Source organism: Varroa destructor, unplaced genomic scaffold (assembly GCF_002443255.2).
Source record: "Varroa destructor unplaced genomic scaffold, Vdes_3.0 BEIS01000001.1, whole genome shotgun sequence".
Lineage (NCBI taxonomy): Eukaryota > Metazoa > Arthropoda > Arachnida > Mesostigmata > Varroidae > Varroa > Varroa destructor.
This window is the reverse complement of record NW_019211454.1, coordinates 37,483,520-37,627,698: the sequence shown is the minus strand read 5'-3', so window position 1 is coordinate 37,627,698 and position 144,179 is coordinate 37,483,520. Positions and strand designations below refer to the sequence as shown.

The window sequence follows — 144,179 nt, the reverse complement described above, 5'->3', positions numbered from 1 at the left end:
GGCCGATGATGACAACGGTGAAACGGACGGCACATGGCAGCAAAGCCAATGCTCGCTAGCTGGCTTTCCGCTTCTTGCCAATCACTAATAATTTCTCCCTGATAAGAAGACACGTTTTCATACCCTGAAAAGCGCCACTTACTACTTTCATGATGTCTGTAAAATTCACCACAGACAACAGTATTGGCTCCTCGTCGAAGCAATATGGAGCGGGCCAGGTGATAATAAATATTGCGCTAAAACTCTCTGCATTTGTGCTGGCTCCTTGACTACTCCAAATAACGTTCGTTTGCTTAGCCTTACCTGTAATAGTACCTACTATGTGAGTGCAGGTATTTATGCATACACCTCATTTTGTAAGTACTAAATAACACTGACGCTGTCTAGCCTGCACATAGGCACTTTCATAAGAGGTCGAACTTGGCATTTTCTGTAACGTTCTGCTTATCCAGCGTATCCCTGACTGGTGGCAATCCAATCAGCTTTTCGTCGAGAGATGATAAGTGATAAACGAGGAAAATTAGCTACTCTCAATAACTGCGGTTTGCATGCAAACCGCAAAAGAGACCGTGACAAAGAAAGAAAAAAGTCAACAAATGAGAATGCCAAGTGCTCCGGGCATTGGTCGATCCAAGATTGACCATGCAGCTATAAAGCTACAGTTTGCTGGCTTAGTTGATCTGATCGTTTCAATCATCGAGTACGCCAATACTCTACTCGAAAAAGCCAACAATTCTGCTAACCAGCGGAAACATGTCATCATGTGACCTTAGCTTTACGAGAACAAAGGAGAAATGCCTTATAAAATTGGCAAATAGCCTATTAGACGTTTCTTTCGGTTCGATGACGACGCAGCGGCTTTTAATCAAAATAAAAACTCGAGTGTGTAGAATATAGACGAACGTTGAAAAGGAAGAAAACTAGATTATTTTCATTGTTGTCAGGCCAATGGCCTTAACTGTAAACAGGCAGTTATATCTCTTTCTCTACTATTTTTGGACCTGCCAGTGTATAATCACACGCGGACAGATTAAATGAGTAACGAATTCAGTGACAAAGGCGACTGTTGTTATTTTTTCATTAAGCTCGTTTGTACTAGAAGAAAACTTTGGCTACCGATCGCTGTAGTGTTGTTTTTTACTACTCCCCTACAGTCGGACATAGTTCATGTAACGAAAAATTCAAAATGTTGCGTGACTAATTATCGAAATGTACCTTTGTCGTCGCCGTCGTCACGTTCAGCCGTGCCTCAAGCATTGGGTTTTTGTGGTAAAACGTGCATCGGGTGTCATGCTACCCTCATCGAAAAGATGTCTTAGTCACGTCCAATTTTAGGGCTCATTGCACGCTTGATCACGGTCAAAAGAGTGAAATTTTATACTCAGCTAGTTCAAGCATATTTAATTCCGTTCAGTTTGGCGCGTCGGGAGTAAGCTTTCGTGCCGACTGTGACTGTCGACCTACACCATCAGTAAAGGTAGAAGAGCAACTCAGCCAGGATACTACTGTATTCAAGTACTAAACAGGGTATTGACCCAGACACACGTCGTAATCGAGTAGAAGCCCAAAACCTGACACAAGCGAAATTGCAGCAACCTTTCTGTGACCATGAACACAAAAATGTTTCTTCTAATGAAGTATCTCGTGCGCGATCATCAGCCTAAGGCCAACAGCTTTGGGAGTGGAATAGATCATGGTTTATTGAAGGTGGCACGAACGTTAAACCGCCACAGTTCTAAGTGCTGGAGTCGACCGCCAATCAAGCTTCATATAGTCGCATACCAATAGCTGTAACAACTGACCATAGATATGATAGCTACGATGGTTAGATTACACCTACGTGCATCTCCGAGCCCTATTTTGCGTACGCGGTTATCACATCTGATACTGGCGTCGCTTCATTGGCGTCTACAAACTCTTTGCGTGGCTTATTTGAGAACAGATTACTCGCTTACTATTCCCAATTATCCACAGCGGTGGTGCCGGTAGTAAATACACAGCAGCAGTACGATAATATTCGTGAATTTAAACATGGCGAATGGTTTTCGGGCGCGCCGCTGTACTCCTCGTGTTGGCTGACTGGCTGCCTGCTTCAACGGTCTGGACCCCAACAGAGCGTCATTCATAGAGGGCTGCAACTGTCCTTCACCAGCAACATCAAGCAGTCTGGTGCTCAAAAGCATCAACAGCAACTGGGCCGGATTAGCTTTGTGGGTTGGGTGTGCGTACTTGGCTTGGGTTGCGCCGCATACCCGGCAACAGGAGCAACCACCATTATGGCCAACGATGATGATCGTCCGGCTGCCTGGATCAGCGTCACTGGCTGCCGGGACTAGTTCGGCCTGCCTGCCTTTCTGCATATGGCGATCTTTGATTGCTAAAAGCTGCACTACTGCTGTTCGTCACCGCTCGAGGAGTACGAGAAGCACCACTATCTCTACCAGATTCGCTGGCTGCTTGGCGGGCTGGCAGCAGCTGCTTAACCTCGGAGCGAATGACAACAACGAGCCAAAAGAAATGCTAGAGGTAGGAGGCACAGTAATAATAGATGGAGTTGTAGTACGGTGGAGTGAAACTACGCGGCTTCGACATCAACCTACCTTGATGGTCCTCGCTAGCTTGCTCAGCTAAACCAGTACCACGCACTGACTGCTGTGATATACACATAGACACGCTGGCTCGAGCAGAATTAGCACTACTAGTGAAGCTGACGGGAGGAGCTGCACACAGAGCCTTGGACGTTTATCAAGAACGATTCAATGGCCTAGATGATGTAGGGCGCAGAGCGAGTGCAGCCGACTTCATTGTAGGAACCGCGGACCTTCTATCTGTCGATCTTCTAGACGAGGCGACTAACCAGTATATCCACTATAACAACAATACAGATTCCCACATGCAATATGCAAGTGGTGCGCGCACAATTTTGATTTAAGCCATAGAGTTACGGCCGAGACCACTATTTGCAATAGGTCCAATTTGCCTTTCTAACGTCTGTGTAAGGCGACGAGTATAAGTTGATAAGGATAGGCGAAACATGAACATAACATGTTACACAAAGTCAAGCTGAACCGAGCAGGGAACAGCAGCGGCAATCATTGTATACCTATTGACAATATGTTCCAACGATAAACATGAAAATAGATTAACTGATGTTAGCTGAAGACAATCGGCTCCGTATCCCAACAGGGACAAGTATAAACTCACCAGCGATACAGAGATCTTTCTTGGAAATGACTAGATGTGGTATCTCTGAAATGCTTCCAGTTGGTTCTAGGACAGCTTGCTCTTGAAGTTTACTATATCCATAAAAATTAAAGTGAACAATGTATACCTAATATGTATTTTGCCTTCATCAACAGATACACAATGACGTTAATAGCTGGCCGACTATCTGGAGCTAATAACTGTTGCCTTCACCACAGCTTCGAGCGTGCAAGTGAGTTCATCCGGCAAAATACTCGCCAACGCAACTTCAGTTAGTGAAGTGTTTGTTATATAATGAGTAAGACTGATTTGTAACAGATATGCGTCGTCGTCTGTGCACCGGAATGTTTCTGGACCCACAAGCAACTCATCATCGGCGTATTATATCGTACTCAACGATGGACGGTATAGTGAATTTTATTGATCAGAATATTAATTTCCTATGCAAACGCTCAACGGCAATTCATCTTCGTTGACTTGCCATGTACCGAAAAAGCATATTGCACATGAGTATGAGATGATCATATACGTATGTGTGTGACCGTACGAATGGTCGGCACGCACCTTCTCGTTCAGCGATCGATCGAGTGTAACCAAACAGGACGGCATGGGCCGACTGATTGGTCGCCTGTTCAACAATCCTACAGCAAAAGTAAAAAACATCCGTAGAGGTGGCCGGAGCGGCAGTGCCACTATCGACAGAAATAGTAGTGCGACGAAATCCGTTAAAAGCAAACGACAGCAAAGAAAAAACAGACTTTCGACGACACTGCTGAGCCAAACCCAGCGGCTTTCGATCGAGAAGTGGATGGAGGCCAAGAAGCCAACGAGTGTGCGCGGCGTCAGCAGCACTAGCAACCACTGGCGTCGCTGGCTACGGCGAAAGTGCTGCTGTTGCCGCAGCAGCTCTTGCTGCTGCCGCCACCGTCGTCAAGACGACAAGAACGTGAACCCGGTGAAAATAGAAAGGTGGTTGTGCTGTAGCTGGTTTTGCCATCCCTCCTGCTCTTGCCATCGACCATCGATTCATCTGTCCGTTGATCCGTCTGTGCGGTCTATTGCGCGCTTTGGCGACGACCACTTGCCAGAATCTACCGAACGAAGAAAAAAGCAACTGAGAATTGGTGCCTATGGCGCGCCAAACTGCCACTACCGGCTGGTAGCCATGGTGAAAACGTAGGTATTTCTGTGCGGCCGAACAGCGCAGCGGAGACGAATCCAACAGCCAGCTAAAGATCTTCGCACAACGTACACTGCCGACAGCGACAGGCACAACAAACGAATGAGCGAGGAATCGAAGAGCTTTTCGACAAATAACGACGGTAGCACAACGACACCTAACGGCGAAGGAAGCGAAAACAGTTCAGTGACTACGTACGCGTTCCGGTTAAATTTGCTCGTGACCTATACAAGCACACACACAGACGGTGATCTCGTGGCAGCAATACGCGATATCCTTAAATGATGATAGAAGTACACAAAATAAATGGAGAATTACGAATAAATGTATAAATGCATGTTTAACTGACGCGTGGATTTAGCGTACATCAACAGTCCATCTAATGGACGCGATATCACGCTTGGCTCAGCTTACGATGTTTCAACTGTCCGTACGCAGGGAAACGTTACTTGAAAAACACATGCTAATTACTATTTGAAAAACCTAATTTATTCGTGTGCTCATCGCCGGAACACGCTTTGTCGACAACAGATTTGGTAACAAGAACATTCCTTAACAGCGCTAACGATTCGAGCTCATGGGTGCGAAATGAGTTTATTCATTGATGCTTTTGTTGTTGTTGATATCATATGCATTGGTCTTACTTACCAGCTACGAGATGCACGCCAGTAATGGCCACAAGTATAGTTATTATTCCTAATAGACACTTCATATTGGCGTACGGCGTCTTTGGTGTCACTCTCACGAGAGACGACACTCAAAGTGCCCGTGCTCCAACGTTGAGTGGTCGGGCAAGCTAGCTCGCGGTGTGCTATTAATCCACGATGTTTTCGTTCAATCTCCCATCGTTGCAATAGTATCCCTTCTTTCATACACACCTCGTTTCACACAACTGAATTTTTTTCACGCACTTTGTCTTGCAGCAATTTAAAACACCTTTTCTGTCTAATTAGTGATCGTAATCGTTTCAACGTAGGTAATCAACTAGCTTTTGCTTGCTAGTTACTTCAATAGGGTACCAAAAGGCAATTCCGAAGATTTGTCCACATAAAAAATATCTGAATATTAGCTCGAGATCACACAGGCAATGTGCTAAACCTGCAGAAACTCATTCAACCAAACTTGTGTTGTTGTTGTTGTTGCTATTTGTTTAGTTCGTTACGAAGACGAGCCGCGGCGATTCGATGCTCACTATGGCCTGGACGACTCTGTTGGGTGGTCGAATACGCGCCATGACGCTCATGAGTTAAGCCCCGCCCCCAACGAGCGGCGATCGTTGCGCACCAAGCGGATCTCTCAAGAAACTCACGCGCTAGCTAGCTTCAATGCCTTATGCTAGTGATGATGGTACAGTATTCGATCGGTCTGTCCGTAGGTCTCGGCTGATCATGAAGTTTTTAGTGGTGATGGTGTTGCTTATTGGACCTGTGGCAGTGGCGGTCGCCAGTCGTCGGTGGTTGATTGCGAGCGCCGCACTGATTCCTGTAGCAAGAGACCTTCGTCGACTTTGAGTACGCTCAATACCCCAATAAACACTAATTAGCGGGTCAGGTTGAAAAAAGCATATAAAAATAATGAGAAATCATTTGGGTCTTAAGTGGAAACAGTCACCGAAAATGCTTATGAACCGAAAATGATATTTTCAGCGCTTTACGATGTAAATAGAAGGCGGAACGAAGCGACGTCTAGCGGTCGATATAGAAAGTGACTCCTTTGTGGGAGAGATCCATCAGCAAGACACGCAGCGCTACCTATCAAAACGAATGAGAACTATTCCGTTTGATCAAATTGCTGTGACGCGTAAATAGAAACGAAGACAGATGCTTGAGTTTCCAGGAAACTGGCAGTCCGAGCGGAGGTGTGGAATTGGTATCGTGTAGGATGCTGAAGCAGGAGAGAAGTTTCTGGAGTAAGGCATATCCTTGAGGGATAATAGCGACTGTATTGGTTAACGCTGGTAGACGGTGGCCGGTTAAACCGAAGTCAACGTTTTATGCACTTTTTCTCTAAACAGATAGTTGGGACAAAGTTTTTAGAAGAAAATTTTCTGAGGTCCCTACTTATCTGGATGGTAAGACGCTAACGAATACGCATACGCTGATGTAGTTGAAATTATTGGCTGAGAATTTCGTCTGCCGATTAAAGAAGCAAACCGATTCAAACTGACGTAAAGTTCGGTCCCCTCTACTCAGATGATCAGTACAGACTGGTAAAAATGTAGGTAAGACAAATTATCGTGTACAACGCGGACAGCATTACTTGAGCAATGGAGTAGATTTTTATTAGTGAGGTATATTATCTCGTAACTTGAACGATGAGTTCGCACGAGTCAGCACTTAACCCCGTTTGACAAACAACCCTGAAACAACAAGTTTCATATAGATTGGTGATTTTTGTAGTAAGATTACTGTCACGGCGCGAGTTAGTGCTGTAGTTTTTCAGACCATATGTACGTCATTATCAATGTGAGGATGACGTACTAGAGATACTGAAGCGGAAGTTCAATACCGAACGTTTCGTCCAGGGTTGTTATTAGCGCTCCACAGAGGACGTCTACGTAGTTATGACTTATCTGGCGTAAGTATTGTTCTGTGAAATGAAAAGTTGGCGATTTTGGAAGAAGTAACATTGTATTTAGAAAGGCCAACAGCCTTCGCAATGCAATAGTACCTCGATTTTGTCTTAATAGCCGAAATAACTAACGTTTATTTCGGCTATTTTATGTCATTTTAGGTTGGCTACACTTGTGCTAGTCCTAAGGCAGCCTGTAGGTCTATTTCCAAGAACTTTTTCAATTACTTCGATTCGAGGACATATACAGTATAAGGTGTAAAAGCTTATATGCCGTCCATGTTGCATGCGCTCACTAAATTGATATATATATATATATATATACCGTTCATGCAACCTGTGTGAATAAAATTAGTTATTGACCTTAATCAGTTTCCATCGAATATCAATGATATTGGAGTGCGCCAGTAACGTTGTAGGACGCCAAATATAAACAGGGACTCTCGTTTCTCTCCAAACTATAATGGGTATTTTCTTAGAAGGGCTATTGACTTAACCGAGTTCAGCCCACTAAAACCAAGTTTTAGTTCTGAAAGTAAGACTCGTCAGCAAATCATCCGCCAACTTGACATGACTACACAAGCCTCGTCAACTTACTTTCTTAAAACAATGCTAAATAAAAGCGTTACAACAGCTATATTATCGTTACACCCACAAATCCTAGAGACGGAGCACCAAAGATTACTACTGTTTGCGATACTCTCTTATGGAATGATTCCAGTGTCTTAATGCGTACCCAATTTCATATATTTAGAGACACATTTTACATATAAGGCGAAATTTAGCAGATTGAAGACCTCTCTTCTCGAACTCTGGTACATTTGGCAATGCTATTTTTTGTTACAATTTTGTGAACCACTTGTTACTCGAATCTGCTACTCGAGTTTTTCGGTGATATCGAGCAAACACAATGTATTGAACGTTTCTCCCAAATTAAGTAACAGGTTTTGCATGAAAAACAAAATATATCGCATAAACACTCCGCAAATGCGGAAGCCAGATACTGAGTACAGCTCAAGCAAACGCGTGGCTTAAGCGTTTCCAAAACGAACGGGAGTCAATTAAGGACAATCCTCACTCTGTAAGGCCTGTGACAGTTGTCACTGGCGGGAACGTGGCAAATGTGAAACAACTCGTGCTTGCAAACCGCTAAATCATCTTAATAGCGCTGGTAGAAAAAATAAAAACTTAATTTATATATATCAGGCAATTTTGATGTACCATTTAGGCGCCAGAAGGCGTGCGGCAAACTTTATGCAAAAACAACTGAAAATCCAGCATATGAACCCTATTGTAAAAACTTCTAGGCGCTTCTCGAAGACACTTGGTAAACATCTTACTACAAGTGCGCAGAAGCGTATTTGGAAGTATGCGACGAAAAGACCATGAAGCAGTCCTTCAAAACTCTGTTCAAAACCCGAAGAGAGTCGAACAACCTAGGTCCTTGAACTAAGGTGCACTTTATGGTCAGGGAAGGCTTCTTCAGTTTTCTTAGAGTCAATGCTGTCCGGTACCATGGTCAAAGAGTACAGTTAAGAAGTTCCATTAACATTGCGCGAGTTTATTTAACACAAGAGACCAGAACTGGGGCACACCAAGTTCTGGATCCTCGACACGATAATCAATAGGCCAACACTTCACTATACATACAGCAGTGTTTGCAAGAGATTCTATGTATGTGTTGCCCGAACCCCCGTATTGATTGTACCCAGTTCCTTGCAACGTTCCCCAGTTTTCTTTTGAAAGGGAGCGTATTGATGCAGTAGAAAAACTAAAAGAATAATCTTTGAGGGCTATCGCAAAGTGTCTTGAGAACTGGAAAAAATGGTGACATAAGTGTTTTACATCCGGCGAAGAGTACTTCAAAAAAAGCAGCTTTAGTTGGGGCAATTAAATATACGATGTCTCGCAACAGGTATGTATTACGTATGCGATTAGATACATTAAACTTTTGTCTCGTATTTCTTTAAAGCATGAACTCCAGCTTTTATTTAGGATCTATAAAAATATGAATTTGTCCGCTATGTTTGATGGTGTCTGCCCGACGTTCTAACAAGTCACCGGCAAACGTCACCGAATTTTGTCTTCTGAAAACGGCGTTCGTTGTCTCAATACGTCGGCTTGTATACATTATAGTTTGAGATTTTATGCAGTAATCTTTGACGTAATGAAAGCAATGAGCGAATGAGCGCTATCTCGAAAAATGCCGCAAGTAGGGTCCCGAAAGATCTGTAGTCAGTACCATGCGTAAAAAGAAGCAACTTCAACGGTGCGACTTCTTAATAGACGATAGATATTGGCTACACTCCAGTATTTGCTGGTCCAATTGGCGGTTGTTGAGCTCTTAAAACCATGAGGCACACAAAGTTTGACATATCCTTCGGCTTGTGAAGTAATTCTAACGACTGAGAGTTCTGAAAATATTTTTTTTTAACAGAAAATAGATTTCCATCCTGAAACGCTGTTATTCCAGGTGTACATTCTGTCTTTCTAGGCCATTTGGATCGCGGCAATTAAGCATCCTTTTTTTTAAATAAATTTTTCACTAAGCTATCGATACTTTGTGTTTGTACATGTGGCTTATCCACATTCTGTGCTGTCTCAGTTCATTCTAAAAAAACGAATCGCCGTTATATACCGGTGCTCTTCATTTGAGGTCTCGTCTCTCTCGAGCACAATCCCACAAGGACAGTCCGACAAATTTATAGCAGGCGAATAGTCTTCAGCTTACAGCATGCGCGTGGCATGTTTTCCTCGTTCGGTAATATGTAACATATTCTTCCCGGGTGAGCACACACACACAATTTCATCAAAAAGGTCTTCTTGTAAACATCTAATACGTACTACTAGAATATGTATTCGGATGAGCACTATTTCTAACCTATACCTGCTTTTCAACGTTTGAATGAAAATTTCATCTATGAAATCGATCCAAATCTGTTAGTCTAGCCGGATCATGTGACTCGTAAATAATAGAAGAAGAGTGATTATGCGGAAGTCCAAATACATTCAAAATAAACACACACACAAAAAGGGCAACTGTATAACTTTACGATTTCAGAATGAAAAAGGTCTTTCTGGCAGACTTGGCTTGTTCATTCAATGACGAAGGTGGCAGTTCAACCTTTTCGACGTAACGACTAATCTTTCGAGTAGTAATACCGGTTTTAAGGGATATCCTTGCGTAGACGGAAGGCCTTATTCGTTAACCGTGTAGCACAATTGGGATGGATATCGAAAAATGATGATTTCGAAATTGCGTCTACTCGATTTTATCTCGTCGATAAAGGTACTCTGCTCTATGAAATGACACTCATGAGAAGTCTGACCTGACCAAAAACCAAAGTACAACCGGCGACGTATATATGGCCCATATTGTTAGCAGGGTAGGCCTTGTTCCTGTTTTCTCTCTAGCGTGCTGAACGTCGATAGGAATTTGTTAAACTTTCGGTAAAAATTACTCTGTAGTGAGCTAGGAATAGAGTCGGAATGAATCATTTAGTGCGTCCTATCTTCTGCCCACAATATGTATACCTATAGCCGAACGCTTTCAAACGTGCTGATATCATGCTACACGTCAGCCGTAAATTTCTGTCCAGTTGGATGCTGCGTTATGCGTTCCTATTATTACGTCATACCCTTAATTTAGGTAGTATAATTTAAATGATGTACTCGAACAATGTTGATTTGTTCCTTAATTACTAACTTATCGATCGCTGTTTGAGAACACGTATACAATGGTTGCTTTAAAATCTTCACAATAACTTTGCAACAACAACTAACTTTTTTTCTTAATACACAATTAGTAGAAACCTTTTGTAGCTGTTTTTAGTGAGAAACAGTCTTCTTCAAATTAAATCTTAATAGTTTTCGGCAATTTCAGCGTAAAATCAAGCATGGAAATATGCAGACGTACACTATTCAAAACTTTACGGAATGGCATTATTTGTTAGAAAAATAATCTATTTGCAAACATACGAAAAACGCTAAACTAAATTGGCAAAAATTTTGGTGCCTCTAGCGTAAATGATAGGAAAGCTTTTCTATTCGGCCTTCGCCTGCTACGCCGAGTATACAGAAAGAGAACTTAATTACTTCAATAAAGAAACAATTAATTCACATTTTTTTTTATCTGTTAGTTTTTTTTTTTCGGTTTTTCATACCTACTTGTTTTTGCAAAGTCTGTAAGTTGTTCACTCTTAATCTGTAAATATATAGATATCCATCCTGTTAAAATACATTTCCCTACCATTCGAACAGTATAGCCAAGTAAAAAAAACGTTTGCATACATTCCGTCACTTATTTTAAGCGTATATATGTATATAACTTGTTGAAGTTTTCACACTATCCACCCAAACTGGAATTTTCGGCTGGTCGTTACATAAGCAGCTCTTTTCGTCCTTGTCTAATACGCGCTCGCCCGTTCTATGGGATTCATGACTTTGCGAATGGCAAGCTGGCAGTCTAGAAGAATCAGAAATGCCTTGTAGCGTCGGGAATGAAGCTCAGCTACGGCTTGATCAGGCCAACGGATTGTTGCTCTACCCGACATCTCCCTCATACTTTCCCATAGATCCTGAAAGCAGCCCAAGGCGCGGGCAGCAAGTACGGCCGCTCCTGTAATGTAGATAAACGGATGGGAGGGTCGTAATAAAGTAGATCAATTTAGGAAGTTTGACCCCCGCGTCTTACTCTGTATTGCGGACAGATTATCAATCTGTCCTGTCTGTCTGAATTTCAGCTCCTAATTAATTTGAATAATCAAAGAATTGGCTCTCCACGCAGAAACACGTTAACTTGGCCGACTAATGACCAAGCCAACTGTTCGGTACTCCGAAAATGTGTCTCAGTTTCACGCAGAACTTCCGGAAATACTTTACAAAAAAAAATACCAGCGCAATAATTTTATTAAATCTTAAGCATGAATCAGCCTGAGCGAAATCTATAGTGTTTGCCCATTTAAATTGGAGCCGTTTACTCTAGAATGATTTGTTAGTAAGAGATTTTTTGCACAATCCAAATAAAAACTATTGTTGATATTTTGTTTATCTGGTAAGTGCCGTATAAGTCTTACCAAGTACTTTACATTTTTTACAATTTTTACTTTTTTTAATGATTTTTAATGATGATAATTTTTTACAAATTTTTTTATTATAATTCCAAAGACTTACGTATGTGACGTACCAATTAGAACGACTTCGTTTTCGTCTGGCACGAGGACGGGTCGTTGGAGGACGTTCGCGTGCGCAGCAACATAAAGTGGGTTATTAATTAGTCCCCCACAAAGAAGCAGCGACTCAACTCGGTGGCCTTGCTTTTCCAGCTGATCAACAATCTGTTTCGTCTGATAAGCTAGGGCTTGGACACCCGCTAGAAATAATATTGCCAAATCTTCCTCGGTATTCGACAGTTCGAGGCCTATCAGCATACAAGAATCACAGGGATATGAGGAATAGAGAATATTTAATGGTTGAATTTCGACAAGAGAACAGATTCACAAAATTACGTTTTGAAAAGTGAAGTTCATTTAAAAGTAGCAACCGACATTTAAGGGAAAAAAAATACGTGGAAGAAAGTTATTGGAGCACATCGACCAGCGAACATCGTCTAATTACTGAGTAACTATTTATAGTTTTCAACGTGCTTCTGTTCAATCGGTACGGTCGACTTGCGCTCTGTGTGACAACAAGTTCCGTAGTGACGACGGACTACACAAGTTATTAGTTTTAGAAAGCCAAGGCCCTTTGGTGTAGTCAAATCATACGGCCGTGGCATGCTTGCGCCTTTTTTAGTCTTCGTTCGTTGTTGAGTAACTTGTCTTTAAACGATTATCTTTTATTATGATTATTATTATTTGTTAAGATTAATATATCTTTATTAGCATTTATTTATATTAGCTTATATACCTGAAATCATGCCCCGCATGTTTGGGTCAGCCAGTGGTGATCGGTTTCCATGATAGTCTGGATAGACATGTAAATCTTTGGTAAGTTCATCAACTGAGCATCTGTTTGATGAGGCCATATTCTCGAGAATTTGAGTCACAAACTCCACAATATGTAGACCGAAACGTTTCGAATTCTCCAATGCTTCATTGTAGCGGCTGTGCGTCATCAGCAAATGATCGAGGAACATACCCGATGCTGACTGTCCTGCTTCAGCTAAATACAGGTTTGGAAAAATGGCTCCCTCGTACGGACCCCAGACTCCTATTCACGAAGATATCAGTAGTGGATCAGTTTGCGAACACATGTTGATGGTTTCTTGGAACCGTAGCAGAAACCGTATCGGCATATAACTGAAGCCGTTATTACTCCATTTTTTACTTACTCCACTGAGAGCAGCGTTATTAAACAAAATTTTCAATCTCTATTGACTTCACTATTAAATAGGGTACCCGGTTCAGTCGGGACGTGCTGCTGGTATATGCATACGAGACAGCAAGTAGCATAAAATGCATTACTTGATTATACATGAAATATTTCATCCATGGAGCAGGTCTATGACATATACTAAATCCATATAAAACGTACCATTTACAAATATTTCTTTTTTACTGAGCAGCATATGGCAGGTTGAGGTCCCCGCGATCAAGCATAACCTAGTGGTAGGTTCGGAGCTGACACCTTTAGCAAACGCCCCTAGCATTCCCAGCACCCCAGCATGGGCATCGATTACTGAGGCTCCTACTTTTGTCTGACTACTCAACCCGAGATCCTTGACCGCATTTTTGCTCAACGTCCCCAGGAAATCACCCGGATACCGAACCTCATTTTGCTTGCCGATTATCTCCGGGTTGTCGGCTATTTCCTCCAGACCGATTTCTCGCCAAAAAGCCTTGTCCCACCCTTTTTGGGCGTCATACGTCCATTTACATGTCAGAGAGCATAGACTTCGCGAAAGGGAACCTGTGGCCCTACGGGCAAAGGAACGAAGGTTGAACATTTTGACTTTAAATTGAAAAGTTTATTAGACAATCTTCTATTGGTTTTCATTTTACATGATCAAACAAGCTTTGCGCACTTGTCTTGTACTAACTACATTATCAGTTTATTAGTTTAAGCTCCCACTCCAATAGTATCTATGTTTTTTTAACTGACGTATTTGTACGTACCTTTTAAATCCGAATATGGGTTCGATCCATGCTTGAGCCACGCACTTATAAAATAGACTCAACACAACGAAAGGGGGTAAATAGAGTTTAGCAACATAGCTATACCTGTAGGTGAGGTAGTCTGGCAAGTCGAACGCGTGCTTGATCCTTTGGAATGAATGGGGCATGTGTCGCTTTAACCACAAAAGTCTCGGGGGTTCCATTTCGGGGGAGATACGTCCTCCTACCCGCCTAAGCACCTGGTAACCTCCTCGATTTATTAGTTCAGCTTCGTCGCGCGCTCGGTGATCACACCACATGATTACGTTGAATCGGTCATCCCCGTCTGCCGATACCGAGACAGGCCGGCCTTCAACGTCGACAATTGCAAGTGAGCACGTGGCATCAAATCCGATTCCTAGTAAAATACGGTCTCGACTTAAAAAGGTTTGCAAGCAGACTAAACGAAACTGAAAGACTTTCCAGCTTCGTTTAGTGTCATGACTTGCTAAGCCCCTCTAAAAAATCTAAAAGATTACAAATTCACAAAATTTGATTCTTCTTTTACCTGACTTTTTGGAAATAAGGTACGTGGTTCTATATTCTCTTCTGTCACAAAAATAAAACAATAATAAAGTAATTAGCCAAACGCGAAAAAAATAGTATAATAACGGAAAAAAAAGTTCTGAAAATGAAGACATTTAAAGCAACGAAGATAAAGGTAACCTTTAATATCGTCCACACTAACTGACGAGACCACCTCACGTACGCATTCACAAATAGCATTCCAAATCTGAAAAGTATCATGGCGTTGCTGTAACCTTTGCATATATACTCTGCATTACCGACATCAGAAATAGATAGACACTCACAGTAAGACTTGGAAAGAGCCAGCGCTGAGATTTCATAAAGCATACCATTGCAAAAGCAGGATTTTTTTCAGGTTCTACGTATATAGAGAATAGATCTTGTTTGCGTACCACAACGCAATAACGGACGGGCATTAGTGAACTTCAGAAATACCATACCAATAGGTCATAGTGTCGAGATACCTGGTCTGCGTTTTGTTCGAAGATTTCTCCCTTTTGTTCCCTGACCTCGAGGGGACGATCTGCTTTGCGAACGAGGTTGCCTGGAAACCCAAACAAGTATCAATGATCGGTCCGAACAGAGAATGAATAATTCGCAATTGAATGGTGTTCGCGTTGAACTGTCAATCCCGATTTTCTAGTTCTTCTGGTTCAGTACACACCCACAAGTCTATTTCAAGGCTAAACTAGCAAGTCAAAGGAGACTGATCCTATTGAGTATTGAGTGCACGAGTATGTGCCTGTTATGCATATTATGGAATGAGGAAAAACCTCAGCGGTTTTCTTCTGTCTTCGACTGTTTTCATCGGTGTTCCGCAACTTAATAGTGCGATCTATCCATATATAGCGTTTGCAATGGAATGGATGTACCTTACCTCTCAATGTAACGAGCGCAGCTCTAGCTGACCTTGAACCTACATCGACTCCGACAACGAATGAAGTAGCCATCCGTAGGCGTTTCGCCGACAATAAGTTGCGCAAACTGGAGACTAACTGCCGCTAGCTGAAGTTAAGACGGGTTCTGTTGGACCTGCTGGCTGCCCATTTGTCGTAGTCGGGGACCGAACAGAAGAACTTTCAGCACCGATGGCCAGCGGACCTGCGGAAAACTTCGGCAGGTCACGGGTTTCGTTTACCGCATGCGATATTCACTGAGAAATAATTATTCCAGCTAATTATTCACTTCTGTCCACCCTCATGTCTAAATCAATCGTTACCTTTGCTACGTGATCCCAAATTGTAACTGCAGTGGCTTCATGAAAAAGGATAATGTTTTTTTGTTCCGTGTCCGGAGTTGCGTTAGCATTACATCGAGTAGCTGGCTTCCGGCATGAAGCGAATATCAAACAGAACCCTATCAAGCTTATGCTTGGTACGTGGTCGTACTTTCGGAAAGCCACGCTCTGGCAATTAAAACTTTATGCCAGTTCTTCTGAAGGTGGATTGTCTGTGCTGTAACTGTTAAAGCAACGAACAGACCATAACTAAGACCCACGACAGATGACTATATTGAACGTGGTGCAGACACGACGAATAGAAGTTCATTGGTGGATTTCAATTATCTAATTGCCACGGATACTTCCAATGCATTCAGTTTTGCAATCGATATGGCAGCCGCATAACTTCATAATAGTTACCTAATTCAATCACTCGATATATAGAAGCGATGCGCGGACTCTAGTCCCGTTACTTCTATATTTGAAATGATTGATACGCCTTGACAAGTGTTTGCCACATAGTATTCAGCTTACCGACGGCTTGTTGACCATGAATTGTTCCTCATACATGAGGAGGTCGTCTCTCATATGTTAATTGATAGCAATTATTACTGCATTAGTGTTGTGCGTGAAAATCTGGTGCAAACATTTTGTTGGACGCACTTCGTTGTTGTTACTGAGTAAGGGACAAGTTATGGCCTAAAGGATATCGGTAGTATTGTCCAAACAAGGAGAGCACCATTGAACAACTGTAAAATCTACAGTAACTACTAGATACGAGCGTTTCTGCACGATAATACATGCTAAGTCAATGCGGCAGACCGAACACTATAGTTTCCCTTATCTTATTTTGCCGTTCATTATAACTAAGTTCTTTATTGTGCTTGCTTTAATGTTTTTTCTTTCGGCTTTTTTTTTTATATGCTAATGCTCTCGTATATTCGGATATTTATTGCTCTTTAATTATCGATTACTATTATTAGCTTTCTAGTTCGCCCCAGGTATGACCTGATGGTAAGGAAGTGTTCTGCTGGTTTGAACTTATGCGCCGACCTAATGGCGCGTAAGGCACTGGAAGACAACAACTCATCCACTTAGATGAAACGGGGCGACTGAGAGCTATGGTCCCTTTCGGGTCACTATTTCTAGAAAGTTTCCTCCGGATTTCAAGAAATCTGCTTCTCTTCAACTAAGTAACGAGATAAATTGTTTTCATTTTTTACTTAATCATAGCCATTTGCGGTCCATTAGATGCCATGAGAAATGCGGCATCGATGTGTAAACGGCAATTTTTTTCTTATATTCTCGACAACAACACATATTCAGAATAGTCACCTACAGAAAAGATTAGGTTTCGTAATAAGCACGAGTAGGCGGCCGCTGGTACCTTCTTAAGCTGACGATACAAACCTATAATTCGCAATGCATCTTACTCAGTATGACATGCGTGGTGTTGAAAAGGACGGACTAGCGAACAAGGATAGGAACCTTGTTTATGTTACACAGCGGCTTGGCTCGTATAGAACGCATTTACTCTAAGCTGTAGATTGATTGTACGATGCACTAGCACTACGTGTGCTGCTTCTCTCACCCCTATTCGATGTTGTGCCGCGTAAAAAGGTATGGTAGATATGTTTCTGTTGATTTGTCTTTATCACTCTTTAGATCTCACTTTATCACTGAGTTAGACGCCAGTGAAGGACGATATAATACCGACTTACCAATGAAACTAGATGAGTGGCTATTAAGCTGATGATCGTTCGATATCTCCTTCATGCCATATAATGATGTATGATGAATCGAGTACGCGTATGCATCGGCGTTGATGCCAAACGTCGACATCGAGGCAAACGCTAAACTCTCGTAGTAGCCGTTTCACAATACATGCTATATTATCACGTAAACTTTGACGAGAGTGCTCTTACTCTTGTTCCCTATTAAGACGGCTCCGAGCTGAACCCTGACATACTTCATTTCTAGTACAAAGCTACTAACTAGAATGAAATCTAACTGACTAATCTAGTTAACTTGCAAAATCGAAGCATTTAGGTGTCTGAGGCAAGTTTCAGATGTTCGATTAGACCCATGTTTCGAAATAGTTGAAATCGTAACCCATATCATACTAAGTTAGGTGCACTGCGAACTATTGGTTAGTATCGCCAGCTCAAAGGGTGCACTGGTCATTCCTGGCTCCCGGTGACAAAAAGTTTGTCCTTAGATAGTGAGTGATCATTCTTAAAATAACTTTTTCCTGCTTGAATCTCTAGCCAATCTACTGTTAACGCATTTGATTTGTAATGACTTTGGCTATGCCGTTGTAACGCGAAACTAACCAAAGATAGTTAAAACGTTCCTATTCCAGCTCTATTCAGTTCCTGTAACTGACGCAGACGATGGCGAGGACACAGTTTACAACAGAGGCTGTCTGATGTGGCAAACGTAACTAATAGGCCGCTAAGAGTAATAAGGATACCGTATAGCTGTTTTTCGAAAACAATAATTAACTGAGAAGTAGTTTTACATGCGAGTCATTTACATTGTTCTATATAAACGAACCTATCCACCAAAATTTTCACGTGCGATAATACCTGTACGAACTTGTCGAACATTCAACTATGGCGTGCAGCTACATTCTGAACCCACGTATTGTTCAGTGATTTGCCAATCGATTGTCTTTCTATATGTAGTGTTTCTTTTTTTTAGGTAGGCTTAAGCAACCGATATCATTGAAAACTACTTGAATAGATCTCAACCGTCGGTTTGTAGCTAGCAGCGTCTGTCGACACTTGTGTACGGAACGTTAAACGGAATAGAGTGTAGTAATCTACTGATGTCATTAACTTTTTGAATCTGTATTCTTACTTTAGAAGTTCAAAATAAGTTGAGCTGGTCATTCGTTGCCCGGCAATCTCCTCCGGCGGATTTCGAAGCGTTTGCTTCTATCGCCAAATGTATTAGAGAAAGCCATTAGCGATAAAGAAATAAACTCTCATACCGTTATTTCAGATCCTACGGGTTCGTTTTCAATTAGCTTCAAGGTAGCTTCCGTACGTTAGTAGAACGGAGGCAGATTATTCACAAGTAACCGTTATCGTAATACTGCCGCTTATGCCCGTCGTTTGTAAACGGGATTTATATTGACTTGTCCGCTTAATGTATCACACTATTGATGATGCAAGCGCTGCTGTTCGCATTAGCAGTGTTCCTTGAGCTAACTATCCCCCATGACTTCGATCACCTCTACACACGTGAGTCCCGCCCGTGACGTTTCACTCATATATACAGCTCGTTAGATCCGCAGGAGAACTGCAAAAACAACGGATCCCATTGCACCAATTCATACTCGCCCGTCAGATTCATTCGTCTCTTCACGACAGAGCAACTGGCCTTTCTTCTTCTTTAAAAAGTGTTCGTTTTTATCACTGCGTTTGTGACCGTTTGGGCATTTGATGCCGAGACAAATTAAGAGTAGTAACATAGATTGGACAGGACTCGCGCTCTTACCCAATGGTGACGCTGGAAACATACGCAGGAACATATGCCTATGCACGGCTATATGCACACGCACGTCTAAGCACTACATTTATATAAATACGACATATACAGATATAGATAGAGAAATGGCTGTACGCAGAGCAGCAAATATCCTTGCTGTTGTACCGAGGGGCGTCTTTTGAACGATGGCACACGAGCAGCGTCTTGTTCGGACGTTTGTCTCTGCGAAAACCTGACGGAAGCTCCTCAGCGACGAGAAGACACCGCTCATACCATAAACAGCGTATGTATAATACAGCCAACGATTCTGTTGTGGAGTCCGCTGTGCTCCGTTCCAGTGTTGCCTGTTGTCGTCGTCGTCGTCTAGTTGCCGCCGACGCACTGCCGAAACGCTCACGCCGCCGTCGGCGCTGTCGGTTTGCGTGCTGCATCTGGCTGTCCGATGATGCCGCGTCGGCGGATGTGTGCTGTTGGTGATGTTCGTGTTGATGATAATGACGGTTTAAGGAGTCACAAGGTCACTTTGGCCGTTCTCATTCATTCGCCCGCCGTTCTCCCACCTACTTTTATGGCTGATCAACAAAAACGTAGAAACAGAGGATCTTTACTCGCATGGCGAATACAGGCTGTTTGTTTGCTGTCGCCTCGCGATCCTCAGCTTTTTACGGCTAGGCGAACCAATGCTACATGCAGTTGACGGAACCGGCTGCCGCTCCAATAGCAGCCGCAATATTCGATGTTTTATAGTACAAATCATTTACGAGTACTGTTAGTATTTTATCGTGAATAGTTCAATAGCGATACCTAGTCGTAGTCGTAGTGTGGGCGCAGAATGCACCTCTCTGGACAAGTGGGATGCGTCGTTGCTGACGTCGGCGTGGACGATTACGACTCGCTGCTGGTTACGCTGATGTCGATAAGGGCTAGTCGAATGTGAAGAGATGGAGAGAGAACTCTATCAACAATTCAGCTGCCAGCGCCGTTGGGGAAATGTGGACACATCGCTACTAATCGTTATTTCGCGCGACTGGTCGCCTCGTCACACATCCAGAGTATCTGCACGCATGGTCAGAACAGGCGACAGAGGGAGAGGCGGCAAAGCGGATGCCTAAATAGAACCACAGCGCCAATACTGATAGTAGTGCTAAGGGCCACGCGAGTCGAGTTGGCTGTTTAGCTGGCTAAAAGGTAGCGCGGGAAAATGAATGTCAGCTTGGCTTCTGCCAATGCGGTGCGGTCCGACACGGCACGATTCCTCGATTTACACGGAACGCCAATCTACGAACCTCATTGACAGATTGGACAGAAGACTGCGATGACGGGAACGTGCCGGCTAAATCTAAAGACTTACTGAACACTCTCCCGATCGTGAAGTTTGCTCTCGGGAATTGTCGTAATGCCTGTATGCAGACCTGCATATTGAATCGACTGGCGATCAGCTAGCTACGACATATCCACCACCGTGAGTGGGATTTTCGGCCGGCAAGAGCCTGTTTAGTTAGAGTTGGTTTACTCGATAGTGTATACTATAAGAAGAAAAATTGGTTGGCCAGACAGGTATATCATCTATTCGAACAACTCGTACAATAAGGATTTATTGATATTTTATAGAGATACATGAAAAACACGAGCAGGACCCGCGTGCCAAAAATACCGAAGTATTCACAAGCTCTGAATTCTGTCAGTAACATGCAATTTTAGTGCTTGCGTTGTTCCGCCGTACGGACGTAGTTATCTACTTATTGAACCTGAATAAAAAGCGCTGTATTCAATAAAAAAACGGAGTCATGTTCAGGAGTATTTAAAACATAGTTTACTAAAGTTTTGTATAAGTTGACGCAAAATTTCATCATATTTATGGTAATAAGACTAAGAAGAACTTCAAGTATTCAAAAAGTACAAGAAGGTATTTTACCAGTAATGAAGGACGTTATTTACACGACAACTCTTTACTCCTAAAACAAATCGTGCATTTTTAAATACATGTTTTTGTTTGTAAAGCGTGTGATATTAATTAACAGTATGTCCGGAAAGCCATGTAACGTTACGCTGTACAAGAAAAACGCAGCTAGGAACAGCATGTGAAGTACTCACAAAAAATCGAAGACCTACATGACTGCGTATCATTTGAACCAGTCTGAGCTTGTGACCAGGGCAAAAAACGCAACTTTCTATTAAATTGTCGAATTTTTCAAATATATTACACAAATGTGGTATTTTTTCGCTGCGCCTAACGCAGTTACTCAGTCTTTCTGCATGCTATAGAATTGTACAGTCCCCTAAACACACGACAGAGAAACAAACCGACAAACAAGTTCTAATTAAAAACAACTAACATATATCCAAACGTATATATAAGAACGCATATTTAATATTTATTCCCGTCAACCATAAACATTATCACTTGCATTTATTACATTTTAAAACAATATCTCAGCTATATTAGGTCGTCGAAAAGATTTTTACGCTAAATTGAAGCAAATATGATTTACATTATAAAGAAATAGTAGTAGTAGACTAAATAGGCGCCATTCTGATCGACGATGACCTTCTGCCATTTTTCTGGTAACATCATCACAACAAAAATTTTATGGCTTTTAAATGAACAATTGCGTTAGGTGATTTTCGTCTCCCTTCAGCGAAACTACAACAACGCTATTAGTAGGGTTTTGCGGAGGCCAAAACAGATGATGATAGTCCGATAGTCCAGGCTCCGGGCTACACGGCGGATGAATTGTTTTCCATCCGCGAATTCCTCGTCCAAGTCCTTTAGGTTAATTGAACATGTATATGGTTTGGTGTTGTCATGGTGAACGACGTCGTTTTCTCTGTTAACTTGCCTCCGGTTAACTTTTTCCAATGACTTGTTCTAAGTTTGTTAGTTGTTGGCAGTAAAGGTCCGAATCAATTGTTTTACGAGGCGGTAGCGAGTTATAATGGAGAATTTTTTTCCAATCCCACCAAATACCCTCTCTAGCATCAGTCTGGGTTTTGCCAGAAATTGATTATTATATGTGATCTATTTTTCATCACTCGCGATTAACCGCCTTAAAAATAGCTCGATTTCGCTATCTTTCTGTACAGTTTCGCAGATAGAAGTACGATAGAAGCAACTCATTTTGATCAGTTCGGGCAGTGCCCTGCCAACATTGAGAATTTTAGTAGCCGACTTACCTGACATAAACAAAACCTGTTTGGTAGTGGATATTTAATTCCTTGGCGACGTCGTGGCTACGACTCGACTGTCTCAGTAAAGTTTTACCAACTTTCTTTGTAATCGGTCGATTGCTACGAGGAGCATCTTTCAAATAAAACTCTAAGATGCAACCATCTCTGATTATAATTTAGGGATCAGTTTAAAAAATGAGCTTATATATATATATATATACATATACAGAACAGTACTTGGGGGAAAAAAAAATGGTAACATTCATGTGTATCCGCTCACCGCTAGTTGTATCGCCTAGAAATAATTGACAGTAAACTACTGAAGGCAAGAAAAAGCAATAGTTAAGACTGTGTCTGAACGAATCACCTTTGTGCCAATATTCATTCTAATACTTTATTTGAGACTTCTCGTATGTTACAGAGGCATCTTCGTACTAAATAGAAATACATTAATTAACATAAACAGTGCAAGTAAACAACAGATCAAGCATTCATGAACGGTATATACAGGCCACTTGTTGCAAAACAATCTCTCGGGCCTAGGACCAATTCAAGTCTTTGATTTCCTCTGAATGGATGATATACAGCTCTATGTTGATAAGTAGTGCGATTATACAATGCGTAAAGGATCTAGTTACAATCGTACAAAGTATTTGATTACTTAGAAGTTGTCCGCCTATTTACAACGCCAGGATAGCTAAGTCTGTGACGCTTTGGGGTTTCTTGTCTGTTGGCCCCGCTCTAATTCGATGACGCTGTAAAGAAGGAAGTTCAGTTAACGCTGCATCTGCAGCCACAAGGTTTTAGGGTCGATTCCTAGCCGAACATGCATGATTTAACCTCAAAGAGCTCTGAATGTTACTTCGTTATTTAGGTATGTACAGTATACTGGGGTAGTGAAATCTTTTAACCGAAAATCCACTCTTAATTTATCTATCCGCATAGAAGTCTTCCTATATTTGACAAATCCTCTCATCTATGGCTACCATTATCTTTCATTCCTCATTAGCAATTCCCGTAAAAAAAGCCCATAGGGCAAATCCCAAAAACACAAAGCCGCCAATGTATGTTAATGTTTTTGTCGATACTCTTTTCGCCACAAAGCTACCTGCAACCACAGCTAAGCATGTACACAAGAGATGACCAAAAATGGCTCCCATATTGACCGCCCAAACGTTTTCACGCGCAACTAAAATAATCGTCGCTAGCTGTGAACGGTCGCCCCATTCGGCTACAAACGTCAAAACCAGCGCCTGCCAGAATATCCTTGATAGAATAATATACAAACGAGTCTGCTTACTCGATACTCGCCCGTTCCCCACATTTGCTGAAGTGCCCATCTCTCTCTCATTTAACTCCTGTTGCACTTCTTGAAACCCTTCCTTGACTTCGTTATCCGACATTTGGCATGCCTCATATGTCATTTTGACGCCAAAAAAAATCAACAGTACGATGGACGCATAGTGAGTGTACTCACGAGGAATCAAATGCGTTAGCGAACCCATCATTGCGCTCAGAGCTGTCATGATGAATAATGCAGATATTGCACCTGCAAATACAACTGCCGCTTGGTGGTGCATTGCCATGATAGCGGCAATAAAGAACGTTTTATCTCCGATCTCTGAGACGACGATGACGCTCAATGCTGATATAAAGCCTTGCCAGAAATATGGGTTTTCTTGCAGCTTTATTTTCGAAGCTGTCGTCCCGTTGAACAGTGTATCACTGTGTGCCTTAAGTTCTCCTAAACTGGCGCGTGATGCATGTTTATTGTGTGGCTCTTTGTTAAATGAATCTCCCAGTTTGACTTCTTCAGATGCGCTGAACGACAAAAAGGCGGCAACGGAGAAAATCGCCAAAATGATGAAAACCATTGTCATCAACGAGACCTGAAAACATGTCCAGTAACAACACTACAAGTGTGACAAGCGCAAATATCTTTTCAAAACAACTTATTTTCGTCATACACTCCTAAGCAAATAACAAAGAATGATGGCGTTTTTGTGCCTTTTTTTTTTTTCTAAGAAATGGCGCAGCGGTGAGTTTGGACCATGGTTTTATTGGCCAGTTCGTATTAAGATGATATTTACTGTCGTAGACTTAGATGTCGGTTTTGGCCGAATATTTCTTAGGCCAGAACATCTCCTTTAGGAGGTTATCATCACCGCGGCGATACAGTCATCCAAAAATGTTCGACTACTATAGCTTGTCTTAGACAGACAAAACCTAGCACTATCTAATACCATAAAAGCGGTAATTGGATATACTATTAATACATTGTCCAGTAAATTGTCATATCAATAGTAAAGTCGGATATTTCAACTGATAAAATTCGCCTTTATATTTTTACAGGGTCAATGAAGGTCATAGCTGTAGTTTCGACGTTTCGTAATAATAACTTTACAGATACGTTCGAAGCGTATCTGTAGGGTTAATACTAATATCAATATAATTTGTTTTATTTTTCCTTATGAACTGTTTTTTTCACTGACGCAAATAGACAAACTCATCATTACAATCAAATTATGAAAAATTGTTACCGTTTATTACAATGAGATCAATTACGCGCCAGCCAGCGGAGGCTACATTTCTAATGATTAAAATTGCTTTTGTGAGAAAACCTCTTATTGATCCGAAACAATATTACATTATATAGTAAACTCTGAAGAAGCCTTGTATTTATCCAAAAAGCACAGACCTGCGCGTTGTCCTTCTAAACCAGTCAGATGACAGTTAGCGTGTTCACTTCATTTGCTGTAAGCCGTGTGTTGTACAGGGGTCACATGTGAAAACCAAGGGTATACTTTAACCCTCTAAACATGAAAACATTTGTTGTTCTTTCTAAACCAAACATATATCCTGTTGAGCACACGTTATGTAAATCACACGTTATGCATAGCGAGTCAAAGAAACATCTTCATATTTATCTGTTTGACATGCAAATTTGATGCTGAATTTATGGATAAAAAATAGAAGATTCTGTACTTAGTCTGCCCCTCTCCTGATTTGTCACTTGGGTAAGAGCTGTTAACTCGCTTTCTACCGTTAGCGGTCACTCGTTTGGTTTGTTTCTAAATGGAGACACAGGAAAGGAGACCATGCAAGATATCTGACATCGACCCCGACAATTTTCTGTGCTTCGTGCTGTAGAGGGCTAGCTCAGATTTGACAGACAATTTGTCGCTTGCACCAGCAGTGCAGCTGCTCTTCCTGTGCACGATGGCGATCTAGGGAAATGAGGTACGGTAGTCGTATAATGCTAAAGCCTAAAAGTTGAGGTCGCTAAAGGCTTTCATCACCGATTTCGTCAGCCAAGTAAAGTAGGCAAATCCGTAAATGCACAAAGGATTCTGCACTTGCCAAGCTTAACGTCAACCATTTGAGAGCGTACGACAGCACTTCTTATTTATATTAACGTGATATGAGCGGGAGTGCTGCTGCTGCTGCTGCTACGAACGAGGATCTAGAGACACACAGAAGTTGGAGACAGCCCCGTATGATGTCCGTGTGTAAAGATAAAGGTTGACTGCCGAGACTACCATTGGCCTATCCACAACTCGGCTATATATTTATGTTCCCTAAGGCGCCAGACGAGTTGTAACAGGACTCTTATGTAAAATGTACATAGGAAAGAAGCCCTCCTCTCATTTAAAGCTGACAGGTGGTATAATCGCCGCGGTAAAAGTCGCCACATAAACACAGGTACTTCCTTAAATGATAGATTTTAGATCTCGCCTGTACGTTGGCTAGATCGTTTCACTTGAGCCATTTACTAGCCTTTTTCTTCACTATTAATGCACAATTCAAATAAGTAAAATCGTAGCAATATGCTTATTATGGATAACTACCGTTGAGGGATATCATCGTTGAGCTGTTACCTAAAGTCTCGTGAAGTGCACATAAATACTATTAGGAAAGAAATCTAATAAAAACGCTTTTCAGAGACGCATGTTGTTAAACCTTTATAAATCCCAGATTATATGTCAATAGAGTTTCATTGAATTTGCTACCAATATTTTTCTAGCTAATCAAACGAAAAATTATATCATACAAAAAATGCATCAATTGAAGCCATTTAGCTTCCATTGATGCATTTTTATTATAACGGCTCCAGAAAGTCGCCACTTGTGGACAGTACTCGTGCAACAAAGAGCCGGATAAAACTTGCAAACGTTTCGTATTTTGTGGATATTTGTTATAACAGTAAAGTAAAAAAGAACGTCTCGTGTTATTGTTGTACTCACTGGTTGTAGACAATTTTAATTCCACTGCTCTTAATGTCAGAAATTTCGACCCGTTTTTTGTTTAGCCTAGGCTTTCTTTACATTGGGTTATTTCTGAAAGGCTAAAACCTTTCAGCGCTAATGTCTCCGCAGAAGGCGATATTGCCAGTGGCACAGAAGGAGCTAGTACAAACCAGTTTCTCAAGGCTGTACCGGCACCCAAATAGATCGCTGGTGTATACATAGACATGCCAAATAATTGCACACATGGATATACGACTTTTTTTCTTTATGAAGACGACCTACCTGTTTTCTTATGTGCTGTTGTTCAATAAGTATCTTAGAACTTCATAGGTAAACGACTTAAGAAAAAAAATTCAATTTTTAGCGGTAATCTTTTTTAATTTCTCAAAAACTGTTCAAAAGTCAAACAAAAATGTAGATTTCTTCGACACTATACTGGTGACAGCATATTGTATTGCCACATCAATTATACAGATGTGCATTTCAATTTTAAAACAAATATTTAATGGCTCTTTTTCAGTCGTCACTTTCATCATCAAAAGTAGAAGAAGGAATTGGTTTGTTGAGCCAAAAACATGCGAACTTACCATTTACTACCATAACTGAATACACGTATGAACTTTTTTCTCTGTTTGAAAACGTTTTATAATATATATTACAAAACGTTTTTGTACTTTATTCTATAAATTTTAATATACGGCAATGTCATGTTTACTGAGTCATCATTGGGTTACATCAACCAGTATATCATAACATCTGCTTTACAACTTTATACACAATGGAGCACCATCAATTCCAAGCGATAATAAGCAGAGGCGGATTGTAAGCCTTTGCGCAGTTTTCCTGTCATTTTTTTGCTTATTCATCTTTTTCCTTATTTCCTATATTTTTTTTGGAATTAGTTTACTATACTGCCCTTTCCCTATGAGTTACACACTGTTGCTTATTGCTAATGGAAACATACACGCCGCGGTGCGGTTATGCATTGTTTAATGCCGCCAACTTGCCACCTTTTATTATGCACAGAAATGGAAAGCAAAGTAGACAAGTTGGTGCTCTCAAAGTTCGTAGAGTGCTAAAATTCTAAACTCATATCATAATAATAAAAACAATAATAGTAATAACTGATGGAGATATGCCTAATCTGATTCTGTCACGACTGACAGGGTCGGATCATGCATATCAAAATGCCACTGAACGGAGTGATCAATGTGTCAACCGACATTTCTTTACAAACTTAATCGGAAAAGATCAAAGAAGACGGTAAAATTATGTTCCACTCCAACCTTATTTCAATTCGCTCAGTTCAATGCACACACCCTTCCTGCTGTGAATATCGTTACCGCTTACGGAACTATCATGATTTGGTGCTCCCGCCTTGTTTATTTATAAATACAGTATAACATAAGAGGACAATCCAGTTCGCCCCGTGGCCCTATCTTCCATTAGATTTCCCCCTTCCTCTTTCGGTGGTTGTGAAAATTAAAAATATTTGTTCAAAACTAAGTTTTAAACCTATCTGGTCCAAATGTTATAGACGATCATGAAAAAATTTGCTCACACCTAATTGATACAGGTTTAACTACCCGCCCGTAAAAGAAAAGCTTACGTAATTAGTTTGCCTTTTACAGCCGTTAGCGTAGATGATGCTTATAGTGTCACCTCTTTGCTATCAAGCCCGATCAGATAGGCCGAAGCGGCAAACAGCAGGAACACTACACCTCCAACAAATGCTACAGTTTTCACCGACACCCTCTTTGCGACAGCGCTGCCGGCGAGTACGGCAAGACACGTGCAAAACGAGTGACCTAAAATTGCACCGATGTTAACCGCCCATACATTTTCACGGGCTGCCAGAATGATGGTTGCCAACTGTGAGCGGTCACCCCATTCGGCGACGAACGTGAGCGTGAGCGCCTGCCAGAACACTCGTGATAGGACCGCATAAAGACGATCCTGCATCGTCGAGGCTACACCGCTTTCCACGTCAGCTGAGGTTTCCATTTCTTTTTGATTTAGCGTCTTTTCGACTTCTTCGAACTCTTCCTTGCCTTCGTCATCCGACATCCGTGATGCTTCATACAACATTTTTACGCCGAAGAAGATGAACAGTACGATCGAGCAGTAGTGTGTGTACTCTCGTGGAATCACCTGGGTAAGTGAGCCCATCAATGCGCTCAGAACCGTCATAATAATGAGGGCTGATATAGCGCCGGCAAATACAATGACGCGTCGATGACGCATCGACATGATTGCCGCAATAAAAAAAGTCTTGTCACCAATTTCCGAGACGACGATTACACTCAAGGATGACACAAAGCCGTGCCAAAAGTTTGGAACACCAGGGTATTCAGCCGCCACAGCGGTTTCACCACCTAACGACAGAAATGGTGCGGGTGCAACGTCGTGAGTTTCGACAGCCGATACAACCTTGTCCTGTTGCATCTTCTTCTCAAACTCCTGTATCGACTTGGGCAGTTGTTCGGCCGTGGTCGGCGCTAAGAACGCGGCGACAACTGTGAGTGTGGCCACAATGATCCAGGCCATTTTCGAAAAGGCCTGAAATACGACACAAGACAACAATGATACTGAAATCTGATTGTGTAAAAATCAATAGAAATGATCGATACAGTAGCAATATTACGGCAGTGAGACTTTCAATGTTTATCGAAATTCTCACTACTGTATACATAGATATACACCACCATATTTAGATATAACATGCAAGAAAGAATGGTTTGTTTATCGTCTTCTTAATATAATCAGAGGTGGAAAAATTTTCTCTGAACTTGACAAAATTTTTCTACTTCTGAGGGAGAATCAACTCGTGAAATTGAAGTAATGGGATGAATATTTTCTCCAAGAAGGATTTGTTTTTCACCCTATAGTGTGTAATATTAATGTGAGTTTATTTATTGTTTCGAACCACGAATGGGTGTAGAATTAAATTCAAGGAAAACTTACTTCTTGCAGTCTAATTATTAATTGAAGATCAATGAGCTATAAACCATCTCACTTCATTCTTTTAAGTGCGCAAATATTTTTTTTTCGAAGGGCTAGTTTCCTTCTCTCATAACAAGTATAATTCCAACTTAGTTATATTACGATATTGTTGCTGGAATTCCTTATGGGAAAGTCATATGGGCTGCGGTAAGCTATAATTTCGTTGCATCCTAATTCTTTTTTTTTTAGTTAACAAAATAACAGCGAAATGGTAACATGGGAGTCTATGAAAGGGGCGGGGAGGGTTGTTTTTGGTCCAATATATGTTCATATACTTAAGTTTTAGCTTTTGAGTCGAAAATACAGTCTGAAGGATAAAAACAAAAAAAAAATAGGAAAAGCGCTCCATCCTGGATGAAGAACCGAGTCAGTGCATCAACTGAAACAATAACACCGATCCTGAAACGGGCTGGTAAAATAACAACAGAAGGGTACCACGCGTTAGGTGGAGCAAAGCGATTCCAACGAGATAGCCCTTAATGTGTACGCGACTTAGTTCTCGTTAGCTTAGGTGAATGAATCACATTATATGAGCTGATTAACGCCAAAACGGGCACGAAGCAGTACTCATATATGTATGTTATAATATATATTACACTATCCCTTTGCATGAAACTTGCTTTAGGTAACTGCTTGATCTAAAAAATAAAAATGATAATATACGATGGACTCAAAATAAAAAGCGCATGTTTCAGCCCAATGAAAACAATTGTAAGTATTATCTTTTTTATATGCTCCATGAATAATAAATGCGTCTTCCTATATGTTTTTCTAGGGCAACTGAGTGGCACAAATGTACAGCGAGTACTGAGGTACAATTTATAGGATTTAAAAAAGATTTTTGCGAGAGTTCTTAGAAACAATTAAGGATAAGGAACTACATTGGTTCATAGATAAGTAAATTTACTTATTTATGAAAAAATGCTTAACTTTACTCTCAAAAAAATCATGAGACCTCACTAATTATCCGAATAATCCAGTACCAGTCAAGTCAGTCAGTTAGTCTGTCTAAATATTTTATATATATATATATATATATATATATATATATATATATATATATCAATTTGGTATGCATTTGCTGCGGCTAAGACTAAGAATAAATCTAACTTATCTAGCGAAAAACCACCATATGGCACAGTGGCTTACGGTGACCAGTTTCATATAGCTGTGACGTTATGACAAGCACCTATTGAACATGTGGACGTCAGCAATTGATCTGAACCTTGTCTGTCCGGTTGCATCAATGAAGCGAGGCTTTCGAACAATGTGGAAACGGATCTTGCGAATCGAACAACAGTGTCTCAAAGATCAATTGTAGCGGAAATAAAAGTCGGAATAAATTGACAAAAGTTTTGAGTTGTGTGATAATGAAAAGTTTCCATAATGACTCCATCAAATGCGAAATGTCAAGCGACACTTTTACGGGACCTTTACTGAGCTTCTGCTGTTAAGACTGTCGTTCTTATATGATCAATGATATAAACGTGCGAACAATAAATCCTCGAAAAGATGTCAGCATTTGTTAGCTAAGATAAAAGATACGTAACGAATATGTAAATATAATTCCTGGTAAAGTGATTATATAAAACATCAGCATGAATTGCATGTTATATTTTTTGAAAATACATGGTTCAAATACGTGTAAGGAAAAAGTTTAAAAGTACATCTCGGCTTGCTCTTACTTTCCCAAGCTGAAATGTTATTAGCGATTCGATAATAAAAAAAGCTGAGACAAACAAGTTCTGAGCTATTTAGTGCATGAATTCATTCATTGCTAGTCCCGCATTAAATTGGATTTTTTTGTCACTTTCAACTTATTAGATCACAACAAATAACAATTGAATCACGAAAAAATCCACTATGCGCGTTTGATGGCGGAGAAGTTTGCCGTACTCACTGTTTGGTAGTGTTATTATTTAAGTTTCACATTTTAAAATATATTAAGTCTTACTTTTATTATCCGAGTTAATAACATCGTCGCTGTTTATCAAATATTAGCAGTATGTACAGCGCAAATACTATTACACTTTATTTTGACCTTCATACACCTCACAGTTTTTCGGTAATTGTCTCCGGTACCTTCATGCTTATAACCGTTATCACGAAGTTAGAATGGTCTCACTTGATCTATTCATACTATCTAACAGATTGATATGTTTTGTACGGTTGTTGATACTTCTTGTATGTGCCACTTTGGCCGGAGAATCGTTCCGTTTTCATTCAAGAGCTACTGCTGTTGAGATCATTTGCTCGATAACCATAATCTCCGCACGGGGTGAGCAAAATGGCGAGGGGATGAAGTATAGCATCTAGAATCTATAATCATACTACGACATAGAAAGATACAGCAGTAACAGCAAAGTGCATGTGACGAAAACCCGGACGTGAATAACCCCTGACCACTGCGCGAAACGTTCCGGTTAAATGGTCTAAGTACTATGACAATTATTTCTGATTTGAATGATCTTATAGAAAGTTTCAGCAATTCGAAATTATGCAAATACAGTCAATGAAATATTATTAGAGAATTAGCAAAAACTTGATGCTTAAGACCTGCAAGCTGTTCGACGTGCAGGCGACTGAGAGGTGGCTACAGGCTTTCGGAGTAACTAAAAAATACTATTGTAAGCCTGGAGGATTAAAAAAATAGGCTTTTCGTGAAACAAAACATGTGACTGGTTAAGGCTTTCTGAATTACTGCATAATACTACAATACTCATGGACATTATACATCCAACTTGTTGATTTACATCGAAATAACTGTACATAGCGCTATTAGGTTTACTGATGTAAGTAGCATAAGCGTAGTGTAATGACGTATAGGTTCACCATGAGAAAGCCCTTGATCAAAAACCGTAGCCTACACAACGGCCCGACATAGTAAAGTGTACCTACTGCAGAAGGACAAAGATCGAAATTCTCGGCTTTTTCGTTTCAGGAAATTTGTACGAAGTTGTATCGATGCTGAAATTAAAATGTATTAGCTCTAGTTAGTTACTAGTATTAGAATCAACTTACAAGTCATCTTATAGTATATCTTATAGTATTTCAGCCGTGTTTCAGCAGATGAGCAGCAGTTCGTCATACAGATAAATAGCTTAAAGCCTACTAAGACGCAACGAGTACAGCAGATATCCGAATACCAAAAATTGCATATGATAAATCTTGATAATCTAGTTCATTGTGCCCGAATAGAAAGCACACAAAAGTGTTCCGATTAGACAAGGTCAGGAGCTCAAAAGCGCACATGAGGCTTCCACAGTTGTCCGTACGGTGACTGTTTATAGATGTATTTTAAGTGGAGCTAACTTTTATCTCGAACAATTAACATGTTCATTGTAACATCTTCGTTTTCGATTACCTCAGTTGTTGAGCGAAGCATATACTAATAAACCTCATTATATATATATATATATATATAGGTGTTAATATATCATGTATGTATATATATGAGTACACTTTCATAAAGTGTACTCCTATTGAAGTGCACACTAGAGTTTGCCGTTTTTCGTACACACTACTACATACGAAGACGATTCATTAACTGAGCTTACATAACAGGCAGATGAACATCTTGCGTGACAGAAAATAGCAAGTTGCCCTAACATGTCAAGGTTATTTGAAAGTTGGAGAACGGCACAAAGTGCAGTTCGATCAAATAATTTAAGCGGAAAATGCCCGCTATTTTTAAAAGTTTCGTTGCTAAACTAATGTTACAATATATGTAGACAAGGTCAGATTAGTAGCTGGCAGGCAAAACAGATTTGAAGAATGATGTTTTTTGTTGGCTTAGCGAAGAGTTTGAATTTTGCGACAAATTGTAGTTTGTAGTGTCTACGGAGCTTCACCGAAACTGTAGTGGTTACAGACAACAGACCTACTTTCGTTGCTGTGTGCAAACATTTTATTATGCAGAGGTTTCACTCAATAATTGCAATTTCGTTATCTCTAAATCATTTCATTTTTTACTAACTGTAAGTTATTTTCTTATTGAATTGTCTTCCATAAAATAATGTAGAATCATCTATTCAAAACTGTATTCTGAGCTCACCGCATTACATAATGACTCTAGGAGGTATGTCAAAGGATTGAAAAAAGAATAATTTCCCTAAATTACGGTTTTCATCTTCAGTTACATTCAGTTCAGTTATCTGGTTCACCATTGCACGTTGGTTCGAACCTTTAATAAACAGAGGTATCTATTAGATACCAGCTCTTTCTTTCCACCCAACTCCTCCCCAATTGCACACACACATCCAATTTAAGAATGAGTTTGGTAGTACTATATAACTCTTTCGAGTAGTAAGATCGACAAAGCCTTCCTTTAGATTGCAATTATTGTCATGCTCACACTAACGCATTAAAGATAAACTCTTCTACACAGAAAACGAAGCTCTAGAAGAACAAGGAGGACGACTGAAACAAAGTTCTATTATTAGTTGAGCATATATCGTTTTCGTTGTTAATCGCGTAGAGGTTCCTCATTTACGCTAAATTATTAACTCTTAATGGGAACACAGAATTGAAAAACGTTAGAACTTTTGCTAAAAAGCATGCTCTATATCTAATGATCAGTTTTCGATCATTGATTTTAATTCTGGAATCAAGCCAAACATAATATATATATTCGCCTAAAAAGTGTACTTTCTTTTGTTTGGGGGTGAGTATGAAACTTTATATTTTACTCAAGCCTATAACGTGGTTGAGCGAATCTGTCGTCATTATATCCTATAAATAGGATAAATCTTACGTTCAACAATCATTAACAATTTATAATAACATGACTTTCTACTATCTCCATATACTCTTCTTCCAGAGCTCTTCCAATACCGCTATAATAGAGCCATTGAAAGCTGTATCCTGAGCTTATTTTTATAATGCCGATGTACAAGATGAGTAAGGTGTCCTTCTGGCAGATGCTATAGGTAACATTTCGTTTTCCTTGGTCTAGGTAATAACTATTACCGCTAATCGCTTAGAGCATTATAAACCTGTCCATTTGCATCTGATCTTGTTATTCTATCGCATCGCGGAGCAACGGACATTAAAGGACAACGCCAACTTCACCTGCTTCGTTTATATTTCTGATATTTTCCCGGAATAAAATATACCGATAATACAATAATTATTAGAATGTTATTATTACATTGAGCTTAAATGAATGTCGGGATAGCGAATATGACAGATCCTGAACTAGTTATGATAGCTTAAGCGGATTAGTCTTAATACTTGAAATACCGAAGATGACTGGACTTCAGTTCTATAGTACATTATCTATTTATCGCAACAAACACCCAGTTTCTCTCCTAAATTACTTTGTGTTCACACTATCAAGAAGCAGACCGTAACTTGATTGCGTCCAGTGCCGTTTGCCCGGTATTAACAACAAAAACGACAACACTTCACCATAATAGCAATAGCAACTAAGCACAGTACCTCGCGTATAGTCGAACTTGTTCTCTTACCATTTCATTTGTCCTAGCAAACAGATTAGCCGCGGTCACGGCTTGTCAACAGAGGATCGAATCCTCTTTACCGCCGCACGATTGGCAGTAGTCACCGTTGCATTTGTACTAGCCACCACGTCACAACGAACTGCCGCGTTTCCTCTATGCACTGCCAGCTAGCACAAACAGGCTACGATGGTTCTACGATAGAATGGCGACGTACGAAATGTCCAGTTGACGGACACACCGAGTACCCCGACGGCAGAAAGGCACCTACATGTAGAGCTAGTGTCAGTGCAGCTGCAGCTGCTGCGGCCAATAGCAACAATTATAGTCGCACTGTTTGCGTACAGCACCGGTACTTTGACGTCTGGGTTGACATGGCACGCTACACAATAGTAGTGGCACACGCCGTAGAGGCTCTTGTAAAGAATCACTATTGCCGGGGCATAAACAGCGGACTCGTTGCCTCTACTTCCATTGAATCGGTTCCCATCCGCTGAGAGATGCCGACGATGTTGACCACAGCAGCAACGACAACAACAACAGAAATGATGATGATGATTGTGTGGAGGAACAAGGATTTGCCGTATGCACACAGAACATTTTTGGTTGGCGGAGTCAATTCGGTATGCCTTTTGTAGTGACACTTGTAGTAACAACTTATGGAGCAGACGACAGCACCAGTGCGCGCACCCGGTTATACAATTGGACCACGCTCTGGTTTGCAACACGGATAAAATAAATCATGCATGTATTTATGCTAAGCGAAATTACGCTGCTCATTACAGTTTAGAACATGAATAACTAATTTGGTGGAAATATAAAAGGTTGAGGGACTGGATATCATTCACGCCTATCAAAATAAGCTAAAACAAATATATTGTGAAGAGCCGATTGAGCTTTTTAAATAAATAAAGCCCGCAATATACATGTAGTAATAAAAAAAAAAGGTTTGTTTAGTTGCACCTTAGCCCAATCTATTTTTTAATTCAACCTATTTTTGCCTATCTATTTATTTGCTATCTATTTAATATTCATTCCCTTTCCCTTCAGTCAAAACTCAGTAACATATCTAAACAAGTGGTGAGAGTCAACGTATCACAAAGAGTGCCACAGACCATGCCACATGTTTTGAAGAAGCAAAGGCCTGCAAGACCCGTCCGTAGTGGATGAGTGTTTTGTATTGCATTGCTTAGTGCGGCGCTACTTGGCCCATCTGTGTAAAGAAGCGAACGAGTAAGAGTCGTCAAACGACGCCCTTGTTTGATGGTTTTTTTTTTTAGTATTTCTATCGTTTTTACATTCATACTTCAGAGGTCTTTAGTTATTACATCAGCCTGTAAGTGCAAAGCGATCTTTATCTAATCACCATTAACCCCGGTGTTGGAACGTCTAAGTGGATAACAACTGAGACGAGCCTGAGAATTTAATCCTTTTTGAAGTGTTGTGGTCAGATAGCGTCTAATCGAAATTGGCAGCCGGTGGATAGAAATTGGGTTCTGTGAAGAAGTGTATGCTCGATGTTACTCTAGTGCTATTAATGTGATCTAAAGGGAGTTTGCTGTCTTCGACTCCGAGGAGAGACTGTAGATTGTGCCGCAGCGCACACACTATAGGTGAATGTCGTAATGAATTTCTCTCCCCCCCCCCCCCGTAACGTATGGAGGTTTGACTGATTGCGAAACGCAGAGACAACAGTTCTTCCCTACCTAACGCAAAAACGTAAAATACGATCTTTGTGAAATGTTCCTGTCAAATTTATGCTAGCACATATCTGCGTTTATATAGTATTCCTATTTGATTATGTAATACTATTTATTTTCTTTGATGGCTTTAATCGTCATTTGACAAGGCATTCGGCAAAGATTATTTACTATTATAATTGTCAGCGTTTTTTTTGCTAAGTAATCGATCGCTAGACCGACTTTTAGGAGCACAATTTGTACAGCTGATCCATCTCTGCAATGGAGTTATGTGTTATTCTGTCAAGATGTTTATCCGCTCTCAGCTGTTCAGTCGCATTCCAGTAATTCCACACCTGCAGCATAGTTGTCTGCTTCTATGACATAGACCTGGTTTTCGTTTTATTTTATTCTAATTTTTTAATTCGTTTCATCCTCTTTATAATAAAAATGATCAATGATTCTTTCTATATGGGTCGAATGTATCGTTGAACCGGAATGTATGAATTGGAAGAATTGTTTAAACTTTTGCGTAGACGACTAATGAATTGATTGTGCTTTGGTGTTTTTCTGAATAAGACTAATAATACAAGGAAGTGCTCACAAAAATAATGAACACTGGGCCCGTGACAATTCCGGACCGGTTAATTGCATCACGAACTTTTTGTTCCTTTTAAAGCGACTGTATACGAGCTCTTGGGAAGTAGCATGCATTTTCGGTTAAATGTTTTCGTTTCTCCACTTCGTTTTCAACTTGTTCGTCCCTTTTAATTTTGTTCTACCCTTAAAATAAATGGCATACTGTAGATATATAGAGACAAATATTTTTTGCATTTTCTGTAAAATCTAAAACGAGTTAAGTCTTTATGTATCATACAGTAACAATGTTACGTGGAGGATGCATAGAGTAATGGAATTGGTGGAAGTCCTGCCAGAGTGTTGCTTTGCTCTATATATATACATATATATATATATTATCTAAAATGTTTTAGACAAAATTCCTGTATCTTCTAAATCAGTGTATTGCCGATGAAGTATATGAGAGTATGCGTACTTTTGTTCATATTGTTGTTCATGACAGGCGCAAAAACCGTGATGACCATGCCTGGTAAGAGGTGAAGGATAATGATGCGCCGATAAGGCGATGAACGAAGATTTTTCCGAAGTAAAGCCTTGGCTTCAGCCCAGATCGAAGGGTTCTGATATAAACTCTAGGGCTTTCTACAGGTTCGTGAATTGCACGGGATTTGAAGTCGAGCTCTTTTGGTTAGATTTCGACGGAAATCGGGTACGTCAACAAATTTCCTTCTGGGCAACCAAACATTATCATATTTCAGAATTGCATTGTACTGCATTGCAAGCTGAGAAGTTTATATATTGTAGAATAGAGTTGTTGGCCCTTTGATATGATTTATAAATATGTGCTGTGTCCTTTATGCTATTTATGTATGACTAGCCTAACACGTTAATATTCTATATGCATTTCTTAAAGTGCGATCCATTTCGAGATTACTTTTTCCTAGTAATTATTTCTGTCATTTGTTTCGTATTCACAAAGTGTAACGGGAACGTTTCGTTATTTGCTCTTGTGCTTCTGATACAGGTTAGTTACGGTATATTAAAGTCCGTCGGGCATGATACAGCCCTTAACATTGATACCTTCGAAAGCCATCCGTGGCAAGCTGTACCATATACGCCAAGGCCAAGAGAACATAACGCAGCCGAAGCCGTCGCAGAGACCTATCAGACAGCGTTACCTCTGAACGGAAAATTTTTGCTGTACCCTAGTGGCGCTAATCGTCGCGTAAGAAGAGTTGTCTTAATAACTCGGTTCGGTAGGTTCAATATTAAATTCTGTGATAATGCCTCGACTAGCATGAATACACAGGATTTGCAACCAATGTGCATAACTTCGCTTAACATAGATAAAGCAAGAACTGTGGCGACTGCAGTAATTAAACCACTTCTTTTTATATTAAAACCAACGTTAAACCCAACATAGTAGACATACTGTAGATGTTAACATAATACGGTTTAACGAACACGCTGTATGTATGCCATATTTGCCTTTACAGTTAGCTCCCTGAAGTCACTCTGCCTGCAAACTATTTTGCGGGCGTGTCCGGAAGACCCCGCTCGTCTACGTGAGCTCGAATTGCCATTAAGCGTCCTACGAGATTTACGCACATTTGCCGTATACGGCTTCTGTCCCTAACACGAGGCAGGTCGAATATACTTGTTTATAAGGTGAACATAAATTAGTACTGGGCCATCACGGAGGCCGACACCAATCCCCTGATGGCCGAAACGGTGGTCGTGCGAGCAGCGCGCCCACGTAAACCGCACGACGCGAAGCAAGGGGGGCAGGATTTGAACACTACAGGAACCGAATCACTTGAAGTTGGCTTTGTTCAGAATGGCCGCCACAGTTGGACCCATGAGGTACCATCCGACAATGGTCTTCGAGGAGGTGCTTCTGGCGACGGCGGTAGTGGATTAGCGAATCCGTTAGAGGAGGAGGAGCTGAAGTACGGTGCCAAGCATGTAATCAAGCTCATTATACCTGTATCATTATGCATGCTTGTCGTGGTGACGTCCATCAATACGGTTACATCGTTAGCCGAGAGCAATGGACAGTATCTACTCTATACGCCATTTCATGATCAAAATGTTGACACCACCACAAAAGTCTGGCAGAGCTTTGCCAACGCCTTCGTCTTGATGAGTGTCATCGTCATCATGACGGTTCTACTCATCGTCCTATATAAGTCCCGCTGCTACAAGGTCATCCACGGTTGGTTGATCATGTCCAGCCTTCTGTTGCTGTTCCTCTTCGCTTACCTGTATGCCTACGAAGTACTGACCAACTATAACATCGCTGTCGACTATATAACAGTGGCCCTATGTGTGTGGAACTTTGGCATGGTAGGCATGATTTGCATCCACTGGAAAGGCCCGCTACTTTTGCAGCAATTATATCTCATCATTATCTCGTCCCTCATGGCAATGGTATTCATCAAATACATGCCGGCATTCACCGTATGGGCAGTTCTAGCAGTTATTTCGATCTGGGATCTAGTGGCGGTTCTATCTCCGAAAGGTCCTTTGCGAATCCTTGTTGAAACGGCGCAGCAACGTGACGAGCCTATATTCCCTGCACTCATCTATTCATCGGCGATGGTCTGGATTGTGGGTATAGCTGACAATGACGGCCAGTGCCAGGTCGAGGCTAGTCGAGGCGAAGGTGTCTCTGAAACTCATCAAAGTTGGCTATGCCAAGACAGCAATGGGTCAACAACTGTAGTCAATGACTCACAAGCGACAGGTACAAGCACTTCAAGGGGTGGAAGTCATGAAAGAGGCGGTGAGTTTCTAGACACTGATGACGGATCTCAACGTCTATATCACCGACAACAACAGATACAGCAAGGTGAGGAAGAAGAACGGAGCGTAAAGCTTGGCCTAGGCGACTTCATTTTCTACTCGGTGCTCGTCGGTAAAGCATCCTGGTATGGCGACTGGAATACGACACTCGCCTGCTTCGTCGCGATCTTGATCGGACTCTGTCTGACGCTGCTGCTGCTGGCAATTTTTCGCAAGGCATTACCCGCTCTACCTATTTCTATCGCATTTGGTCTCGTTTTTTATTTTGCAACATCCACACTCGTACAGCCATTCACCGAGGTTCTTGCTGTGCAACAGGCGTACATATGAGATGGCAGCCAATGTATTACGTCCTGAAATGAAAACGGTGAGAAAGAATAAGTGACCTTTTTTTTTGACTCCATCACTGTTCGCAGATCAGACAAACGGCGACGACAGTATATATTGTTCGACAGAACTTTCGAGTACTAATTGACAGACGTATTATTATTATAGTTAATATTGTATGAGCTCGTGAGTCTATCAAAGTGGTTGGTGAAGTATGCGGATGTAACTTGCATTTGCTCGCTAATATATTAGCTCAAATATTAAGCCAAACACAGTGGAGAATGTAACAGAAACACAGGGAAAGCTGCTTGATTATTTGATTCTTTCGAAGTAATACAAAAAAAGATTGAACATCGCTGAAATGTCATTATAGTATATTCATGCGGTATACTCCATATGTACTGGAAACATCTACCGACCCAACATTTGACGAAACGTTTTTAGGCCGCATATGTTTTCAGTGTTGCATGATAAGCAAAAACTTAGGTGAATACCGTATTCAGCCAAAGGTTCATCTAAGAAATCAATTTATATGGCACTTTTATGCATAGACACCGGCAAATGTTCGAGCAGTAATCCGTAAAAGACCTTTACGCTTCTGTGAAGCAAGGAGGGTATTTTCCTCAACACAAATTATGCCTAGGGGCGGACTTACACGCTTGGAATGCATCAGTTATCTCCGTTTAATAAACGGTTGTACGAGCCTGATTGACGCGTGTGTACAGAAAACGCTGTTAAGAAAAATGTCTGTAAATGAATAATGTACTAAGCTTTACGCCCAATGAGAGCAGAAAAATTAAATAGATATCTAGGTGATTTTTTAGATTTGGGTAAGATTGATATTTTTCTTCATAAAGAAAGACTGACATGGTTTATTTGGTTTATTGTTCAGGAAAGAGCACACATTGCATATTCAGGACGAATATGAATACTAGTAAAACAACTTATCTTTTGTCTTTTTCCCTTATATTTTCCATACAATTACTTAGGAATACTTAGGAATCTTATTGATGTTTAAGCGAAAATAAAATATGAACTATACAGTGAAGAAAGATGTAGTTCTATTTTCTGGACGAATTACATGATGACCACTATGATAGCACGGCCTTTTTATTAAATTTCAGTCAGTCAAATAAATAGGTTGTAACAAAAAAATGAAAAACAGAAGCGGTAGTTACTTCTTTTATAAATTTAACAATAAAATAAGTATTTAGAGCTATTCGTAGTATAACATGCAATAACATTTAGGTATCGTTGTTTAGAGCTCTTATTGCCTAGTGCAATTAGATCTAACCTTCATAGCAAAATCTAAATAGATTTGTTGTGAGAACTGGAGCCATAGGCTTTTAGATTTACGTGCGTTTTTAAGATATTTGTCACATGTTAAGTTATAATTCATTATCGTTCAGTCGGCAACTGAACGATAATCGAGGGCTACGTAAATTTCATGAACCGTTAAACTGCAACATTAGAAAAATCGGTAGGAGATTGGAGATCGTCTCTCATCCTACAACATACGTGTGTGAGAGCAACCTCTGTAAAAAAAAGACTGGTAGTTATAGGGATGTAAGGATGGGCAAGTTGAACGAAAACTATATGGAAATGCTAACTGAAAATTCTTTGTCTATGTAAGAGTCTCATAGTTTAAATAGCACTGAGCCTCAATGTGGGCAAATCAAAATAAACGATTGATTTAGCTGCTGACGAGAAGATTTCATGTGGTGCATCAAGCAATAATGCAAACGATAACAACTGGGGATGCAAATGAGATGCAGTAAAAAAAAAGGATAGTGTCTACATGGGTAGACCTGTTAACGTCGTTACAAATGGAAACGGGCCGCAGCGATTTGCCTACTGCTGAATTAATGCCGCAGCATATTTTTAATTAGTAATGTCTTCTATAGTAAAGGAAACATTTTTTTATACGGATGATGCTGATGAAGTAGATATTCGTGTTTATTCGACAGCTGCACTATATATAGTTTTATACACATAGCATGTGTCAATAAATTACCATTTATAACTCATTACTCATTCAGATTTTGTTTTTAGTATTTTACAGAATTCGTGTAGAAAGGAATAATTACTGATCAATAGCTTCGCTCAAAATGTTTAATAAGTGCCGAGAGCCTTTCTTGATCTGTCAGATAAACTGAAGGATGCGTAACCGGTTTATGGTTATCCATTGAAACAATGAGCCCAGTTAACCTATGCGAACTGGTTTAGTTTACAGGTTAGCTCGAATAGGTTAGTAATATATTGGTCTAAATTTTTCTCCTGAACGCTTTCATGCAAGACGCGGTGTCGTGGAAAACGTTTTTTACTGCTTCAGCACCCACGGTTAGCAACAGAGCATACAAGAATACAATGATTGCTTAAACTCACATCTTCCATTGGTATTCATTAACATGCGAATCGGACGCCTCTCTTGTTCTGAACAATTTGACTTACCCAGTTTAGAAAATTGACTTTTTATATGTAAATAGCATTAAAATCGCTGTTTCTTAATATAACTACAGATATTTTGCTGTAGGAACCTGTATCCGATTAATCGTATTTCAGATTTGAATCATCTGACGAAGACACCTTTACCCTGTTAAAGGTGTCTGTCGCCAACAAGGTACTCTGCGATGCTTTAGACGAATGCCCTTGTAATTTTTTACCACTTCCCCCATTCTGTTAGTTCCCTTTCCTTCGAAGTTCAAAGCTTCACCCACAAGGTCCTCTCCCCTGCTACAGCCTCCGGGTTATCAAAATGCGAGCTAGAAATCTTTCGTTGTGTCTGATCTCCTTCCTCAGCCATCTGCGCACGCGCCGAAGACCTCTCGAGCGCACCATCCCGTCGAAGGCTAGGAATTGCCAAACACCCCCTGAAGCTCAACTATGAATAGCGAACTGTCAATAGAGCGTTACAAGGAAAGCAAGTATTGCATTGGTCAAAATAGCGAAGTGAGATAACTCCGCGCTGAAATATTCGCTTCGTGTCATATACGTATGGAATCAAACCTGCGGCCTATTTCGCTAAGGAGATGGATCGCTATGAAAGAATACCCGCGACAAAAGGCTTGACAGCTGTGTGCGCTGAACAAGATTATCACTGGAAACAACAAGATATCTGCTTCGCACCGACAAGCTGGCCCCTGATTTGAAATTTGCTGACAATGGACCTATCGGATGGTACGTAATTGATGATATAAGTTGTTCCCGGTCTTTTATTGACTATTGGCTCTTTGTAGTGGAATACGACCATTTACATTTGAAGTGAAGAGAGTGATTCAAGTATGTGACGGTCTTCATAGCAAATAAACTTCTAATGGAACGCCTCTCATCTATACTACTAGATGGTAGGAACGCCATCTATATATTTTATATTATTGGATTAGTATTATGCGTATGCCAATCGGTGGATGCCTCGAGTGCTAAATATCGATAAATTGAAGGGCGTGCCTGCATGATTGGAAGCTGAGTACTGTTTAATGATGATTAAAATTCAACAGAGTAGTGCCCATACTATTTGATATACAGTAACTCAATAAAAAGTAACGAATTTGTCAGGCACATAAAAAATTAAAAAGCCTTTGTAATATTTTTCTTGTCACCCATTAAACTTTTCTCAGAAAAATTTACTAGCATTTGTCAGCTACATTTACTATTGATTTAATTTAAAATTGTCGATGTTTTGAGAATTACCTAAAGTTCAATAACAATAGTATGAGGCGTTCCACTACAATTTTCCACTACAAAATAATGCAAGAGTTTATATAAGCCAAATTTAAGGAGACTGCTAAGAACGGCCACTGCTACTGGAGAAAAATTATTTCAGTTCATTTTACAAACATTGCTTCTATCTTATGATCTGAAAGGGCCCTACCACGATTTATTAGCTTCTGGAAAATTATCTGTTGAAGGCACGTACGTTTTGGGGCGACACAGTCTTATAAGATATGACGATATAAATCAGTTGTGGAGCTATATGGACCGTAAATGATTTTATGCGAAGATGTCAATCTCTCAACGAAAACAAAGGAAAAATGCTTGTTTTCTAAGAATAGGCTGTGGCGTGTGTCAGTTCAAGGCTGCAGCTACCTTTAAAGTTATGGTCGATTAGCTACGTTAAATTCTAATAAAGGTTTTACTCGATTACTGGCACATTCAGTGGTTGTATTTTGTTTAGAAAACTGATGGAGATCTGTAAAGTGCATTGTTTTCCAATGCCAACTCCAATGCAATTTTGTTCAGGCTTGACGGTGTGGTGTGGATTAAGGGTCGTTACAATTCCTTTCAAAAACAATCGCATATGCTATACGGTTGACAATTATGACACGCTGTAGCACAAAAATACGATACATAACTGATATTGATGCTTGTACATTTACAAATATACACGTATATACCCACTAGCCTAAATTCGACCGTCTGAACGCCTAGCGGCAGTACCGAAAAAAGAAACTCAAAACAATTAATTTTTGGGTTAACTTGTGCTCTGACCTAAGCTAGCTTTTTCAATTTCTCTACCAAAGTAACAATCAATGGTATCCTCGTTACACGTTAAAATGTACGGTAGTCTATATAGCCCTGCCTTCCCTTAGCCTATATAGCTCCCATAAAGGTAATTTAAGATGTTTCAATGTAGTGCCTTTCACAAACCACAATTTGTTTTCAATCTATGTCATTCTATCTAGTTTATCGTTTCCTAATTCAATTAAAAAAGAAAAATAGCGTTAAACTTTAAGGAATGATTTGTACAGCTTATATTTGGGTGATCGGTAAAATGCATGAAATGCAATTTTTCCATAATTTCCCTATGTCAACATTCGTTTCGTCTGAGTGGTGTTTATGAAAACTCGTCCAAACTTGTTTATCTTCTGCAATAGAGTTACTGTTTGCCAAAGACAAGCCTTTTAGTTCGACAACTCACGGCTGTAGCTAAGGGTCACGAAATCAATTAATAATTTGCAGTGTGTCACCATCGCGCTAATAACAAGTGACCAACAGTAAGCGCTCAAACTCGGGAGCATATGAATTGGGAAAAGACATGCTTCCTAGGCTTTCAGTGTGTTCACGCATTAACTTGCTAGCAAAGCCAACTTACATATATTGTATTTCAGTTATTTTCGTAACGATTTAAATAGACGTTGATCAAGTATTAGTTGTACCAACGTCTAGTAATTATGTACGTATATATTTTATATCAAAACGCGCACATCAGTTAGAATCGATACGAGGACTTTGCGGCTTTAGCATAAACACTTTTCCTATCTAAGCGTTGTGGCAATACATCAGGTACACCAACGAATATATATTTAAGGAATATTTGGTAAAAATATCTTCTTCAAACACCTTTTTCTTCGTTGTTTAAAGCTACGCTGAACATTTGTCATTAATTTACGAGCAATTAATGTGTGTTCGCCTTTACCCTGTCGAATGGTGTTCTCGTTTACAGTACTAAGCATTATTACTAAATTGACAGGAATTCGAGATATTACTTTGTTTTGCGTTTATTGATCGGCAGATGAAATCACGACAAATGTTCCAATGGTAAACGCAGGAAGTACGTTAGGATCGGGACCTCTTTGGCGATGGTTGAAGCGGCTCGATCCGTTTTATGAACGGCCTTCCCTTGTTCGGCAAAATTCCCCCATTCGTCGATTCCTCTATCCGTATGTAGTTGTCGCCGGCGTTTGCTGCGTTTATTTCGTGTATGCGGCAAACTCGGCTACGAATCCTCAACACTCGGACAATGAGCCTGCGCCCAGCATTAATCTTGATAGCGTCAAGAGGACAGAGCCAGCGGTCAGTGAAGCGTCATCTTCCGCAAAGCTGCACATGCATCCGACTTCATATATTGAACCGGCGAAGAAAAGTTTCTTTACCCTTATCAGAGATATCGGTGTCGAAGGCGGCGCGAAAGATCAATTCGCAGTTAATGTCAACACCGATGTGGCAATCAAAACAATTTTACTGTGGAATACGTTTTTCAATGAACGTGATTACATTCCACCGTTCGAGAAGATTTGTCCCGGCTATCCATGCCGGGTAACGATGAACCGCACGGAGCAGGCCGATGCCATTATCGTCCATCTTCGAGACATTAACGCTACCGATGTTCCTAAGCGGCAATCTCGTGACGAGGTGTTTGTATTGCTTAATGCTGAGGCGCCTCCGCATGCACCACCTTTGCCCGAGTCATTTAATAATCTCTTTAATTGGACGATAACTTATCGGCAAGATGCAGATATACCTCTGACCAAGAACGTCATTAGCAAGTACGAGTTCATGCCGATCAAAAAGGATTTCCACGTAAACAAGACCAAACTGGCCACGTGGTTCGTGTCACATTGTCAAACGTCAAGTGAACGTGAGACGCTAGTCGCAGAACTTGCGAAATATGGAGTTCATACTGATATTGTCGGTGATTGTGGTACTATTAAATGCGATAGGTCTTCGCCATGTTACGATCAATTTTCAAAAGACCACTTATTTTATCTGAGCTTTGAAAATTCTATCTGTAATGACTACATAACCGAGAAGCTCTTCAACATCCTTGAACATAGTGAGATGGTGCCCATTGTTCTGGGAGGCGCGGATTATTCGCGGTTCGCTCCGCCTGGCAGTTATATAAACGTGAACAAATTTTCAAGTATAAAACAACTCGCCAACTACATACAGCACGTTAGCAATGACCCAGTGCTATATAACAGCTATCATCGCTGGAGGTAAGCGTCCAGAATAGACATGAGTGTAAGAAATCGAACACACTGCGTTATTGCATATTTGCTTTTCATAAACGATCATTTAAATATTCTACTGTAATTATATCGCGCGTAGGATAGGAAAATATATCAGTTGTAAATGTGTCATATGCACAAAACCCAGTAAATTAATGACTTCTACAATCAGCAAAATAGATTTATTATTCAGCGAAGTTCAGTAATCGTATTCTATCGTTTATAGGTAGTTTGTGAGGGCCCTTGCTGTTAGGCGTGAAAATAACATTCCATTAACTAATACGGCTTCGATGTATATAGTCTTGAATATTTAAATAATAAATTATATGGCGCATATTGCTTAGGTTCGCTCACGCAAAGTAACACGTTACCGTATAATTTACAATGCTGCTTGTATCTGTTTGTTGTTTTCACTCCTGCTGCTCTTTTCTGTGCCTTCCATTTGACGACAAATTTTTACAGGAGTTATTATCAACTCCAAGATCCCCTGCACTTCGCCTGCCGCCTGTGTGCAAAGCTACATACGAACTATCGTCGACGGATGTACCAAGACTTCAACACGTACTGGCATAGCAACACTTGTCACGGTAGCTGGAGAAAAGCTTATGATCTGAGATAACATTTCGAACGATAATTGATAGTGGCGTATTAATTGGCGTACTTATGTTTTTGGTACCAGCCAGCATCAAACGTTCACGCACATCCCTACAAAACGAGTAAAGCATTGTTAGTGCGAATAGATATGCCCGAATTCGCTCAGTGCTTATTGTAGTGCCATCAGCCTGTAGGTACGAGCCACGGTTATATTCGAAATGTAAATTAACGAAGATAAAAGCGTGAAAATTTTATTTTTATCTGCTGCTCTTATTTGAAAAAGAAGTATGCTTCTACGATCATCTATGTGTCGGCAGTTACCAGTCGTTTCGTAAGACGTTTAACGCCATGCGCAGTCGTAGGAACGATATAAAGCAAGGCGAACTAAGGAGCGTGTTTTGCGCCGCAATGTAATTCAACGTTCTGTCTTAGGGAATCACGGATCGCTTAGAAGGAACTCATTTACAGGGTAATTGGAAAAGCGTGTTTGCAATGCCCGGCAGAACGGACGAAGAGTCATTGTCGCAAACTTGCAACGGATCAGCAAAAAAAAACGTTTTGTCAGCTGTTATTTTGTCCCTATAGACACATGTGTTCAAGTTAGCAAGGTGGGTACCTTCACAACCGAATAGTTCGCAGGTTAAATCGAGTTAAATACGGAGCAGTATGTACCCTTCCCCTCTGTATCTATAATACAAAGTGCTAATACTATTCCATTAATATCGATTAAATTAAATTTATCAGATTAAACACTACTCATACATAGTTGAGAAGCATATCATGGCAAACTTTGAAAAGCAAAAGGAAATATTAATTTGCTTTCTAAATCGAAAAGACTGTATATGACATATGAGATATATGTCAGCAACGAAAGCCAGTAATAAACACTAGTATTTTTTGGTCGAACCATAAGTAAGGAACTAAGAAACGCAAGAAGCTTTTATAAATATTATTCCTATTATTATATTCAGGTCTTCTAGTCTATCTGAAAATGGTCAGTGATACGTAGATACGGGTAAGGGCAAGTGAGTACATTATAATTATATACGTCTTGCCACAGGCGCGAAGTGACCAACAAGTAACTAAGATTATTATAATGGAAAGATAAACGTAGGGCAATTGAGTTCATTGGACCAAATCCTTTGATAATTTTAAAAATAGATTAAATGTAAATGTTCTAAAGGAAGCAATAAGTGCACAAGCCATTCGAAGCGGTTAGCATAATGAGCTAAATTATTAACTAATTAATTTATTAACTTATTAACTAAGTGACTAAGATGTATTTGCCACGTTGGATTCACCAAGCCTAACATCGACATCGAAACGAAAATGAGCGATTCGTTATAGCGGTGGAATAGAATCGCTTACCTATTAGCACTTGCTCAGAACCTTCTTTCTTGTTAGAAACTTAAGGACAAAGGCATATGTAGATCAGTTTATGCGGCCAAATAATTTCCTTGCTACTGTAGAATTTTCACCTGATAAACCCACGTGGTTCACAATTTAGTTTGGTATTACTTTAAGGCCACACCTTGGATCCAACGAACAACTGCCGTGGATCGACTGTGTCTTTTGATTTTCTACTACCGTGGAAGGTCACAAGTATGTATGACCATCATAATACCTGTTCATATTTTCGATGCCTATTGACACGATACGGTGAGGCGGAGTTGATTCAGTTAACTGAAATAGCTACTAGAAGCACTGAGTTTGCTCGCGTCAGTCCAAGCTAACCTAACAACTTCTTAAGTTACCCCATCTGACGTAAAAATACGTTATTTTCCATAATAGAACCATATATATATATATCGGTTAAATCGAATAAATAATTCAAAGATATCACAGGTGCGTTATACCTTTGTATACTTGCTGGGTTATATTTATTTTTTTTATCAGGGCTGGTGAATTACCTCCTCGCTATTCAGTTGAAATCGTGATCATGATTTGTTCAACACAAAAGTTCAAGGTGTTTTTTCTTGCATTACCTGCCACAGTATTAGTTCGATAAATTTACTTCTTGATGTTGAGGAACCAAAATGTTTTTCCAAAAGATAGATCGATAGGACGTATCAAGTTCACTGATTAGTCGAGAAATTCTAGTGCAACGTTTTTCGGCCCGTTGTATTTTACAGTTTGAATGTACTTTAGAGTAAACTTGTTTGGAGTTATCTCAAGGTCTTGACATTTCACACGATCCAAAAAAATTCTTTTATATTTAGGTCGTTTTCGATTTGTAAGTGTTGAACGAGAGCACACTTTCCTCAATTTAGAACATGTTCACCCGAAATAAAAACACCGCTGTAGTTAAATGAGAAAGGCTTTTTGTCCGTCAACGTTCCTAAATCATCCAGAAATCCAGTCAAGCAGAGTGTGCTTACAAAGAGCAGTGACAGGCCGACCGCAATTAATCGCCATTGTACCAGCCGACGAGGCTGGAAGATTTACGGCATTAGTTAATCGCGAAATGGCTCGTTCATGTTGAATCATCATGAGATTAGTAGCCTCAAGGCGTTCTAAAGCAAGAAGAGTTCTCGGTAATATAAATGTAGAGAAAAGAGTGACGGACAAAAGCAGGCATCAATAGAAAATACAAGCCATTTTCATTATCCATTAGAATTATCCTATAACGCGGACAATTTTTAGGCTAACAGCTGTCCACTTCTTTTATGGAATTTCAGGAAATTTATGTAAATAGTGTTTTTTTTTCCATTTAGTTATCGGCCCATCTAACGTATAGGGTGTTTGCAATGGCTACTAAGGGAAGTATTTAAAAAGCTGTGTGTAAAAATTGTCCAAAAGCTCATGTATTTGGGTTGTATAATTTTATAAACGTATAACATTAAGAAAATCACACGCTGTGTAAGGTTGAGTTTTCAACAAACGAGTTTAAATATTTTTTAAGGTGATGTGACCCGTTTTCGCTGTGGTTTTGAACCTGTTCAGGTGTCTCTATAGCAGATCTAAAAACTTCAATCCCCTGTATTTTTCTATACGCGAAACGAACTCTTTTATAGACCTAACCTTCAATCAATTTAGCGGTTCTCCGCACTTAAATATTGTGGTCTATAAAACACTTGAACTAACTGTTAAGCAATCGAATTAGAGTATCTGCACACCGAATAGATTACTCTAAGTATGTATTATTTGTAGAACTAAGCTATGAACAGCTGTCATGGCTTATACGAATTTCGGACGCGGAAAAATCAAGATATATCCCACAATTGCACAACCCTCACTACAACGCTGGTTAAAACGTTCTAGTTCTTAATAATTAGATCATAGCTACATCTATTAAAATATGGAAAAATGAGAAAAACTTGCAAAAAACTATTTTTTATAGGAACCTTTTTTGACCTATGCGTAAGATAATTCAAATAGAAATTTAAGCCAAGCTATTCTTGGCTTATTTGAGTATTAAACGCAATACGAAACTGATCGCCACAGTGGTGAGGCGGCTCGATGTATCAACCATTAGTGTCTTCAGTTAATCTTCAGCGATGGCTTTGAATTGTTCTATTTCTTAGTAGCATTAGCCCTTTTGTGCTATTTTCGACCAGCATGAAAATCATTGCGTAGCGATACGACGGTTTTACCAGCACGAACTATGAGAACCTGCTGGTTTAGATCCTTTCATGGGCCACCTAGCTCATAATTTGCATGCACAATGGTAATAAAATGCGCGTGTGCTTTCATACAATTATTATCGCTTTTTCTCTTGCTGTATACAATGCAACATCACCAAACAAAGCCTTAATCTTTGCTGGTGCAAACTTGATATTTGTGATGTCATTTTTATCTCAAACGGCCTTTTAAGTTTCTGGGCCTACCCTTAATAATCACCATCTCAAATTGTTTTCTCCGCAAAACCTCAAAAACTAGCGGAATTATGTACTTTTTTCCCGACGTAGTTAAAAATCTTAGCGACGTATCTAATGCAGTCGAAATGTTTAATTGACTACCTTTTGCCGAAGGAAAATAGAGGATATTGATTTATTTTTTCGTATTTCAAGTTCCATTTTTCCGTACATAATTTCTAACCATTATGTATCCCAGATAGTGTAATGGTGTCTTAGAAATGTATTGAAAATTCTTACAAAATGCATATTTCTGATATATTCTTTCTTTATATTGAGTGAAAGGCGCTGAATGGTACAGGCATTGTATGATCATATGGAAATTTTAGGCGACATTCTTTCGTGTCTCTTGCGAATTGTTCAAAAATCTCGCAGCTCTATTATGTGCTTATTGAACTTAGGTATCACGCCTATTTTCATTTTTTAGAGGAAATAAGAAAATGTGGCATGTGGCCTTATTTAATTAATGTAGGAGCAATCACGGAACAGAGATTTCCTGAATTTTAATAGAAAAAGTAAGTAGATTGAATTTTCGCCTAATTTTCATAGGTTTAGGATTTTTATAAATAATTTGGTAATTGATGCACGGTATGCAAAAAGTAATCAAACGAAATACAACTCATTAAAATTAATTTAATAAACGTTTTTGATAGACGTCTGAAAAAGATCTCACTCGAGCAAAAAGTTGTTCTCATTTGCAAATCGATCAGCTCGTTGCTTCTCATATCATCTCACGTTCACTAATCTATCCTTGTTAGAATCCTTATTAGGTCTGTCCTTATTTAAACCTAAAATACTTTTCCACTTGCACTTTCAAACCGTTTAGAACCTACTTTGAGTAGTTCTCAGTCTTCGCTCGTTAGAAACTTCTACGCATGCCATCCCCCATTTTGCTAGATGGCTTTGGACTATACAATAATGCACAATTCCACGGTGCTTGTGAACCGTGGTGCTGTCGTTTTCTTAGTCAGGAGTGTCGTTTCATCTCTCTCAGCTGTAGATACTTACCAGCTGCTTTGGTTTCTCATCGACAAAACTGCAGAAAATAGATAACCTATAAATAACGCAATATCTCCATAAGCCCACCATAAAAAAACTTACGTTGGTCCCGTAAGAACCTACAGACGAGACACGCGTCTGATGTATCGCAGTTTTTAAAGGCGTTTAGACTGTTTATGAAGACCTTCTGATTAAACTCACGGATGCTTTATGAAGAATAACTTATAAGAACACGCTAACGGTTCTAACTTCAAATGTTCTAAGCTCTAACCTTTGACTGAATCTATAGGTTGTTGGCGAAGGCGATACGGGCATTTGGATCAATTGAGTCATCAAAACAATTTCGGCGGCATCATTCTTTCGTGTACTTGTACCACAAAATTGTGTTTATAAATCGTAGTAACAGCAACTGCCAACTGAACTTCCTCTCGCCTTCGAATTTCGCAAAGTAGTCGCGTTTTTTTCAGCGAAGGATTTTGCGAGAGTTATCGATGAAAAGTTTTACTATGATTTCATCGTCAAAGGGAAGCTTCTCGAGTTAACTGATGGCCGTATAAGGAAAAACTAGCAAGGAATATATATGAGGGATATATATACGTTCGGAAACCATAGGAACATCGTATTCTTGTGTGTAAGTAATTCTCCCATAAATTGATCTCTAGTTGAGGCTAACTATTTTAGCTCTTAAATTTTGCTCTCTGAATAATTATGCTCTATTTAACGTTTTTATGTTTTTTACTTGTTATGTAGCTAAAATTAATATATATATATATATATATATATATATATATATATATACCATAGACATTACTATATACCGAGGTGTTATACATAATAAAAGCCTTCACAAAGCAATACGTTCCATTTGGTAGAAACTTATTAAATGTGCTTAGTAGCTTTGTTATAAAAAAAACCGCAGTTTCGCTGATTTTTTTTCTAAAAAAATAGATTAATTCTGTATTAAAGCTCATAAAAGCGAACTAACTAACCAACTAGATCTCGAGTGATAGAATTAATAAATATAGACTAAACTGGTAATCAGTTCATAAGTTAGAGTTCGCTCTGATCATGTCCGCAGCGCGAAGAAACTTGTGAAGTTGAAGGTGAAGTTATTAGTCAGTACAAATGCAAGCGACAGAAATGAATAGCACAACATTTCTGTTAAATAGAATAGTTTTCGATTTAACAGGAGAACTAGAGTTGGTTAGTTCATCGATTTAAGCTCTGGTTCATATTTTTATCAATTTAAAATCTAGTTAAACATTTTAGGAATTCAAATCCAATAGTTCCTATTATTCTTTACGGAGGTTCGTAAAGCATAACACACAAATCATTATATTATTTCAAACAAGCAGAGACAACTTAAATCGATCGATAGATCAGTCGCAACTTTTCTGTCTTGATGACATCTTCACTTTGAACCTCGAGTTCTCTCGAATCACCCACAATGCCAACTACTGTTGATAGTCTACTAGTCGGATGCATTCGTTAGACCTTAGTCATTATTGTGCACATTTATCGCTCTCCCGGCCTGCCGAAAAAAACCGCGTAGGGCATAAATCATTGCTATGTAGTGAAGTTATCAGGTCATGCGGTACATCTCATAATCGTGTTTATTTACCTCGGGACCAAATGCAATTAGTCGCTCCTTTACGATAAAAATGTTAAGTACAGCCTATGTAACAAGCGTGTCTCTCTGCTGAGAAGCAATAGATGTTTGACCCGTTTCAAGTGCCGTAAGTGGTAAAACTTTAAGGTTCCATAGACGGAAATAAGGCACTTCTACTCAGTTTGATGTCAATCTAAATGCGTTAAATGCTCATCTGATGACTCAGTCAAGCAGATATAGTTAATATGACTTGCTTTCATTAGGCGGAACACAAATAAACCGTATTAAATATAATCAAGTAAAAAATTCTGATATTTCAAAGATCGTCAGTGTTTCAATTCTGCTTGCGATACTTATATCAACAGTGTTCATCATATAACATGCGTAGACATACGCGCTAATTTTGTTCCATGTTTATATATAAGTCCTTACCCGTCTAATAATAAAGGGTATGTGGTGCAAATACCAAATAGCCACTTTACCAACGCCTCAGCTTTCGTTTAGTATAAATATTTCGTCTATATTTATCATGAACTTTGCTACTCCCTTCGGATTGCTCATATTGAACCCCCTACTCTGACAAAAGGCCCTTCAAGCAATGCTAAACGCCGCTATTGAAGCCTGTTAGAGAATCAGCTACCGAAAGATTTTTCACGCCGGTAGCGGCATATGCGTTCCTGTTCAGTTCCTGTTCACACACAAGTTACGACATAGGTCTGGTTTTAAAAATATTGCAAACAATCATGGAACCTCTCTGTCAGGGTTGGCGGCTGTAGATGGAACGCTAAACTAAATCTACCATGAGGTAAGGAAAAGAAATATGTTTAGATAAAAGAATATAGCTTTTTGTTTGGTCTTTTGCCTCTTTGCAGTTATTTGGGCCACAAACACTTTGCGTATATGTAAAAGCACACGATTCTAAGATTATTACCATCGATCGAAATGAATTACTGTAAAACGTAATAACAAGCTGACAGTAACGCCAAACACCCATCAACGAGAATATATACCGTACGAAAAGGGCGTGTTATGTCTGATTACAAACTATCATTAGTAACTAATCCCCAGGAAAGTTATGTTTTGCGCTTAAACACAAAATGGCAATATGAAAACAATTGGTTCTACGTACGAAAACAGTTTCTGGGAACACTCTACTAAATACGCACTTAAAAGTAACTTCTGATTGTTTCACTGACAGCTGCACGTTTCAAGCCTACTTGTATGCTACTGTTTGGTATTGTGATTTGCTATCTCATTTTTCTTTTTCATTATGTCAAAAAATGCTTAGACAAACGTTCGAAGAAATACTCGATTATAGACAATTAACTGAATTATTAAAAGAATAAGCTGTATCGCACGAAGACATCTAGATGTAGCAGAGTTTCATTTCGGTGACCGGTGTAAAAACAGGAGCGATGTTCAACAACCGTTCCGAACCATAGGTTAAAGAGTGAATGAATTATTTGGTTTGTTTGTTTCCTTGGTTGTTTGTCTGCTTTTTGTTTGTTCGATTCTTTTTTGTTTGTTTACTTTTTGTTTGTTGAGATATATAGCATATATCGAGGAATTCTCGTTATCATATATAAATATCAGTTATAGGTGCCAGCAGAAAAGGTCATTTGTCTATCAAGATTGAATTTGAGAACGAGCATCCGTGATTATTCCGCCTTCGATAAGACAACGTATCCTATAAAGCTAACATTTTAAAGACATACAATTAAATAACACTAAAATATAGCTGAAGAGTACGAAAGATCGTGTCTAACAGACATCAATGGCGGCGCAAATGACACAGCGTCATAAGTAATATAGATTGTATGTATTTTGCATTGTGATGTACAGGGTGTCCTCCGATATTTTCAATTATATTTGTTTTAGATGCAAACTCCTTGGATCTATGACGGATGGGAACAGTCGACGCTTCCATGGTAATCGAACCTTCGAAGGCCCTGCTTGGTCTCTACAGTGAGATGGCTTACGACGTCAGATTGGGGCGTTCTATAACGACTCACGACCATTTGTTTTGTAACGCCTACCCATTACTATTTTCATATGGATATGCTACAGAGCTTCGTGCGGCAAGCATCAAATGCTCCGAGCATTGGTCGTGCTGATTAATTTTAGCAAGATGAGGTTGAACCCGATAAAACACGGGGAACACTTTTTATATTCATGTATCGATTACACAAATATACGTTTACTACCTATATTCCTATGATCGTATTTCCATTGTACCGCCAACCTAATGTTACATGATGCGAATTTTCTGAGGAACACTGCTGTTTTAGTCACTATGCCATCTTTCATTCGGCCTATAATATAGCGGCAAGGTAAAACAGCTCAACATTTCGTATTTTCTGACTGCTCACTCGAGATTTTTGATTCACACGGAAGTCGACTTAGAGAGGGCAGTAGAACGTCACTTGCTGACAGTCTCGAGATGAATCCGTTTGTTATGAATTTCTTTTTTTTTTTTCCGTAATGTTGGCACTCTTCAAGTTCTTTAAGCTGCTCTACCAGTATTTGAGGTGTTGTTCACTTTTGCTTGGCTATAAACATGTCCAGGCGTGTTCGTCATAAAACGATTGCAACGGTTCATTTGCTCATTTATATACTTTTTTCCTAAACCTTACTAGGTCTTCGAGACAAATTGAGAATTCGGTTCGACAGCCGCCAGCTATATATGTATGTATGTATGGGAAGGAAAGTACAGCTGCTATAGCGTCTAATATGATCTCTGCATAGCCTGTAATTTTTGAGCCAAAACGCTGAAAATCTACAAACAAATGCACCTACATATCTCTATTCGAACTAAAACAGTCTAATTTATATATATGTATATTCTCGTAACTTCGAAAGATGATGTTTACTTTTATTTTAGTGTCTTGTTCTTATTACATACGACACTGGATAAAAGCGAAGCGTCGTTATTATTAATATTGTCGTTATTATATTACTATCGAAATAAAAGTCCAAAGCAATGGTCAGTCTCGGTGCTTGCTTGCCGTTCAGACTTCCACGCAATCTGAATTGTTAATGCTATCTTTACGACTTATCTTGTTAAACTCTTCCCTCTGTACGTCCAATGATTTCTCCCTGCTTGTCGTCATATTTCTCTCCCTCTTTCTTTCCCTTTGTCTGTCTCTCTTTTTCTATGTTTTTCATTTATCTCTTTCTCTCTTTTTGGCTATTCCTCTAGATCGCCGTATAGTACAATATTTCTGACTATGGAAGCTGTGTACGATTTTACCGCACACGAGTATGAACATGCGCCACGCGTTTTGCCACCCTATTGCCGTTTCTGCTATCGATCCCACCGACGCATGGCTGGATTGCCGCTATGGCGTCTAGTCACCATTTGTTATTAGCATCATTACGTCACCATCTTCTATTATCACTGTTGTTGCCCTATCGTTATCTTTACCCATGTGGTACCATCGTGCCATACCACATATTTCGCTGACAGGACACACTCGAGGAGTGCTTACGTACATACTTACTTACTTACTTAATGATAAGTCATCGGTGAACGCTGTCACACGAACCACCGGCCAACTGCCAACCGGATGGCTAGAAAATAGGCGATTGACTGAGTGGTTCGCCGCCACGAACTTATTCCCCGTTTGCATGTTTTCATCATACCTGTTCTCGTGGTTATGACCATTGCTATCGGCGTTTCGTTATCTTATTATCGCTGCAGGCATCATCGTCATTGTCGTACAGGTCGTATCTGTCGGAACGTTTTGTCATAATGATTAGCATTACCGGGACAATCATTGAATCAGGCGGTCTGATTGTGACCAACGCATCTACACAGTACTCACAGCGGACGATTTGTTCTATTATTTAATTCAAAGCATTTAGTAATTGTAACTCGCGTTCGCTTTAACAGTTTGATAATATGGTCATCGTCATGTTTGGATAATGTGTATCGTTACCGTAGCTTCGTCCGTGATGTTATCTTTACTGTATACTCCGTTTGGTTACGTAGAACTGGCGAACGAACGGAAACGTAATAGAACAGAACGTCTTTGGTTTTTGTTTTTATTATTAACCGCTAAAATTATCAGTTTTGTTTGTCTATGTTACTGCTGGCGCCGCCACCGACATTTTTGCTACTATTATCGTTGCTAGGTTCTTGCTATTCATTGAATCGTGCGCACGGAGACGTCCAGGCTATGTTTTTACGTGTAAGAGACTTCGTACGTACTTCATCGACTTTTTGATTGACTCCCTTTGAGCTCCGGGCGCTCTCCAAGAATACACATAACTGTATCATCATCAGAATTATCATCGTTAGAGCTCATGTTCTTGCCTATTACATTGATTACTGTATCCAGTATCATTTCTCTATTATAACTGTTGTTTACTATCGCCGTCAATATTATCTTATGGACACTATTAATAATAAGATTAGTACTAATTACTGTTATTACCGCTTCGCAATCATTTTATTGCCATTATATTTATAACCAGCATTTATCCTTTTTCGGCAAAACAGAATTGAAGGCAAAGGGAGCGCCGTGTGGATTTTTCTGATGAAAACTAGTGATGAATAGTATGCAGCTTCGTGACAACGTTCACGTTAGCTATTGTCTAGCCAGCAAATAATTTATATATATATATATATATACGTTCAGTCACAATGATCACATAGGCTTACATTGGACTGAGGTGAACATTGTGGCATGTTTATTCGTCGAACCGAACAGGTAAGACTACGGTCGAATAAACGCAATGTGATCACAAAACACGTGAGTAGGGACCATCGTTTTCGTTCCTGCCGTCGTTGCTCTGCCTGTTTCACTTACCCTTCTTGCCATAATGATAACTTTAGTTATATGTTACAGTCGTAATTGCTCTTCACGAATCACGTTCATGTATAATAGTATGGAACTGCTGGCCTTTATTGAAATTCCCTTATCTCTCTACCTAGAAATACGACGATTATTTTTTGTGAGTGTGTGTGTGTGTGTGTGTGTCTACCTATAAAGATGTGGACTAGTTTTGTTTAGCCTATTGCTGTTTTTTTCAGTGAGGTTGTTAGGTTGATTGTTATTATTATTATCGGTATAGCATGGCTACATAACCGTGCATCGCATCATTTTATTAAATTGACGTCAAAGGTAGGAGTTAGCGTCATCTGCGCTTGTTTTGTTGCCGCCGACGCAGTGACACGGCCTTCCGATCTCCTATTCCAATTACACTGTACAAAAGACCCAGTCTGCCCGTGTGGATCAGTCGTTCATTATTTTTTCTTGCAATATGACATTATACAGTAAATAAAAAAAGGATTTGTATTTTTCTCGACAGTCGTCATGATGTTGAGTGTTTGACTAGGTATGTTTTATTGGCGAGTAAATGTTCGTGTTTATAGAGTTGCTCGCTGTAGTAGTAGATTTCTTAATAATTAGTTCTTAAGATAGTTGCTGTTAATGTTGGCACGGCGGAATAGTGTTTAGTTGGCATAATTACGTCGTGATTTATTTATTGTTTTTTTTCTTTACCTATCATTGTTGAATCGTCTGACGCACGCCAGCTTGCAACTTGCAGTTTACTGAAAAATTACACGCCACACATAACACCACTTAATGCATCACAAAATGGACATGCCGCTTGCTGCTCCTGCCGATGTGCCCTCTTCGATCAGTTAAATCAATTGTGATTATAATCATCAGGGCTTGTTTTGTCTGCTGTTGTTGTCGTCGCCAATAGGACTTTATCCTCTATTTTCAACCTGCGCCGCTCGCTTGGATCACAAATTCAGTATTATACTGCAAGCTCCGCTCACGTCTTTTCTGAGTCACATCGAGACTGCGCCCTGTTCCTGACATGTACTTTAGGACATAATTCTTTCGTTCTATCAATATTCCATACGAATTGTGCAAGTAATCAAAGGTGTTTTTTTTAATAATGTGGCATTTCACTGTGGAGTATATATGTTCAACTCAATTGTAAGGCGAACAACGTACGTGACAACCGAGCTAGTAAAACTAGTTGCAGAGTAACTAATTGTTGATACACAAATCCCTACAGACTAGAATATAATATGGTGAACTGAAAGATACATGGCACAGACAAGGGCTTGCGTGTGCATTTGTTTTCCTTCCATATTGATAATGGGACTCGAGATAGAACGGGGTGATGCCGGAAGGCCGACACAGGATGCGTCTTCGGTGAAACAATTGAAGGAGGTGGTAGTTGGCGATACCCTAAACGGCACAGGCGGCATTCTCACGTGAAACAATAATGGCGGCAAGTTTCATCTTCTTACAAAATTTATATATATTCTACGCCTGTATGCTTTTCTTTTGAAAACTCATTGAATAGGCAGATCGGACCCTCAATGTTGTCAGTTCATTTAGGCTTCCGCTTTGCATTCGTAACGTTTAATAACTACATTGTTGTAATAGAACTCTTGGCCAGAATCGGTTCCAGACCCCGGCAATGTTAAGCTATGTTTTTGAAGCGTGTTAATACAAAGTTTGACGCAGACACGGCTGAAGCAAAGGTAGCACTCGCAGACGGCCGGTAGCGTTTCAATGAGAAGACGCAGTTGCCCATTATACTAGAGATGTCCCATCTGTCTACTTGCCTATCCGTTACTTTCTGATCATAGCCTGCCAGCCGGTTTGCTAACTGACACATTCATATAGATCAGTGGGTGCTTTATTTTTGATAGAAACTATCGTTCGAAGCAGCAGCAGCAGCAGCAGCTTAGCAATACAGATAGATAGATATGTATGTATGTACGTATGTGTCTATAGATTAGTGATATAAAGTTCAGATCACTGATTGAAACGATTACTTCCATCGTATTTCCATTAAATTAGCTTACTATTTCACTATTTGAAATAACAGTAATATTGACCATTTATCGTCATCATTATCATTTTCCATTTATTATCAGCATCATTTACCATTTATTATGATAATAGTAACAATCATCATCGTCATCATTACTAGTCACGGTTAGCGTCATCGTCATTGTTATCATCAGAATTGTTATTCGTCTTTTTGTTATTATCGATACCAAGGATAGCCTTATTGTCATTACTATAATTAATGGCCAGTTAGTTAAGGTTGAGTTGTGTGCTCTGCGTAACTTGCTGTCGTGGTAAAGTTTATTTATTTATTGGTAATAGCAGTAATAGTATTTGGTAGAGCTGAGTTGAAGAGAAGTTGCAAGCGGTGGCACTCATGTAGCAATCCAATCAGCGAATGGCCATTTAACTGCGTCTCGAATCGGATTCATCGTGAACTAGGCGGTCAGGTATGCATAAACTCAGTCATTTCCTTGCGATTTACACAGTAACTGTTCAATTTTGGGCCAGCAATATGGCAAGTGGTTAAAGCTGCAATGCACTGGAGTCAGCATACGACTATCTGTCTACAAGATGGCAAGATCAGCTTCACGAGAACACACGCATCGTTTAATTCCTATCTCCACATAGTCACCACCAGACATATTCTCGCTACTGGCATGCCACAGTTTGTCAGACAAAAAGGTTCACCATCCATTTTGGCCTTTTAAGTGCCCTTTAAGCATTTCTTAAGTGCCAAAAAGTTTGCGACGGTGAACATTCATTGGAACAGTTTTTTTTTATCCAGACAAAATGGTGCAATCTCAATATAATGGTAATACAATTTCATGCGAATGTCATGATAAGGATATCAAAGAAACTCGATTTTTCTTTCTATAACGAGAGTGATTTTTTTTATTTAATAAAAGTGGAAAATGCTAGGAAGTTAACATGGAGTGTTCTATGCATAGGGGTCCTTCTTGATACCGATAATCGATAGCTCTCAAAAAGCCGAACAAAAATGAAATGTATATATATATATATATATATATATATATATATATATATATATATATACGTACTCGTACGCATAAATTTTATATTTTTCGAGGTGGACACCGTGAAAAACTACGACGTACTTAGCATAACGTTTAGGGAATAGAGTCAAAACGTCGGCTAAAACAGTATATGTTAAAAAATCATTGCGTCATATTGTGGAAATGTATCAAAATTAATATACTATCAGCCCAAGTCTTAACTAGCGTTGATCGACTCTGGAAAGCGAGGTCAACTCTACAGTACGCGGCGTGTTGCCGCTGGCGGTGTCTGTTCGACAACGGGGTTGTCCAATTCCCACGCATCTGAGATATTGATCCGGCCGACTCGAACTACAAACGACACTGAATTAAGTGGATGAGACCAATCTGGTAACAAGTGTAGGATAAAATTATATCGACGTTTAACCTCTCAGTGCACAATACCGGCTTATTTCTAGTCTGAGTTTGTTGTCTAATTCTAAAATACATTACTTTGAGGGTATGTGTAAGAGCCGTTAGGGCTGCCATGGAAATTTAAACAAAACGTTCTAATTGTAATTATCATCATTAGTAGCAATTATGAAAACGATTCGAACGCACATTTGTCGCTACAACAATATCAGAGCTTTGCGGGCAGTGGCAAGGATTTTCTCTACTCAATAGGGTAACTAAGACCCAAATATAGGGCTAAAAAGCCCGATCGACAATTGTCCTGGCCACGAAGGCAGATGGCAAGAAATGACGCATTAAAAAATGAGACTAGTCCAATATATGTAAAATGCATGGTAGGGCTGGAATTTGCTTTGCATTATTCGTTCTAGGTAAGACCGGATCAGAAGAAAGTTATTTTTTGACGATTCAAACTTTTCGATAAAAAAAATTGGGAGTCCGGCATAGTCAGACGATGAATCCATCGATCAGATGAATTCTATCTGACTGCCTTCTGCGTGCACTGTGAGATCCCTTCCCTTGTCATTTTGCTGTATCTCGTGTTCTCGCATCCACAAAGCATTCCCTTTTCAAATGCAGCCTCAAGGAACGCCGGGCTCTGGAAGAACAGCCGTCAATATCAACTGTCGATACAAGGCCCCCAAAAAGCGTTCTCCCCATGAATGAAACCTATCGCACGGTAATACGATCATGCAGCTCTTTGTAGCTGAATAATGAAATGAATGCAACCGTTATTTTCCGTTCCCTACGTCTTCTTTACTTTTGCACCCATATCATACCATATGCGATTAGTAAAAAGAGAGACACTAACCACGTGATTGACCGGTGATGCCGTTGGCCATCCATCAACTCTACATATGTATATACTTATCATTGTTGTATAGTGCGTTACTGGCTCCGCCGTCATCGATGACCCGGCAATAGCCGCATGAGGCTCGATTACTCGTTGTGGCCGCGGTTTCAGCATGACATCATTTCTCTAGTCATTAATTTACATCTAAATAGTCCTTTCTATGTGACGTCGCTGCCGTTGTAAGTGACCATACAATTATCTCTCGTTCGATTATGCTTTCTCCCTTAGCTATTCTTATTGACAGTGTGTATTTGTGTAGGTGCAATAAGGTGTAGTGCATTATGTGAGAGACCGTAGATGCATTAGATAGCAGCAATATCTAGATACTTCTGTATAATAGCTGTCGTTCACCACTGTAATAGTAACCAGATATACTTTCAAGTGACAAGTCCTTTTTTTTTGGACACCTAGAGGGCGCGCAAAGGTGACAAATAACTTCCGTGAACCCAGGGAGCCTCTGAACTAAAGACCGTGCCACTAGTCTTCGAGATAACTATACATCACGTTTAATCTAAGTTTGCTTTTCATTTCTTTCGTCCGTTAGCTGGTTGTTTTCTGCTAGCCTTTGAGTACGCCCTTCCATAACTGAGTCAGTAGTGGCCTGTTGTCGTTGCCATCGTTATTCTCTGTCCGTTCGTTTTTCGAAGAAATTCGTCGAGGTTAATTTTTCCATTTGTGCCTCCGGCGCGCTATATTTTTTTGCTGAGGTTTTAGCATAATTTTTCAGACGCTCGTTCGTTGCTTCGTCCGTCCTTCTCTTTGCCGCCGTGTTTCTGTCTCTGTTACCTCTCTGCTGCGACCACTACTCGCATTATTATCGTTATCATTATTATAACCATTAAATCATTATTATCGACGTGTGTATCACCACGACTCTGATCAGCTAGTAGGTTGTAGCTCATACTTATTTTCCTCCTTTCGTTAATTTTCAAATATTTAGGCCGTCTGTATAATTTTCGTTCTGTTGTCATCCAGTGTGTCGTATATATTATCGTCATAAAAGGCCAGTCTATCCATTAATCCAAGCATGGTATCATTAATAGTATGTCATTACCGTCACCGTTCTTGTCGATAGCATGACTTAAGAAGAGTAATTAATCATATAATCATCACCGTTGCCATTTACCATTGTTATAAATGGCAACGCTGATGAGCGCGTCGCGCTCATGTACTCGCCTGCTTAACACGTTACCAGTCGAACTACGCTTAGCGTGGTTCATATCGGCAGCATATATCGATTATGGATATTTATAATAATAATAGATATTGATACGAATAAGCAAGTCACATTGAACGAATTCTGTGCTTGTGATATATATATAGATCCTCTTCGCGTGTCCAATGAGCATGCCGTCAGTGGTAATAATTAGGTAGTAACGCGTCTCTGTATCTGTAGTTGGTTGTGTGCATAGATGTGTGTCTGCGTAGGTATATCTGTGTCCTTTTATGTTAATGTTTCTAGCCTTTTTCTGTTTATATCGGCGGCCTTCTTCAGAATCTTTTACCAAATGACTCATCGTCGAACAAGATCGGCCATTAATCAATCAGCATCATACGGCTTACGCTCTAGTCACTCATGCCCTCCGCCTGCATTTACCACCCCACCCCACCCCACATCCATTAGAATCATCGTTTTTCTAGATCATTGCTTATCTCGTCCAGTTTTATATAGGTGAATCATCATCAAGCATCATTATCATATCGCATTTTATGTTAATACCAGTGCCGTCAATATTTTTGTATGCTAGTAATTAGAATAAGAATAATTATCATATAGTCAATTGTTATTGTTTTCTTTCGCTGCTAACCGTTGTTTCCATACATTCATACCATTTAGTTCCGCGTCAGTGTAATTGGGGTCAGTTGTTATTACCTACTATCTTTGAGTAATCGTCGTATAAAAGGTTAAGCTACGGCGGGACTGCCTGGACAACAAAATCAATCAATTGATCAACAACTGAAGTAGCATTAGGTCACCGTAGTAAATTATCTCAATTCAGAGCAATCAATCAATCTATGCATTAATAGATCACTCCATCGTTCAACAAATCAATTAATCAACTTATCAATCAGTCCATCAACACATTGATTACGCCATCACTCACATCAATAAATTAAATCATTAGCATTAGCATTACTATTATCAACATATAATAGTCATCGGTGTTAACTTTAACCGTTATTCTCAATCACGAATAATTCGTGGACATTATCAGAATCCAAATTCGCCTCCGAAGTCATCATTATTACAAATGAATCAATCTATCATCATCACGAAAATCAAAACCATTAACAGCGTTTTATTTCTAGGAGCTATAGCGCGGGTTAGCGGTGGGCAGCTGGTGGGCAGCGTGGCTTGACCGACGACGCTCGGGGCAAGCGCTCGAAATGATAACGTACCGCCGACAGCTTACATATTCACTAGTCAAATAAACGAGCGAAGCCTGGCAGTAAACGCATCTTTGCCTCGGCCTGTCTGTTCATCCATCCATCCATCCCTCTGTCCGATCGCCCGCCCGCCCGCCTGCCCGCCCGTTCTTCCGTCTGTGTCCCTGTTTTTCTGTTATCGTATCGATGTCAGCCGGACATCTGTTCAATGTTTTTTTCAACAGCTGTTTTGTGCGACGCAACAGCGTAGTGTGCTTTTATTAAAATGGTTTTGCAATCATGGCAAAAGGCTCATAGCTTTTCACTGCCTTGTTGTTTTCGTAGTTGTTTGCCACAATCTCTTGTTTACGCTCTTCCTTATGGCAATACTCATAGAAAGTGAACAAACCTGCTTTAATGTTCACCATAAGTACGATACAATGTAAATACATACATAGGGCTGCTGTTCTACCGAAACGACGAGGGTTACGGTACGATATACTTGTGGAAATATGTTTCTCTCTTATGTACTGTTTGTCTTCTTCTTTCTGTCGCGTGCGCGTAAGTTCTAAACTTCGTAAGTTGAAATCTCTTGTGTTTAATAATATAAATTCATCTCTTCGTTCCTGTTCTCTTGAGAGTGCTGTAGGTCGTGGAGTAAGGTAGTTAGAATAGATAGTGCATTGTCATAGATGTATGGTAGTATGCATTTAATTATTAAGTACTCGCGTAGCATTATAAACTATTATCATTCAGGTGCAATTGGCCTGATATGGCTTAGCGAGCGTCTGCCTGTTTGCCTGCTGCCTAGCCCCATTAGATTCAGAGCGTCTTGGCCTGCTTGGCGGAAGGATCCGAGGTGTCTCGAAAAGCTGCTCGTTTGCGAATTGCACTTTGCGTTGTATCCGTTACTGTTGATGACGTCGGAGTATCAGTACTACTAGTAATAGTTAAAATTGTCGAAGTTGAAACTGTTGGAATAGCAGATATTCTAGTTGTTGCCGTTCTAGTTGTAACCGACGAAGAAAAGGAAGGTAAATTGGTGGTAGTAGCTTCAATAGAAGGTGAATAAGTATTATTATTCGTAGCAGTATCACTCGTAGAAATAGTAGTGCTCATTGAAGAAGAAGACGAAGAATAAGCATTACTTTTAGGAGTAGTAATAGAAAGCAGAGCATAGCAGTAAGCCTGAGAACCAGCGACCGCCGAGTTATCGGACATGCGGCTCATTAGCCGCATAATCGCAGCTCGACGAGCTTGAGGGGGCGCAAAGCCAGTCGTCTCGAAGCGAATAACGGGAATTTGGAGCAGCAATGGAGTCTCGTCGTAGCACCCGGCCAGGCGCATAGGCCTGCTTTCGGCACACTGAAGGCGCTTAACGATCCCGTCAGTGTCCGCCATCATGACCGGTATATTATTATGGTTGTTCGAAATGGGCAACGCACGCCCGACCTGCGTCCCCAGTCCGCTAAAGGCTCGAGCAATCGCTGGTGTTGGAAGCAGTATTCTGTTGGTCAGGCTCATGCTGTTGGCAACGAGCTCATCACGACCGCTCTTATGCGTGTGCTCGTGACTGTTGTTGCTGAAACCCTCAGTTGTCACATAAGACTTATTGTTGTTATCGTTGTCGCTTCTATCGTTGTCCGCGGTGACAATAGGATATGCGTCCTCATTTTTCAAGGTAAAATCGCCCTCCAGAATTATTAGCTGTGATGATTCGTGGCCATTAATACGTTCGGTGTTGTCGTCGCCAGGCGTACTCCTCCCGCACCAGCTTGTGCTGTCAACGCTTAAAGACTGTTGATGACACTGTTGTTGTTGCTGTTGCTGAACCATGCCATCATTGTTGTTCACACGCAAGACGATACCAACTACTGGGCTGTAATTTTTGCTGAGGCTACTGCTGACGCCGGCGTCGTTGTTGATAGTATTGTTGCTGTTGTTGTTGCCGTTAAAGCTGTTGTTACGGCTGCTGCTGCTGTCTGGTAGTGAAGCAACGAATCTGTTTGTTGACAGTGCGGTTTCGCCCAGTGTTGACTGAGAGCTAAATGGCCATTTCATCGAGGCCAGTGACGAGGCCGCACTAAGTAGCGACCGGCTCATGCTGCTGCTACTGGCTGTTACTACCTGACACGACGATGTACCTGTCCGCCAATTCTCGCCAGCTTTATTTATGTTCCTCCAGCCGCGGCCTCGCTGTGTACAGCCCATCCATTTCTAATCACAGTACGAAGTCGACGCATGCGAATTGGCCGACCGATGGGTATGTACGTTCTGCCATTTGCCGTCTTTCTTAAGCCACAGGCGTGTCTCTTCCGTCTGCTTACTACGGGCTTGTCCTGTTCTGCTGTCAACGTATTGTGTCAACCTGCGCACAAATGACCGTACAGTGAAACTAGGATGAAAAGCAGACGACACTATGATCGAAATAGGATAAATTTTCTAAATAAAAAAAATTTCGGGAAACTGCTACAGGCAATTGAAGGTAAATGGCAAGAGTTTTTACTTATGCCATGCAACTGAGTCGGTTAGTAATAATTAAAAGAAGGAGAAACTATTTAATGCAGTAATATTATACTCTTGCTAGTGTCAGTAAGGCTATCACGGTGACTGCTAAATTAATCCTAATAAAAGTACGATAAGTTTAATTACTTTTACTAAGAAAACTACAAATCTTTTAAGGTAAAATTTTAAATTAACCATTTAAGTTATCGAGCGGATTATCTGGTATAGTGAATACGTCGGCTCTTAGAAAAAGAATATCATACACTATCTTTTGTATATTAAAACATATATGTAAAACTTAAGAGAAAGACAAATTATTCGGTTGAACCTCGAGTAATTTTGGTATTTTCGCTTAACATAAATGGCAACATTTTCACCCAAATTCTATTAACATTTTTTCTTATTATATATTTGCCGTCACTCTTTATGACCTTTTGTCTCTTAACCCATTTATTTATTTATTCCTTCTCACCAGAAACGTTTAGGTCTGATATTAGAAAAATTCGTTTAGCTGGGCTTTAAGACTTTCACTACGATTTCGATCTGCCACTGATCCATTGGCGCGAGATTACGGTGGATGAAAAGAAATCTTCAAATCAAACTTCTGCAGAGCGACTTTCCCAACATTTTCCGTGAGTCGCCTGGCGTTGTCATGCAGAAGGATAACTTCGCCTTTTCTATTGGGTCTTTTCAGCTGGATAATCTCATTTGCTCGATGCAATCAGGTCAGATACAAATCCTTGCTAACCGTCCCGTCCTTTTCGAACGTTTCCTAGTGTACAAGATCCTTTCAGTCCCAGAATGTGCAGCTGATCATTTCTTTTAAGATGGAAATTCGTCTTAATTCTGAATTCGGACATACTCGTTCTTTTCTCTGCTTTGGCAGGTTTTAACGAGACAGCATTTGAATGGTATACAGAAGTAAACAAATAAAGGAGATATGAACGGAAAGGGGAATATTGAAAACAAACTGAAAACCTTTATGTTCCAACCTAAAATTTTCCAGATAAATGCAAAAAAACAACGGCATTTCTTTTTATGATTTAGTTCCTCAAATATTTTTTACGGTTTGTTGAACTTTAAGATAAATATTAATCAAGTTACAAGAGCTTTTGTTAATGTCCAATAACACCAGGTTAAAGGGTGCACATTCGTAAGACTGCACAATCTCAGAAAAGACACTCAGAGACTGTTCTACTTTACCTAACATAGGCGATGCAGGCGGCGTCTTCGCTCATCATGTGCACCGTCGGATTGAGGATGGTAGTATTGCATCCGGCCTTAGCCTGCTTGGCAGCTACATCGAAGTGGAACTTATGGAAGTCCATTCCCTCAATCAGGTTACCCATTGCCTCGGGCTCGAAAGCCGTCATATGGGAGTCGCACAGCTTTCTACGTATCGATAAAATAACGATAAGGAATTTTGTACCTTGTTACTTGTAACACTTGTAATCTGACAGCGTTGCGTACACGCGAAGTTGTCCGAATTTCTACTACTTTAACAGTTTCTTCGGTTCGCTTCAACATGGGGATTAGAATAGTAATAAATATAACTTATTTTTTAGTTTATAGCTCATACGCAACTACTTTTACTATTCATATATCTTCATTTTAGCCACTAGTGATTCTATACAGTGCAGTATTTTTATCTTGTTAATTCATCGTAAATTTCGTACTTACGTGTAGGTCTCGAAATCACCCGTGTTGATAGCTTCGATTAATTGCTCGGTGAGCTTGACCACCTCCTGCTTGCGAGCTGTTGCGAGTAAACGACGTTAGCTCAGAACGGCACACTCCGTTATTGTACGAAATGTACCCGGAATAGTTGGTCGCTCAAAAAATATGCCGCCGGAATTGTAATTAAGCCATAGCGCATTGGGTGCTACCATAGGCATTTGTTCATCACCATACATCGTTCAGAGATACGCACACACACGCACACACAAACGCACAGACACTTGCATAGAAACGAAACATAACAACTCCAACGACCAACAACATAAGAGGCAGTCACAAGAAGTACACCAACAGTAAAAATTGTGCGAAAACTGTAGTCTACTCTGTAAAAAAAAACTTGGCAATTACCGAAAACGAAGACTTTTTATTATTTCTCTTTAAAAAAGAAAACTGCTGTAGCACTGAGTATCTATCAGCATGGGCAGGCATGCAAATCCTAAAGGCTCCGCTGGATGATGGTGTCTGTCCGCGACTGGCATTTTCTTTGCGCCAAATTTACGTGTACGTATCTGTACATATGTGTAAAAGCAATGCAAGTTTCAGCCAGTAAATGTGATATAAGAGATATAAGAAAAAATGGTATAAGAATTTTTATCTGTCTAGTTACCGGTAATAACTAGATAGTAAGAAATATCTGAAAAAGCCGCTGGGGCATGCAAAACATCAACACACAAACGGTAGCATAAAAAAGCCGGCTTCCACATTCTATTTGTGAGAACCGAAAAATATTAGACAAAATTAACAATTTTTTAACAATCAAAAAAAAAATTGGGCACAGAAATCACAGCATAGTATATAAAGTAAACTTAAGAACTTCCAATTTTTAAAAAGTATGGAAAAATAAGTACACTTTCAGCTAAACCGCATATGTTGTACATATGTAACAATCACGTACAATGCGAAATGAACCGTAATAATTGCAGACACTTTGTACAAAAATACTTAAGGATAATTGCCGAATGGCGCTTGTACTTAGGAAGTCTCAAACGCAAACGAGATGGAGAAATATAATAAACAGAATTCTCTAGCAAGTAGAGTGGTATGATATAGTGACCCAGAACACTGATGTAGCGAAACAGTTTTCTTTTAAGACATGCTCGAGTAACTACCGATGTACTGTTATTTCGGCACAATTTCGTGATGGGCACTGTGTGCGTTTCTTGTTCGACTGCCACAATTAGAATTTCTCCGCGCTATGAGTTTTCTCTTTATGTAGGACGTTGCCTATTATATGTGTACATAGTAAATTGCGTAACACCACTGCGTCTCTATTCCGCACTTTTAGGCTCGTGCATTGACATACTGAGGATGTCTGGTTGCATAGTTAATGGACAATGGAAAGGTTCGTCACATATTCTCGGTTCCTCTTGCCTGCAATCTACTTTTTGGCTACGTCCACGACACCTTACAGAAAACGGCGGCGTACATGCAAACGTACATGGGCTCTATTCCATAGAAAAGATATATAATATATATCTTTTCTATGGAATATATCTTCTTCATGAGATCTATTGGTTAATGCTAATAATATCGTCCTATTGTTATTTTGTTGACCACAAAAAGATAAGCACAAAAATGTAGTTTAGACTGTATAACAATAACATTTACGAAATACGAATTAGAATCGAACAAACTTCAGTCAGTAATCCACTCGTAATAGCATTATAGCTAGCAACAGGTCAGTTTCGCCAATCACAACCAGCCACTTTTTGCAGTGTGGTTACAGCTGAAGTCTAAAATAGCCACGGAAAGGTTCGAAAAAGGAAATTAGGTTGAAGAATGAAAAACGACAATGATCGGCCTGGCAGTAATGGCAGTGCTCAAGTGTACATAAAGTGACAATGCTGATAAAAGGCGACGCGCTGTTGAGACGCGTCGGCCGTATTACACTCGCGCATGAACGCGTAGATAGAAAGCTTGTGTATGCGCGATAATGGGAACGCATCGTAGGACTTGATCGCTCGGCTGTCGAATTGTTAGCGGATGACTACGATTACATGACTCACGATCCATACATCCAAATAGAATAGCAAACTGCCAAGAATCGACGAAATATCGCATTACGGTGCGAATAATAAATCGATAATAATGAGTAGAGAGTTAGAATGAAAGCGGAAGGCAGAGCTGTATGATGGACAAAAGCAAAGGACGAGCGAGTGAAGAAAACAAGGGGAGCGTGTCGAGAAACAAAAGAAACTAAGTTGGAGAGATCAAATGTACTTGGTAGAAAAGTGAATGGACTAACGAGAGTTAGATAGAGTGCCTGAGATAGAGCACAAAAAGTGGCGCCGAGTGGCGCTATCGCCACATTAATCTTCCGCCAACAATACAGTCCCTTAGTAATAGTGCACTTAGCGTGACCGATTTGGCCATTACGTAAATGTGAAAGAGCAACCCTTGAAGATGGCTGCCTTGAAAACCATTCGGCTACACAAGCCTCATAAGCGAAATCTGGCTGGGATGTGGGTGTATGAGATTAACTATGATGAGGTTGCAGGTATGAACAGGGGAGAGCAGGGACATTGTCAGCTAGTTTCAACCGTATACCATATTAAGTCGGAATCATCGTGGCTGGATGTTATTGCACAAGCAGCAGTAGGGGGTTGTTGCGGTTGTAAGATCTGCTAGTTGTTGTGTTAAAGCTGGTTTTTGTCGTCAGTACTACTTACGGTCGAGGACGGCTGGGGAGCCCATCGAGCTCGCGGCCACACCTCCGTTGCGAATTACAGCGCCTGATTGACCGAAGACGCGCGTGAACGACCAGATGATCAATCGAAAACGTCGAAGATTGAACGCGACAACATCGTCGACATCGCAATTATCATCGTCGTTGTCATCAAACGAAGAGTACCAACGGGGGCAAGAACGGGGGCAGAAGTGGCAAGAACGGACTCAAGTGAGATTCACATGACACTCAAAATTTATTTCTCCTAACTCCACTTACGTAGCAGCAAAGTAGGTCGATAGGCAGATAACACTTCGCAAAATAGTTTATTGCGAAAGACAAAGTAATAAGATTCCCGGTTCTTGTAGCTATTTAGTTCATCATCATCATCATCATTATCGTGATCGACAGTACAGCTATCGTTATCGATCAGCAATGATAACAGCATTATCATCAGCAATCGTCAGCCAATCAGTCAATTCATCATCAGCAGGGTAGGTAGCAGCAGTAACAGAATGCAACGTCAACTCGACAAAATACAGGCAGCTACGGCTATTGCGGCAAGTAATCTATAGTAATAATCCTAAAAAAGAGAAAAGCGTGGCGGGAAATTAGATTTGAAAGTAACTACTGAACAACAATAGCTGTAAAATAATGATGCAGGCGATGCGAACTGCGTGACCGACAAGCGGGTTTTGTTACTGTATTATGTATTTGTAACGGTAACGGATATCAAGCTCCGTGCACTTCCCAATGGTTATCGGCTATGGGCGGATATTGCATGCATGTGGTTGATTTTTGGTTGATGCTTTCTGTTAGTATTACTTGGTTTATTTTTTCTTTAACTTAAAGGGACACACTACTCGCTGAACTGGGGCGGTCCGTGCACGGCAATTATCCTACAGCAAGTTCTACAATAGTTCTGTACGAATGTTTATCGCTTACTTTTACGAATGTTCTATTTGGTCTTTGTCAACGTTAATATATATGTGTCATGTCAAGCCGTGTCTGACATCGTCGTATATCAATCCGTATATTGCTGTGTAGTAGAATCCGCTAGGTTCGTCTGTCAGGTTACTACCTCTTGATGGGTTCAAGGGAGCGTTTTGGCCTCCCTCTCTTAGAATTCGAAATGCAGGCTCTCGTTGCGGCGGTGAGGTCTCATAGGCAGAATGCGTTTTGACATACTCTAAGATTGACTGCTGGCACAGGTTGCAAAAGCTGGTTAGCTTGTCAACAGATTAGAGGGTAACGTTTGCTTAGCCTCAAAATAGGAACTCAACTAAGCGCCGACAATGGCAGCGGGAGAGTGTGCCGGTGTACAATAATGCATCGAAGACCGCTATCAAAAGAGTACTAACTGACAACTGCGCCGTGAGAACAGCAGCTGAAGCTTCGCTTTTTATGTCTGCTAGCACTCGCCGAACACTTATTACGTTGGTGCTGCTGGCGATGGTAGTCAGTTTCCACTAGGTGCCTTTGAGAGCTCTTCCACCGAGCGCGATCAGTGAATGCCAAAGAGAAGGGATATAGACAGCGACAAGGAAAAGTCGTATAGAAAAAACAGAGCTTATCTCTACAATCAATAATATTCGCCGGGTGTCCGCTGTAGTGATTGCTGTTGTATTGTTATGAATATTGGTACTTGTGTGATGCTCACTTTTGCGAACGGTTCAGTCAAATCGTAGTGGCGGATGTAAAAGGCATTGGCAAAAAGTGAGGAAAACCACGAAATTAGACCGATCACCATGTATCGCGTAAACTTTTCGAAGATTAAGCATAGTGCATGACTATTACCGCAAACAAAAATAGCGCAAGTGAAAAGAAGATCGGTATTAAAGTCAATTTGTGACCGACTGAGCAAAAATTAACAACAGAGCAAACAAGACATGCATAAATTTAGCTATTATTATTAGGCTGTTACAAGAGAATCCAGCGGATTCAGGCGGAAAACTGAATAACTTTTGAACTAGAAGGTTCCAGACAATACTTTTTCAGTATCCATTAGAAGTGCTCTGTTTTGCGTTTAAATCCTTGTCCCACTGCTCTGGCAGCTTCTGGACAACCATATACCTACCGTTCGCGTTCCCATATGTAATTTCTGTATTTCTGTATGGCTTCTCAAAATAAAGCTAGTTCTTTTAGTGGATGGCAAACCCATGTAATCACATAGACTTGGATTCGGAGAGCAAGCAAATCGAAGCAAACGTTAGATATTCTTTTGCTTGATCCAGGGAGTAACTGAGGCACGATGAGTAGACTGTATGCTTTTAGTTGCCGAGCGGACGGTCTGCAAGTTTCTTAAAAAAATTCGGTATAGGAGGCTGCATTTATTGTTTAATTTTTAGCGAATATCTCATAGTAGCACATATTATGTCCATTGCGAAGTACCACCATCACCTCGCGTCCTTTTTTACTTCTTCGTCCTTATTTACTTGACACTGCTGCCGAGCTCGATTTCTCTGCAGAGCTGTGCTCGTCCTCCGGCTGGTTGTAAATATCACACCATGTCTATGGCCTTCGTATGCTTCAGAAGGGTTCTTTATTAATTAAAGTTTTGTAAATCGTGTTTGCCATACAACGCATGCGTTTCCAACTAACCTGGAGGCAATTCACGGGAAGCCTATTTTTATTCAGTTTCCAAATAAGTTACATATGATAATAAAGTTCTTGTGAAGCAGGCTACTTTCATCGAAAACCTACTCAACTGCGGCAATGCGTTTTCATCTTTCGGTTTCTGACATCTGGTCACCTTTTCACTGGTTTTGGAACTCATCTGAACGTTTGCACCATTCCCGGACTGTACTTTCGCCCAAAACATCATAGCCTACTTCACTAGTCTTCGATGGACTCCCGTAAGCCGGTGACCAAGGAACAAGAACTTCACTACTAAGCGTTGGGTTTCAATATTATAAATGTTTTTTTTTCTGAATAAGTTTCTTCTGGAGTAGACCCTACCAGTTTACATTTACAGGTTTGAAGAGTGCTAAAGTATTGACTAACCAAATATTGTCTGCTAGTGGCGCATAATTTAAAAAAAAAAAGTTGTTCAATTCGCAAAACCGCCGGATTCACTTGTAGCAGTCTAATATGATAAATAAGATCGTAGCAGTATTATATTATTATATGTCTCGAAGTGTGGGGAACTGCAATATGCTTGGAAATCAGTGCGCAACCCGAAGCAGGTAGATTGGCTAAGTATCGTGTTGTTTAGTGAAACAGTAAAGGGAAGATTCCTATTCTCGCCGTTACGTTTAACATACATCGTTTATCTGTCTGTGAAGGCTTATGAAAAAAGTCATAGCAGGGACTTACAGAAACGTCTATCACTTCACATCTGGTGAAAACATGGTTGAACCCTAGAGTAAAAATGTGGTTCCGTTATCCTCCGGATTAATTGCACTCCTAACCCAGGTCATGTGTGCAAAGCGATAGTATTTTTACCGATCAATGTGCTGAAACAATCGTGCTTTTCCCTCTGTTGTCATCATTGGCATTGTGGAAGAACTACTCGGTATCAAAACGTATCAAGACGGAAGGACATCAAGCTTAATGAATGACGCATATTTCAGTTAGACTGGACCTACAACGATATAAGGTTTTGTTGGACGATGTCTACGGAGATACTATGGAGCTGTTAACAGTATCGTTAGATTTTCAAAACGGTATATTAGACCACGTTTCCTGCCGGGCATGATCCGAGTCATTGGCGAGATCCAGCACAGCCAAGTTGCTGAGGCCAAGGCGAACAACCACATACCAAATACCAAGAATCAAATGCAAGGATTATCTACAGGCAGACGTGGCAATCGATAAGAAGCCCCACAAGTTACTAACGAAGCATAGAACTTTGCATCTAGGCTTCAGCGTTTACAACTTAATTTCATTTCACTGCTATATATATATATATATATATATATATATATATATATATATATATATCAGGCATAGCATCACAAGTCTATATACGCTGTACAGGTGTGTAAATAACGATAATATATACTTTTATCCAACAGCAGAAGAAATAGGCTACGAGCTACCTGAGCAAGGTGACCGTTCTATTGTCACATCTGACTTTGTCCATCTCTGTAGTGTTAGCCTATACTGCCTACAACTAATGAATTGCTACTGGATCGTGTCTAGAATAAGCATATCTTGAAACATATCTGGCGCGTACCTTGGGGATCGCACTGGATCACAGTTTTGCTTCTCTCTGGACCGCTGTGAGCGGATCCATGGCTGGTCACGTCTGAAACGAATCGGGGCTCAACGAGTGCTCTTCATAAACACCAATAAAGTGTCCTTTTGAAGCTCGACATAGTAAAATCTATATAGAGCTGTCCAAAGTGCTGTTTTAAGAAAAGCAGAGTACCTAGGGCCGGCCCCCGGTGAAAGTAACGCCTATTAGAAGACCTAGCTAGTTAAGCGAGTCGATGCTTATAAAAAGAAAACTCAGATCGACCATTCAATGATTAAATCAGTCATTCGCTCTAGAACGCACGAACAGACGACAGACAATCACCGAACGACTGGACGGCCCATCAATCATCAAGCAAACGAATAAAAAAAGGTTCTCATAATAATCATGTAATTTTGATCGGCATCACGTTCATCCTCATAAAACATTTACTTATTTTCACAACCGTCACGCCAGTTGTAACCAATCCTTATCAGCATTAGCAGTATCATAAACGATGTGATCAATGCTTTGTTTAAATCAAAGTCAGTTCTCAACGACATGATCAAAAAAGTAACTCAGGCTGTTGGCAAAAACTGGACAAGACAGCGAATCTTGGCCAAACGGGCGCGGACGGATTGATGATACTGAGATAATAACAGTACTAACAACAGCTTTTTCTGTTTCCATTTATCAATGGATTAATCAAGCAAGCAATCAAATACGAAATCGGTACCCATTTAATTGATCTCGCAACAGCACGATCTACAACCATACGTACGCACAAAAATTATAGCAGGAATTGAAACGCGGCAAAGCATCAGTCAGTCGAAGAAATCGACATTGCCATTCGTTGTCTATTATTTCTTTCGATCGAATTACTCCAAACAGATAACTACCCTTAGCAGTCATCGGTTCTATCATAGTTATTAAGTTATCTTCATCCAATAATCCATGATCGTTATTACGAGTAGGCATTGAAAAATAAAAAAAGAAATGATTAATCGAGCCAGTGAAACAGAAGATTTGTATGGATTTGGTTTTTAATAGCATCTGCGTTCCATTTAGAATAAATGTAAACATAACTAATGACGGCCAGCTGGCGTATTTGATTAAGTGTTATTTAATTTATATAGTCTATGTACGTTCTTTGTATAGAACATATTTACATATCAATTTAAATATTGCATACATATTGGTGAAATCAAGGGGTGTCTAACGGAGCTCGATTAATCAGACCCATCAATGAGACAATGAATGCATTTACTGAACCAATCAATCGACTCATTTGTTTCATCAGCCATTTGTCTAGTAACTCGATCTGAGTAACTAGGGGGCATTTGATCTCGGTAGGTGGTCAGTATTGGTTTTAGGTAATGCCAATACTGAGATTCTCAGAAAGAAGGCGAAGATAGGCACAACCTGGGCATCCAGCGATCCAACTGTACGGAAGGCTGTAACTGGCGGCCAGTGAGAATCAATAGTACATATTGAGCAATGGCGTATGTAAAGTCAATGCAGTGCCTTTGTCTCGATCGGGTGAAAACCGAAAAGTAAGTGCGGCGTAATGGCATAAGAAAAAACTTCGTAGTCTCATCATCTGCAGGGAATTGAATTTCAAGATATAGTTAAACTTCTGATATATGATAAGTATATGTTTCCCCGTTATGTATACCGCATTATATATATGATCTCGTTTTACTTAATCATCATCATCATCTGCGTTGCTGGAAGTGTACATTATCCTTACTATAGATACTTATGCTCGTATGCACACATTTATTACTATCTAAGCTGATATCTTGTCGTCGAGTTCGACTGAGCTCAAGACAAGCAGCTTGAGCTACAAGTTAGTTTTTTTACATCGATTTATCGCAAAACGCAAAGGAATTCACCCTGCCATGTGGTAAAAGTAGTAATAATACTGTTTTGTCTATTACTATTTTTATTGTTACATAGCCTCATCTAGTATTGTTATATCACCGATAGATGATGAACGTCTATGATATGATGACATGTGTTACAAAATCTCTTTAGTTTTTATGCCAACTATACAAACGGACGGGAAAAGCAGACAATCATGTGTTGATAGACAATGAATCTGATTGATTGGTTATGGGTCTACACAGTGGTGACCCTCAGTGGTGCCAAACATTAGACAAATATGTCTAGACAAGCAGAACAAGATAAAGCACTCAGACACACACGCGCACATATATATATGAGTGTGTGCATCGGCTATATATAAATATCTAGACAGGTAAGGTGTCTTTTCCGTTGATCCCAGTCATTCAGTACTATGGTAATTGTAGCGTTGTTTTGTTTATCTGAATAAGGTAAGCATAGGCCGTTTGTAGTTGTTAATCGGCTTGAGATAAAACACTGGCGGATACTACTTCAATTAGATTAAATGTGTTGTTATATGATGCATGCAAAGGACTATCCACTTGCAACACGACAAATACTGAGGATCAGCGTTTTGCGCCTTCTCTTCTGTATTATTACTATAAGTGTTAATAGTATTGGCGGCTAAAGAAGATGAGATGTTTGTCAATATAAACGGCAGTTGAAGTTAAAAAAATTGGCTAAAGTTATACCTAATAAATACTAAATATGAGCGCCATGAGAAAGAAGCTGGGCAAAAAACGTACAAGATGTGCGAAAGCGCCCTGCGAGAATATGTACTTATCTATAACAGGATTTTGAACCGATAACGAATTGGGTCAACAAAATCATTAAATAAAACGTAACGGCAGCAACAGCAAAAGTAATAATACGGTCATGTAATGCGATTTTTTAAAAAGAAAAACAGATGCTTATCTGCAGAATCTATAAGCTACGGTCACATGTAATTCATTGGGAGTTGGCAAAAAAGTAGCTTCAAAGCTATTTGATACGAAATGTCGTTCTCCGGAGCAGTATACAGAAAAAACTATTTAAAAACAATACAAAAATTCATTCGTTGCAATGGTTATTATGGCTGCGGGTCACGAAAACTATACTGGCGCCAACAACAAAATCATTTGTTACAATTAAAAACGGTAGCCCAAATTATCTGAATATAATTGTTTGCTCATTCCCAAAAATAAACAAACGATTTTTATGCGTAGATTATATATATATATATATATATATATATATATATATATATATATGGAAGTATACTATCATGTTAACAAAAATAGAATTATATGAGAAATCAAACATGTAGGGAATGTGTAGTAAAAGAAAAGACTAAAAGCTTTATTCTGAATACAGCAGGTACATACTTGTAGGCTGAAATGACAAATAGATTTATGCCAGTTACGCTACGCTATAGTTAAAGGTTATAGCTCGAAGTGATTGTTGAGATACGTAAAAACGTGGTCTGGTGTGATTAAGCGTGTTATGAGGAGGAGGTCCGTTGAGTATGGTAATTAGGACCGAAAGGAAACATTCGTAATCAACATAAATGAACTATTATAGTGGTAAACACAGAGGTAGTTCAGCAGTAAGTTTCAGTCGCTCTAATTAATTGACGGCTGAGCTCAAAATGACTAGCTTAATAGAACCGAATGGTTTGTTGATTGCCCTATCGGGATCTGACATGACAAACGTAGTATCGATCTGCTATATCTAGGGGATCATGTCAAATAGTGACAGCAATTTCGGGTGGCGCCAGCTTATACCTGTTGCACTCTGATATTGCTGACGATGCTACTAATTACGACTGATTGAAACGATTTGTTCTACAGCGATCGTCTGTCTGGATACCGCATATCTCATCACCTGACTCAGAGAATGCCGAAGAACCTCATAACGGCCATTTGGCTTGTTGTTGTTCTTTAATGCATGGTTGAAACACAGCAGCAGGACAAAAGGCTTAATTAGCGGACGGCTTAAAAATGATCGCGGATAAAATCAATATGTTATAAACATAAACCTTCCCTAATATTCATAACGACAGAAAGCTACGGATCTCGGAAAATTATTTTTAGGTGAGCAGCTTAGTAATCCGTGAAAGGTTACACGCCACATAGAGCTCAAAAGGGGTAAGCTAGGCCTAGCTGAATGAACTTCAATTTGAGGGATTAAAAATCGAAGAGAAATTCCAAAGAAAGCACTCGTTGTCTCAAATGCTTTCCTTCCTACCAAAAAAGTGTAAATTGAGTGGTAGCATAGAATGATAGAGCGCTTGTTCTTAGTGGGGTATTTTTACCGTATACTGGGCGGCATTGTCTGGATGATTAATGCGCATCTCTGTGAGTGCGTTGCCATTATTAAGAAGCATGCTCCCATATCGGTTCAAGCCTGAATGTTGGCAAATATAAATACTAGATATTAATGACCAGTAAAGCAAGGAATAGATACAAAACAAGAAACTGCGGCTAATAGCTGCTTGAATCATTGCCATTCCGTTTCTCAGGTTTTCTGGATACACTCCAGATAAATCTAGGAGTACTCACTCCGGTTAGACTCTCAATACTGACAGGTCCTTGATGCCATAGCTAAAAATAGGTGTTTTCGTAGATTTGGGATGAGGCAATGATAAATAAGAAGGCATTTTTGGAAGTAAAAGAAGCGTTGCTTGAAATGATCTAATGAAGGAAGTAGAGCTAAATTGATTATTATTATTACTATGAGTTGAGCAAAAGGTGCCTGATGACGGCAGTAAGTAAATGAATGTGTGTGAGGGAATGAGAGACCAAAAGCGACAGAAAGGGACCAAGAAAACGTAGGGGTCTTAAAGATTTAAGTTGAATATAATGCGCGTGTTTCAAGAACAAAAGGGCACAAGATAGAGGCAGCCAGCAACAAACAGCACCACCAATCGTTGTTGTAGCAACAGCAACAAACTGTAGCAACAAAAATAAAAAAAAAGGTTACCCAAATTAAATGAACGAATAAGCTAAAAAATACGACTGAAACTCAAACGCGGCAACAATGGCTATGAATTGAATAAAAAAAAAAACGCAAAGACCGTAAGGTGTCAATAAAGCTATTTCACCGCAACGCCTTCCATCGCTTGCACGTAACTCACGCCTTTGACTGACTAATCAGGTCCGCAAACAAAAAACTCACACGCGATCCTGCTGATCGGGGTGTGTGACACGCTAGATGTTGCTTGCATAGCGATACTTTGTTTCTCTTTTTTTGCCATCCTTATTGGTAGTCATATATAATAATCGATTTCAAATGCAAAGTCTTCGTCATGAAAACCAGCTACCATTAAGTCCAACAGGATGTCCATGCGAACGTAACGATGGCCGAATGCAAACCCAGAACCAAGAAAAAGAAGAGAAGTACGCAAACTAAGCTATCATACGACGTACAACAATTCTACACCATGTTAGGCGGTTGAAGGTTACTGGGCGGGTGGCAAATTCGCAGCGTTTAGGTTAACGGAATTGATCGATTAATCATTTGGCCGTATACATGATCATAAACGCCAAATAGTAAACATGAAGAAGGGCGATTGTACACCGTTCGAAACAGGCTTAAAGACATTAAAGGTGTAATATCATAAATACATAGATTAGATCAGGAGTCTGTGGATCATTGCTTGATAACAACATACAGTATATGACAAAGGTAAAACCGACTCGGGACTCAGCTCGGTTGTTGAGTTAGCATAGAAAGCGATTAGGAGGAAGGTTTGGTAAGTCAGTCAGGAGTGGGGCAAAAACACCAAGACAGGAGAGATACTGGAGGAGAAGACGAGAGAGAACGAGCAAGCCGAGATAAGTGTATATCAACACGGGTTAGGTAGTCGAACCGTCTGTCGGGGCGAGTGACATGAAAAATAAGTCTTCCAACGAACATGTACAAAAAAGAAAATTATTACCAGCAACAACAATAAAAATAAGTATTATTATTATTATTACATAAGCAATAATAGTAATAATGAAATGCTACGTAGCCAAACAATGACTGTTAAACGAAGCAGGAACAATAAGGGAGAACAACAACCAACGAATCATCAGATCGCAATCGACGTTTTGCAGTAGTAATAAAAAATTATCAGTCCAATTGATAAATTGTAGCTGTTTTTGTTTAAATGATCGGAACATAGCAATAGTGGTATACCTTTGACGCATTCAGAGTCTTCCTCAATCGTGGTGCTAGCCGAGTCTGTTGACTCTTTCACCTGGCTCCCCTTTTTCGTGATAATGCTTCGACCTAAAATAATAATAGTAACAAAATATGGATGCAGTGCACGCGCTGTAGAACGAACGATTACGATAAGGACAATGGCAGTACGATTGTATGGATTTGATTTGAATTTTTTGCCTTCAATTTAATTGTTCACTACGGTACAATACAACATTACATAGCAGCTTGCTCGTTTCCTAAGAGCAGCAACGACAGCAGGCAGCAACCGAAGCAAAAATGGGAGATAGGAACATGAAAAAAATTCACCGACACAATTCGCTAACGGTGGCAAAAACAACAACGACAACGACAACAAGAACGACAACAGCAATAACAACAACAACAACAACAACAGCAACGATATTGACAACTTACGACAGCTACGACGAAGACGATGAGTTGAGATCTAATTAGGTTTATATAATTCGTATTTAGAAACATGAACAATAGGTATCTCGACACAAGGCTTAACTAATCGAGCTTGTCGCTTCGTTGGTTTGTTGAGACTGAGTAAGTACTCTCGAAGATAATGGATGTTTTTAAGATTAGCAGCCTTGAACTTATTGGTTTTACTAAGAGATTAAGTTAAGTACTATGTCTACTGGACCATGAGGTTGAAGGCCAACAGAGTACACATACATAGAGAGCTGTATGCGCACGCTGAAAAAATTCAGCTCTAGTACAATACGTACACACATATTGGACTTTAGAAACACACGGTAGTGCGCACGAACCCATCAGGCCACTGTCAGACGGGCAATGGCTAGCTTCAGTGCGATGCTTCATTTAATACTTGAAAATATATGTTGTGTCTATTTAAAGAAGCTTCAGTCACTGACTAATGGCACACATAGCTTGAAATCGCCAACGTATATACTACATATTGAATTATCTAAATTTCGACATTTGTTTTGCTTGTATTACTCCCTACTATATATGGGTTTTTGCCATTTTTTTTTTAAGAGTACGTCATAGCTTGGCTGATTTGGCTGAGCCTGCCATCACATACGTTAACCATCAACGGCTGCTGCCTTCACTTTTAACTTGTTTGGTTTGATCGACATTTGAGGTTTGAGCTGTTATAATCTTCACAAATTTCTTTTACGGCAGATATATAGAATCGTGCACCTCATCTATGATGCCTGCTTGCGATTTCGTCTGGAACTATATCCAATAATAGTCGAATGGACAAAATCGACAGCAACGACTTAAGCGTAGGCAGTTATACTTGACTGAGGTTGCAATGAATAGGCACCTGCTATCCACTGGACCATATACATTTGATGGTTTAGACGAATGACGATAGGTTCAATCGCAGTACATAGACGCGATGGTTTTCAGATATACGGATCAGCGCTCATGTATGCTATATCTGATCAGTTCGTTATCTACACACCAGCTGTGTATCTGCTGTAACAGGATTGGACAGAAAATATGATAAATGCGAACTTTTCAGACTTTTAACTTTCTGGTTCATCCCACCATCCAACCGGCAAATCACAAACGCACACGATTATAAAGCAACAAAAACGATAACATCAAACTTTAGCTGCTGTTAGGTAACGTTAAGCCATAACGGACCAATAACAACTATATACATTGCATAAAAATCGAAACTTCTGCATGTTCTTGTAAGTAAATTATATTTTTTTGCGACTATGACGGGCCCACCTCCTTCCTTCGTTTCGTTCATCAACGAAGCTCACTGTATGTATCATATGCACGCAGACTTTTGTTTATGCTAATTCTATAAAACGAGAGTAGATAACGTCTCTGGCTTATTCGTAAACTGAGCTCAGAATTCTGCCCCAGTTCAATGCATTAAATAGCATCAGACTGACATCGCAAACCTATCAACTAGCGACAATTCCACTTCGCTCAAGTTGATAGCGAACTTGAGTTGCAATGATTTACAGCCCAAAAGCCTGCGCAAAAATACTGACATTAAATAAAAAGTTTGATAAATTCAATCATTAGATTATCATTTAATAGCGTGCACTAATTTCTGGAAATTAGATGGAAATAAGAAAATTTAATACCTTTTCTTCGCTGTGAAATGACGATATGATCAGGGAATTAACAACAATTACCAGATGACTCGTCGTTTTCGTTCATAATTTTAAAGGAACGTCTACGCAAAGAAGCTTTCTTTGTAGTCTTACCACCGTTTATATAGAGGTGGAAGGAGATCGAAATGTGCCGAGCATAATTTCTATAGAGACGTTTATATTAGCGCATTATAAAGGGGCACGTAGAATCGCGTTGCGATTAGACGTGATAAATGAGCCCGTCAATCAATCAATCAATCAATGAACGGAGATAACTTTGCAAAATGCAACAGATGTGCACAACAACACGTTGAACCAGACGACGAGAGGCTACTGATTTAACAATTAACGACGATTTAGGAGTCCTCGGTAATGGCGCCTGATGTAGAACGATACCGATGAGTAATCGACAAGCAAAATGGAGGTCGTACCAGTCTCGGATTTTTAGCATGTGCACTCTGTGTGGCCCCGTATAGGTCCTCGGTTAACTGTCGTCTATTTAGATTGGTTGCTGTTCCTTCAAATGAAAATCAACCGACCGGCACCAAAATCAAGTAAATTCTAACGGATGCAACAATAATGCGTCAAACAGGCCGATCGAGATGTCTGCTTTCAGTGAAAGACAATAGCAAAGTGTCGCTGAGTAAAATTTGTTGTTATGACAAATTTCAAGCTGAGCGAACAACTAGCGACGAAATGCTAGGTCAAAATGAAATCGATTCAAGATGAAGAACGGAATCGATTTCAAACATTAATTAATCTCAATTGCGAATACTTGTTGTTTATGAGCTGCGTATCTTTGGATAGCCAAGAAACATGAATTTGTAATCGGTTAGCCCGCTTATAGTGGCAAATACGAACCAACGCGCAAGCAGCTGAATAATTGCACAAACGGAAAAACGTCTACAGTGAATGAATCACGTAAGGAATGCATCGTATGAGCAAAGCACATAAGAGATTTACTATAGATAGGCGGGGTCTGATAATACCCGACAGTCAGAGGAAGAGGAGCCAAACACATGGAAGAGAAGGCTTGCTTCCAAATCTATTGAATAAATTGAAACGCCCCTGTTGGAATAGCAGCTGGGAGAAAAAAGTCTCTGGCTAAATGATTATTGTTGGAACCAATTGTCCGTATGAATCGATTCGCAGTAGACATGGAGGAACGGATCACGTGTCTGGGGAAGTTTGTTATAAGGTCAGCCATTATCGAGTGGACTATAATATAAATGATAAATAGAGCAAAAAGTCGGCAGAGAACTGTTTGAAATGAAGTGCATTTACCAGAAGAAGAAAGAGAAAAGTCCATGGAACAGCGAGAGAGAGAGAGAGAGAGAGAGACTAGTTTTATCGGGAATGAAGCACCGACCCCTATTCATTTAACAAATCACAATTTTTTTCTATCAAACGAAGTGAGAATTGAGTGTTCAATAGAAGTGATGATAAGGCAGTATGAAAACGGAAATTGCGGGCCGCGCTAGCGGATGAATATGTAAGTCCTCGCTAGGACAAAGGAACGTCTTGCACGTGACCGCCAAAATTACGTACTATCATACGTGCATACGCGTGTCGCGTTATGTACCGGAAGAAAAATGGACTTACAATCCATAAACAAGCGCAAGGAACAATCGAAGGCCAAACAGTGAAACAGAGTGAGGGAAAGCGAATGTACTCAACTGAAGACGAGTGCCATAACACTCATCATCATCATCATCACCCTCCACCTCCTCCTGAGCAGCAGCGACAATAACAACACTGTTGGCGTCATTTTTTTTTTATCACCATTAACTTTGTTGTAGCCATTAATAGTAATAATTGATTAATCATCGTTCAGTGGTAGCGCTTACACTTGCAACACAGATGTAATAATTGCCTGTGACGACAGTGGTAGCCCACCCATAAAGCACCTAACTCTATAAGCAACAAGACTATCAAGAAGCAAGACCTCCTGCCATCAGCTTGTTTCATGGTCATCAGCATACACGTCAATAAGGCCAATGTCGCCCTAACCCAAATCATCAGCATCAGTGTTGTCCTCACCGTAAGCAACATTATCATTAGTACGATAAAAACCGCAATTCTGTTTCCATGGTCGGCCTCCTTGAAGAAGAGGTAAAAATAGATAAATTAATAGAGCGGAAAGCAGTATCAATACGATGATTTGTCATAAAAAGTATAGTAACGTTAGAGTTATAGTAGCAATGTGTGGATCTATTCCAGTAATACTAGACGCGTAGTGAAAATGCTCCAGTTAAGAGGGTCGAAAATAACAGTTGCAATAAAGAAATATGAAAAGAGACCATATGTAGTTATTATGATAAACGTTGACTCATAGTACGTAATAGATAAGTAGCTGGGTGGGGTACAACAACGTCTTAGTAAGGTACAGTTGTCTATAGTTGATATTCTTGTTATATCAGCTATCAGTAACACATTGCTAAGCAGGATGCTAATACGAATAGAAAATATCGACAAAAAAAAATAGCACAAATTATATATACGATAATCCATTGACGATAATAATTGACTGTGATATTGAAAAAAGCCTAAACTATGATATTTTTTTAGAAAATACGTTGCTAATCGTAGAGCTCCGATTGGAAGCAGGTTTTAGTTCAAATAAAATCAGTCAAATGTAGTTGATACTGCTATACACATACGGCAAACTAAAGTAAATAATATTGTTTTAACCATTGTTACAATATCAAATATTATAGTAAAGAAATCTCCAAAGTTTGAGCAGAGAGCCCTGGCCAAGCTTTGGATTCCCCCAACTCGTATCAATATTGTGTGCGTAAAGAGCCTTGACAGACACTTATCTATCAACTGCTAATATCATACACTTTTATCCTGGCAAGGGAAAACATTTGAAATTGATCACCAATTACATCGAGGAAGGATTGGTAAAGAAAAAGGATAAGCTCATTCCATTCGACAGATACGATCGAATTTTCAATGAGGGGGTTTGGGGCAGGAAGATCTGGCAGTAATAATCTAATGCGATTGTTTGGGAGCGGATAGCGGTACCGGAGCAAGCTAACTCACTTGAGAAGTTTCTCGTAGCCAGCATCGTAGTGAGGATAGCTCCCTTGAGCTTCCTCCTGGCGTTGAATTTCCTCAAGCACTCGACAGTCTCCTGTCGGTGCAGGGTCGATGCCACTCTCTCCCTCTGGCAGATCCAGGGGTGTTTGAGGGCCTCGGCGGCTGTAATGCGCTTAGCCGGATTGACCGTGAGCATCGAATTGATGAGGTTCTTAGCTTCTGGTGTCACCGTGTCCCACTCGGGCGAAGGGTAATCGTACGCTCCCGCCTAAACAGAAATAACAACGACAACATAAACAATTAGCTTTCAAAGGTAGCCACACCTAGGGGCTCATAACAAGGTAGACCCGTATAGCAAACGTATACCTAATCCCAATTCTAGACGGAGGTCAAACTCTAGTGCCATAGCAGTGATGAATATGGGCGTCTCACTGCACAGAGAGACCTTAATATTGAAAAACGTTATGTCATAGCACGATTGTACTCTACCCCATGTAGTAGTACGCATTAGGTATACTTATTTGAGTTTAGGTAAGTTAATGAGTGTGTCTGGAGTTCAATCAGGTATACGATCTTTTTCTACAAGGAGCACAGAAGACATACATTTCTCTCATCGTAGAGGAACGCTGACTGCAGGCATATTAGCAAACAAACAGCGAGTAATACCAGACGCAATTGATAACCAAAAAGACCAGCTGCGAAGGTAAATGCAGTACTTTCTTAATGCTTTAGTGGATACTAAGTAACAGATAGGCCTATATTAGGCCGCACAAAAATTAATTTGAAAAAAACGTGGACATAATCGAACCTTTGAACGAACACGTGATAATGTTCGGTCGTTTCAAAAGTGTTCAATGCAAGTAGAAGACGGCTATTGAGAGCGATGAGTATGGCGGTATAAGTAAAAAAGGTTGGATCACATTACTAGCAACCTCACAATATTGTATAAACATAACCATTATTATGGTAGTACCAGAATACTATGTTGAATGCGTCGTCTCGCACAGGCCCAGCCGTTTGTCCGGGTCTAAAAATACAATTAGTGCGTGTTCACTCGGCTGTATGAATTGCGATGACCCTACACAGAGCAAATTTCGAGCGCTATATTCGAGTCTGGGCCTGGAGTTATTTGACTACGCCATAGTAATGAGAGCAGAAGGGCGGATAAGACAAAAATGTATTTTACCCGCGCCGGAACATAGCCAGCATGCTAAAGATTTAACAGAACAACACTGGCCCTTATTGTAGCGAAATTTTGGGTAGAAATCAACATTGACGCAATCGACGACGGAAACATCGGTGTCTACTGGTAACGCATTGTTTCTGACCTTATTACAATTCCATCATTTATGTTATTCTTTATGTATATTGTCTTTTTTATTGTTGTTTTTTTGTGCTTTACTTTCAGTAATTAAAAAGTATTCGGTCTTTATCATCATCGACTAAACATATGTTGCTGGTTTAATGGTATGCGTCTTTCTGGTAAGATGTGTGACTGTACCTACCTTAATCTGGGCATAGAGTCGATGTTGGTCTTCATCCCAGAAAGGCGGGTACCCGACCAACAGAATATAGAGAATCACACCACAGGCCCAAATATCAACAGGCTTCCCATAGGGGTCCTTCTTGAGTACTTCAGGTGAAAGATAGCCCGGCGTACCGGCAAAACCGTACCAGGCCTGCTGTTCACCTTGCACCTCTATCGCGAGACCAAAGTCGGCAAGTTTCACAGCAGCGCCCTTGGCTACGTATGGATGAAATTCAACACACAGGCAGGTTAAAGACACCGGAAAGGACACAGCAAAGAGAAGAAGTTACAATAATGACGATCGCTATATACGATGACAGGTGCAACAGCCTAACACATCCTCGTTATTAATTGGTACGCAGTAACCAAGCGTTTAAATTCATATGCATTTAGAAATACTCTATGGCGAGAAGAGACCAATATATGTATTATGTTGATATTGATTTTACAATAAAATAATCAAGGGATCAAAAGTTGGTGACTTCAAGTAGCATTTGAAGTGAGAAGGCCTGACTCAATCGAGTCTTCGAAGGAAGATTTAATAAAATGTCTAAATGTGCAATAGTTTTTATTAAAGCGCCATATATATAGATGGTCGCAAACAATAAGGCGGAACAGCCGATGATCACCATAATCATTGCTTGTTGAGAATCGTAACGGGGGGCACGTCACCTGCGCTGTGCAGTAAGGCCACGCCACGCCATGGCTTGCCTAAATTCTGGCATGCAATAAGTAATTGGTAGAACAAATATAATTATCGTAGTAGCCACTAAATTCAATCTGGTTGTTTGCCGCATAATCTGATTTGGACAAGGCCTTCTGCTACGACTCGCTCCCTTTTAACAGCTTAGCTAAAAAGTTCATCTCATTTAACTTTGTTTGTACCAGCAGCAAAGGGAAGACGAGAGCCCCCGCTGTGCCGCACAACAAGGCCCGAGGAGCAATAATGCTTTACAACTCTGTTTTCCTGATCGTTCTTGTAGTCAGTAGATTTGTGCTGGTTCTCGATTTCTTCAGTGTGCATTCTTTCGACGTATTTTTTTTTAATTTCTCTGCCATTATTCGACCTGAAGAGTCGGGCCTGAACTTTATTTTTCTTCAACTAAAGGACATCTCTAAGCATAGGAAACAGTGACATCGATGCTAGTAAAACCGTTGTAGAATTAAACAGTGGTGGAGATCTGTCTGTGAATTAGCTTTTGCAAGTGTCTACTGCTTAATAGGATCGTTGTTATTGGATTACGTGAACATGACTCAGCACTAACCTTTGCTGGCAAGGAGGAGATTTTCTGGTTTGAGATCTCTGTGGACAACGTTATTTTGGTGGCAATGGTTGACACTTTCCAGAATCTGCTGTATGCAGTGGGAAGCATCGGCCTCACTGTAGTACTCTCGCGCCACTATGTCCTCAAATAGCTCTCCCCCGGTCACCAGGTCGAAGATAAGGTAGTGGTACCTGCAAATGGGCCAAACGGACCGGGCAGAAACAACAGTACAATAAGTGGGCGAAAATGACACATATTGAGTGTAATGCTTTGTATTGTTTAGCATTATCAGCTTCTAACCAATATAGTGCTATACTTGTGGGCTCTAGCCAATGGTCAGTTATGGTTTAGACGAGTTGATCTATGGGCTTCATGCACGAAAACATGTATTCATTTGAAAAGAATATAGCGCTACTAAACGTCATTCGCTTGTTAACGTATAGTTAGCAACGATCAATATAACTTTCTTACTCTTTAGATGCTGTATTAGGTCATAATGTCACCTTCGTCATACACGTATGAAATATGTAGGAACGATATCTGGAAAACTTCTAACAACGGTGCTCGTATTACATTCCGTCTCGTCTAACCCGAGCCCATGGACCCGTTCTTGTCCCGATACTTGCTTTCCCAGGCGTATAGATACTATACAACCGATCGCACGAGATCCTACAGCTCCCCTGAGAGAGACGCCAACTCGAATGAACAGTTACCGAGGGGAATGGCTGCGAGGCGCCTGGTCTGTTGGAGCCCGATGGTGCCGGTGACCGTGTTTATAAGAGCAGCAACTTTGCAGAACCGTAGTGCCTGTGCGGCCTTGCATTTCTTCCGCCATTGGCCTGCCACTACTCTTTGATGCCTCCGGTGCCATCGCATTTCTTCACGAGCCCCTCTCCTTTTCGCCACTGTTTGGCGCGCGGTAAGAAAGGGTAACAAGAAGATATTGAAAAGTAGATGACGGCAGCGGCCTTCAAGGAAATAGACTCGGGAAGTTGACACGGTTTGGGGCCACAAGTGTGTGTACAACTGAGCGCAAGGATGTGTTACTTCTAGAGAACCTTCTTGGTGGTACTCCTGAGACTGCCTCGAGGGTAAATCTAGGCCGTCTGTTCAGTAGGCAAGACATCGTCATGTCGGATAAACATAATGCTGCTATATCCTCCGCTCTGCCTTTAGCTTTTCTAAACGATTTTTCTTCGTCCTCAACGCGTTGTCCTTAATGCGATCGGTGGTGAAGCCATGCTTGGTAACGAGCAGATATCAACCAGTGCTCCCCTTAGGTTTGCACTCTTTGAGGTTGTCGTTGAACATGCTACTAAGAACATGATTTCGGATCCAACTGCGCCACTCATGATACAACATTTCGCGCTTCCTGCTCGTATGTTAAGACTATAAGACAAGCATCCAAATAGAGTTCTAAAGGCGTCATATAAGGTATTGAATGCTATTTGGTTTTAAATTGCGGGTCCGGTATTACGCAAACAACTGGATGTGTTAGTGTACCTCTACTGACGATCGAGCAGGTTTTTATGGTGATTCGGTGACAAACACATTAACATATAGAAATCGTCAGACGTTCGATTTTAACTTCATCAGATCAGAATAATTAATGATAGCTATACATGTAGTCCGCGGGCCTTTTGGCAGTAACATAAGTAGAAGTTCTGTTTAAGAAGATGATTTGGTTCGTTCTCTTGGTTTATATAAGCTAAATAGATCTCCAAAAATAAACACGCACATCAAAAATTGGTGCAAAATTTGGAACACGTTTTAATTTATACCTTAAGTATCTGGCAAAATAGGCCTACTCTTATTTTTGTACAATATAAGCAATAGATCAAATGCGTAATGAGAGTTGTCGAACAACATGACGCTAATATAAGTTTACTGGGTGAGCGCGCGTAGACAAAAAATAAAAGTTGGAATTATCTGTTATATTCGCTAACGAATGTGTTAGAAAATAGCAGAGGAACGTTGGCGAGTAAGGAGGTGAATATAGATCGCGTAACCCTTTTGTATGCGTACGGTAGGAATATAAACACAGAATATATGTTTTCTTATTTACCCCTCTTCCTGTATACTGTCGTGTAACCGGACGATGTTTGGGTGGTTTAGTTTGCGGCATATCCGCGCCTCTCGTTCGAGCTTTTGAAAATCCCGCGCTGACAGTTTCTTGGTATTGATGATTTTTGCCGCGAACTCGAGACCGGTTGACTTTTGAACACATCGTCTCACTATTGAAAACGCTCCCCTGAAAACGAATACAAAATAAATAGAGACAAAGAGATGTTAGTAACCTTAATAGTAACGACGCGTAATCTATGTGATTAGGCGAAGCGGTTGATATAACGGCAGAACGTTATTGCCTACCAATGACATATCAACAACAACTGTTCATCAACAAACGCTACAGAATTGAGTAAATATCAATGGCATTAGTCATGATAGAGGCGTGCGCCCAACGATATTGATTTTTTACCCATATAGATCTGTCTCCTCTTGGTTCGACTGGGCGGTCGTTCACTCTGAAGTCTGTGTAGATCGAAAACGGACCTTACTACCAGACGGAGAGATAGTATTGTTACCATTAGTAATAATTCGTTCTACAGATCAGCTTTGGTCCTAAAGTGTCATCACCAATACTGCTGATCTCGTCTGCCTTTCAGTATTCGGAGCGACGGGTTCAGCTGCCTCGCTGAAAGCTTCCTATTTAAAACTCCGTCCCTGATCGTTTGCTCTGCTTGCTTTAATGGCTACTCCGATATCGTCTCAACTAACGATAAGGTTGTATAATCCGCTGATAGGCGGCCCGTCACTCACTTGCCTGAAAAACTTAACGAGTACATCAATCAAGGCAAATGGGCACCCTTGCAAACGATGGCTATGCTATCCGCAGAACGATCTAGAATATCCTTCAAAGTAAGCCAACGGAGTCTGGCTAACGTACATGTCATGAATACAAAGCTCATGGCAAAAAGAAGATAAACGATTTGAAGCGAATCCAAAAAGATTGAAAGTGGTTTGAGGAGACGAACTTCATGTAGAGGTATCAAGCTGTGTTAGAGCTTGTGAAAATACCCCTACTTCAGGAGAAAATATCTGTTAGTATATCTTAGTAAGAATTCCTTTAGCGATAATTATGAGAATCATTTTTCATCCATAGTCCTACATAGCGACTGGCCTAATCAGTGATAAGGTGCGTGAAACTAATCGCTGCTATCTAAAATCTGTCCGAGACATGCACGGTTAGCTGACTCGCCCATAGCCAGTTAACCCTACAAGGCGACCTAGTTTCGTGCTCCTGCAATGATACTGTCGACCTATCTCAGAATTTAACAGCCGGTATCAATGTTGCGAGCAACACTGTTTACGAACAGCAACACACTGCGAGCAACAACGACGATTATTTGAAGTTGGCATGACAGTTATTCATAGTTGACTGCTATCTTTCCCATTATGTTTGTTAATATTGTCGATATGGAATAGACGTATGAAAGAATATTTGTTAACAATTTTATTCGGCAAATCTTCCATCGTGGACCTTCCTTTAACTTCATATTTATCAGGAGCACCATAGCCCTTACACCTCACTGGAAATTTATCCTACTCATATTGTGCAATACAAACGTATATATAATAGAAACTTTGTCAGAAGCTCCTGATTCAAATCGGTTTATTTATGCAGACGTTTCGTGTCTCTTGCTCCACAGGAATTGGATAAAATGCCCGATAACATGTGGTGATCACAATAATTAAACGTGGAGTGCTCTTCCCTTCATGTCAAAGACAAAGTACGGAGAACAGATCGTTCACGTAGCCGCGTTCGATGATGCATGATAAGCCATTTGTATAGGATACCTGTTTGCATACCATATATTTTTTTGATCGCTCGATGTTTTTCAAGTACCTGAACAGACAGTTCGCATTGTATAGAAACTGAAAACGACACGTGCAACAGATACGTAACAAAAAAAGGCTGACTTAGTTCTGTTGGCAAATGTTGGCCTAATTTGGTGATGGCAAGTGTGTGATGACCTTAAAGGTTCTTTATCAGCGGTGACTCCCACATCATCAGCAGTAGCAACAACCAAAAGGCGCACGTGTTGAAGTAATCATTCGGTGATAATGCAGCTGACGTGTTCCTTGTGGTGAAGTAAATGACAAGTATGGGTACCTCTAATTATTCCTATTTCTGTGATAAATCATGAAAGCTTCTTATTGAAATTCTGTTTTCTATAGGTTTTTTTCCTTCCTATATATTAGCAACATATGAAGTTATTACTGCTTTTCTTTAATTAAAACAAGTTTTTATTTAGATCACCGAAGATAGCATACACCGATGTTAGCACAGACGATAACTAGAAATCACTGGAAAGTTGTATCTCTGTTTTGTAAAGCATTTGTTTTTCTTAGTGAGAGCACAATAACTGGCGTATTTCGTTTTTCTGCAAATGTTTGGTCATTACCTCCGACCTCGTGGTATCTTTCCTATACGGGATGAATATTTAAAAAGGAAGTTAAATTATGATGTCGAACGTCGTAAATACACAAATGCTTCGAAGCGGGACGCTTGGTAATCGCAAGCAGTAGACGCTTCGTGTATTGCGGTTTTGCTTGCATACCTTTTCTTTGCTTTTTTCTGTATTTTTACGCGTAACAAAATTCTATGAAAGTACGAAAGCTGGATTACGCGGATAGCCCTAACTGTTGCGTATAATTAAATGTTACATTATTATTTGCATATAAAAGTAAACATATTTTGAATGACCCGCACGTACAAGCGTCCAAGCAATAGTAGCGGATGTATAACAAGGGATATTTTTTATTCCTCTAAATATTTATATTACATTTTTTTAGAAGGGAAAAATGTCTTTTATATATTTCGTGGTGAAAGCTTAGAACAGTTGAAATACACGCACCCGTTATGCAGAATAGGGTCAATATTATAACGAGACTAAATAATAATAATGTAATATAATAAGTTGATCTTCTTTGGTTATGCGTTCTACTGTGATTTTCAGTTTTTATGTGATTAACCTTTTTCTCGTCATTACAGACAATAACTTCAAGCAAGCAACGATTAGGCTAAGCAGAGGCGCTCAAACAATTAATTATTTGCTAAATAATTAACTATTTAAGCGTCCCTGCCTAGCCTTGTAACAACCGCCCAGAATAAAATATGTCTGCATAATTTGTATCTGTTCAGTAGTATTTCATATCTTTTGTACCATCTATATGAGTGTATGTGTGTGAACATTGGTACCTCCGTTAGGCCATAGACATCGCCCCACATAAGGGGCGTATTTTGAGGAAGAAATTAATTTGAGAGGCCGGCGAAGGGCCCATTTGCCTAGAATTGCCTCCACCATCGCCGCCATCGTCATCATAGCCATATCCAAGTTGGCAATAAAGGACACCTCAACTGTCCTACTTTTTAGGCTACTCGTTGGCGTTACCAGGATCGATGAGCCTTCTAAGCACGCCGACGTTGCCGAACGATTCGGCACGGTTTTCCAGATTTTTCTTATTAGATCTTCTTAACAATGCATCGGTGAGAAAAACTTCGTATACAGCGTTTGACTTAGCTTAGCTCGGAGTCCGCTATTGCTTGACGCTGTCTCACCTTATGCCCCCTGCTCTCTCTCTTAGAAACATTCCGTGATAGACAATTCTTTTTTGCTCTTTCACTTTACCACGCAGCAAATATTATTTTATACACAGCAACAGTAGAATTTGAGCCCAGCTAGCTATATTATCGTTACGCGTATCTGACTGCTGGCGACTCGTTGACCTACTTTACAGGTAGAGGTCACAGACTTGCAGAATTACACTTACATTGACTTTTCTATTTCGTTCGCTTTCTTTTTATCGGCGCATTCCCTCCAATTCTTTTGGGATTTAAATGAGTTCTGGCCTCAACAACAGCGGCATCAGCGATGACTAGCGAAGCAATCAGTAACACGTGAGCGTCCGTGTTAGTCAGCGCACCATCTGACTATATGCCATCTGAGTATATATGACAGAATGCGACCGCCACCGGTATCATTAGGGCCGCCACCAGCACGATGACCGTGGCAACTAGCAACAGCTTTATTTTCGCGGCGCTTCCATGATCGCTCGCCTTCAACGCAACTGTCTGTTGGAGTACCGACTTCCGAGCCGTCGACCGCTCTAACCGAATATAGTGCATCTACCTAAGGATCACCAATGCTCCTTTTTTCACTATGTTACCTAGACCTGCTCAAGTAGCAGATACCACTATCTCATGAGGGACGAATAGAAAGGGCGAAAAAGAGAAGGTGAAAAGGGCTAGCATGTTTCTTCTCCTAGTAATGTTTGAGATTTGCGTGTATTCGATTTCTATGAATGGGACAAACTTCAAGAGGGAAGAGTCTTTAGGTCCTGCAATACACAATGACAACGTCGCCTTGTATACGTGATCGACTGTGGATAGTTCCGCAGTGGATTCATCAGAAACAATGGGAGCAAGCACGCTTTATTTAACCTTCCTGTCTATCCGGCGCCAGCGCACCAATCTAGGATATCCTGTTATATATATACGCATACAATACAACCCGTGTTGTGTCCACTTGACTCACTTGTAATGGTAGCCCGCGCCGGCCTCGATGCGTTTCCGTTACCCTATGTCTGTTGGTACATTTCTGATGGTTCTACAGTTATCATAACTTCTACTTTTCAAGTGTTTCTGCTGCCGCGGTGACTGCCGCTGGCTAGCACAGAACCATTTCGATAAAGGCAGCGGCAGTAAAGCTGGGTCAAAGGACGCCCCAGTATGTGTGGTGTGGGGTAGCCAAGGGTGTAAAAAGGGGATCAAGGATACTCCCCAAGCTCGGGAGAGAAAGATAACTTAAAAGAGAAGAAAAAACATAGCTAAATCGTTTTCCGACGATGACGTATTAAACAGGCAGTAAAGCAACCGTGCGCAAATTTCGCGATAGGGGAACAAACGGAACTGCTGGGAGCTCGATAGGAACCCGACAAGAGTCTAACTTTGTCTGCCCCGTAGTTCATGCAAGAACGGGTTGCGGTGGCCCCCCTGTTGTGTTTCCCTTCTACGGCCCTAACCCTTTACCTTATTCCTAATAGTCCTTCACTCTTCTTATCCTTTTGCGTCTCTTTGTTACTATGTCGGAATCCTCTAGCCTTCGAAAAAGTCGGTACACGTAAGAGGGCGACTGAGCTTTGTGCCGTGATTGAATGGCTTATTTTTTTTTTGTTCGTCACTCTCCTCTGGCTTTGACCGATTGAAAGCTCGACGTGTGCCAGTACTGTATCGTTAGTACATACCTGACGCCGCACGTCGGGCATGCCGTCTTCCGCTTGTGCTCCTCTTCCACGCTAGTCTAAGTTGATGAGAGAACTACGGTAGCTGTGGATAGCCGGGTAGGTAGTGGGAAGGGAAATGTGGTGCAGTGGCTAACAGCGAAAGAGAGAGAGAAATAGAACAAGCTACGGACCTTCAGTGGGGCGGAAAATTTGACACAACGCAGCCACCACTTGATTGCAACAGTGGTGGTGAGATGGGACCCATGGCCCCTTGTGGGAACGACGGGCAACGGAATCACAAGGACGACGATGACTGTGACGGCGACAACAATTACAGGGACAGCAAGACCTTTTTTCGTTTCCCCACCCGTCCTGCCTTTGCCTGTGCAGACAGATGCGCATAACGATAACTTGGCAATGTTTGTCCGCCTTCCCAGCAGCTCTATGAAGAGCCGATGTTCTATGTTACTGTTGTCGCCGTCCCATGACTTCATGGTAGGGAGCAGAGAAACTGAAGGGACAATCGAGCGACCACTTCCAAATTGCCCGCAGTCAGCCAGCCTTAATTCTGTCTGACGGCAATTTTAGTACCCCACCGTTACTTGCACCATTTCTACAACCTTCTTTGCCTCCTTTTCCGCTTCGTTCCAAAGCTGATCTTCGTTAACCAACCAATCCCTCTTCCTATGACATCGTGCTACTAGGTTACACTAGACGAAGTTGTGACGATAGAGGTGGTGGTCACTGCGGCTATTTTCGGCTTCGACGACAACCAACGCAACGCCCTATGACTACAAAGCTTCTATCGCTCTGTGCGTTGTTTCTGCAAGCTGGTCAGGCTAAATTTGTTGTCTGCAAGTGCAAGCGGACAATCAGTGCGCGTCTGAGTCCTGACAAGCCATTGCAGCCTAATAATCCAACCCTTCTAAACTCGCTTAGCAATTTCTCCTGTTAACCAACAACGACAACAGACAATTTACTTCCGGGCTTGCGGACTTGTTTATGTCAGAACATTGTTATCTCTGTTTTCCGCCATAGCCGCTCCCCCTTCTTTGTAGGCTAGTGCTAATCCTTGTATTCTCAAAAAAAACACATTGCTTCGCTACCTTAGATATCACGCTGCAACACACCGTCATCGGACGCTCGACGCAGTGCTTAGTGCTTATGGCCGTCGTACAACGTAAATGATGTATGATGATTGATATTCCCCGAGACGTTCTTGTCGCGGTGGGCCCGGAATGAATCCGGGATGAAAAAGGTGAGACTAAAAATACAATAACTTGTTCTTAACATATAATTTTCTCGAATATATATATATATATATTTCGCCTGGTTTATGTTTATATACTTACTTATATCTTAGTACTTAAAGATATTATAAATCTATGGAACATCTATTGCGTAGATGCATGAACGTGTTTAACTAGTAAGGCCTTAGAGGTTGTAGGTTAATAGATCGACTAAGATTATATTTGCCGGCATGAGTTCTAGAAAGAATAACGTAACAACATTTATAAAATCAGCTCTCGTTGAGCTATGATCCTCTTGAGTTTCGTAAATGAGATGATGAAACTCGTGCACTGCAGATTTTTTAATGACATGATGATTCCTTTCGTCTGATTGTTCCCACCTGCCATCGCTCTCAACCTAGGCTAAATCCAAATCTGGCATAAAATACGCAGGAAATTATCAGTTTGTTTCAACTATGAATCGTCTACATTTCGACTATCCGCAACAGGCGAATTTCTATACGAACTATTTTGAACAGAAGCTAGAATGGATCTAGTGGTCTATTTAAACTATAACCAATGCTGCATTTAATGGCGTTTATTATTTATCAAAATGTTACACAAGGATGTTTCCTGCAAAGCACGCAGAACGATACGCAAAAAGGATAGCTAACTTAACTAATGGGAGATAGAACTTAAAGCAACCATACAACAAGGTTTTAGCAGATCTAATAAAAGATGCTTCTGAAAATAAAACCGCTTATCATTTCCATAAATTTTGGTATTTGTCAGTTATTGATCTCTACAGGAGTAAGCTCCACGATCAGGATGCTACAATAGTCCTTATTTCATATCAACTCGTATCCTTTACAGCGTTCATATTTAGTAGTGAGTAAATAATTATTGATTCGTGATAGACTGCTGTTGTTGCCTGGGTTTCAGGTACACATAGTAGTGTTAAATCTAGAAAGAATATATAGTGCAAGAAGGTTACAGAAGTAACGCTCAAACGGAAATAACAATGATCACATGCAATTTTATAATCTGTTTCATGAAAAACGCGACGATTGTATGTCCAATCACGCAATAGGCCATAAGAAAAACTACGGCAACCAGTCTTAAATTCTTAATGAGAGGTACCAGCGGAAGGGTGTTCATTGAGACACTAGTTGAAATAATGCCAGTGAAAACACCGTTTGTCTATACAACTATACAAAGTGCGCTTTTGAAGATTATGCAAAATGACGTGCACATTTAATCCAGCAACGGTTGGACCCAAGCGAGCTACCGGATCTATTCATCCCTCTTCATTTAGCTGTGACTATCCTTCTACATTCAGCTGCGCCGTATTAAAGGTCTCTACCATGTGCAATAAAGCTAAATGCAATTATTTATATGACCATCAAAACTAGTTCTATTGTAAGCGTGGCCTATTTACGCAAACAGCCTTATTTGTTGTGACTTCATTTCCGTACCGCTCATTTGAAAACAACCCAGTCACCATCACGGCAAGAAGCCTCATATACGCTCCAAGCAAAGCCATTCATAACGATTGAAAGGATAGATTCTATCTGAATATCTCGAAGTGATACTCAGATTAGCGAGGCCACGCTTCCGTCTCCCACCATCATCCACCTTCTGAAAACGTCTTTCTCTTAAAACCAGCAAAATGCTTCTTCACCCCTTAGAAGAACGTTATGCTTAGGAAGAAGTCGCAACCATGCTAGAAGTTCTTCTTCGTATCGTCGCATGTTCCAACCCCCATAGACACTCGACAAGAGAGAAAGATATACTACTGTCAACGTAGTGAGTGGTGCCTAACCTTAAAGACGAAGCTGGTTTCAGCGTGCGCTGTGTTCTTCGTGCTCACGAAATGTGTTGGTAACGAAACGAGCCTTGAGCAGGTTTTGAAAAAAAAAGGTAAAAAAATAGCCTGCATGTCCGCCTAGTTAACACTGCCAGCCTCGTCCCGTTCTGTTGTTCAGACGGACTAACCGATTCCCCTTATCTTACTGTCCTATATACCTTCCTCAATGCCTTTTAGGGAATACCTTCAATACGCAGTTACTTTTATTCTTTTCGTAGTATTCTTGTCTACTGACCATTCTGCACTTCGCAAGGTAAACCAACGTATCAGGATAATCAAAGAAACGGGGAACGCCAAAAAAAAGGAGCTGACGCCCGCCAACGGCAGGTCGGAGAAAGCACCCTCTGCCCCGCACCCCGTCGACGAATGCTCTTCTGTCCGCCGTTTCCTTCCTGCCCGAAGGTCTTTCATGGACCCCACCACCGAGTCCTCTAGATATTAGGCGCTTTCAACAAAGAAGGAAAGGGCAAGCAGTTGTCGTTTCCCACACTGTCGGCAGTGAGTACGATTAACAATCTAACTGGAATTTGACATTTACTGATCATCAGTGCTATTCCCCGCTGTAGCGTGAATGAGGTAGACCAGGATGCACTGCATAATACATGGCACGGCATGATCACAGGTCACGGTCTGTCCTCAAGGCACTGTTTGCTGATCAAACTTGTACCAAATATTGCTGTCATAGTGGCATTCGCGTGGGTTGCATTGCCTCCCGTTGTACCTCTATTCCTATAGATCGTACTATTGTAGTTGGAGATTGGTTAAATACCTCCATAGGTCGCCATCCGTGGACGGCGAACGTCGAACGCCGTCCAAAGTCAGACGAGCAATAGAACATATAAACAGAGATACTTGGGTGTGTTATAAGGGGAAAAGATTGGGCATAAATCGGCGGATGAAACAGGAGAATAGAACACCTGTTGCGCACTGAGCAATGCGAGAACGCTGCAGCAGTCGTTCGAACAGCAGTGCCAGCTGGCCAGCGTCCGTCTTCATAAATGTAGAGGAAAGACAGCGGAGGAAAGGGAGACCGCTCGGAAGAAGGGGAGGAGAACGAGCGACTACTAATGGACGAGGAAGAAATGAGGGCATTCCATAAGCGGAAGCGGTAGAGCAACGGTGACGCCGCCGATTTAAGGTAACGTCTAGCCAGAACCTTACCAGACTTTTGTTGCTATTTACCTTCTGGCCACGTACGATGCTCTGAAGCCCCTGCGACTTATACGCTGCTACCTTTCCTCAGCCAGTCAACCAACCCCATCGTCCTTGTTTTCCGCTTTCCGCCGCTGCTGTGGGTTCAATGTACACGTGTACATTAGGACACAGTGCTAGGACAACTATTAATACGTTGCCAGGTGCAGCAGCGGTACTAAAAACAGTAGAACATTTAGACATATAGGACAGTAAGAGCATTTCTGCTATTATACGATGAATAAAAGCACTTATGCAATCTGATAAATGCTATCCAAGTGCTACTGCAAGCAACGGAGATATTGCAGTACAAGGCTCCGTAGAGCTGTTGCGCTGTACTTCGAATGTTGCGGATCGATACCATCACCCAATCGATGTCTGAATCAGCTTGAATTAGTTAGCCACTTATAACTCTTGTCACTGTACCTAACGTTTTTGGTTCGTTAGAGCTAAGGGTATTTGCATATTAGACAGTTCAATAACGAATGGAACATCCATTTTTTTATGTCATATCAACACGTACCATCGTTTCATCAGGAATAATACGATGATAGGTTCGGCCATAAACAATATGGGAGCTTTCGAGACACGAGTGAAACCACTCATGAGAGAAAGCTATGATTATTGAAATGTCGTCGCAGTATTTGCTGCTGCGTATCGTTCGCCTGCCTTAGATGACGAGAACGTTGCCAGTATACAGATAATTTTGCTGCATGTACTGCATTTACTTAGACGTTGTTATTGGCGTTGACAATGATGCTGGCGCTGGCTGAGGATCCTGTTCAGTGTTTGCATCTTCCGCAACGCAGCGTTGAATGCATTATCGTCTACCGGCCTATGGACTGAGAGCCCGGTCGTAGCCTGCGGGGCTGTTTGCTTCGATGTCACATTCGGCAACAAATAGATAAATAGTTAGACGGTGCTGTTGTTGCTACGGGCGGGGATCGGGGGGTCGGTTCCGTCCTTTCTTGCATATATAATTACAATGGGACAAATTTGGGGGCTGATATAGGATCTCTCGGATCGTAAGTCCGTATGCGTTTGTCCCTGTAAGCTTTTGTCGTAGCCCGCCACTGCTACTGTCGACTCCTCTCTGATTTTATGGAACTACTACGTAATAAGAGGCTGCACCCTTTATTCGCTCTAATCTTCAATAAGACGCTCGCACGCTGTACCGCTCTACCTACGGCAAAAAATGCATTAACAGCGAACTACTAGCTTTTGGAGTGATGCTTCATATGATGAATAAACGACAGCCGCGGCAGCACAAGCACCTGCAATAACAGACGTCAGACATGAGCGCTTAATCAGCCTACAGAGCAGTCGCCGTAACATTACAAGCGCAACGACAGTAGCAACAACGAATTAGCGACTCGGCCAGCGTCGACGACCTGCAGCGATTTGCATCCATGGTATTTAACGGCTACTGTGTGAGGTTCATAGGTAAGACACGGACAAGCTCTGGCAAGAAGAACGATTGACCGGGTGCCGCAACCGCGGGAAGAATCAGCATGAGCTGTGGAAGCAGTACCATTATTAAAGCAGGAGCAGCACTGCTTCTGTAGATAAGTCCACAGCCATAAAAGAACTTTCGGTTCGATTAAGGGCTCTCGATTTCACTTGCAAGCTTCACTTGGTGCTGCTGCTGTTGCTGTGCAGCCTCCGTTTAGCCTTAACCCTAACCTGAGTGTCACTAGCGTCGCAAGTACCATACAGACTTTCGTCAAGTGAGAGCCATACGTTTAGAAGGCGCAACGGGACTACTCGGACAAAGAATTGTAGTTGTTGTTGTTGTTGTTGTACAACAATAGCCCACAGCTAGTGGGCTACAGGCAAAATGAAGGGAGGGCGTCGAAGAACGAGAGCACCGATGCCTAGTCTGATGCCGCCGCTTCAACAGATCTATTTGCCCCTCTCCTAGCTCTTTTATTTACGCATTTAGTCTTTGTGGCGTTATTGTCAGCGACTATTGTTGTGACTCTGTTGTTAATGTTATTGCTGTTATTGTCATCGCTGCTGTTTGAGCAAGACCAATAACAGCGTACCAACGAAAGGCCGACGCCCGCTCTGTGACTAACGCCAGCCAAGCTTGCGAGAACGGACCGTGAGCTAACACTGATTTTTTACTAGGCGTTGGTTTCCTATTGTCAGGTTAATAGTTTCGTCTATTATGGCAATTAAATAAGTTCACCTACACCATACATGCATAATGTGTGCACAGTCATAGCTGGCGCCCTACACTTGCAAACTGACTTCCTTGTTAGTCTGGAACGGGTATGTCCTTAGACTTGGTCAGCATTAGCATCGATAGCAGGCGCAGTAAGGAGGACAGCAGTCATGAAAACGATAGAGCTAAAAAAACCAGTAACCATCCACTCGACCAGCAAAGGCAGTAGCACTACGTAGAGCTTATTCCTTTTTTATTTTATGTCCGCTACCCGAAGCATTAGACATTACTTCAAACGGCTGGCCACCAATACCAAACCGGAGCTTATTCGGTCAGCAAATGTTTTTCACACCCCTTCCTAGAACCTCAGCAATCACTGGCATGATTGAAGTCGGTCGGTGTAGTTCACTGCTCTGCAGACTCAAACTCGCATTCATAATGGCGGCGGCTACCTACTATTTCTATACAGTATTTAGAAAAGCGAGTTGGTGCTAAGCTATCCGGCGAAGTTTATTACTCAAGCAGGTGGAGCAAGAATTAGCTTCGTGATTTTACATGACAGGTTACTCGTCGTATGCTAAGAGAAGCCACCTACAGCGCCTTAGACTTCTTCAGTATGGGGCTAAACTCATGACAAGTCTGTCTTTCTCTATTCGAATCAGATCGAAGTTCAGCGCAGGTCTGCTCAGGCCATTCGATCAAGCTAAAGTGGCTGCTGAAGCAAATTAAACACTTCTGTGACCTACAATGGATCAAAAGAAATGCATCGTGCCGTAGTGGTCCTCCATTCAGACAGATCGAGGGAAAACCTCGCTGTGATTCTCAACACAGCCACCGTTAAAAGCCGGTGACAGCGAAGAATTAACAGTGGATTTTACACTAGTGTTGTTGTCTACTCAGAACTTGACAACTATAAGAGCAGCCAGAGCATAAGAAGAGAGACGCTATGGACAAGGCAGGTCGACTGGAAGACGAAATAGGCTTTGTCGCTTTGTCGGTAGGTTAGCGAAAGCGAGGAAAATGGCCAAGGACAGCTGCAAGGCAGAAAACAAAAAAGTGAAGAAAGTCAAGCCACTGCTGATGGCCTAATCTTATCATGGCTGCGAAAGTGTACCATTTTACCTTTTGCCAGCACTAAAAGCTGGGTGATCGCTTCAGCATTGCATCCATAGCAGTGAAAATGATTTGCAGATTTTCGAATTAGATATGACTACGGTCACCGCATGTTCACTACTACATACAACGATGAAGTTATTATGACGTCACTCAAACTGTAAACTGTTACCGGTGTATTGAGCCAGTCTAGTTAACTGTGCTCTAATATTTTCGTTTCTGTTATACAGCAGTAGAAGACGGTTTTTCATATTAAATACATTCCCATATGTTAGTCACCGCCGACTCAATAATCGACACTCTAATGGATTAGAACGTACCCAGTTTGAAGCTTGATTGCGTTTCAAAGTACTGTAGAGTACCCAGATGATTATCTATGCATTGTTAGAGTATTGCCGCGGGCACTGCCAACATTTCCGTTCGTTTTCTTCCTCTCTCAGTAAGTAAATGCGTGTCGTTTTCCTTAGTCGCGTTATTTCCTTTTGCGTGTTAAGGCTCTTTTGGGCATAATGCTATTATCTTGATGCTTCGGCTGCATTACAGCAAACGACTCGATGTAGTCCTATCATTAAACAAGTCGGCCTTTGTAAGGGAGAGTTCTTTTTATGGTTATTTTCATACCTAGCTATTTTTTTTCTCTCCCTTTCAATCTCTCGTTTTCTATCCTCCAATTTTTCTTAAGCCTGTATTATCCTATTTATGTGGAGCCTTGTGAGCCGCGTTTTTTACGAAGCTGTAGTCATAGGCCATAGGCTCAAACAGGCAGCTTCCGGGCTGCCAACTGCTGCACAGCACCCAGTAGATAGATGTACACCTGGATAAAACAAACACTGAGTAGCAGCGAACAACGTAAACGAGCGTGCTAACAGACGAGCATCTATAATTGTACTTTTACAATACCTTCCTTTTTTCCCTTTTCTTCTATATATTTCTCTGTCTTTTTACCAGGTATCCATATCACATTTCTCTCTCCCTCTCCCCCACCATATATATAATATCTAATACTTTGTTTTGTAACTGTATTTAAATAAGAAGGGACATTTCTATAATTTCTTAGACGTCAATCTCGACTGTCAAGTTCATTCAGTTAGTATATACATTCTTAATTACAGTGTCCGTCAAGCTATGTTCGTATAAACTTGCTTAAGTGGCGTTCAAATATGCTACCTGCAAAAATTCGAACGAAATTGAATTTTAGGCTGATATCAGGCGGAGCGTCCCAAGAATGCTAGGGCTCAAAGTGACTAAAAGTTTAAAGTCGTAAGAAGACTAACCGTTGGAACTTATGTGGACGATCCAATCGGGGATTGATATATTCCGTTCCAAAATAGTTGTCAACTTCCGTATCGAAAACTAAGATGTACCCAAAATGACTCATTAAATTACCTAGATTAATTTTTGAGCCTTTTCAATTTTTACCATATTAGGGATCTTCCGGTGTGCTTCATGTATTCATTTTTCAGACTCTGCAAGAAACTGGCAATAACATAGGTCACCGATTGTGGGCAATAAGGTAAAATGACTGGTTGTGCGTCTTTTTTTGTTCAGCTTTGGCTAAACGACGCGGATGTTTTCCTCGTGCACGTCCATGAATGCACACCCGTTGCAATAAAGAGCACACTAAAGTGTGTCCCAACTTAAATGCCGCACTATATATATGTATATACGCCGCGCCATATATTATACACAGAGTAAACGTCACTCATCCCCTCTAACCGTCCTCTCTTCTCTGTTTCACGGACTCTCACGCAATTTCTCACAACTTACGCCTAGCATATTCGTTTCCTCGCATAGCACATCCACATTAAGACACTTTGCAGTCCTATTCTCTATCCGCTCTGCTGTAGGGTAGTACGATCGTGTTCGTTGTAAGCCCCCTTCTTCCGCTTGGTGTTACATTGCGCTCCGGAGGGCTGCTAGCTGCCTCTGTATTGGGTTACTGCTGTGTTGAGGCACACAGCCGCTCGCTGTTTTTGTATTACATAGTTTTTGGTGGCCTTCTTCATCATTGTATCCCCTATGACGCTGTCCATGTACACCCCTTCAACTGTCCCCCGGCTGACCCCTCGTCGTTTAAGTTTTTTCAAAACTTGCGTTCTTCTTCGTTGTCGACTGAAGGGCGAACAGTGAACAAGTGAAAAGGCAGAAAGGGCGGCCCCATTACAAACGTAAACTCCTACGCGACTAAACACGGCAAAAAGCAGGAAAAGACTCCCAGAGAAGATCAGCGGAATCAGCAAATGTAGCATTTGGCTTTTGAAAAAACTAGAACCCCACTATTTTCATTAGCACCATACAGCTCTGCCAAGCCAATGTCAACCAGTGTAAAGCCGGCCAGACCTGACAAAGAAACGGGTGAGGGGAAAATGACCAGCGGACATGAAACAACAGCAACGCAAAAGGGCAAAAGGTGAATCTGGAGAGTCTGCACTGGAGAGCGGAACGCACGCTGCAGCAATAGCTCTAACATTGCAAGCACCCCGCGGCAGCACCAACAATACGAACATGGAGTCCAGCATTGACTTTTGTCGTCGTTACCATTGTCATTGTGACTGCTACTAGCCATAAAAAGTTCCTACAGCGCAGCAAACACGAAGCTCCTACAGATCGACATTGACGACAGAGACGATCGAGAAAGAGACGCAGACGATAACGCCAAGCAGAACAAATACCCGTCTCACTGCTACTATTCTAACAGTCACTTAAACTGGTACTATTACGGGAACTGCGACTTTGAACTACTTTTGTTACGACCATTGGCTCTGCTCTTGTCGCTATTACCGCTGTATGTTTGTGCTCGTTTCCCTGGTGTCTATGTCTTCTACTTTATCATTTTGTTCTGTATGCCGTAAAATCCAAAGGCGCGCAACCTATAGCCGTGTACGCCTCCGTAGGAAAAAGAGGTAGGCAAAATGCACAGCCATGTGGCAAGCCGTGTCTTTTACCCTTTTTAGGCTAGCGCTGCTCTGGTGTCCATAAGACGAGAAGAGCGGACCCTGTTAGGTTAGGCCAGGTGAATAAAGGAAGAACTCAGTTTCGAACAGGCGAAAGGGCAGGGTAACTATACGACTAAACGTTATGGTAGGCTTGGCTAAATTTACCCAGCACCCAAATGGCTGGAAAGCTGACGGCAATGTAGAATCGATGTTAATCGAATTACTAAGCTAGTCGAAAGAAGTCAGTAATGGAAGAGTGCCTGTGCAATGGGAAATAATAAAAAATAAATCTCAAGCAATTGTACGATACCGATGGGTTGCTTAATCAAGTGCGCCCCAGTATACATAAGTTGACCCGGCCTTCCACAGATCGGAAATACAACCGCTCCCGGTCGACACACGATAGACGAGTAACAAAAAAAAAGAAGGCATATCTAATATTAAATCGCACCACATCGTTTGTTGATCGTATATGCATATGTCCAATGCGTACAAGCTATACATAATTGCTATCGCATGATAGACGTTTTATTAATTAGAGAAGTTTGTAATGAGACATTCAATTTTTGTCGTGTGTTCACGACGATATCAACAGTTTTTTAAACTTATCGATACCAATTCGTACACTCAACTTGGACGAGTTGGCCTAAAATATCGAAGTAAACATAGGTTGAATTAAAAAAAGTTTACATCATGAACTGACAATGGATCACGACTAATCTGACTAATCATGCTACGCGACCATAACGTTCTAATATAGAATTATATATATATATATATATATACATAGCCACAAGGTTTAGCTACATCTAGAAAGGTTGCTTCATGTAATAGTAAAATCTTACCAAATAAAGCCATATATTTGTCTAGCTAGTTAATGCTATAATATAACATGTTGAATGCCGCCTCGAATGTACGCTAGTTACTGTTGCCTGCATAACATCCTTGACATGGGCTACAAACATGATTATTGTTGAAAACGTTTTTTTCGTTGGCGTGACGGTCCTCTGGCCTGAAAATCGAAAACGATCATTTTGCTCTTTGAGTTGGAAAATTCATGTCGACACATTTCGACACGTAAACAATCACTTCTGAATAAAAAGCGCTATTTACTACTGTGTCAGCTTTATCTACTGGAAAATAATCGGACAAATGATCGAAGACTAACGCTCATAAAAGTAAATTGAGCATCATCAATGTCACCACTCTAAAGAACCTATTGATGACGCTCCACTCGATGGTTTGTGCTCTGAATGAGAGCCGTGAGTGTCAGGACCTCTACTACCAAGTCCCTACCATTTTACAAATAAATCACATATTGTTGTGCTACTCAACTGTCCATGTGGAATACCGATTTACCAACCGGACTAATAAATATTCATCATTGCTCGGTAACGTGAAATGAACAGCAACTAAATTTAAGTCTACTTTTCAATTAATGTATATAGGCTTAATCTGGGCAAGAAACAAACTGCGCAGGAAGAGGATTATATATATGTTCATTGTATACGTAAAATACCGGCATTATTATTCTATTGGCGAGAATCCGTTTGAAGTTATTAAAATAGAGACACTTCGATTGAAGCTTCTAAACGTATGATTTTATGCCTTCAGGGCACTTTATCATTTATGATAGCAGGACAAAATCGAAAATCGCTGAATGAATTGCAGCTCTAACAAACAGGCGTTTGAATACAAATTTTCGAAATAATTCTTTCACATCTATTTCGGTTCAGTGTCACCCAATTTACTTCTGTAACTAAAATCTAATTGCGTTGCAGCATTACGGCTTATACATATAGCGAACGTTTGCCGAAATATACACATTTTCCTAGTACGTATTCCGCGTTAGAACTTAGATTAACACCGAATTATTATACATTGTTTGTCTGCTAAATTCGTGGTATGCCGTAAGCTTGTATTACTCTAAAATGTTTCATTCCGATTAATTGCGTAATGGCCAATGCTAATTGAGATACGCCACGAGTGTTCATTGTGACGCTTGTAAGTGTCTTTTAAGCTAGCGGTAAGAGGCTAAGTACATCTTAAGCATTTATAGAAACTTTATTATAGTATAGAAAAAAAAGACAAAAACAAGGATGAGCTACTTCACGAATAGAGATCGCGCGGAAGCATAAGAGATTTTGTTAATGGGATAGCATAGTTTAATTATTTACACACATCGAATACAACTTCTCTGCTTTAATCATTGTACTTACTATACTAATTCGGCTTAAGTAAATGCTATGATACATTGAGAACGTCTGGTAACTTGCACGTATCCGAACACTTAACCCATACAGATCTATTCTGACTACTGTTATGTACAACAAAACTATAAAAAACGAAAGCTATATAAAGCCGCTTCATAGTTTTTCGAGCTAATTATTCGATAAAATACAAAAAACTACATTTATGTACGTTGACGTCTTAGTGTTGTACTTTTTCTAAAAGAGCCCTGAATATAATATAAGGCCATTGGACCTGTTCCGCCACTGTGTTATTTTCGTTCTGTTCCTGGCCGCTGCGGATAAAAACTGTTGTAGCTACTAGCGGGATTTCCATTATTTCATTGAGCTGACCGTTGTCATTGAGATGGTTGTCTTGAAATTATCAGATATGCTATGAAGGTTACGTATGTCCTGCTGGCCTGAGTCACAAGTTGTCAGCCGGGCAGCGCATCGCAGGCTCACATTCATCACAATATAGTAAGTATACTTTCCATGCTTTCCTCATATTCCGTTAAATTACGATTCTCTCTTATCTTACGCTATAGATATGCATGATCGATCATACGACAAGCTGGACTGAAGGCGCTCTAACAAGTCACGGACATTTAATCGCTCGCTTTTAATTAAAATTACAATATTTGATTTTATTTACGGTTACTGTTACTATCAATACCACCGATGTTGTTACTTTATTGACACAAAAGGCTCTGACGCAGATTGTGCGTCGTCCTCCGTCACCTGCGATCAGCATGTATCTGATTCTCTAAGTAGTAGTGAATAATTTTCTAAACGCTATTTGGGTATTTATTAATTTGTTTAGGAGTACGTTCATCTGATAGACGGTATTTTATTCTCTAGCGGCTTTTGTCACTGCTGCTGTAGTTCTCTTTAGGATTTCCGTATCAGTGCAATTGATGCTGTACACCAACGATGTAAGGCGTAACCTCGTTTAGCTTCCGCCATATTGGCACTTCACCCATCACTCATGTATTACGGCTATTGATGCAAAGTTATGACACGTAACAGTTTCGCTTGAAATGCATTGATCATTATCCACGTCACAGAAACGCACACACGATGTAAATGACAGAGACATTACAAAAAGTCCTATAATGTGTCTTAAGTTTGCACATGTGCGTAAGCGCATGTAAGGGCTGGACGTATGGACAAACAGTAGCGACACCTACACTGCTGACAGTGGCAAGATGGAGTGTCAATACCATTAAACAATATATATAAACGTTCTCATCTGGTGAGTGTTTGGCCAACAAAGCTAAATTACCTGGACAGCTTACATATCAATCCGGCACTCCGTAAAAATTTCCTCTAGACTAAGACAATATGGTGAAACTAGATAGAAAGTTTGCTTGCCTCGACGTTTTTTTTATTTTATTTATCCTAGAAGTTCAATAACTAATGATGAAATGTAAAGATATAACTATGCACTCGGTCCGCCTGGAACATCAACATGTGTCAAGTATTGTCCAACTGTATGTTATTTAGAATTAAGGGCAACGTACCGCATGACACATACATTGAACAAGGTGATAAGCTAACGGATGAATTGTTTTACGTCCATAGCCAAATGTTCAATAACTAATTCGTATACTATATTTTGTATGACACACCAACCGACGACGAGTGTCAACAACGAACAATGTTTCGTTCATGTCCGAGCTTATTCGCCCTCGAAGCCAGCCCATTTGGACATTGTCTGCTACGTATTCTAGAGTGCGTAAAAGCCTCTCTACTCTGACCAAGGGAAAAGTGTTGTACAGTACGTCTTTTGTTGTGATAGCGATAGCAGCGGTAACAGGAGCGCTGGAATAATTCGATGTTTTCCTACAAATACACTCCCACGCAGGTTGCATTCTAAGAACAGGTTGGCTGGCCCTTTTAGATCTGCAACCGCACGTCTATTGGACATTGACTTTGGCCCCGGAGGTCGGGGTACCAGGAAGAGAGCTTCACTGGCCAAGCCTCTCCAGGCAGCACTTGACGTTCCATTTTCTCCGAGCGCGAACGGAGCGTCAAGGGTGGCTATTTGACCTATCGATTAGCCATCAGTATACTTAAGTCATTCTAGGTGCGCTAGGAAGGCTATGAGAGTGGACATTATGGGGAAAGGCCTGTTATAAGTACATTAAGTTTTTCCAGTTACAGCCGGCTAGTGAGGCACGTCGGACGCCTGCTGTTGCCGTAACAGCTGTCAGTGTTCTAAGTTGCGAACTACTGTCACTTTGTGCGCGTTCACGTAAAATAGAGAAAATACCTAATATCAGATGGTTAAAGCCGTTCCGACAGACAAGAATCTTGCTCATTTTATCCGTACGCGGCCCTTGTACGCTTGTTCCGTCACTTCTACTTTACTGCTATACACCAGCAGAATTTTGAATGCATACTTCCTTAAGTTCGACCTCACACCGTTAGCATATAGCTGCCAAGACAACTTGGCGGCTTTAGCAGCATCCATCACCGCAGATACCACAATAGCGACGGTCCAGTTTGTGCTGGCGTTGCAAATGTTCTCTCTTCCCTGTTTGTACGACTCACGTATGACTGGCGTATAGTTATAGAACTTCGTAAGGTAGCTAGTATTTGTTGAATGTTGGCTTGAAAGTTCGCACACTCTGTTATTTATGCAAAACAATAATGCTTGATGTATCATAAGTATGATATCGAAAACTCCCTGCTTTAAAAAAATATGAGTATGGTGTGATATTATCTTCAAGCATTGAGAACATTACTTTTGCAAACAAATCGCCAAAGCTTTTAACGATTCTCTAGAGAACAAGACTCGAAAACAACTATGAGAATGAAAAGACGAGGAATATCGAATCGTCTTGCTATGTACATGAAATATTGTGTGCATCTATTAATTATATAAAATCAATAAAAATAATATATATACAAATAAAAAAAAAATCATGCACCTACAAGTGATTTACAATACAACAAGCATTCATTGATCCTGACAGATTTTTTTTTATTTATGAGTGGTTTTTGGGTGTAGGCGGTCCCTTATCTCATTCTTGTTTCATACTATTAATATCTAGTAACTTTCGAATGGGTAAAATCGAAAAGTATAAAGATCCGTGATCGACCACTGGGCTACCGCCTTTATATAAAACCATTTGCTGCACGAAGGGCGGCATGACGTGTCCGGTGGACCCACAGACGGCCCCAGACGAGTCTTATATTTGCAGAAACTAGAAATCACTGAAAAGGATCAACTAACGATCCATATCCAGTGGCCCGATTTACATAGATAAATTAGAGCAATCTAAGATCGCAACATAAATGCGCGCCAGAAGAACATAGTAAAGGTTTAGATTGCGTCATTGTTATCCGACCGCGGCGGCCGTTCAAGTTGGTAAGGCCCATTTACGTTACGTTATTACGTATAAAAAAAATGGCAGTTGGATACGTGTAAAGTCTCGCATAAAATGTTACACTCTCGGCATATATTAAAAATGTGAAACTCTTTATAATAGCAAGTTCTTTATAACATTTAATTTTCCGATTGCATTGAAGTAGTAGCTATGTTCATGAAAAATAACAGCACAGTCTTTTGATCGAGATAAAATTCTGTGACAAACTGTTCTTTCTGGTGAAGTTAAGCCAATTGTCCAACAGTCAGTTGACGGCCTATCCTTACATATGCATTCAACTGTGCAGACGAAAACATAAAATATACATATAAGGGCGATTAGCATAATCACATATTGTACACCTTTCTACTTTGCTTTAGAGCTCTTCTAGCTTATGGTCTTGGTTCCATTTTGTTTGTTCGTTCGTTGCAGGGTCAGCCCGATTAACTGAAGCCCCGAGGCACTCATGTTGGCCCACCATTTGCCGGTGGTAGCACCTACATTTCCACGAAGCATTCGAGAATCGTGTTTTGCGTACATTTGCTGCTTCAGCTACTACAGCCAGTGGTAGTACGAATTGAATAGTAAGTCTGTACCAGCCAGCAGAGTACGTTGTCCCAGTATATCACTCCCAATCTAAATTACGAAAAGCCGGAGCTTCATGTTGTTTCAACCGTAGCAGTCGTAGTCTGTGTAGTGCTTGACTTGCCCCTATTCTTGTAGCCTCTTGGAAAATCAGCAGACACAAAATCGGATGCCCTGCCACCACCGTGGTTCGTGATAGAGTATGCTGTTAGCTATGCCCCATTGAGCTAACGGCAGAAGCCGGTAGCTCGCAGCCTGCGCTTGCAACTGCCAACGCATTCGGTGCTTCTGTTGTCAGTAACTGGTAGCTACTACCCCCATAACTAGTTTCGCTCATACTGCAGTGGGCCAACAACGCATGCCTGGAAAGCCGTGCCTTTCTGTCTTTTCGTGCTTGTTTGCCAGCTGATGTTTGCAGTGGCAACTATCGTAGCTTTGACGACGACTGGTGTTCAGCCAAACAGTTTAACAACTAATTCTCAATCAACGTTCGTTGTGCATCTTCTAAGTAGAAACCGACATAGTGGACCCGCAATTTCGTCACTTCTATGCATACCTCAATTTGATCATGTACATAGAGCATAGGTCTCGCCTATACTTAGGCCAGCCTTCAATTCCAGAGGCCTAAACCTTTTATACCACATAGGCAGTTGAATGTTGCTACCGCTTGTGTCTTGTACCCCTTTGCTCATTTTTCCTATAATCGTTGTTCTCCAGACCACAACTTCAACGCAGTACCTCAGTACCGATGATAACTTCCCGCAAAAAAATGTCGACAGGCGACCGCTTCAGTGTTCTGCTGTTAGTGTTGTATCGACAGTAGCCGATAGCAGCATGGCAGTAGGGACCGAGGATCTAATGCAATGCCTAAAGTCAAACTATTACCCTCTAAGACACGAAAAGGTGTACCTTCTTCTCGTTTATTTCTGTCCTAAAGCCAAATTACGCTAACATTTCATAGCTTCGTCTTTTTGCCCTCATTCCCTTGCCGCTAGCTTTTTTCGTTTCTAGGCGAACTATGCACACATGACGGTATGTGCCTACGGACGTACATTGTAGAGGGCTAAAAAAACTAAGACGAAAACGAAGGCAGATAGCGTGTTCCGGAGACAGATGCGCAACCTGGACCTCAATCGTCTTAGGCTGGCGCTCCTTTCACTAGCACGCCGCTGCCAACCACCTCTCCGTGCGTCACGGCTACTACTGCTACTCTAACTAATAACTAGCTGAGCGCTCAGTTGGTCGTTCCCCAATGGTCGATCGTCGGCGTTCCCGGTAGACGGCACTTTGCTAGAGCTAGCAGAATGGCAAGTCCAAGTCCACATCGAAGGAGCCCAGCCGAAGTCCTCGTTGGCTCCGTCGGGCGAATAAGAGGTGCACTGGTTGGCAGGGCTGACGCCTCAGCTACCTCAGAGCCGGTGCCGGCTTCGCATACAAACAGAGAATGAGTTCATTAACATGACTAGTTGGGACACGAAGTGTGAAAGCTGCTCCATACACAAAACAAGCAGAGCAGGCTGAAGCCAGCAAGACGCAGAAACAGACAGCCTTACATACATATAGAATAGTAAGCAGTAATTGGAGGTCCAGTAGTGACTACTAGAGGCTGAACGAGGCAAGGACCGGCTGAAATATGTCTTCACCCTCCTAGGCTACTATCCCCACTAAATGGTAAACCAATTGTAAGCTGTGACGTATAAAAAAGAGATGGAGAAAGGAGACAGGCAGCCCACGAGAATACTCAGCAGACATACTGAACTGTGACGACCACGAGCGACAATTGTCTCGGTGTTAGGTATGTGTAATAGGTCATATACAAGGCTACGAGGTCTTTGCGAACAGCTCTTTACTCTCATTCTCTATTTGAAAGGAATAATGATAACAAAAATAATGGACCGAACGTTTAGAGATAAATTGATACCGTCTAGGGCGCCTATTACGAGAGATGCTGCGACCACTGAGCAAGATAAGCCATCGTCCAGCGTCGTTCTATGAAAGTAACAAACTAAAGAAAAGAGGGATACTAAAAGAGAGACACAAGGGGCGAGGCAACTGACAAGCCTAAAAAACGGAGAGCATCCACGACCTACTACGGTAAGAGACGACACAGGCAAGGAGCAGAATGACAGAAGCACGATCTCGCTTTAATAATAGAAAGCTTAACACTGTTTGAAAGAATGCACGCATGTGCTGAGAGAAAAAAAAAATGCTTCTTTTCGCGCTTGCTCACATAGGAGCACAGTTAACCGCTAACGTAATCGGCTGTATTACAGCGGTGCGTAACACACCACTGTACCAATAGAATAACACATTTGAACGTTAAAATATAGACTAGAAAAATGGAAGTTACTAAACCCGTAAGTGAAGTTTACGATGGGTTCTAATTAGCGCGAATCTCGTTGTGCCATCCCTACTGAAGCGTTCCGCAAACAACGCGAATGATTCGGCCTTTTTCTTACGACGCGGAACGTACTGCTCGGTATTCCGGCCAAGCGCCTCGTACTTGGGGCTGCCCCTTGAAGGGGGTTTAGCTTTATCGAAGGAAATTTCCGTAAGTTAAATACTTCAAAACGCAGCCCCCCACGCCCTGAGCTGTAAAAAGTAAGTGCCAAGGGCTTTTCTTAATTTTCGTCATTTGGGTAAATCTTACATTTTCATTCGATTGCTTCCAATTACGACAGGGAAGAACAGGACTTTCAGTATAGCAGGATCAACCCCTGGCCCGGATCCTATTTTCTTTTAAATATGCACTTTATGATTTGTATTTTTGCACCTTAGACTTATTACAGGTGAATCACTGATGAAGGACCGCATCGACGATCGCAAGCCGGTAAAAAAATCCGATACATATGTGCCTCAGACCACGCTGAGTATGCGCAAGAAATAGTCTTTAAATTACACCGTGCGCTGCTACATTGACTAGATTGATTTGTGGGCATGAGCGTAAAACCGTAAGATACGAGTGATTATGGCCGCCCGATAATGTGATAGCCACTATAAATCAATATGGGTTTGCCAATAAATTGTTTCAATGTCTTAGATTGTGATCGTAAGGTTTCGTTTACGAGATATGATTTGAAATTCAGCTATTTTAGGACTGACTGAATATGGTGAGGCCTTAAAACTTTAGGAAGGAATATAGTGTTTCCAGCCGCGTGTGGGAGACCGCCTCCTTGCGCATCCCAGAGGGAGACTGGTTAACTTGCACTATAAGGCGACGCAATCATCAAAACCAATATCCAGCTAAGGCTATTCTCGTAACCTATTCGTGTTGTTACGTAGTTCGTGAGCGCGCCCCCTATTCGCTAGAACTTTAATTAAAGACAGCCCGCGCATTGTAGTAGACACTACTTAGTATGGTTACTGCTTTATAAGCATTTTTTAAATTTCAATTCAAAGTATACAGTGTTGACATCTGCTGAAATGAACATTTCGCAAAACCAACGGGTCCGCGGCCATTGTCTTCGCACTAATATCGTATGTATCATTTCGATCACAAGGTTTCGACAAGGTGAGCGAGAAATATCATAGCCTTCTCTAGCTAGGAACAGACATTGTGCAGTATGTTTTCTCAATCGACTACCGATACCGTCCGTTGATTTGGAATACGTTTCTGCCATTTCATTAGATAGCATTTAGCTGACATCAGAAAAAGGCATGAATGAAATTACAATAAGAGATGCTGTCCAGTTATGTCGAATGGTCTTTTGTGTGGACATGGATGGTATCAGTTATCTGAATCTTTTACTTTTCTTTTACATTTATATACTAATTGGCTCTGCGCGCCTCGTTGTTATTAGCAGCAATAACTTTATTTTTGGAACATGAGTAAGTGCAATCGAAATAGTGGTGGTCGTAGCAGTATGGAGTACCGGTAGCTGATTGTACCAACCACGGTAACAGTGTCGTCAGCAGTACTAGTAGCCGCTAGATTCAAAAACGTGTACATTGTCATTTGCAAAGTATAAACTCATATAATCGAGCGAGTCATAGAATAAAAGCAGTGAAGACTATGGCAATAAGGTTGTTAGTTACAGGATATTGATGAAATTGATTTAGCGTAGGCGTAAGCGGAGAGAGAGACGGTGACGGGAGAAGCGACAATGCTCAGCAGCGAATAGCCAGCGAACGAATGAACCGGGCAATGATTTAAAGGGCAGACAAGGGAACGGATAAGCGTCCTTGCTACTGGCAGCAGCAACCGATGGTATCTGTTTGCGGGTACACTTCATCGATCCCCGCCTACGATGTAGGTCCCTGTACAAGCTGCAGTACCCTCCAAACCGCCAATCGGTACGCAACAATGATAATAGCGTGGGTGGCTGCTCAGCTGTGTCGAGTGTTTGGCTTGCGCTTCACCACTCATTCTCTATCGCTTCCTAGGCTCGCTCACCCGATATGCGCAGGTTTGCTCAGTTGCCGGAGTGCAATGGATATCACTAACCCAGGCCTCGCTTACATATTGGGTCGGCTCGTTTAGGGTTTTGGCCAGTTACCTGGGTCGACAGAGCGGAGGGTAGAATAGCAGATAGAACGCTGCTAACTCCCTTAGTTGCTGAGGCGCTTGTTTGCTTGCGTGCCCATCCACTCCTATGCTCCGCCAGTGGGTTATAGCTGTCGTTAGCATCAGCCAGGCAAATTAGGTAGTTGGATGTGCATTACGCGAGCATTAGTAGCAGGCCTGGTTTTGAAGATTTACGAATCGCTAGCTGGTCGACTGCGGAGCTGCCTCACTCGTGGTTGAACGGCAAAGAGGCTTGCTGGTCTCAACGGAAATTAAGGTACGCGTAGTGAACCTAAACTGTGCCCTGAAAGAGGTACACCACTGTCACGGCCGCTACCACGGCAACGATATTCATTACGGAGCATCAGCAGTAGCAGAAATTAGGGAGACGTAAAGGAAAGTAAAAGCATCAAGGACGCGCGCAAGAGAAAGAGAAAACGGAAGAGAAAAATGCAACACCAATAAACTCACAGGTGGCCAATCGGAATTATTGTGACAACTTTCAGGATAATAAGCTGACCTCTGTACTGCTCGCTAGATTGACAATGAACAGAGCGGATACACGCAAAACCTTCAAAGAACAGCTGGATTCGATCGAACTATCTTATCGTTTTATACTATGTGAGGCCGTTAAGGCTGTTTGTACTTCTGGCAGCCATTCTATTATACATGGTAGTCTATTATACATTTGGTAGTCGCCATGATTTTGGCCGCTACATACTGGTATGGTAGCATAAAGTCGAGACAAATAGACACCATATAACGCACATGAGGCTTCCCATATAGCACTTAGAAAAAAATCGTTTTAAGAACGAAGCTCTCGGCCGTCGATGTTCGGGCTGATTACTCGATTCCAACAATCTCTGTTTGATACTGGTTATCGTTACGGTTTAGAACGATGAGGACGTGGAAGAGGATATTCGGAGGCACTAACGTCCGCGTTCTTGTTTGTGATCGGCTTCCATAAGATTGGCCATGTTGCCTCAGTTCTACTGTTTACTGATGACGCATCTCTCCAAATATCCCTGCACAGTTACTTCGTTGCTGTTTCTCTGGAGGAGACGCTGGGTGCATGAGTTAAAGCGAAGGCTGAACGCAAGCTCGCTATGCGTCACGTGTTGATGGCGCAGCTCTAACATCGCCGATCAAGTGTTCTGTATAGCCATCAGTCGATTGGATGCAAACGTTTACCTCAAATAATTTTTCCCATGACAGCAATGGGGAAAACGTATGGATACTGTGCGCGTACAAAAATCTAAAAGGAGCTGCGCTTACCTCTTTGCCGCCCTGACCAAACACAACCAGTCGCTAGTTTGAACGCACTTATACCTATGACAATTCACGACAATTACCTATCAACGACAGCTGTAAGCAACGCACGATGCACTGATGAGTTTTAACGTAAATATGACGGATAATTGGGAATACATTTATTAATTAATGTTTGACAAAAGTATAATAAGAATACGCATATGATTTTTGCCGAATGTACAAGACTTTGACTTTAGATATGGGAGAAGAATACTTACAACGGACTAGCTTTGACAAGAACGATTACTTCATCCAAAGATAAATAGTGACCAGCTGTAGCGGTAGCCAGTTGGGACCCCGTCTGGTCTGTAGCAGATAGAACGTAAGAGAGAGATCCAAGCTACTACTTCTAGTAGTCTGACGACCGTTCGTCTTTTCGTTCGTACTCCAATTCATGAATAATCCATATGCGACGCCACCGCTACTATTCGTAAGCGTGGCCATCTACTTTTTGGCTCACTAGCTGGTATTGCGTGTTGGCTATCGAACCTAACAAACTATTGCTAGTGGTGGTCGGTTAAAAGGTATATTCGTCCGCAGGATCTACACGGGCGAGACTTGGAAGAAAGAGGGAAGATGGAGAAGCGACTTGGTGGTTGTGAACAGGGGTATTCATAGACACACACACATCCACATATAGACACCCATACACGCGCACATAAACATATGCATATGTTTGTCGGTGGCATTCTCGTTTTCGTGGCCATCGAAACTGCGCGTTTCATAAGAGACGTGTAGACAAGACGGCGACGGCCGTGGTAGCTGTAAGCATGGGAAAGGCGGTTGAGAGTCACGTGGCTATTGGAGAGGCAACTACCCGTAGGAAGGCCTTTATAGAGGGTCTGAGGCTCCCAGCGAAAACAGAGCATGATTCTTGCTTACGAGAGCAGAACCGGTCCGCAAGCAGTCAAGGGAAACTTGACTAGAACTACGGGTTACGCGTTTGTGCGACGAGCGGCACCTCAGCCATCATTGAGCGATGAGGCCAAACCAAGTGAAGCCCAGGCGAACTTTCATTATGGCAAATATGCAGGCGCTTTACGCACCCATTAGGAAGATTGAGGCAAACTGCAGGCGGCAGCAACTTACAATGACGACTTTCTGGCAGTGCTGTTGCTGTTGTCGTCGCCCGCATGCCTGCTGCAGGCAACAGTAAGTTCGGAAAGGTCAGGAATAGGAGGAAGAGAAGGAGAAGAAGAAAAAGGAATGTGTAAATAAAGTATGCCCCAGTGGGGTTGTTCGGGTGTTGGTTATGGATTAGTGATTAAGGAGAGGCCTAAGATAGGGGCCGGAGGGTCATGGGCCAAAGGACTTTGGGTTCTCCTCTCCGATTGCTTACCAGCTGCCGCTACTGCCGCTCAGGAAGCAACGCTGCAAAGCTCTGGGACCCTGTAAGTAGCCCAAAGCTAGCTTCGAAACTTGCCGGCAAACTGGTACCTGTAAGCAAGCAGTACACAGAGCGGAAGGGGCGCTTGCTTGATTGAACGGGCAGACGCGTCAAGTAGGCGCGTCTGGCATACAAAAACGACCACGGCGACAGGACTTCGACAGGAAATAATCTACGTGTCGCCAAACTCAGCTAGCTAGCTGCTGGCTAACTGGGTACCTGCGTACTCTGGATGTCTCAGTAGCAACTCACGTAGTCCAACCACAAAGGGCTAAAGGCCAACTGCGGGGTGGCGGTACTGGTGGCACCAGTGCCAATTCAGCCTACGAACTGGAAAGTAATGGCATAAGCAAAGCATGGAGTGTTAGGGCTCATGACTGGTTCTCAAAGTTGTTTGACTTGACCATATACATTCGTTTGTTTGACCCCAAAAACAGTCGTTAGTCCATTGCGGAGCTAGCGTTGTAGCCGACATAGATGACAAATACATCGTACAACTTCACTGGTTTATTAACTGTCAGTGACATGTATGAAACCGAATTTCCGGAGCAACTGTGGGAGCTATGCCTCTAGGGTATTTTGCTGACATATGTACAGCGGCTTCGGAACCCTCGTTCGAAATCTTTGCGAGACCCGATAAGCCTGAAAAGTTTACCAGGTTGAATCTGTCAGCTTTCGGCGAAGTGGCGGAGCCCGTAAGTGTTTTCTTAGAGGCCCATAGAAGGCAGTTATTTACGCTATGTTACTTTATCGCTGCACCGCGAGTTCTCTCTGCCGGAACGGCATTTGCAGTAACTGCATTGCAGTTAATCAGCACCGTGAAAAGTTCGTTTCTTCTCATAAGATGCCATGCTTATGGATTGTAACATAATGTTTATGACCATCGATTTCATCATCATCGTCATCATCATCGGTACTAGTAGTACTCTAAGCTAGAACGGTATGTCTAGTCTGCACACCGCGCCTATGTCTAGCCTACGTGAGACGCTGAATGGTTCAACTTGTTGGTTGTTGGTCCATAATGTTTTCCCCTTTCTGCCGGAGTCCATTCTCCTTCAAACCCATTCGTCATTCATCGTGTCGTTTGAACAGTATGCACAATGTACTCGCTTACTTTTCCTGATAGCTAAAAAAGCGGAAGGGATAGAGATACACAGCTCGTACTTGAAAGGAAACAATCCAAAGGAGACAAACAAATCAGCAGCCTGCACTACTTTGTATTAGATTATAGTCCAGCCGCTGCTAACGAAAGTACGCTAGTTCTACATACGAAAACGTAGGCGTTATTAATCACGAACAAAATGAACCCCCCCGGATATGTCAGCGCCGACGATACTCGTTGAACAGGGTATACTAGCACCGTTGCTTAGCATCGGTTGAGTTATGAAGCACAAACTACTGATTAAATGTGATTCATCTGCACAGCAGCACAATCAGCGTAAGCATACGACGTGCATACGTGTGCAGCAACTTTAGAAGAATGCTTTGCTGTGACTCTAGTTCATGAGAAAAACTTGTAGCAGGTAAAACTGAACAAGAAGGAACGGCCGGGTACGTACTTCGGATCGAGTTGAGCTGGACGAAACTTTCATTACGCAACCGTAATCCAGTTTATGCGGACGGCTTAACAGGAGGGACGCCGTTAAGCCGGATGCCTTTTTATTAGAGGGGTAATCCTAAGCAAAGGCTTGAGAGGTAGATATCAAACGTGGACTCCATTGAACATTAGCCTGCTTAGCAGTTAAGTAACGGTTTTGATGTCACCTTTCTTTTTGAGGGTGAATGCCGCGATGATTCATTCTGTGTGATAAAATGGACATTTTTATAAACCGAACTTTTTCGAATAGGCTTTAAGTGCCTTCATCAAAATTTGCTATTGCGAAGTTCCAAAATTACTGTATCTCATGCGTTTGTGGGACCAGTTAGCCAGTGTCTATCGTAAGTTTTCGTTATTTTCCCTAACACATGTTACTGGTGCTGAAGTTTACAACTATGCCAAATTTATTTATTATATGTAACGCGTTGCGTAATCAACCCTATGTAATTACGCTTTTATAAGATGGGCTAAAAGTTTTAGTTGTCTTATTAACATCTACTGATAACATCTACATGTAACGTTGCGAGATTCCTATTGAATTCACTTGTGTGTAACACTTTCTAACCGATCTGTACAGGTTTCCCATGGGACAATGTGCAACATGGTTAGCCATTATTCTGGTCGCAATAGTATGCCAATATACAGCCGCGACATTGTAAAAAACTAGAAATCTAAGAAAACAAACCGTAAATAGACAATTCGTTATCTGAATGCCACAGAGGTGTTTCTTCAAATTTTATCACGTGCCTTCACTGCGTTGAGACGATGAATCGCCAAACCACCATTGAAAGTATCTCTATTTTTTTTTTTTCTATATTATCAATTCTATTAGCAGGGAGCCGGTAGAAACATCATTGATACCGTATATCATAGAAAAAGAAAAACATTACATTTCGGTTTCGCGATTTACGTTTCCATTTATATAGCACGTAGTTACTGTAGAAAATGTTATACATCATAGTTAAGATCTGAGTATGCATTGCTCAATAGCCCCTCCTATATCGAAGTACATTGGGCTTCACCCTCACGCACATATATATACGCACGCAAGATACACGTTTTAAGTATAAACATTGTACTTTTTAGCTTTGTTCTCAGTTCGGCACTTCGTTTTCGAAGAGGTTTTTGTCTGCCGACGGTCGCAGGACGCCTCCAGCAGCGTCGTGCGATACAGCCGCTGCGGCAGTATGGCAAAGCAGAGTTGACGTCTCTGTACTAATTTTGCTAATGTTGGTCGTTGCGCTGAGTCTCTGTCGATGTGCAGCCGTTGGAAGTACTCAATTGCTCTCGGTGACAACAACAGCAGCAGCAGCAGCAGCAGTCAATTTGCTAAGATGTTATGTGAGTTCCTGCAGCTTTCGAAGCTTCTCGGCCATTAACGGTATGTTGGAGATCGCTTACCAGCTAGTTCCTAGTCTCGCCCGAGTGACTACTTGCTATTTGCGAATATGTCTACGTTATTGGCCAGCTGACCAACAAGTAACAACGGCAGAAAGAGCTATGCCGACATCACCACTGCGGCCGCCACAAACCTCTCTGACGGAGGTTGTTTCTAGCCACTAGAGTCATATCTCGACTCTCTCCTCTCTCTCTCTCTCTTCATGTCCCTCGTTCTGTCTACACACTCAATTTTTGGCTTTTGCAAAAGCTTGAGATCAATCGACGTTCCATAGCATTTTGCAACGTGATTGTTGCATCGGTAAAGGATGTAGTAACTGCCAGACGCTACATAACGACCGTCGCGTCAACGCAACACAAATTTATGGCCATCAGTCGTCCTATGTCTTTGTCCGGCAAGGTGTACCGGAACTACCCAGCACATACGTATTGAACCTTGTGCTACTTTTGTATTACTACTAGTTCTATTTCCACCTGCTTCTCCCTGTGCCTAGCATTTCATTCCATTTAACTGTTATAATATTATTTTGTGTCCCCTCTTGCCGGAAATTCGTTTCGTTAAACTGCGAGAAACACACACAATTTTCATAGAAAATCTTTTACACTAATCTTCCGACGAATAACATTTCATGAACGATCTGTGCGAAAAACACCAAGTGGCGCTGTGAATAACGACGACCACGCGTCCATATTGCCTCCACCTACCTGTCCGTCTATCAAATGACTGTGCATGTATACGTGTATGTGTATGTGTTGTGTGTTTGTTTTGGTGATTAATACGGGCAGCTAGGCAAGGAATTTGTTCCGAAGTCAACGAAGGCTGGCTGCTACCGTTCCTGTTTCCGTCAAAGAAACATTTCCTTGTAGCCACGGTAGTTCGAGCCAGCCGATGCACCTGACCGAGCGCCAGCGGGTCGTCGCCTGGCTACGCAGACAGTCTTGAGGCGCTACTGCTGCTGTGGCTGCCATCATTTAGATCTGTCGCATCTGATTGCGGCTCGGAAGCTGCTGCTGCTGCTGCTAATGGTTTTTGTGAAGCATATGAGCAACGCGAAATTGTCCGTAGACCAAAACATATCAAAGAACACTTTTGAAGTGTTTACAGCTCATGCAGAAAACCAACCGGTGGCTGGAAGACGGCCACTATTCGAAAAGAAATTACTTCGCAGGTTAGGGATTTCGCAACGAGCGAACGACAGTCGACAGCGGAAAAGTGCTGGGCTAAACGTACACCGTCAAACAGAATGTGAAGACTGTCGCATAGACAGAATTTCTATGCACCATATTATGATGCATATAGAGTGAACCACGATTTAACAAACCCAATATTTGTACAGGACAAGCATGCAAATGCTGGGTCGAGCAGACAAGTTAACTAACCTTGCGGCAGATGAATGACTCAACGATGAAAGCACGAATTATAAGGAAGTTCATCTGTGTATAATCACTATATCCGCCTTTTCAGTGATTTGGTAGAGATACCTGATCTGTTTTGTCTGGAGGAGGCGCCGTTAGCAGCTAGGAAAAACACTAGTATTCACTCCACAGCCAAAAAGGATTTCGATATTTTTAATGCAAGCTTATGCCAGCACAAAGAGCGTTGTGCAGATTTAAGGACTGCCGTCTCAGGCCTACGTTTGAATGTGGAATTACACAAAAGTCGACCGCTCTACAGACGCCTTCGCGCTACGTATCAGTTTTAAAGCGTCTAATGATACTAGAGAAATTAAGCAGGTTCCATATTTAAAGCAGGGACCCTGCCATGTTCGAAATGCTTACTATGCCTACGTTCTTATAAACTAAATATTAGTAAGGATATCCTAATAATTTCACTAATACTCTATTAAGAACTCTATTGGTGGCTAAAATATATTTTGGTACCTATATCTATGTATCCTCGCGATGATGCAGTGGTTTCTTGGATTCAAGCGTTAGAAGAAACGCACGCGTTTCGTGCTAAAGACAAGCTTAATTAACTAGCAAGTTAATAATAATAAACTTCCGGATATAAAAATTCTACAAAATTATTCACCAGCTTTATCTATAGATAAGCGTTTAGCCGTAAGTAACGACATTTACAGACTGACACTACGCACACATATATATATATATATATATATATATATATATATATATACACAGAATTACTGTTAGATCCCTTGAAAAAGATGCTAAGAAGATGCTTCTGAATGAATAAAGGAGATCGTATACTAGACTAGTAAAAGGCAGGCTCTACCTAATTATATGAGATGTTTATACAAATAAACTTCGACAAAACGTACGTATGCGTCTGCCTTAGAATGGATCGTACCACTGCTACTAACAGACACAACCGAGGCCTAATTAAAAGTATGGCTGTTCCGAAGTTTCAATTATCGCAGCGTCGTGCACGAGCTTCTCTACACTCCGCTGACGCGACAATTCTAGACTCGACTCGGTAGTGTCTTGACTCTTTGTTTCTTTTGTGCGACAAGAAAGCAATGATGCGTACAGCCAGTCAGTTTGCGCTCCGTCAGCCAGATTTGCATCCGCGTATATCAAACAACGCTGATTGTTAGCGCCCATGAGAAGACAGTGGAATACGAATTTCTGCCATTCAGAGATAAACCACAGCGCACCTAGCAGTCTGTAATGTCAGGGTTTAGGGGGTTTCAACAGCTTACGAAAAAGGTTGGTTTATTTTATACAATTTGACTCTCATGCCTTTTAGGCAAGCTTCAGCAAGCGGGGCTTGTATTGGCAATCTGGGGCTCTTTCCGCTATAAACGAACCAGCTATTAACCTATCTGTTTTTCAATGAATTACCACATGCTGCTCGTTGCATCAAGCCAGCTTTTTGTTTCAAAACCACGTTTTCTACAATAGCTTTCTACATACCGATGTGCAAGATGGCAAGATGTAAGTATGCATATATCGTACTATTACACATTACGTGAACTTACTTTCCAAGTTCCTCCTTAAGTTCATAGTTATCACTGAACCGCGTCGTTGGTGTGGGTGGCGCGGCCATGGCTGCACTGCACCAGGCACTTCGTGCCGCCTTCTATTCCACTCGTTATGCCGAACGTTTTCTGCTATAAAACTATTCTATTACAATCTGCCGCTGCCGACGACTAGAAGTTCTATACGATTAGCTTGGAAACTGTTCCTGCTTTAGCTTCTGTAGCCGCTGCTGTTATTACTGTTGCTTGAGCTAAGCTTCCGATGTTGTTGTTGTTGTTGTCGTGGCCAGCGACGGCGCCGTCCTGATGGCCGCAATGGGGCAGGGGGCCACTCTCGAGGCAACGCTGTGGTGGTATTGTCGTGTTGTCGCTGCTGTCGCAAAAGCGGTCGCTATGCGCGCTGTTAGTGGCTTCGTACACACCAGCACTACTCTACTGTGAGTACTAGGTGATGGTTCTCCAGCCGCTGCTGCCAGCGACGGCTGACTTGTTAACCACAAACACGAATCGTTGTCGTCGTCGTCGTCGTTGTTTAGTGCGGTGCGATCATGTATAATTCTCGTCTCGGGTCCTGTACACGACTCTTTCGCACTCTGACACGCACGTTCTCACCTGGCGGCTGATATAGCAAAGCCCACAGGCAATGTCGTAATCGCAGCCGCTTCTCAGACTAACGAGCTATAGAATAATTTCTGATTCTGCAACGAACGCAATTTGCGACTGGTGGTCTCGTGTCTGATTGTGCAGATATTGATCGTTACACGATAGACTGCGATGCCAGCTGTGTTTCTTTCTCTACCTATTCGGCCTCGTCTCGCGTCCTCAAATAGGCGTTTCGCGACCAATTAATACTAGCCCATCATGCCGCATACGTATGTATGTGCTGCTGCTGCTGCTGCTGCCACTGCTGATTGTTAACTGCTGTAATCGTCGATTTTCGCACTCAGCTTAAAAACTGAGCCTTTCGTTTTGTCTGCGTAGCGTAGGAGACGTGTAGGGTGACAGACGAGAACGTAGCCATTGGTAAGAGCGATATCTGCTTCAAACGGATTCGTGTGTTGAACTTCGCGTCGGTCTTCGCATATGGCTGTGACTATTATCCTATCTGCTTGTAGAAGAGAAGCAGTGTTCCGGTTTGAATTAGTTGGTGGTCAGCCACAAATAGGCGCACGCCATTGTCCTACCATCTCCAAACTAGTGCCAGTCTCGAGTTAGCGCGTTCGGGCTGAACGATTTCTAAGTCAGGCTCGTCTTTTCTCTGTGTCTCGCGTTTGACGCACACTACTTAATTGAATGTCATTTTCTTTGTCTTTGTCTCGTTCCTTTTGCACTCGATGTCAAGATCCTGTCAACGAAAACAACTACTACAAAAGCAATAACACAACGCTGCCGACAACGTGTCGTCAATTGTGGCTAAACGGGGAAGCTATCGTCCATCGGCGATTCGCCTTCTATTACGATGCCACCGCCCCAGCCGATGTTTCGTTGCATGGAGTCGCACCGCGCGCTCTGACCAGATACAATCATACGCACCCACACACTCAACACAATAACACAGTAGGAGAGAAACCTGGCTGACCGACATCCACTGAATAATATTGTATTATTGTTATTGCCGTCGTCAATTTCCACGCGTTTTTTAAGCTCTCCAAGCGCCCAACGCACTTACGCTGTAGCTTATTGTGCTTCTGGATGCTGTTATTAATTATACTAACCACCCCACGATGTCGAGTGTTGGGGGGGGGGGGGGGGTAGGATGGCTTCAATCTTGCTGCTTCAGTTTTTCTTGCTCGGACAGTTTGTCTTTTTCTGCTGGCGTTGTGCCGACCGAAAGCGGGGGGAAAAGAAGCACTCGCTGTCTTTGATGCCCAACACCAGCCCACATGCCCTTGTTGTAGCTATCACGGTGCGCACGATTGTGCACTACAAAGGCCACAGTGACTTCCAGCGGCCCGCACAAAGCCCAGTCTTTTGGGATTCGTTATTGCTTGGTGCGCTGGCCAGCTGGATGAACAACTGGATGGCCACTAACTGGACGAGGTGCTAGTTACTCTACCCGATGCTTTATTGTTATGCATGCACGCACGCACGCAAGCACTAGTTGGTAGTAGCGGCTTGTCCTGCCGTTGCCGCGGCTAGTACCACCACTGCAGTTGTGGCACACTGCAAACAGCCGAGCAGGGACCCTTCTCGATCAGAAGAGAACACGCACTCAGCTCAGGCTGGAGGCAGCGCTTAGGCGCTGGCCTAGACTCAGTGCGCCGTTGTTCGGTCCGGCCATTCCGTAAGCACACGGCCACCGTAGGTTGTTGCCTCGGTGCTGCTTCCGCTGTTCTCTCTCTTTCTCTACCTCGTTTGCCCTTCTCTGTCGCCTTCTCTCAACTACTCGATGCCCTCTGCACAGGCAACCAGCTTCCACTACTGCTACTACCACTGGTATTGCCGCTTTATCTATACCGCTGCTGCATCCAAGCGTTGCCACAATATATCAGTGGCAGCTGTAGTGACTGTGTATGCCGTGCTGCTGGCAGTGGCTGTAGAAAAATAGCGCGCACACACCAAGATGCTAAAAAAGAGCGCGAGCAGGCGCGGGCTGTTGGTGTCGCCGCCACCACCGCCGCCACCGTCGTCGTCGTCTTTCGCTGCTGAGTCGTCCTCCAAAATCTCGTCTTTCTGAGTGGCCTAGCACAGACAGACGCACTCGCACCACCGCAAAAGAGACTCACTCAGCGAGACAATGCGCACTGTCGTTGTGTGTCTAAGTGTACCTGTGTGCTGACCTGCATTCGCGGGTATGCTACTAGATCTGGTCGTTGTCCTGCTTGCCTGCGACTGTGGCTCGTCCTAAAGCTTGCCGTTGTCCGTTATTTGGTTGCTACTCCTCGTGCCGTTGTCGTTGTCTGGTAGGGCCTTGTTCACCGGTCCGCCGTTGTCGTCGCCTGCACTAGAACTCACTCATATAGAAAGGGCAGCACCACGCAGCTCGCACAGGCTCTGTACTGGCGACATGAGTACACCACGACGATGCTACTGGTGCGGTGCTTTCGAGCTGGTTCGAGCCTCAAGCTCTTATTTTGTGACTTGCGACCTTCTGGGCTTTTGGTAGGGATTCAGCAGCTACATACATTCTGCCTATCTGTCTGTCTTCGTTTCATGCAGCAGCGGACCGTCGCAAGGAAACTGCGGAAACACTATATAGATGATCCACTCGGTAGAGCGCAGGACTAGGATGACTGTTGTTGCTATTGCTAACTGGTAGGCTACAGTTTGTTTGTGAGTGGCGAACAAGCGCGTCGTAATCAGCTTTCGCTGAGTAACAAACGTCTGTTAGATCCTAACTCTCAGCTCGTGCTGGTAATGCTGCTGTGGCCAGTTTGCTTCAATTGTAGCCTGTGCAAGGATACACACAGAATATGACGACTGCCTGTCTGTCTGTCGACCTGTTTGTGTATAAATGTGCGTGTGTGTATGTGCATTCGCGCGTGTACAGCTTGTCTCTGTATCGGTAAGCAAGCCTAGCTGACTGTTTCCAGCTAACTTGCTTGCCTTTCTTCGTCTGTTGGCAGATGCGACGAAACATCGAAGTCGGGCGTCCGTTGCTCTTGCAGAGTCGAGTCAAATTCTTCAATCAGTTTCGTCTATCGATGGTTCGCGCCTGCTGCAACAGTCTTGCTTCTACTTTTTCTATCACCAGCAGCACTATCACCACTGCAAGCACAGTTGCCCCTGCTGCAGTCTCACCACTTCAGCTGCTGTTGCTCTGCGTTCGCTGATTCTGTCTATTTAATAACACATCATCGCTACTGACTCCATCGACATTTCTTACTGTTTTTATTGCTGCTGCTGCTGCTGCTGCTGTCTGTCGCACGCACGCAGGTGGATGCCAGTCGGTGCCCGCCGCCTGTTTCCACTCACTCAGTTCACGGCAGGTACCAACTCACGGCTGCTAGTGCTGCTGCCGCTACTATATTATTTGCAGAGTATCTAGCCGTCGAGCAGCTCAAACGACATCGTCGTTGCTGGGAGATCTCAGTCTGTCGGTCAGTTAATCCGCCCGTCGTTCTCAGCTTATTTTCGTGCTGTTTCTCTCACTCTCGCAGCACCAGCCCTACTACCACCATCACGGCGGCCACTAGAGAATGGCTGCCCTCTCTCTTGCCAGCCTCTCGTTTTCCTTCCTTCTCTGCCCGCCTGTCTGCCCGCAATGCTGCAACAGCAGCAGCAGCAGCAGCATTTTGTTCCTACTACCGCGCAGAATCGGTGGGGGTGGGCTGCTCACCACGTTGGCCGGTTAGGTGAGGGTGGTTGAGGGTTGCTGAAATCTGTCCAGTCGTCGTTGCTGTCCACGACCACGAATACTAACAGCAGCCCTTGGTGCTATTTCCGTCCGATGCTACTGCAGCAATAGAAAAAGAAACAGCAATAGCATCTCGATGTTCGTTTGCATTGGCCCGCTGTTGTTGTGGTGACACTGTGCACTGCCTGTAGCAGTGAACTCGGTGTTTCCTTTGTTACTGGCTCTGTCTGTCTGTCTATCTGTCGGTTAGGCGGTGGACATCGTTGTCTTTCCCTCTTGCCGCCGCCGTTGCTGTTATTGCTGCAGTTTATGTTTTCTGTATCACTGGTTCGGGCAGGCTAAAGTTGACTAATTCTTTGTATGTTCACTCTTTTATCTTGTTATGCTTACCCAACGACTCGTGCTGCTGCTGCGGCGGAGATGCTGCGAGCAGACTGGGCTGTTGGGCTGCTACTTGCTGTGAAAGCTGCCGTCACAACAGCATCGGCCAGGGCGCTGTACTCGCTCACCCACTTTCCTTTTGTCTGCCTGCCTTGCTAAATAGCAGCTTCCACTTCGACGGGCGGCCACTGCTTTTACCTGGCTGTTGCCCAGCGAGCATTCTACGCTGTGCTGCTCTTCGCGGCCTCCTATTACTCGCACATCCGCTGTTGTGCTATTGTCGACCCTATTGCCATCATACCACTACCATAAGCAGCGGCAGCAGCCAGCCAAGCACAACACTCATAGCTGAGCTACTCTAGTCAGCAACGGCAGTGGCCTCCTCCCAACGTCACCCTCAGACGTCTTAACAGCACGGCACAACGGAAAACTCAGTAGTAGTAGTAGTAGTAGTAGTAGCAGCAGCAGCAGCGGTAGTAGCAGCGGCCAGGCGCCACCATCACCGTTGACTGCGCGCGCTGACGCTCGTTTCGTTGGTTCGATCGCACGCTCCTTTTGTCAGAGCCTCTACCGTGGTGCTGCGTCTTTAGGCGGTGATGGCGACGACGCTGCCGCCACTCTACCACTGTACGCCAGCATATATTTCAGCAGTCGTACACAGCCTGAGTTGAATACGCACACGTACACACACTCACACGCATATACAGGCATATAGAGACGGCTACAATGAAAACGGTCCAATGCAACGGCTGGAACCAGCTCGCTGCATCTAGGCAGTACCCACGCTCTGTTTCTCTCGCTCACACGCTACACACGGTCAGACAAACGCACAGACCGACATATATAGATTCACACATAGAGTAGCATTCAACCACACTTCCATTCCGGTCACATACAAACGCCCCCACACGTACACAAACACACGCACTGCGGCTGCGGCGTCTGTGACCCGTTGTCGTCTAAGCCGGTACAGAGAAACACAAAGAGGGAGAAAAAGAGATGTGAGTGCTGCTGATTGTTCTGCTATAGGACCCTGAGTTAGCTTACCTCTCCCCCTAGCCCAAACGTCCATAAAGGTTATCTGTGCTGCTGTTCATGCCCTTTGGATCTGGCCCGCCCGTTCTGCGTCTGCGGGGCGAATGGGTACTGGTGGTGCTAATGTCAGGCGCCCACGACGATGCTGTGCGCTTTTGAGCTAAGAGTTGCTGTTTTTATTGGCCCTCTCCCCTTTGGCTGCTATTGCTGTCCAGGGAACCTGTAGTAGCTCCTACCCTCCCTATCGGTTGATCGGTCGGTCGGTCGGCCAGCCGGCCGTTCGTTCGTTCGCTCGCTCACCAGCCAGCCAACCATATTTACTCTTTGTACTGTCGAACCGGTGTGCTACTTGTGTAAATATATTTTGTATTCGTATATTATACAGTGGAATGATAGGAACAGACGAGGGGAGCGGACGGAGCTCGCATACGGGAGAGCGTTCAGAGCTTCTCTTCCTCCCCTCCACTCGCGCAGGATTGCCGCACAGTAAGTGCTGTTGCCACCATTGCATCGCCTGGCTGCCGATCCGCGCACCACTAACAGCTAGGCAAGCACCCTCACTCATCTATCTACTTTGCTGCTTAGTTGACGCAGTGGACGCCCTCTCGCGGCCGTGGCGCATCGCAGCATAACAGAACCGAATGGCAGCAACGTACACTGCGGCGGCAGCAAATCACAGTGGTTGGTAGCAGGCCGCAGTAGTCTTTACATCCTTCCCAGCCCGTGACAACAGACCCTCAACAAGGGGTGCGTGCGGGTGTGCAGCATCACTTGCACCCTTTCCCCTGGTGCGTCTTTCTCTCCTTGCCAGCATCGTTATTAGCAGCCCTTGCCCTTATCTGACCCTTACCACAATGATCTCAACAGCCCTATTTGCGCCGCGAGCACCACAGCTACGAGCATCGTTGAGAGTACGCTCGTGAATGTCAGAGTGCGAATAACGAGCGGAGGTTTGGTGTATTAGGCCCTACATCGCGGACAACCATCACCGATAGGCAGAGTAGGGTCAGTCGACCGGCGTAGGGCAACCAGGCAAGGCCGGTCAGATTGAATCGCTCCAGACAAGCGACTGGAGTGGGGAGCGCAGTGAAAACGTCGCACAGCAACGGCCTGCTTGACGGTGACAACAATGCTTGCGGTAGCAAGCGGCGGCTTTACGGGCGTCCCACGCTGCTAGACGTAATGCTGATGGCTGGCCAGGTGGGCTTCCAAGGACGTGGCTTGTCTCATTATACAGATCTCCTAGAATCTTGTAAACACACAATAAACTACAGTTGATAGTAGATAGAAAGACAGCGTAGTGACAATCAGATGTCGGCCTCTTCGGTTTATTTGTATTGTCCAAACGTCTACTTGCGTCTCGTGCGACGAATGACAAACTTGATTGCTCTCCGCTTAGCAGACGACAGAACGACAGCGCTAATTGTGGCGGCTTACCAAAGAGAAAACAGTAAATGATGCTGAATTAGAGCGTGAATTTGGGTGCAATGTAGGACTGCATGCAATGCGCGCGGTTTTTCGTTTACGTATTGATTTGTATTTGAGGCACAATTATACTTCTATTTGGATCTGACTTATAATTAAGTTTCCTAACGAACATAGCCACAATTCTCAGAAAGATGCAAATTTTTAAAAGTTGACCACAGACGAAATGTGAGTGTTCAATGTAACAACGAGAACTTTTTAACTTCCCTTCGCCATCATTTTCAGTGTGTGCTTTCGAACACCTTAACGTGATAGCGCGTCTTGATTATAACGACAATGATCGACAATCTCCCTGAAGGACTAAGGATAGGGTAAAGAAGAGTCCTCAATTTTTTTTTAATAAACCTTGATAACTATAAGCATCCTAATTAAATCGCAAAAACTAAGGTGTAAATATCACTGTAAGGTAAAGGGAGGCAGCTAGCACATTTTGCATAGTTAGTTACAAATCGTGGACGTTATAATCGCAAAGCTCGAGAAATTAATGAGTAAACTCACAACTGAATATCGAACAAACAATTGGTTCCAAAGATGTACGATTATAAACATTTTACTATATCTTTAAAAAAGCTTCATATTATCAAAAATCGAAGCCGCTAGAGAAATAACTTACTTTTTTCCATCTGCTACCGATTTAACCTTTTGGGTTTCCAATTTTTATACTATGAAGCTTTTTAAATAGTTAATATAATTCATAATTGAGCATCTTTGCAAGTATTTGTCTGTTCCATATTTAATTGTGAGTTGATTTAAAGCAGCGTCAGTTTATTTCGTGTAACTTATAACTAAGCTCGCAAAATACGGTAACCTTCTTCCTTTACCTTATAAGGAGAACCAGTGTCAAGCCAAACAGGCTTAAGCTACTAGAGACGAAAATCAGTTATTTCGAGTTGGGCGCTCTGACTAAACCTAATAACGTTCGTCATAGATGATTCGGGTCAGCTTTTCAGTAAGTGGCATTATCATTAGAACTAGCAAACCCAGAGTCTATGTCTAGTAATAATATAAAGAGTAATCAGATTTAACAAAGCAGGTTGAAAAATTGTCCTCGCAGTACTCCTTGATATTACAGGTTATTAAACGTGTCAGACTCTTAAAAAATAGGTACCCAAATATATAGCTCAATTAGGAGAGTTAAAGAAATGATAGGAATAAATCGCAGCCATTTGATTGCCAAGCTTCGTGTTAACCTAAAATGTTCTATTACGATTGTGTTCAGGCCTCTGCAACGAGATTATAGCCTCATTATTGAAATCGCCACACCTGGAAATATCTCTTGAGTTTAGATCGGCCCCTATCGCTCTGACCGGTGCTCAGAGAGGCATAGCGATGAGCTCTACTAAAATACGATATAAAAACCATTTCAACTGTAGTGGTTCTTCTTCTCTGCCTTAAAAAATGTTAAGATTCCATAAAGGCACGAGCCTCCCTCGCTGAGTTCACATGCCATCTAATGCAGTAAGACGTGTTCTATGTAGGACACATCTTGCTAGCACGTGGAAGAGCGCAGAGGCAGCTCGTCAGGACCAGTTCATAAAAGTGATGTGCTGTACAAGCTCCGTATGCACATCGTGAAGCGACACGAGTGCAAGATCTCACGATTAAAGGCCAAACTCACTATGACCGTACCTATTATTTAGTGCGCACGTGTGCGTATGCGCACGATTTCGAACTCGGAAAAACCACAGTAAAACATCTATGACTTTTGCATTATGTACAGATTTTCGAGTAAGGCTATTCCCTTCTATCGCATCCGTGTTAGCAAACTAAGCTCTTTAGTAGTAGCTAGTTAAAGGTTGTCCTCATAAATTACTCAATAGGTGATTAAAAAGACGATATTTGAATTTTGATTTCGCGATATATTACGTGAAAGTCGCAGCACAAAGTATACTCCAAGAAGACTAAGAAGCATGAGTGTCCAGGAATTTGCTGAAGGGCGTTGAGAACTGCACGGACGCACACAATATGGTTTTCGAAATCGCGGTAGGTGCAATAATATAACATAAGGGATTTGTACGGGGAATTATCGTGGCTCGCAAGCGAATAAGACATCTCGAGGCTCGTACCTAGGATAGGAGTATCAGAAATGCTTTCAAGCATTTTGCACTACGAGTATATGTGGCACAAATGTCCAATGTACTTTGTATGACAACGATGCCGAAGAAGCGAAAACCTGGTGTCTAGCGAGCTGAAATAAAAACGCCCCATTTACGTTTTCTGTTTTGATTTAAAAATGCAGTGTATTTGTTGAGCTATGATCACTTGTAATTTAACATACTCAATTTTTAGATGGGTTGGTTATCTGTATACTGCGGAGATAATAAATATCCAGTTAAGGCAACATATTTGAGTTACAGAAACATGTCAGTGCCGACAAACGAAACGTAGTAAAGTTATTTTGTTGGCCGGAGTCCCCTTATAATAGCTTTATACTCTTCCAGCTCTGGTAAGTGGAGATTTTTGTGAGTTGAAAGTAGCATGAAGTAACAGCCGGTTCACTGAAGTTTGCTGAAGTGGTGCTCAAGTCTCAAGATCCGTAAACGAGTCAATGAATTCGCTTGCAAGACATATCTTTTTGGACATCTCACAAATCGTTGCTAGAGAGATGACTCCTGCGCCCCAGGCTTCATTGATGCTAGTAGCAAAGGGATGCCACTTCGTTTATCAGTACCTCACCTTACTCAGTCTGGTAGCTAGATTCAAGTTTGCGCGAAAGCACATCTAGCCATCATATGAACTGACAAGAGCAATTCTTTAATAAAAAAAGCAATAAAATTTACTCGGGTCATAAAAATACTCAGTAAAAAAGTTACTAAGAGTATGCCAGGCTTAGTTTTCATAACGAGACATCTTTTTAGAGACGTGTATTGCACGAATTCAGAGTTCGGGTTTGTTCGGTCCACGCTCAGCAAATGGCCTTCGTCAATGACGACAGTCATAATAAAACGAACGATCTGTCAGGAAAGCAACAGCTACGCTGTAAAAACAGCTGCTGATTCGTACTGATTTCGCGCACTGCCGTTTGGCCAACAGAGAAGTTTTGAGTAAACTCAAAAATATTAAACAAAAACAATTTTATCCTGGACTGTAAAGCAGTCCTCTACACTTTTCACTAGATAAATTGTTCGTTATATTTTCTATTTGTACTACAAGTTCCGAGTTATACGCTAGCTTTGCATTGTTTTCTACGTCTGAAACTGTTTGATTTCACACGAGCGTAAGAAAGAAGTTTTTTGCTATTCCATTATCATTCGGTTGACTGATAAAGCACCGGGCAAAGTTATGCAAACAAATGAGATTTGTCTAATAAAATAATTAAAAATCGAATGAAAACAAACAAAAGCTTAAGAAGCTCGGCCATGCGTGAATAATTCCAAATTGAAAAAGAATTGAAAAAGAAAAAAAAAAAAAGAAATATTTTACTATAGGAAATTATCGATACGTGCTGGCTGCGAATTTTTGCAGCTCGTAGAAACCAGACTCAAACAGAATTCCTCCTACCCCTTCTGCAAAAAAAAAAGTGCTTCTGCAAATCTCTCGTTAATGCATCCTCGTGCGGTATACTAACAACACAGTTAATAATATGGACGAATTCACGAGGAACAAACACGACACGTTCGTTGCGAGTAAATATTGGCTTAATTGTCGATTCGTAGACAAGCAGTTACTATTCATTGTAGTAACTTAATATAATTTATATTTTAACTTATTAATGAGATTACCGCCAGTAGCTACACGCCAAATGCTTTGATTATTGGTGGAACGTTTTGTTCGGTCAGAGATTTCAGTTCAGTTGCAGTAAGACCCATTTGCCAGATAGTGACTGCAACGTTTCGTTGAATCTATCTACTGCGATAATATACAACGAAAGCATCCTAAGAACATCTAAATAACTATCTGATAATAAAGTCAGATACCTAATCATGTATATGTATATGCTCGATGGTAATTCTAATTAGAATGGACATAAAAGATTGCTTCCTAGCTAAAGACTCAATTTAACTAGTTTGATTTCGCTATAAGTACTTTACGGATATGAATAAATAGGAACATAGGCAAATTTACGAACGCTGTCGCCTACGAAGTCAAGAATTAAACGATCAAGCAGAGAAGGAGCTTCTCATTAGCTACAATATCCAGGCACTAATGACGCTGAACTATTTCGAACTGTGGTATCCACAACGCCCATCGAACAACGCCCGAAAGACCACGATGATAACGTCATTCTATTCGCTGCAGGAGCTGAGTTGGCCCGTAGGCCCACCGGTTTATTAAAGAAGATTACAGGGACTGACTGCAGAGCCCTGACGAAAAGTTGCCAGTTCCCGAATGTTGTAAGAGCTCAGAACAGCTAGGATCGGACTTGCTGCTTTCTGGGCCCCGATACTCGCAATGGGTACAGTTGCGTAGGTGCCCTAGCCGTAGTTCCAAGACGATGCGGAGTCTGGTACTGTTTAGCATGATCGTGAATGGCCTAGAGGTACTTTCCGTTTGAAGATTTGAAGTCAACGTTGAGTTTTGCTAGCTATTCTTATCCATATCATGTGTTACGTCTTTTCGACAATCGCACTGAGGTAACTCCCTTATCTTAGGACGCTTATCTCCCAGCTGGACTAAGTAACAATTCAGACATTCCCAAGATAATCCCTAAAACACTCTACAAAGTTAGATCATGAGCTCTTTGAACTCAGTGATGGAGGCTAAGAAAACGCACTGTGCGACATTAGTCAGCAATACCACAGCTGTGACTGTATGCAATGCTGAGTTCCAAGCAAGGCTTGGAGCTTACAAATTGAAGATGCCTGTAAGGAAATGTTGTATTGCTTGATTCAAATTGTTCAGTGGATACGGCCAGTCTGGCGAAGCGCATAAAAGAAAAACCTTAAAATACGGCCTAGTTTCTTGTGTAATTATAATAGGCTCGGGTTTTTCGTCATCCAAGTAAATATTAGAAATATCGCGCTTTCTGTGCCTCCTGCAGTACGGGCTGCAGAAAATGTTTTAGGGAAGTATAAAGGTTTGAAGTTAGATTCCTGAGCAGATGTTTTATTTATGACACAAAAAAATTATGCGCTTTCCGCATTTCTTTGTTGAGAAGGACAATTGGTAAGATAAAATACCTAGCCTAGGATAGACCTGTTTTTATGCAATCAGCTAGAAAACGTGCTCCAACAATTTCGAACATTACGTGTCTTGAACGAGAGAGTTGCAAATATCTTCTAAACTCAATTACAGAATTATCTTGTTATTGCCGACAGGAACTTCAACAAAGGCCCTAGCTTTATGCTCCACAGTCTCCTCAGCTTATGAGTTTTTTCGTCCTGACGCCGTAGTGTACAAGCTATCATCATTGATCGGATTTGCCCGTCCTTCTTTGTAAATTACAAAGGATTGAGGGTTATCTGTGAGGGTTTATCTACAGGGTAACCTGAGATATGGCCACTTAAGATACGCTCGAAAATCTAACCACAGCCTGCAAGAGCAGACTGGTGAAATTATCCTTTATCTGCAAGCCCTTAAAGTACCGGGTCTCCGGTCTCCATTATAGTGGCTAGGGATGCTTTATATATTTACTTGGGCTTTGCGTTTACTGACCAAGAGCCCTTCGGTAGGAGAAGCTGGGCGCCCTTGAAACTTCGGACCGTAACGGAATAGACGGTGCTGAATGGTGTGATGGCTGCGTTCCTCAAAGTAGCTTTTCATTATATAACGCTTCTATGTCTGAAAGGGTGCTAACCGTTGCAGCTACGTCTCGTTGATCTCGCTTGGTTGAGATTAGACGCAACCTAGAGTGCACCTCTTTTTAAGAGTAAAAGAATCGTTCCGAAAAGTGGAATGAAGGGTTCAATATATGTCCATCTTGAAAAAAGTGTTTCAGATCGGCACATACAGACGCAGACAATGTTTTGTCTTCAGATGTCTTTAGCAAAGTGGCGTCAACGAAAATGGACAGGTACATCCAGCCCAAGGTAAATCGTTTCTCGAACAGACAGAGCCGATAAAATCAGCCAGAGTATCGGCGATGACAGACCTAACATAACGGCGAACGACCCAGGTCGCTTCCTTTTTATTTTATATTTATCGTTTGTTTTACCTTTTTGTCTTGAGAATAAGAATTATTGACCCTGTTTTCTGTACTTATTAGCAATCACTTGCGCTGAACTCCGGCGAGAACAAATTTAAACTGAAATGTTGATTGTTTTGGATGAAAAAAGGCGCCAAATTACGAGGCTCGGCGCGACTTGCAACGAAGAAGAACATGTTCTGTGGAGGGGTCTGACGGGTCTGGATGGAGATATCTGCCTGGCAATGGATTGCCCTTTGTCAAGGCCTTTATTCACTGCATGGGTTTCGTTGCTCGCTTAAGCGCGCTTTAAGTAGTTTACTGTAGAATTCGTTCGATTTTTGCTATCCTCTGTTTCCACGTTTATCGGTGTATTTACTTCCCTTCTAAAAAAAGGTAAAAATGGTAGTGCTAACGATGATGACGGTCGATACGTAAGGCAAACACGCATCTTCTACAGGTTCTACTAACATTAATATCGGTGAGCACGTTAGCATGTCTATGCCCTTCTTTATCAATACGTATAACTGTTAAATAACATAATTTGGGTCCTTATTCAAGAAGGTTTGCGTCAATGCTGACCGGCCAAAACCATGATTACGCTGCCCATGGGTCCTAGTCATATACACATTCTTCGATTGAAGTTCTAACTTTGTAAGTACGTACTATGAGCTCATTGAAATGAATGTTGATTTTTAAGTGGCAAAGTATATAATATGGTTTCATAAAGTGACTTGTTCAAATGATTATATACTGTTCGGCCGTGAACGTCAAGTCTCATATTGGAGATACATTTAGTATAAATTACTCTGGCTGAATTGGATTGTACAGAGTACTTAAATAAATCAAGTCCAACGTTTCAGTTTCCAACAATATACAGTAGAAGTTCTAACCAGGCTCTATGCGTTACTCCTTAAACGCTGGCACTTCATGCAAAATAAGCCATCTGCCATGGTATCGTGGAATCTTAACGGATAAAGAACTGCTTGGGTACAAACGAAATAACACTAGAGGAATTGTTGTGGTAATAGCTTTAAAAAAGACAATTTAAAAGAAATAATTTCAGTATACATAAAAATTGTATGTTTTTTTTTTAATAGCAACATCCTTTTCACTACGATTTCAAAGCATCTTACAGCTTTCTTGACTGCACATACATCTACTAGTGCGATATATTCGTACTATGCATGTTCACACAACGCATGTTTCCAGTAACAACAACAACAACCTATCGCCTTTACGAATCGCCTGCTCCGAATATCACGGCACGCGACCTTTCTCGTTTAGCCTCATAAAGGCAAAAGTGTGCAACACTCTTCGAAACTTTTACTTTCAAAAATTCAATGCTGAGCTTGCTTCGAAGCTAATGGCTAAATTTTCCAGGCTTCCACTTTTTCGTCTGTCCATTTTCTGTACATACCTGACTCCTATTTTTCTGCCAGTAGCGACGGCAGAATTCGAGGACCTTTTTCAATTTCTTTTTCCGATCAGGATCCCGTCTGCTGGTAGGTCCCACCTGCTTTCGACTTTTGGACAGCCAATGGCATTCTTTTCCTATGCTTTCGCACATAATTTGAGAGCGAAGCAAGTGCAGAAGCGGCGCCTTGCGGTCGGTCCGTCGACTAGCCAACCACCTATTAGTGTACTGCTACTTAACCCTTGTAATTCACCATAGAGGGCGGTACTATAGAGCGTGCCCGCTCATTCTACAGACATATACTGCTTCGCTTGGGTCAGCTCTCATCATTCAGACACATATCATATACACACGCAAAAACACATATAAATGACACAAATGCTTAGAGAGAAACACGGTTGCATCTTAAGGAAGCTGTGTGTCGCGAGTACGGCCGTCTCCCACAGGAGCTACCATTAACAGAAAAGGCCGAAACTATTTTAATAGGGAAGGAATTCATTTAGAGCGCGCAATTGTAACGCAGATGAGTTTTTCAGCCGAAGAGAATTAGTAGCATTGTATAGGGTTAATATATGTACACCAGTAGCATATGAATAGATCAGACAGGTATCGATGCCATGATGTACTTATGTCTATGCAATCATATGTTTCCGGGTTCGAGCTTCATGCACACAATGTGGTTGCCTTTGGCAAGGCTCATTTGTGCTACTTTCGGTAAACCGTTATAATGATGAGTGAAAGAACGGTATATTATAATATAATGTTTATAGAATGTTTTGTATGCATCTCTGACCGTGACATAAATGGCCTGTGATGTATATTGCAAACTCTATATATCGTTTACCAAACAAACGGTATTTATTATTGTCGCCAGTGACTATATCGCCAACTTAAGGAAATTCAGGAGCAAATTGTAAAGAGAAATCCAGTTCTGGCCGGGATGACTCAAGTAAGAGGTAATCTTTTTTTAAGAAATGATTTCTGCGAATTTCAATTGTTTTTCAGGAGAAAAATTATGGTTTTAATTTCCATCGGCCCCAAATTAATAGGACTACATTTCATCTTAGGCCAGGCTACAAATCCTGCCATTTCCCTAATTTTTCGTGAAACTAAGCGAATTGTTGTTGTAGATCCTACTGATCAGGATTACAGCACATTATATAATGAACGCTGGTAAAGACTTCCTCATTTATAACAAATCATGCGGCTTAATCTGGTTCCCTCATTGTTTTAAGTGACTCCAAAAATTAATTCTTTGCCTATTTTATTTAGACAAATTGTTATCAAGGAAGTATTCTAACCACTTACTTCTTAATCACAAAAACACACAGATAAAAACCAACGTCTTCCAATTATAAACCTCCTCCACTTATGTT

At 41.4% G+C, this 144,179-nt stretch overlaps 7 protein-coding genes and 3 long non-coding RNA genes across 43 annotated transcripts in view; 5 read left to right on the top strand and 5 right to left on the bottom strand.

The window, feature by feature from the left end:
• N (neurogenic locus Notch protein) overlaps positions 1–5,595 on the bottom strand; it is a 68,160-nt gene extending 62,565 nt beyond the window's left edge. Inside the window, exon 1 of the mRNA XM_022791957.2 lies at positions 5,033–5,595. Within this exon, the coding sequence (XP_022647692.1) occupies positions 5,033–5,096 (64 nt within the window). The 5' untranslated portion in view covers positions 5,097–5,595. The remainder of the gene's footprint in view (positions 1–5,032) is intronic.
• LOC147758606 (uncharacterized) overlaps positions 1–11,086 on the top strand; it is a 16,522-nt gene extending 5,436 nt beyond the window's left edge. Inside the window, exons 2-3 of the long non-coding RNA XR_015319146.1 lie at positions 3,360–3,436; positions 5,539–11,086. This is a non-coding gene — a long non-coding RNA (uncharacterized LOC147758606). The remainder of the gene's footprint in view (positions 1–3,359; positions 3,437–5,538) is intronic.
• On the bottom strand, positions 11,071–20,092 carry LOC111254019 (FGGY carbohydrate kinase domain-containing protein). Of its 13 annotated transcripts, none has more exons than XM_022814488.2 (10): positions 18,852–20,084; positions 15,857–16,097; positions 15,515–15,738; positions 15,102–15,181; positions 14,776–14,842; positions 14,176–14,467; positions 13,490–13,872; positions 12,863–13,165; positions 12,141–12,374; positions 11,071–11,573 (listed from the first exon to the last, which is right to left on the bottom strand). In XM_022814488.2, exons 3-10 carry the CDS (start codon positions 15,585–15,587, stop codon positions 11,362–11,364), a joined length of 1,644 nt encoding a protein of 547 aa, XP_022670223.1. In that variant the 5' UTR covers positions 15,588–15,738; positions 15,857–16,097; positions 18,852–20,084; the 3' UTR covers positions 11,071–11,361. The 13 variants fall into 13 exon arrangements, with proteins under 13 accessions (XP_022670223.1, XP_022670198.1, XP_022670271.1 ...); XM_022814463.2 differs by lacking the exon at positions 15,857–16,097 and having other exon boundaries at positions 15,515–15,790; positions 18,852–19,162; positions 19,361–20,084; XM_022814536.2 differs by lacking the exon at positions 15,857–16,097 and having other exon boundaries at positions 14,176–14,419; positions 15,515–15,790; positions 18,852–20,087.
• Positions 20,093–22,861: 2,769 nt separating this feature from the next.
• On the bottom strand, positions 22,862–26,230 carry LOC111243081 (uncharacterized). 3 transcript variants are annotated; one of them, XM_086977456.1, is made up of 3 exons: positions 25,218–26,230; positions 23,820–24,408; positions 22,862–23,274 (listed from the first exon to the last, which is right to left on the bottom strand). In XM_086977456.1, the coding sequence occupies exons 2-3, from the start codon at positions 24,397–24,399 to the stop codon at positions 23,261–23,263; spliced, it is 594 nt and encodes a 197-aa protein (XP_086833582.1). In that variant the 5' UTR covers positions 24,400–24,408; positions 25,218–26,230; the 3' UTR covers positions 22,862–23,260. The 3 variants fall into 3 exon arrangements, with proteins under 3 accessions (XP_086833582.1, XP_086833580.1, XP_086833581.1); XM_086977454.1 differs by having other exon boundaries at positions 22,862–24,408; positions 25,218–25,273; positions 25,505–26,222; XM_086977455.1 differs by lacking the exon at positions 25,218–26,230 and adding an exon at positions 25,060–25,209 and having other exon boundaries at positions 22,862–24,408.
• Positions 26,231–27,751: 1,521 nt separating this feature from the next.
• On the bottom strand, positions 27,752–35,873 carry LOC111243565 (uncharacterized). 3 transcript variants are annotated; one of them, XM_022789359.2, is made up of 4 exons: positions 35,238–35,873; positions 32,668–32,736; positions 31,724–32,099; positions 27,752–29,325 (listed from the first exon to the last, which is right to left on the bottom strand). In XM_022789359.2, the coding sequence occupies exons 3-4, from the start codon at positions 31,745–31,747 to the stop codon at positions 28,417–28,419; spliced, it is 933 nt and encodes a 310-aa protein (XP_022645094.1). In that variant the 5' UTR covers positions 31,748–32,099; positions 32,668–32,736; positions 35,238–35,873; the 3' UTR covers positions 27,752–28,416. The 3 variants fall into 3 exon arrangements, with proteins under 3 accessions (XP_022645094.1, XP_022645096.1, XP_022645095.1); XM_022789361.2 differs by lacking the exons at positions 31,724–32,099; positions 32,668–32,736 and having other exon boundaries at positions 35,238–35,865; XM_022789360.2 differs by lacking the exons at positions 32,668–32,736; positions 35,238–35,873 and having other exon boundaries at positions 31,724–32,587.
• A 430-nt stretch (positions 35,874–36,303) lies between these two features.
• On the top strand, positions 36,304–42,649 carry Psn (presenilin). Of its 3 annotated transcripts, none has more exons than XM_022789352.2 (4): positions 36,304–36,458; positions 37,986–38,192; positions 38,508–38,739; positions 38,980–42,649. In XM_022789352.2, the coding sequence occupies exon 4, from the start codon at positions 39,203–39,205 to the stop codon at positions 40,616–40,618; it is 1,416 nt and encodes a 471-aa protein (XP_022645087.1). In that variant the 5' UTR covers positions 36,304–36,458; positions 37,986–38,192; positions 38,508–38,739; positions 38,980–39,202; the 3' UTR covers positions 40,619–42,649. The 3 variants fall into 3 exon arrangements, with proteins under 3 accessions (XP_022645087.1, XP_022645089.1, XP_022645088.1); XM_022789354.2 differs by having other exon boundaries at positions 36,449–36,561; XM_022789353.2 differs by lacking the exon at positions 36,304–36,458 and adding an exon at positions 36,579–36,838.
• A 249-nt stretch (positions 42,650–42,898) lies between these two features.
• LOC111243564 (lewis-type alpha-(1,3)-fucosyltransferase-like) lies at positions 42,899–49,779 on the top strand. 3 transcript variants are annotated; one of them, XR_015319145.1, is made up of 4 exons: positions 42,899–43,959; positions 46,128–47,331; positions 47,806–48,545; positions 49,462–49,779. XR_015319145.1 is itself a non-coding variant. In XM_022789356.2 (3 exons), the coding sequence occupies exons 1-3, from the start codon at positions 43,929–43,931 to the stop codon at positions 47,960–47,962; spliced, it is 1,392 nt and encodes a 463-aa protein (XP_022645091.1). In that variant the 5' UTR covers positions 42,899–43,928; the 3' UTR covers positions 47,963–49,779. The 3 variants fall into 3 exon arrangements, 2 of the variants coding, with proteins under 2 accessions (XP_022645091.1, XP_022645092.1); XM_022789356.2 differs by having other exon boundaries at positions 47,806–49,779; XM_022789357.2 differs by having other exon boundaries at positions 42,903–43,792; positions 47,806–49,779.
• An 11,493-nt stretch (positions 49,780–61,272) lies between these two features.
• Positions 61,273–133,106, bottom strand: LOC111243562 (calcium/calmodulin-dependent protein kinase type II alpha chain-like). Of its 14 annotated transcripts, none has more exons than XM_086977435.1 (12): positions 128,125–132,969; positions 109,762–109,810; positions 93,074–93,259; positions 91,009–91,199; positions 89,721–89,959; positions 88,219–88,483; positions 83,060–83,152; positions 76,994–77,065; positions 72,821–72,883; positions 70,095–70,170; positions 69,618–69,806; positions 61,273–68,277 (listed from the first exon to the last, which is right to left on the bottom strand). In XM_086977435.1, the coding sequence occupies exons 1-12, from the start codon at positions 128,147–128,149 to the stop codon at positions 68,127–68,129; spliced, it is 1,599 nt and encodes a 532-aa protein (XP_086833561.1). In that variant the 5' UTR covers positions 128,150–132,969; the 3' UTR covers positions 61,273–68,126. The 14 variants fall into 14 exon arrangements, with proteins under 14 accessions (XP_086833561.1, XP_086833564.1, XP_086833570.1 ...); XM_086977438.1 differs by lacking the exon at positions 128,125–132,969 and adding an exon at positions 121,019–121,505; XM_086977444.1 differs by lacking the exon at positions 69,618–69,806 and having other exon boundaries at positions 128,125–133,106.
• LOC147758605 (uncharacterized) lies at positions 66,261–70,009 on the top strand. The gene is made up of 2 exons (XR_015319154.1): positions 66,261–66,400; positions 69,627–70,009. It is a non-coding gene; the product is annotated as an uncharacterized LOC147758605 (long non-coding RNA).
• LOC147758604 (uncharacterized) lies at positions 114,497–117,990 on the top strand. Its single transcript, XR_015319155.1, has 3 exons — positions 114,497–114,984; positions 117,405–117,586; positions 117,764–117,990. It is a non-coding gene; the product is annotated as an uncharacterized LOC147758604 (long non-coding RNA).
• Positions 133,107–144,179: the final 11,073 nt, after the last annotated feature.

Excerpts from the sequence above, each read along its gene's own strand:
- LOC111243562 (XM_086977435.1), bottom strand. The coding sequence starts at position 128,149 with ATGAACTTAAGGAGGAACTTGGAAA. Across the intron at positions 88,484-89,720 it reads GACTCTATGCCCAGATTAAG|GCGGGAGCGTACGATTACCC; the intron begins GTAGGTACAGTC and ends ATTTCTGTTTAG. Across the intron at positions 69,807-70,094 it reads GGTGATTTCGAGACCTACAC|AAAGCTGTGCGACTCCCATA; the intron begins GTAAGTACGAAA and ends ATCGATACGTAG.
- LOC111243081 (XM_086977454.1), bottom strand. The coding sequence starts at position 24,399 with ATGACAATGGTTTTCATCATTTTGGCGATTTTCTCCGTTGCCGCCTTT.
- LOC111254019 (XM_022814488.2), bottom strand. The coding sequence starts at position 15,587 with ATGGCTACTTCATTCGTTGTCGGAGTCGATGTAGGTTCAAGGTCAGCT. Across the intron at positions 13,873-14,175 it reads CCAGACTACCTCACCTACAG|GGCCACAGGTTCCCTTTCGC; the intron begins GTATAGCTATGT and ends CTTTGCCCGTAG. Across the intron at positions 12,375-12,862 it reads CATGCGGGGCATGATTTCAG|GCCTCGAACTGTCGAATACC; the intron begins GTATATAAGCTA and ends GTATGCTGATAG.
- Psn (XM_022789352.2), top strand. The coding sequence starts at position 39,203 with ATGGCCGAAACGGTGGTCGTGCGAGCAGCGCGCCCACGTAAACCGCAC.
- LOC111243565 (XM_022789359.2), bottom strand. The coding sequence starts at position 31,747 with ATGTTATTAACTCGGATAATAAAA. Across the intron at positions 29,326-31,723 it reads TATTAACTCGGATAATAAAA|GCCTTTTCGAAAATGGCCTG; the intron begins GTAAGACTTAAT and ends GTCGTATTTCAG.
- LOC111243564 (XM_022789356.2), top strand. The coding sequence starts at position 43,929 with ATGGAACGCCTCTCATCTATACTACTAGATG. Across the intron at positions 43,960-46,127 it reads CTCATCTATACTACTAGATG|ATGAAATCACGACAAATGTT; the intron begins GTAGGAACGCCA and ends ATTGATCGGCAG. Across the intron at positions 47,332-47,805 it reads AACAGCTATCATCGCTGGAG|GAGTTATTATCAACTCCAAG; the intron begins GTAAGCGTCCAG and ends AAATTTTTACAG.